Here is a 144,179-nt window from a genome sequence, read left to right as displayed (position 1 = left end):
CACACACACACACACACACACACACACACACACACACACACACACACACACACACACACACACACACACACACACAGAAACAATGTAATGTGCAGTAGGTGCAACAAAGCCGTGCCAGGAATTGATGGTGCAGTGCAGTTATCTTAGGACAACCACTGGAACTGGTTTATCTTGATTGGTGCTAAAGTGTTTGTTTACCACAGATAATTATGTTGGTTCTTATGATTATCTTTTGTTGAGTTTGTATTACACAATAGGTCTACTTACTCTGACCTTTTTGAAGACTGCACCTCACAATTGTATGAAAAAAATAAATATAAATAGAACTGACACTAAAACTAATTAACTAAACTAAAACTAAGTATTGTCATAAAAAAATCAAGAAGCAAAGCAAACTCACTCTTAAAACAAATTAAAACTAACTGAATTATAAAAACAATTGTCAAAACTAACTAAAACTAAACTAATGAAAAATCAAAAACTATTATAACCTCTGTACGTGCGTTTGTATCACTGTCACAGTGTTTTATTTGTGGTAAGCACTTTTGCTATCTCGGGAACCTGCTGTGATTTGAGATGATTGCAAATCATGGGCTTGTAGATCTGCATGCAACTGAGTGCGAAATCAGGCATAACTCCAAGCCCACCCCCTAAACCTAACCTATGAGGCTGGCTTTACACTGCCACTGACATCTAGCCTGAATCAGATCTGAGTCACTTCAAAAGTGGAATCCGATTTTTTTAAAATAGTCTAAATCCAAACATGTCACATTCAGGTCACATGAGATCCGATTTTGAAAAACCACCTCCAGAGGTAGTTTCAAATCCGATCCATATCGGATCTGAGGACATCTGACATAGTCTGAAAGCAGCAACCACATCAATCCCATAGACTTATATGCAGGTCACATTCAAGTCACATCAAACTGGCCCAAGCGTCACTTGCAGCGAGAGCAGCGCGACCCAAGCGCGGCTGTAAATTACATCATTACAGAGCGCGAGTATTTACTATTTGATTACAGCGTACTGAGCACATTAGAAAAACAAAAGAGAAGAGAGAAAACACGTGAGCTAAACAGTGAAAACGAGAGAGAAGAGCGAAACACAAGAGTAAAGAAAAGAAGAGAGAAAAACAATATTAACGTGTGTTTACTATGGACTATTATGTCGCATTTCCTGAACGTAATCAGAACGTAATCAACCAGCGTCGACGTAGTGACGTAACGTCATGACGCCTACGTCGTTACCACGGTAACCAAAGCACACATGTCCCGCAGGGCAGCTTTGAGCTGACGCTGTCTGAACGCACAGATCAGATCTGTGTCACTTGCAAATGCAGTGTGAAAACTCGGGCCAAAAGATCAGATCTGACAACAAATCGGATTTGGGCTAGATTTGACTGCAGTGTAAAGCCGGCCTAAGTGCCTATTCCTAACCGGCCTAATCCCTAAATCTAACCTACTACTGTATACATGCCTTTTCCTAACCCTAATCCGTGTGACGTCATAGAGTGGCCTCCAGGTGCTATATTAATGGGCACTGCTCAGAGCGTTTCCTCATTAACTACAGTTCAGTGAGTCAGAAGTAATACTTTGATCAATACTTTAACTTTCAATTTCAATAAGAGGGTAATGGCAGAAGCAGCACCGATGGCAGTCGCTGCCTCCCCAATCGCTGCCTCCCCAATCGCCGCCTCCCCGCTTGTCGGCGTCGCCTCCCCCCTCGCTGCTTCCCCGGAGAAAGCGGAGGCGAGGAGGGGCCGGAGGAGGAGGAGAATCAGCGCGAGTCCCAGGAGGGCGGTCAGACGCAGGAGGAGGAGGACCCCCGCCAAGAGGAGACGCGCCGCGTCCGCGAGGAGACGCTCCGCGTCCCCGAGGCCCAGGAGGAGGAGGAGGATGAAGAGACGCGCGGCGGCCAGGAGGCCCGCCACCAGGAGGCGCCGGAGGTCCGCCAAGCGCCGCGGCAGGAAGCCCGGCAGGAAGCCCGCGAGAAGGAAGGCGCCGAAGAGGCAAGTGGGACGTAGGCGGAGGAAGGATAGCGGCATGATGAGGCAGATGCCGGACGGATCCACCAATCTCGACCAGTCCAATGAATCCGGCCAGAACTTCGTGTCGAGGCTCACCGGCGATTTGTCGTCAGTAAACCCCCTCAATTACCTGACGAATAATTAACGAATAAGCAGGTCATCTTTATGCTTTCAACTCTTACTTTGAGTTGCAACTTTGACCGCAAAAGTCTAAGTTTTGACTTGATAATTGTCTCCGCCAGGCCGAAGTGAGGCCGAGACTGTTTTGGCTCCTATCCGCATGTCCGTCCGTCTGTGGACAGCTAATCTCCGGAACCGCAGGCCCGATCGACGTGAAACTGTGCACGCACTCCCTGAATGCCAGAGCCTCTGCCCTGTTTTTCACATCGGCCTGTTACTGTCACAAGGATGTCCACGCCCAGATCTGTCTCAAACAAAGGGTCAGATTCGTTCTCTTGCTATACCGCTAAAACGTGGAACGTGTGAACGTCCTACCGAAGGCCTTAAAGGAGTGTAAATCCCTAACTTCCTTTAAAACCACTCTGAAAAGCCACTTACAGGCTGCTACTCGTAACCGGTAACAGAAAACTTAGCATAGCCTTATCTCCCTGATCTTTCTATTGTAGATACCATTTATTTTTGCACCGTGTTTTACGACAGTTTTTTCTTATTTTTTCTGCATAGTACTGTTTTTTTATTTGTCTGTCATGTTATTTGAGTTAAAAAAGGACCCCGATTTGAGGTGTCGATCCTGTGTCGATCCTTTTAGTTGACCTTCTACCAGTGAACTGTACTGTCAGGAAACTGTACCTCTTCCTATGCAAACTTCTAATAAAGTAATCAATCACTCAATCAATCAATCAAACAGCACCACCAGGAGGCAAAGTTTTGCAAAACCTTTTTATTTTATTTTATTTTATTTTTATGTTATGTAACTACAGACTTTGTCGAAACATCGCGCAAAACAGTAAACATCATCTCTATAACATGTGATCAAGATGGATCTAGATTATTCATATTCCATTCTGATTGGCTAAGACTAAAGTTTGCAGGAGTGTCTCGTTTTGAACAAAATGCATCATGAAAGCAGCGTCCGATTGCCGTGAAACTTAGCACGCACATTGTCTCTAGGCCAGGGGTCTTCAACAGGGGGTCCGGGACCCCCAAGGGGTCCTCAGAGTTACTACAGGGGGTCCTCCAAATCTTTGTTTGATAGAAACTTTTTTTCTCTTTTTTTATATTAAACACTAGCATCCATTCTTAGAATATTCTTAGAATTCTTAGCCAAAAATAGCAGATCTACAAGCTCACAACGTTGTGAGCCTGTAGATCGGCTATTTTTGGCAAAGAGCTTTGGTGTAGAGGGGAAAAGAGCAAACTAAGTACAAAGTAACAGGTCAAGTTCATTAAGTATTGACGGTTCAAGTGGTTCAATATCTGAAAACACAAATTAACATGAATCCAAAATACACCGATGATTGTGCAGTCAAACCATGAAACTATATGGAATCAATGAAAATGTGGGGGTCCCTGCTTCATCTCTCTCTCAACTAAGGGGTCCTTGGCCTGAAAACGTTGAAGACCCCTGCTCTAGGCCCTAGAAGACTTGCCAGCCGTTTCACATTGGCCTATGACGGCACCAGGAGGCCGATTTAGGCAAAACTTTATTTTTTGTTATTGCCCCTACATATTTTGTCCAAACTTCACGCAAATGTATCCACCAGATAAATACAGATAATCTCTATAGTCATGTCATCAAGTCAGACTTCTAGCTGATCTGGTGGACACCTGTGCTCCATGGAGCGTTTTTCGAGTCGTTTTTGTTTCACCTTCTCTTTCCCAAGTGCTGTGATCTCGTTCTAAGGCCCTATGTCCGCCCTAAGCCCTCAAGCCCTGAACCCTCACCGACTTAGGTGACATCATCTGGTAAGTGCTTGAGGGTGAAGGCTGCAAGGGCTCCGAAATGGTAGAAAAGGAATGGAGCACTTCATGACACTTTAAAACTATTAACTGTCCTTTTTTACAGCCATTGCTTTAAAGGCTGTGATTACTGATTATTATTATAATATTATGTTAATCAATTAGTTTTAATTACTGTTTAGATTGGGGTTATAATGTTATTAATTTTAAATTGTATCTACTTTGCACATTTCTTATTATGTGTCCCCTTATTTAATTTTATTTTTTAATAGTTTTATTTTACTAAATATATATCTTCCATTCCGTCTCCCTTTGAGAACAGTGAGAAAGCTCTACTGTTTGTTAACGTTCTAACTGCAATTCATGGCTAATTTGCATACATTTTTACCAATTCCCCTGGTAACGCTATGAATTGTGGGTAATTCCTTTGCCAAAGGCTGCATTGGTGCAGACTTACAGAAAGGGTGCAAAAAGGGACGTTCCCGAACCCTCACTGACTTACCGATTTCAATTGGAACAGCCCTCAAGACCTCACAGTGAACGCGCGCCTAAGGCAGTAAGAGTCAGTAAGGGAGCGAATTGGAATTGTGCCTAAGAATCTCCCAACAAGGAAGTAGAGGGTATTATGAATATACTTGGAGGAAGATTGTTTTTTTGTTCAAAAGAAGTCTACAGGAAGTGTTTAAATTATGTTTTTATGTGGCCACACCCACCTGCTCATTATGTATGCCTGGTTGTCAGGTGGGTGGTGACTCAGCTGCAGTTGAATGGTAAAAATGGGAGGGGATGATATTATGATTTCATTTTGGGCCTTTTGACTCAGAGGCTTTCAGCTTTCAGGAAGTAACCAAAAGTACACAGGGAAGACATATTTGCATATCACACCTGGGGGTCTGTTAGAGTAACTCCATAGACACATATAAAACAGAAAAAGTACAAAACTATGGCATCACCTCTATAAGTGGTCGGTCGCGAGCATTTTTTATTTTAATGATTAATCAATCCATTATGTTCTGGCTTGGATCAATGGAACTAAAATAGTATTGTTTAATTCATTTTTTTTAACGTTTTTTCTTTATATTAATTGTGGGCTCGCTGAAAGCGAGAACACTATGTTATCTTCCTTATTTATAGAGTGAGTTCCGTCGCAGACAGTACAAAGGCGGCCCTTAGCCAATGAGGTGCAATCGAGTTGCGGAAAAACATCTGGGAGTGGTGGTAGCTGGAGTATTGGTTGAGCTTCACATGACAGTGTGGCACGTTGGAGAATATAGTCACGAGCGAGCCCACACTGTTTCGTAGGAACAGTATCTCTAGTATTAGCATTGTAATCTTTTTTGGGGGGGCCCACTTGCGATATTCTCACTGCCCACAGATTGAAAATCACTGGTCTATAGTGGTTCTCAAAGTGAGGTCCGGGGACCCCCAGGGGTCCTTGAGCAGGTTCTAAGTGGCCCCCAGCTAAATTATATATACACAGCAGCCATTGGAAAGGCCTCTTCCTTACTTCCTTCACAGGTCTTAGCAATTATACTAACTGACTGCACTCTGTCGAGATGCCGACCTGTGTCTTGTGCACTCGTGGCCATGTATGGCCTACTTGTGTGCCAGCAGAGCGTGTGTAGCAATGTGAACTGTGCCTGCATGTGTTGTTGGTATTGCAAGTGGAATCACATTATTGCGACCGTAAGGTCGCAGTTACTATCAAAACCTCCACCGGCTGTCAGCCTGTCTCGCAGTCAGTCAGTCAGTCTGTCTGTGACACGTCACACTTTTGCCCTTCACATATCTCTGCCACGGTTGACCCCATCCATGCCAACATTTGCACACACAAATCAAACCACAACCTCCAGGGACCCCCAGGGACCCCCTGGCACCGCCGCCAAAAAGTGCAAAAGCACACAAGCTGCCAATATACCACCATATCTAATCTTGATGACTTGAACCTAAGGCAAACTAAAACATTTCTAAAGGTAATAAAAGCAATGTCTTTGAATAAACTATAAGATCATTATGTTTTCCAAATAAAAATGTCTAGGCTTATGCATGCCCAGTAATTATGAAGTGTTATGACCCAATACATTATGGTAAAACACTTTACGTTATGATTGTTGTTTGTTGTTGCATTATGAAATAAATAGGAGTAAATAGGAGTCTGTATGCATATAAGTATACATTGTTGTCCAGTCTCAGACCCCCATCTGAAAATATGTGGTGCCAGGGACCTCCACACAGATTCATGTTGTTAAAATGTTTCAAAAATATTTTTTTTTTGTCCTCAATATTTTTTAAATGGCAAATATACAAGCTCACAATGTGTCGCAATGTGACACATTGTGAGCTTGCTGATCTGCTATTTTCAATTGTAAATGTAAAGCAGTATAGCCTAGTTGCTTCCGTTGGGCTTATTTCTTTGGCAAAATCTGGCAACAGACAATTCCGTGTCACTTCCTTTCTTGGGAGGAAGTGAAAAGATGTTTTTGAAGCAGCACACAGAGAAAAACTCTCTAGCGCCCTCTGTAAAAGAAAATGGCAGCCTCCATAGAGAGGGCCAGGAATATGGTGAATACTGAAATGCATATGTAGCATAGTGACTCACTGCCTCAGCCTGAGGCAAATGATCTTATAGTTACAAGAACTATAATGATCTTATAGTTTATTCAAAGACATTGCTTTTATTACCTTTAGAAATGTTTTAGTTGTTGGTATTGCAATCTAGTATCTCCCTCCATCCAGGGGATACTTTCACACGGAAGACCCGGTTTTGAATCTGGGGCGTTACACATAGGAAATGTTACTTTGTGAAATGGTATCCTTAATTGGGAAATACATTGCAATAAATTATTCAAACCTGAAAATCTAGGCAGCTTAATGCCATTGTGTATTAGATAAATTACATGACATAGGCTCTTAAAATATCTACATATATGGGTGACCAGTAGTTCAGACATCAGGGAGAGGGGAGAGAATCGAGACAATCTCCAGGGAAGGCTCTTTCCCGTTTTTGAACGCCAGCAGTCGATTACTTTAAGAGGTGATAAGTAAGGGATATAATGACTGGCACCGCGGTGTTTCTGGCTCCCTTCAGCCACCCTTCAACTTCAGTTATATCAGGCTGTCGGTCTGTTGTGTATGGAGAAACACCAAGGAGCCAGTCGTTATCCTGCGTATTACCCGGCTACTAAATAAAATTAAGAATTTGACTCAAAACTGAAAACAAAACAAAGTATTTCCTTGTTTACAGACAGCTGGAAATATTCCACAAGTGTTGCGCTGGGCGTCCCCCCCAGTGCAACACGGTCACCTTGGAAAACAAGGAAGTGCTGATCAAATAGAATCCATTTTCTGATACTGCGTTGTCTATTTCTTATTTTTTTAAACATTCTTGAGAGCAACGTTTAGTTCTAAATGTCGCTGTGTGTTTGTTTAGATGGCCGACATGTTGATTACAGCACAAGATTCACGCAGTGCAGCCTGACTGCAGCAGGTGTTCTGAGCCGTTGATTAGGCATCGGTCTGTTATAGAGTGGAGCGGTCTGTTATCAAGGAATATCAGACGTCTGATTTCAACGATTGACCAATCAGAATCAAGCATTCAAACAAGCCGGGTAATAAACACTAATAAAGCTACAAGTCAGCAGTCTAATCCAGGGATGTTATTAGGAATACAAATAACATACAACAATTCAGAACTAGAATTTGCCCGCCCAGATTGTATCGATTTGTAAAACTTTGTGTCTTGCTATAGTTTTGGTGTGTGACAGCAGTGTGCGACTGACAGGCCACCCCCTTACCATAACCTCTAAAGTTTAGTCAGCCATGGCTGCGGTGCAACTCTAGTCTGTTCTTCCGCTGGCCGAGGAGTTACAAAGATGTTCGCCAAAAGTGGATAAAAAATATATCAACCTAAAGGACTTTGTTCCCACAAAGAAGAGCACAGTAGGTTTTGGAAACTTTCAGTTAGATACTCACTTCTGATGTTAGCATGCAGCCTCGGGAAGCCATGCGTGTTTTGTATTGGTTTCCCTGATTGTACGTTGGGTTGAAACCGCAGTCATGACGGCACTCTCCACAGGGCGGCACTCCGGAAATCAGTCTACAGACCATATTCACCTGGCGGCCATTTCTGAAATTTGCATTGAAACCGGAGGTTAACTGTGGTGGCAACTGGGGTGGCATTTCATTAACTTAATGGCAAGATGGCCGCTGTGTGAATATGGTCGGTGGACCAGCTTTGCAAACTGGTAGAATCAAATTAAGGTGACGTCATAGAATGGCCTCCAAGTGTAAGTATATAAATCGACGTGGCGCCGACTCTGCTCATTCATACAGTTGTGCCTCAGAGGAAATTAGTTGCTTTAACCAGTTAGCTACAGATTACTTCAAGAGTTCAATTCGTTCATCGCTCATCCACATCATAAGTGAACAATGGCAGACGTGGCCATACTTTCCGCTGGATTCACCCCGGTGAAGGCGGAGGCGAGGAGGCGGAGGAGGAGGAGAGCCGCACTGGCGGCGGCTCCGGTCAGACGCCGGAGGAGGAGGACCAGGCGGCGCGCTGCGTCCGCGAGGCCCAGGAGGAGGAGGAGACGCGCGGCTGCAACGACCACCAGGAGGAGACGCAGAAGGTCCGTCAGGCGTCGCAGGAGACCCGCGGCAATGGCGCCAGTGAGGAGAAGGAGAAGGAGGCGCGCCGTGTCGGCAGAGTAAGCATCCAATATCGGAGGCTGAAACTATGGATTCTTTTCTTTCTTCTGCGTTTCTCAAACTTTTACATTTCAAGGTCTCCCCTTAACTCTGACAGTGTACAAATGGAACCGAATGGATTCGGTTCCAGTTGTACACTGTCAGAGTTACAGACTTGTATGGGTCCGTTCAGACCCCCTTAAGGAACCCACCGAGTCCCTGGAATCCACATTGAGAAACACTGGATTACTTTGTATTTTTAACTAATTTGAATTGTTTTGAAACATCAGCGAACCGATTAACCGTTTATCTATTTTTTATTCTGTAATGCTTTTTTGCACGACGGCAGCGTGCAACAACAAATAGTAACAATGGCAGATCTAGAAGCTCACGACTTGTGAGCTTGTTGTGAGCTTGTAGATCAGCTGTTTTAGCTAGTTTCATTTTTTTATTTAAACCTTTTTTTTTGCACACTTTTCACTTGTAATTGCGACGTGTTGTGAGGTTGTAGATTGGATATTTGCACCCTTTTTGAATGAAATGAAAACACTTTTTTTTTTTTTTTTTTACTTTTCACCTAGAATGATATGCCCAAAATAGGCACTGGTTGTTAATTGATTATTTTATCACAGTTATCAATCATCTTTTTTTACACTGATTAGTTCGATTAACTGTTTCAATCCTCATCCATACGCCTACGACACTGAGAAGAACACCGCCACTCTTCTGGGGCCTTAGGGGGAGAAAATGCTCATTTTGTGCAGTGTAAAAGCGCCCGATTTTGCACAGATGTAGCACAGGGCATGCTCTGATGATTTAGCTAGGGCGCCCGAGCCGGCGACCTTCGGGGTCGCCACAGCGGCCAAATCAAGTCGGGCTCCCATCGACACTATACTACAGGAAGAAAATACCCAGAAAAGAATTAGCTTTAAGTAGGATGTGAAGGGTCTAACTAGGGGTTTGTCATGATTCGGAATCCATTACAAGCATTTGTTTTGCACAACAAACTTCCCTTGGGCTAAAAATGGCCCCACAAAATGATGGTTTGTGATGGGTCATCACTTTTCACAGTTTTGTGGGGCCGCTTTTAGCACAAGGAATGTTTTTGTGCAGCAAAACAAATGCTTGCAATGGATACAGAATCATGACAAACCCCTAGTTAGACCCCTCACATCCTACTTGAAGCAGATTCTTTTCTGGGTATTTTCTTCCCGTAGTATAGTGTCGATGGGAGCCCGACTTGATTTGGCCGCTGTGGCGACCCCGAAGGTCGCCGGCTCGAGCGCCCTAGCAAAATCATTAGAGCATGCCCTGGGCTACATCTGTACAAAGTGTGGCGCTTTTAGACTGATTAGCACAAAATGACCATTTTCTCCCCCTAAGGCCCCGGACTACACGTTTAGATCGCTGAAACGACCCCTGAACCTGAATGACAACATCACTTTTTTTTCATGTCAATGTCCATTATTTATTCGCCATTTGAGCCACAAACCACCATTTGATGAGATTTAGCCTCTCAGACCCAAAACCTTGAATATTTGTGTTTTCGTTGGATAAAACGTCCACAATTCAATGCTGTATTGATGTCCGTACCATAGGAGAGATAACAGGCAAAATGTTCATCAAAATAACAATTCTACATTCTCCCTTTCTGTAGACTCTTGAGAGCCTAAAATGAAACCAAATGGACCCATAAGGGTTTAATTATAAGGGTTTCATTTTACGCTGTCAAGAGTTAAAGATCTACAAGGGTCCATTTGGTTACCAACTCTCCATCATTTAGCTGGGACCACCTGGGACCCCCTCAAGGGCCGACCACTGGTTGAAAACCGCTGGGTTACATTATTGACCCAGGCCAACCGAGATTCATACACTGTAGCCCACTAAAATCAACTCAAAGGCACCACTCTGTTTCTCTGGCTAGATTGTTGATTTGATTTAGTTTTGGTCATAAGTCTTTTGAATAAAATTCCCATTTAGTTTGAGTCATATCTGAAAAGTTTTAGTTTAAAGTCCAGATTTAGTCGACAAAATATCTAAATGTCCAGTTTTCACAGTAACGGCTGAATTAACACTTGGTTGCATGCTGAAAATAGCCGATCTACAAGCTCGTAGATCTGCTATTTTCAATGTGCAACCAAACATAACACGACTCGTCTTTTAGTTCTACTGGAGCTCTTCTTCACTAGTCATCCCTCCCTGACATAGTTTTTATTTGTTGACCAAAGTGACAACATATTTCTCTGTAGTTTTAGTGATCATAGCTTATTTTTGAGCGGTGCTCCTGGTAGGATCAAAGCTACACCATGTTGCTTTGTCCGTGTCTACTGTATGGGAAAACAAAAGAATTATGAATTATTATGACAAAAAAAGAATTATGAGCTTTGATCTCCACAGTGTTGTAAAGTAACTACCGTAAGTACATTTACTTAAAGGCCCGCTGACACCCCCCGAAATTATAGGCCTGATAGTATATACAGTAGTAACGTGGTCTCTCTGAAAATAGCCTGAAACTCATGTCACAGTGTAATCTCCCCCTCGCCCCCCAACAACAGCTGACCAGTACAGTACGTTTTTTATACATTAATTTGATTGGCTGATAATTGCGCATTCTCACAATGACATCATAAATATATTACCTAATATTTTAAGATTACTTAATTTTGAGGTATTTGTACTTTATTTGAGCATTTCCAATGGTTACTTTTACTTTTACTCCACTAAATCTCGGATCCAAATATTGTACTTTTACTCCACTACATTTATTTGAAAACTTTAGTTACCAGTTACTTTGCCGATATAAATGATTATATTATTAAACATAAATTAACCAACTCTGTGTGATTTTTATTTATTTCGTTTTTATTCAGTTTTCGTCAGTGAAAAAAGGTAGTCGACGAACATTCTTTGTCACAGTTTTAGTCACAGTTTTAGTCAACGAAATCACTAGCTGTCGCACTTGTTGTTAGTGAGGTCATCCTGTGTTTTTCCAAGAGTTTTCCCATGGATGACGTAAACACAGACAGACATATAGACAGATACGTACATACAAAATCACCGAAAGCAGTACTTGAGCACTCTACTGTTATAAAAACATTCCCTATATAATCCCATTCGAATTTCAATGTTTAGCATTTTCAATATCGGATATCTAACTATTAATTTACCGAATGTCAGTCTGTGCGGGGCGTCCGGCGTCTGTCTGCATGCTGACATCAATGATACTACACAGTGTCGCCACATGGTAACATCCGCACGCTGAAACAATGCCCAAATTTGGAGATGAGCATGCTGCTGACATCACTGACACTAAACAGTGTCGCCACCATGGTTACAGCCACATGCTGAAACGATGCCAACATCACAGGTATTGCACAACTGGTCGTCAATGGTGACTGTTCTGCCCAACAGGCACCGGTCTGGGTTCTCCAACATTACTTCTGAGACTCCTACATTCAATCCCTCGTAGGACTATACTGTGCCCACAACTAGTATTAATAATTTATAGTTAGGCCTATACAATAATAAACACACACGTGCACTGTGTGGATTTGCTGAAAACACAAAGTACAAAGTACATTATGTACAGTAGAAAATGTACACATCCCTCCTCAGACAGACTTTTGATTCAGCTCAAAAAGGTATCCATTGAAGGTCCATTGAACTCAATGGACTTTTGGGGTTACAGAAAAAGTACACTGAATTAACTGCTAAAATGTGCTGCAAAAATGTGACCATTAATATACAGTAGGTCTAAAAATAAACTAGACTGCACTCTGTTGAGGTGCCAACTTCAACAGTGGCTCAGGGGTAGAGTGGCCGGTAGAGCGTCCGGATGGGAAACACAGGGTTCCCAGTTCGATCCCGGGCTCCCCCAGAGTTAGTGTCGAAGTGTCCTTGAGCAAGACTCTGACCAACCTGCACAATGCTTCCGATGTGCAGGTTGGTGCATTGCATAGTTTCCTCTGCCAACGGTGTATGAATGTGTGTGTGTGAATGGGTGAATGTAATTTCAGGAGACGATCACTTGGGTTTAAGTATACTTTATTAACAAGAATGAAGGCAAGAGCAAGCATCACACAGCATGGCATATGGAGCACCCTACTATAAAGACAGCATAATATCTAAGGCCTATATAAGCGCACTATATTAGCAGCCTACCTTAAGCTCTACTATAAGACAGCATAGAATCTATGTCCTAAATGAAGCCTAGATTTGGCATGGGTTCTGCCTCGGGCCATAACTCGCTGACCCACGATCCCCATGTTGTCATGGGTATCGAGGCAATAATCTTATTACAGCGAGCCCTGGCCCGAGACTATGCAACAAGACTGAACCCACCGGCTAGCTTCCCTAAGTACCCTGGGTAAGGGGGGGGGCAGGACCCTGTGTCCCGTCCCCCTCCGCGCGCGCGCCCCCTTGTGACCGTCTACCCGAAGTAGCTTTGATCCTTCGAATCGACGCATCATGCACAATCTATGTAAAACGATTTGGATAAAAGGGCTATATAAATGCACCATTTACCATTTATATAACAATAACATTTCATCAACAAGTACAAAACACTATTATGTACAAAGGAGAAAGGGGGGGGGGGGGATTTGTTTCTATAGATGGGTGGTACCAGATCGTTGTCACTGGCTCTAGTGTTGTGGCTGTGGGTGTCACACACTTTGGAGAAAGAAGTACAGTAGTTAATCGGATATGAGGGTATTGAGGGCATTGAGGGAAATGTCCCTTTGACTATCTTAAAAAACAATTGGGTAGAAGACAGGGTTAACCAATTTGTTTTGACTATCTTAAAAAACAATTGGGTAGAAGACAGGGTTAACCAATTTGTATTTGCTTAACCCTGTCTTCTACTGGTAACTAGTAAACACGCCAACAAACCTTCTCGTCCTGATTTCTTTCGGCCAACATGACGCTAACCGCTCGGTGGGACGGTTCTGGTAGTATTTGGATGATAGCTTTTTTTAATCACTTTTGATTACATTTTTTCACCTGTCAGTTAGTTGTCAAGAATACATGCCAAACAAGTAACCTTTTCTTTGATTGAGATTATCATTGTCAGCTCTGACCTTGAAATACTTCCCATTTACATTACCAAGGGAATGTTTGGACCCAAAAATAATGGATTCTGTTAATGACAGTTTGTTATTGAAAAGCCAAGTAAGTTCAGAGAGCTTCCTCGACTTGCATTTTGTCCTCACCCCGAGACCAGGAGTGCTGAGTCATCAGCGAACACGAACAAACTGTTACAAGCAGTCCTTAATTAATTTACTAATGGCCTGAGTGTGCTTCCTTGGGAAACCCACAGTTCACTGGTAGGGACGAGGACATGGTTCCATTGATAACACTTGTTGTCTTCCCTCTGGAGGAATATGTCAGTCCGACGTTTCATTACTCTGACTACGCGGCTACGCGTGAAGTTAGGGTCAGGGTTAGTAATGGATTAGGGTTATGGTTAGGGTAGGGTTAGTAATGGGGAGAGTCGGCCGAACGCATCATTGGAGTGATGCGTATCAGAACAGCACTACACACCCTCTTCCCTCAAGGTAGGATTTCATACAGTTTGCAGTTTATCAAACAGTTATCAAAACCAATCGTGTGCAGCTTATTAAGTAGATTAGTTACACCGTCAAACGCCTTTTAGAGATCCAGCATGACCATGCCGCAGAATTTGCCCAAGCAATTGCATTTGATGTAGAGATGGTCAAATACAGTAGGCATGTGGTGTGTCAGTGGAGTGGGGTGTTCTGAAGCCGGATTGGAATTCAAACAGCAGTTTTTGTTCATTGAGGTAGCTGTTGATTATGGAAAATGAATTGCTCTGTTACAGTGGTAACCAACCGGTCAATTATGATCTATACATGTCGAACACATGTCGTGTCACAGTGGATCACAGAGAGGCGACAGGATAGAGGTGATGGGATAGAGGCAACGGACGTGGCTACTACACAGAACGAGCAGTGCACGCTCAAGCTCATACTCTGTCTGTGTTGTTAACTTGTTTGTGTGGAAAGCATGGTGACACAAGGTTATTAGTACCGGTACCTTAATGGATTCGTGAAATTTGTTCCCTCAGCCCTATGTTCCCTCAATCCCTGAAAGATTTTCACCATCTTGATTTCTTGTGGGACGTGACACTAATGGATACTTTGCTATGTGGGCTACGATGGGAGCAATAGATACGGCTGCATCTCTGAGGAATATGGTGGGGATGTTGTCATGACCCTTGGTTGGCTGAAGTAAGCCTTGTTGTACAAGTAAACCCCCTGGATATGACACTATATAGTCGGGGAATAGGGTTGAACCTGTGATGTTCTGCCGCACTTTTTATTTCTGTTTTATCTATTAGTTTGGTCATTAAGGTCCACAGAATCAGAGGCGTGCTCTGCCGGAAACATCGCGAAAAAAAGTTATGGCCATTTTTATATTCATTGCCCCATGACTCCACTACACTAGAAATATAAAAAAAGAAGAAAAAGAATCTGCTTTAAGTAGCATGCGAGGGGTCAAACTAGGGGTTCTTCATCATTCTGAATCCATTGCAAGCATTTGTTTTGCATGAAAAACATTCCTTGGGCAAAATATTGGCCCCCCAACAACTGTGAAGTGATGAGTCATCACTTTTTTTCCACTTTTCACAGTTTTGGGTGGCGAACATTTTGCCCAAGGAATGTTTTTCATGCAAAATAAATGCTTGCAATGGGTTCAGAATGATGAAGAACCCCTAGTTTGACCCCTCACATGCTACTTAAAGCAGATTTATTTTCTTTTTTTAATATTTCTAGAGGAGTCAATGTGACAGTGAATATACAAATGGCCATAACTCTTTTTCGCAGTGTTTCCGGCAGAACAGGCCTCTGATTCTGTGGACCTTAATGACCAAACTAATAGATAAAACAGAAATAAAAAGTGCGGCAGAACATCACAGGTCCTCTCCCATTTTGGTGACTGGATCCCCGGCTACTAGTATGATACAGGGACTTACCCCCAATCCAATCCTTGATGCTGAGTCCCAAGCAGGGAGGCACTTCGTCCCATTTTTCAGTCTTTGGTATGACCGGGCCGGGAATCGAACCGCGACCTCACAGGCTCATGGCGGACACTCTATCCACAAGTCCACTGAGCTGGCTGAAGGGCAATGATTATCTTTTTGTACATCTTCAGTTTTGACAGGTTTCAATGAGAATGCAAATCCCTAGATCTTCATTGTGAGCTTGGATATGATCTGAGACCTGAATCTGGGGGAATTTTGGTAACCAACAGGGTGGCAATTGTAGTGAAAAAAACGTTGTCACAATCGGTTTGTCAGTAATGGGCGAGACACATGAATGAATGCAGATGTGTGTAGTTCTAAATGTCTATTCCTATAGGGCGCGTAGCAATATTCCGAGGTCCCGTTGTTTCGAGGTCCCAGTAGTCCGAAGCTACTAACTGCCGATGCTGGTGAATGCAAACCTGCGCTGAATGCTGTTTATTCCTAATCTTAACCTCCAAACCTAACCTTCTAAATGTCCCAACCCTTAAAACTAACACATGTCTAATCGTAACCCTAACCTGCTTAATCCATGTCTAACCCCAACTTGAATCTTTTAATCGTAAGCCCCAACTCAAACATAAAATGTATGACGTCATAGAGCGGCCTCCAGGTGCTATATTAATGGGCACTGCAACAAGTCTGCCGATCATTACAGTTCTGCTTACGAAGTAACTAGTTGTTCAACTTGTTAACAGCGACAGTAATTAATTCATTTTCGATCGAGCTTTCAAGCGTCACAGAATAATGGACGTCGTCCCAGTTTACTCCGCTGCCCCGGCGAAGGCGGAGGCGAGGAGGAGGAGAAGGAGGAGAGTCGCGCTGGCGGCGGCTCCGGTCAGGCGCAGGAGGAGGAGGACTAGGCGGCGCGCTGCGTCCGCGAGGCCCAGGAGGAGGAGGAGACGTGCGGCTGCAGCCGCAACGACCACCAGGAGGAGACGCAGAAGGTCCGTCAGGCGTCGCAGGAGACCCGCGGCAATGGCACCAGTGAGGAGAAGGAGAAGGAGGCGTGCCGTGTCGGCCGAGTAAGCGTCCGTGATATCCACTGCACCGGTGTTTCTCAAACGTTCACATGTCAAGGTCTCGATCCTTAACTCTGACAGTATACAAATGGAACCAAATGGACCCGTCATGGTCCATTTGGTTCCATTTGCACACTGTCAGAGTTACAGACTTGCATGGGTCAATTTAGACCCCCATAAAGGAACCCACAAAGTCCCTGGAATCCACTTTGAGAACCACTGCACTACTCCCCTGTAGTCTTGGAGAACCGGACTTGAGTTACAAATGTACTTTGGCCCCTTTTCTCCATCTACATTGAAAACGATCTACAAGCATGAGCTTGTAGATTGAATCTTTTTGGCTTATGTTCCCCCCAGAATCATAACGCTGGGTTCAGAGTGGTTAGGACTGCAACTATGGATTATTTTCTTTCTTCGATAATCCCATCGATTACTTAATTTTTATCTATTTTTTTGTATGTGACTGGATCTAATAAACAGATAGTCCTTAAGCATTTTTATTTCTCCATTTCACATGAAAGCAGAGAATCATAGAAAACTTTTAATTAGATTGACCTGTCGAAGTTGGAATTAGAATCAACGAAGCGATTAACCAAGCATTGTTTTTATACTTTGCACAGCGGCAGCATGCAAAAAATAGTGAAAATAGGCAATCTAGAAGCTCACGTTTGAGCCTTTAGATCGTCTATTTCCTATTTTTTTTACACTTTACACTTGTAATTGTTTGTTTTGTTTTTTGTAAACACTTTTCACTTCGACATGTTGTGAGGTTGTATTTTTTTTCCATTCTTTGTACCTTTTTTTGAAACTTTTCACTTAGGATAGGTCAATTGCCCTTTTTTTTAAACAATCATTCGATTGGTTCAATCAACTGTTGCAGCCCTGATCCATACAGTATAGCCTACGACGCCGATAAGACCATGGACATACTGTAGAAAGGTAGACGCCTCCTACGGCTCTGGGGCGACTGTATCGCGTGCGGGAGGGCAAGCTAGCTCCCACGTTTGTCACAGAAAACCGAAGTTCGGTAGGCCCAGTGTCATATAGGCCAATAAGAGGCATTAACGACCGCACCCTAGATTCTGACAGTCACGGATAAAAGACAATCTGTGATTGGCCAGTAGTCACTTTTTGAGTGGCAGCGTTCCTTCCGCATTCCTGTTTTTTACAGGTCGCTCCAATGAACTGAATGGCCGGCGAATGAGGTATCTAGGACTTCATATCTATGTATAAGACCCTCGCGAGAAAGAACCCCATGCTCCAGACTCCATCAGAGCTTCTGGATCTTTCAAGCTCAAAAAGAAGGCCCCCTTAGCTGAGGGAGAGAGAGATGAAGCAGGGACCCCGCTACATATATTGCAATACATAAATTGTGTTGCAAATGTAATTCTTTGTTTTATTTAATGTTTGCATTCCATGCAACTTGAGAGGCTTTCATAGCAAGCTCCCCATATTTAGCTGATTAACACATCAATATCAGTTTACCATTAAAGGGGAGACTTGAGACTAGCTTGGCAGTGTTCCACAGGTTGTTTATTTTAAGTGACATATGGTTTGAGAGATTTGGGACAATATTAGCTGTACAGAACTCCAAATGTTGTATTTTTGCCAGACCCATGAAATGGGTAGGCCTACATAAGCAAATGTCGGTCTGTCCGGGTTTTCTATATAAAGGGTATATATGATGATGACATGATGATGACATGCCTACAAAAGGCATGATGTCATAAATGATGATGACAGACAGGGGGTTGGCAATATTTTCTCCATATTTGGTCACAATGATGTCACAAATGATGATGACATGAGGGAGGGACAGACAGCCTATAAAGGGACAGACAGCCTAAATGTACCATTAAATTTATAGGCCCAGAGGGTTGGCAGAACCGGGGTCTGGCACAACCAGGTTGACCTGGTCTAGTTATTTTAAATGTCTATTAAGAACTAGAATACTGGGACGCACCAGCCAGTGGTAGCCATGATGTTATTTGATGCGAGATGGGCTATAAGCGCCATGGCCTTCAAATACTATGACCAAGGCCCCCGGAGGGTGTGCCCGGCCCTGTCCGTGGGGGTCCTGCCCAGGGAAACAGAGACAGACGAGACAGAGAGTAGACGCTGGAAGAGCCAGCAGTGGGACGGAGGGAACATAGCTGACGACGGCCATCCAGAGAGCTGTGCCCTGTGGGGGACCAGAGAGGGAAAACGCTGACCCGAATGTCGGCGCTTAATCACCGCAGCGCTAGGGCTTTACGCTCTGGCTGCAGGGCACCAGGAGCTGAGGCTGGCGTTTGGTGTGACCGGGCTATAGCAGTGAGCCGTCGTCATCCTTCTTACCTCTGTTCCTCCATTACCCCATGGACTGGTTTTATTCTCTGTTCTGTTTTATTATTTTTAGTTAGAAGGGCCCTTTTAAAATCTTTATACTGAGGACTAGACCTCATAGCAAAGGCAAATATGGGCATTCTCAGATATGTCCTTAATAACTCACCAATGCCCTGCTTGGCTTTACTAATTGTGGGCTCGCCTGAAAGGCGAGAACACTATGTTATCTCCTCATTATTTATATATAGTGAGTTCCGCCGCAGACAGTTCAAAGGCAAAAACACTATGGTTTCGTCATTATTTCCGCTGCATATCGTGTTCCGTTAGGCCATGGCTACACGGAGCTGGATATTTCTGAAGCTAGACATTTTTTTGTGCTGTTGGGGCTTGCAGCCACATGAAGCTGGATATTTCGGCCGCGAAGCTGGATATTTTTTAAACCGGATAAATAAGTGGAGAGATTGTGTAGACAGGGAACCCGGATATCTCTGAAGACTTTACTGTGTGTGTGCTTGTTAGACCTAGATATCTTTGTCGTGTGGACCTAGATATTTTTCTATGTGGATATCTGAAAAACCGGGATATATGAAATATCCAGCTCCGTGTGGACCTAGATATTTTTCTATGTGGATATCTGAAAAACCAGGATATATGAAATATCCAGCTCCGTGTAGCCATGGCCTTAGCCAATGAGGCGCAATTGGTGGAATGAAATCTGGGAGTGGTGTTAGCTGGAGAATTGGTTGAGCTTCACATGACAGTTAGCACGCTGCAGAGTATAGTCACGAGCGAGCCCACACTGTTTCGTAGGAACAGCATTTCTAGAACCAATGGAATGGAATATGAAAGGAGCACTTTGACTTTAGTACACTCCTGCCATGTCTGAAGCCCTTATCACCGAGTCTTGTCACAGTATCTAAGTGTTAAGGAAAGTGTGACACTCGACGATATGGCCTCCATGCTGATGGATTTTGCCATGGAACAATGGAAAATCCGTCATGTAAAACACATCACACTAACTTGCATGCACACAATCACAATATGGTGCACTTCGAGTGAAATTGTTATTGTTATAATTTAGTTTTTTTTTTTTGTATATTAATGTTAAAGGGGAATATTTATAATTATTATATTTCTCAGTTGTATGTATTTTGTTACAAATAAAACAAACCATTATGGAAAAAAAAATCGCACCCGTGCGAAGTGAGCGGTGCAAAGGCGATTTTTATTATGCATGATCCTTAATAGCGTAACGAAAAAAGAAATATAGATTTTCATATATGTATGATCATTAATACTGGGATTTGCAATCCGTACCTTATTTTAACCACTTCAACCCTGGCATCACTGCTTTGGGCATTAAATACGACAAATACGACACATCTGTTTGTGAGTCTGTCTCAAACATGATTTTAGATGCGAACAAGAGGAAACTAAGGCAAATGCTAAGGAATGGACTGCCTTTAGCAGCCCTTCACTATAATCCATTGAGTGATCTCTGACGTTATGGTGATTTATGTCATAGTAATAAATATGGAGGTAAAACAGCATGCGCAAATCTTCATTGCAACTGGTCATGTTTATATGTTACGTCAGACCAGAACCCTTGGTCAGAATATAAAATGTGAACATTTAGGTTATATTATTCCACTTACAAGACAGACATACTATAGAAGAGGTGCAACTGAAGAGAACAAACTTTACCCAGGATATTGAATTGATCATACTTTGCCTTCTAACCTGATGGGCAACGCCAAGATCTTCCATTTGAAATAGTCCAGATGCAAGAGAAACTCCTAAATGCCTCATATCTTGGACCTTTCCTAAACTTTAAGCCATAACCTGCAAGTGTAATGTAGTGTGGTCACTGTCTTAAATCCTGGTTGGTGTCAAATCTCTGCCTGTTTAAGGTTCAGACAAACAGCCTGGCCATAATCTGCAAGTGTAATGTAGTGTGGTCGCTGTCTTGAATCCTGGTTGGTGTCCGATCGATGCAGAAGACACTTGAATTTTGTTTGTATGCATAGAGCCAAATAAAGCTTCTTGAGGGTTATAAAGCAATAAGGACACAGAGGGAGAACAGACAGGAGGTCAGACAAACAACCTGGAACCAAATAGAGCTTCTTGAGGGTTATAAACCCTAACCCTAACCCTACAACCTGGCCATTACGCCTGTACCTTTCCTGAACTTTTAACCGGCAGAGATTTGACACCACCCAAATCTTCTTAGGTTATCGACGCAGGAGACACCTGAATTTTGTTTGTATGCAGAGCCAAATAAAGCTTCTTGAGAGTTATAAAGCAATTAGGAGACAACAGGGGAAACAGACAAGAGGTCAGACAAACAATCTGGAGCCAAATAGAGCTACAGTATAAAGCGATAAAGAGACGGAGGGAAAACAGACAGGAGATCAGACAAACAACCTAGCGATTACGCCTGGACCTTTCATGAACTTTAAACCAGCAGAGATCTGACACCACTCAGGATTCAAGACAGCGGCCATAACCTGCAAGTGTAATGTAGTGTGGTCACTGTCTTCTATCCTGAGTCGTGTTAGATCTGTGCCTGTTTAGCGTTCAGACAAACAGCCTGGCCATTACACACAACAAACTGATGAGAATAAGCTTTACCGAGGATATGGAACCCAGATGCAGGAAAACTCCTAAATGCCTCATGCAAACTGTCTCAAATCCTGGTTGGTGTCGGATCTCTGCCTGTTTAAGGTTCAAACAAACCTTAAACAGACAGCCTGGCCATAATCTGCAAGTGTAATGTAGTGTGGCCGCTGTCTTGAATCCTGGGTGGTGTCCGATCGACGCAAGAGACACCTGAATTTTGTTTGTATGCATAGAGCCAAATAAAGCTTCTTGAGGGTTATAAAGCAATTAGGAGACAGAGGGAAAACAGACAGGAGGGCAACCCAGCACTTCTTGGCGTTGGCCGTCAGTCAAAGTTAGAGGGAAAAGTCTGACCAACCCCATATCCTGGACCTTTCCTAAACTTTAAACTGGCAGATCGAACACCACACAGGATTCGAAACAGCAACCTTAGCCTGCAAGGGTAATGTAGCGTGGTCGCTGTTTCGAATCCTGTGTGGTGTTCAATCTGTTAGTTTAAAGTTTAGGAAAGGTCCAGGATATGAAACCTTTCATGAACTTTAAACCGGCCTCAAGTTCAAGTGTAATGGCCAAGACATATCTAAATTAACATGAACAACACAGCATTTGATTGGTCTGTTCTGTTTGGCTAACACTAGCCCCATATAGAACCTCACCCGTCGCTGCATACGGTTGTGCTCCGAGACGAGGTCCTATAAGGGTTTCCCCGTGGGGGGGGGGGGGGGGGGGCGAACGCCTCCAACGGTGCGGTAGAAAACACTCTTCCCGCAATTGTATCCACAAAGTAACGGTAGTTCCGAGCTCCCAGACTGTGAAAACCTAGCCAGGGTCAATAAAACATGAACCAGGGCACGAAACAACCCCTTAAAATCGCTAGTTTTGTCAGCCGGTAATGTTTACGAACGTAGCCCCAACCGTCGCTGCATTCGAACAGACATTCGGCCAGAGGGGCCGCTAATGCTACCATTCCGGCTGCAACTTCCAGGCTTGTAAACATTACCGGCTGACAAAACTAGCGATTTTAAGGGGTTGTTTCGTGCCCTGGTTCATGTTTTATTGACCCTGGCTAGGTTTTCACAGTCTGGGAGCTCGGAACTACCGTTACTTTGTGGATACAATTGCGGGAAGAGTGTTTTCTACCGCACCGTTGGAGGCGTTCGCCCCCCCACGGGGAAACCCTTATAGGACCTCGTCTCGGAGCACAACCGTATGCAGCGACGGGTGAGGTTCTATATGGGGCTAGGCTAACACATGTCGTCATGAGTAGAACGGTTTCTGATTGGTCAGTTCTAATGTTTAGTTACTCAACTAGCCAATCGATGAAGAATGAAAGAATCGTCCCGTGCTAATATGTTTTAGCTAAATACGCTAAAAGTGAAATATAGGAGCGGTTTGCACCGCTCACAAATCAAACCTCGGTTCGAAGTGAAGCTGTGAACTTTTATTCTATGTGTTCTAGATCTATACATTCTTCCAATTCTGAATAAATGAATGATTTTATCTGGAGGGCCAAATTGTCATGTGAAGCTTGACCAATCCTCAATTCTGGACGCAAGGGACACACATATATTTCAAAGAAAATGAATTGTCATGTGAAGCTTCAAAGTATGTTCTCATTGGACATTTTTAATCATCCAATCATCAGACAGAGACAGACGATACACAAATATTCTGGATGTACGGGACAGATAAAACCTGTTCATTCTGGACTGGAATGACCATATATGGACGTACGGGACACACAGCCACTCCTTGGAAGCGGCTTTCACCATTCAAAAAGTTCTAGTAAAGAACAAAATCGTTTTTGAAAAATGACATTGACAATGAATCAATGATATTTCAAAGACAAGATGATCCTAAATGATCAAAATAATATCAAAAATGAATTGTACATGTCAGAATTAGCTGATTTAGACCTATTGCACCTGTTTTTACTCCTAACTATGGCTACGTTTTGGCCATGGTCTTCGGAATAGCAAAATGACCATAACCATGGCCTTTCAAGGTCAAGATCATCCAAAATGGCCCAAAACAATATCAGAAATGAATTCCCCACACCCCAATTAGTCAGAATGGAGGTATTACATGCATATACAAAGATTGTCATTATATCCGATGGCGGCCATATTTGATTTGGATATTGCGCCATTCGTGGCACTATGGCGGACGAGCACCTCTGTGATTTCTCATGTCTAGGGACCGAATAACTCAGTTCCATTGAGAAACTCCCCTTACACCAAATTGCGAACGGGTCTACAGGCCAGATACTGGAGCAAAGCCAAATATGTCTTAATACATTATAGTTGTCTTCTATAACGAAAATGTTAAGTTAAAAACATCTTAATAATTGTAATTATTTTAGAAATAGTTACACTCAATTGGGGAAATGCCAGTCACAAGTTGATGACATTTTGTCTATGAGCATCACATTTCTTTTTTTTTTTTTTTACATGCATTCCATAAGGGCTAAATTCCACATGGACGAATGCCATCAACTTGCGACTCCCTCTTGAGTAAGACATGAACTGTTTCTAAAATAAATAGAAATATTTAAGGTGTTTAAACAAATATATTTTGGTTATAGCTTTAATTACCTTATATAGTAACTTAAGACATATTTGGTTTATTAGCCAGGGATTATTTTAAACCCTCGATACAGATGATGGGGTTCGAGAGGTTAGTGGATTTTGTAGGAGAAGAAAAATAAATCGTCTCAATTATCATATTCATCGTAATCGTCATTGGGCGCACCAGGGGGCTCAACGTAATCGTCATGGAAAGAATCAACGGACGCAGCCGTGACGGCAAGAGGGAGGCGCCCACTCCAGAAGCGGGATGTGCGACGGTCGACAGTGACAGTGACGTACAAACATTTGTAGACGCCTTGATGGATGTGGTCTGCCTCAGGGAACAGGAAGCTGACAGAACCACTGACGCATGGCTTTTTCTCTTTTACTTTGTTATCGAATGTGAGGTAGAAGAAGCTGTGAGGGTGGTCTTGTTGGATGGAGCAGGTGATGGTGAAGCTGAGGCCCTCCAACACCTGCCCGTTTATGGACGGGAAGACGCTGATAGTCGGAACACTCGGACCTTTGGTGATCTTCTCTCTCTCTCTGACGGTGAGAGAGAGCGGCTCACTGCTTCTGGTGTAGACATAACCGTCGAGGGTGACATCATGGACACATTCGTAGACGCCTTGGTGGGTGTATTCTGCGGCTGTAAACGGGAAGTGGGCGGAGCCATTGACATTTGGCTGCTTGATGCTGTGTTTGGCGTTGGCTCCAGAACCGAAGGTGAGGTGGAATGAGCTGTGTGGGAGTTCCTCCCGGATGGAGCAGCTGATGGTGAAGATGGAACCCTCCTCCAACACCTGCTGCTGCCCCTGCTGCTGGCCCTCTGAGACCCCGTTTATGGAGGAGACACTGATAGCTGGCGCCGGATAGACGCTGAGAGAGAGCGGCTCACTCTGTCTGCTGTAGACATGACCGTCTATAGTGACGCTATAAACACATCTGTAGACGCCTTGGTGGGTGTGGTCTGCTACAGGAAACAGGAAATGGGCAGAGCCATTGACACATGGCTGTGTGTGACTGTGTTCATCGTTGGATCCAGAACCGACTGTGAGGTGGAAGGAGCTGTGTGGACGTTGTTCCTGGATGGAGCAGCTGATGGTGAAGATGGAACCCTCCTCCAACACCTGCTGCCGCTCCTCAGGAACCTTGTTTCTGGTCTCCTGCCACCACTCCTCCTCCACCTCCTCCTGCCACCACTCCTGCTGCCAGTCCTCAGGAACTCCTTTTATGGACGGGAAGACACTGATAGCTGGCACCTTATCTGTAACTATGACACTGAGAGAGAGCGGCTCACTCCGCCACTGTTTGCCGTAGACCTGACCATTTATGGCGACGCCATAAAAACATGTGTAGTTCCCTTGGTGGGTGTGGTCTGCTGCAGGGAACAGGAAGTCGTCAGAGCCAGCCTGGGCGTGTCTGTCTGTTGTGCTGGATCCAGAATCAAATGTGAGATAGAAGCCTTGTAGGAGCCTATCAGTAACTTGAATCGGTATCCGTGCCATCATCTCCATGGAGCAGCTGATGGTGAAGCTGGAACCGTGGAGCACCTGCTGCCCCTGCTGCTGACCCTCAGAAACCCTGTTTATGGAGGGAAAGACACTGATAGCTGGCGTCAGATCTGTAACCGTGACGCTGAGAGAGAGCAGCTCGCTCTGTCTGGTGTAGACATGACCGTCTATAGTGACCCCATAAACACATGTGTAGACGTCTTGGTGTGTGTGGTCTGCTACAGGAAACAGGAAGATGGCAGAGCCATTGACACATGGCTGTGTGTGACTGTGTTCAACGTTGGATCCAGAACCGACTGTTAGGTGGAAGGAGCTGTGTGGACGTTGTTCCTCGATGGAGCAGCTAATGATAAAGATGGAACCCTCAACCACCTGCCGCTGCTCCTGCAGCAACCCGTAGTAGCGAAACCCTTTTATGGACGGGAAGACACTGATAGCTGGCACCTTATCTGTAACTGTGACACTGAGAGAGAGCGGCTCGCTCGGCCTGGTGTAGACATGACCGTCTATAGTGACCCCATAAACACATCTGTAGACGCCTTGGTGGGTGTGGTCTGCTACAGGAAACCGGAAGTGGGCAGAGCCATTGACACATGGCTGTTTGTGACTGTGTTCAACGTTGGATCCAGAACCGACTGTGAGGTGGAAGGAGCTGTGTGGACGTTGTTCCTGGATGGAGCAGCTGATGGTGAAGATGGAACCCTCCTTCAACTCCTGCGCCTGTTGCCGGTCCTCAGGTACGGGAATGTACGGGAATATGTACGGGAAGACACTGATAGCTGGCACCTTATCTGTAACTATGACACTGAGAGAGAGCGGCTTGCTCTGCCGCTCTTCGCTGTAGACCTGACCATTTAGAGTGACGCTATAAACACATGTGTAGATCCCTTGGTGGGTGTGGTCTGCTGCAGGAAACAGGAAGTCGGCAGGGCCAGGCTTTCTGTCGTCAAAATAAGACTGGACGTGTCCATGTGTTGTGTTGGATCCAGAATCAAATGTGAGATAGAAGCCTTCTAGGAGCTCTGTGCTGTTTGAAGTATTAGTAACTGGAACCAATATTGGTTCCATCATGTAGTTGGAGCAGCTGATGGTGAAGTTGGAACCGTGGAGCACCTGACGCCCCTGCTGCTGGCCCTCAGAAACCCCGTTTATGGAGGGGGAGACACCGATAGTTGGCAAACCATTGTGGACTTCCTGAAAGTTGTCTTCATAATCCATCCTGACAACCTGGTTGACAACCCGTTCCGTCGTGCTCATCGCGATGTGATGAGAGGCGCTCATCTCGATGCGATGAGAGACTTGGATAGAAAAAGAATGATTGAATATGTTATTAGTCATAAATGTAAACAGAGGTCCAGTCAGAGATTAAGGCTAAAATGAGAACACAATACTTTTACTCATAAATGTAAACAATCAGGGGCGCAGGAGGCATTTTAAAAGTGAAGGGGACATATCTGGGAGGTATGTGCGCGCGCATAGCGCGCGCGAAAAAAATTGGGGTATCCCCCCCACTTTTGGTGATATCCCCCCCACTTTTGCCCCGAGGAGGGGGGGACATATCCCCTCCACTTGAGCTGAATTACACAGTTGTTTTATGCAGATGTCAAGGCATTTTTAAAATGAAATACACATGAATTCATTAAGTCTATATTAGATCTTTTTATTGAAGGAGTAACAGGCCAACAGCTGCAGCACTTTTTTTAACCCTTTTAACCTTTTTTTAACTGCTTGTCACTATCGCGTCGCATTAATTATGATGTATTATTTATTTACTTATCAAGTTATCACTAGTACTGCAATAACCAACACAACCAAAGCTTAAAACACACTTCAACACAAACACTGACATTAAACAGTCCTCTCGTCATAACCAACGTTTCTTTCATGTTTCTATGGTTAACTTTTTACCTCAAGAACACCGACTATAGCAGCAATTTGGCACAGCGACCGTTCATCACTCAAAACACTGGCCAGTGGCCACAATAAAATACAGTACTCAGAACTCAGAAGCATGACAGCCGCTCAGCCGTCAGAACACTGAACACACAATACAATGATACAGTCCACAAGCAGTTGGCACAGCACAGGTTAGAACAGGCCACCAGTCCAGAACACAATACGGTATAAATGTCATTCATTACCGGCTTGAGAATTGAACATCCTTCCTCCTCCTCCTCCTCCTCCTCCTCCAGTCCTCTCACACACAGCCCAAATAACAACAAAGTAATCCTTTAGCTTCCTTGTCCAGGGCCAGGGTGGCAACAAAAACAACAAATCCTTTCCTTGTCCAGGGTGGCGGCATTCCTTATTAACTATTTGAAATGGCAGAACCAACTTAGAGAAACTATCGTTTCTTGTTGTTGCCAGATTTTGCGAGAGAAACAAGCAGCCAGCTATATGAAAACCACCCTGGAATATTGTGGTTTTCATATAGCTGGCTGCTTGTTTCTAAGAACTTGGCAACACAGACCAAACCATTTTGCAGGAAAACAGAGGGGTGTTCTCATTATAATAGCATCTGTAAATCGCTTCGATCGTGTTTAGTGCATGATTTCAGAATTTAGACCACTATGTCCCTGACTGGGGGGGACAGGGGGGTCTTCTGGAAGTGAATGGAGGGGACAACATTTCCCATTTTCGCCCCTGACTGGGGGGGATATCCCCCCCACCCAAAAAAAGTGGAGGTGTTAATCCCCCCCATCCCCCCCTATCTCCTGCGCGCATGTAAACAATACAGAGGTACAGTCAGACATTAAGGCTAAAAGGACAATACTTCATTACTCATATAGACATCAACAGCATGGAGGTACAGTCAGACATCAAGGCTAAAGCTCTGTGATCACCTGGATACATTAATTGTGGTCGTGGACATTCCAATCCGCCGCTACTTAACAGTGAATATGATCCACCGAGAGGGGGTGCAGGCTTACACTGTCTGTCCCACACAGCATTACGCTGAAAGCAAACAAGATGTAAACGTGTTATATAAGTTTAAAGTACCACATGTTATAATAAGGGTAATAATAATAATAATAATCGGCCGAAGAGCTTTTTACAACTTTTCATTGGTTCAATATTATTTTAACCAAAACACAGACATAAAGGGTGTTCAATAGAACTGATTTATGAAAAGAAATCTAAAACCTGAAAATGGAGTTGGCTAAGTAACAAGACAGACAGACAGACAGACAGACAGACAGACAGACAGACAGACAGACAGACAGACAGACAGACAGACAGACAGACAGACAGACGGAGGAGGGAGGCAGACAGGCAGACAGACAGGTAAAAGGTGTTTACCGTCTCCTCGTCTTTTCTTCGAACACAGTCGATGGAAGGATCCTCGCTTTCTGGACACCGGCCACACACCATGCATCGAACACAGAGCTGACAGACAGACAGACAGACAGACAGACAGACAGACAGACAGACAGACAGACAGATGAACATTTAGCAAGTAGATGGGAGATAATATCTAATAACTATATATTTACTAAAATGTCTGCATGGTGACATCACTGATACTAAACAGTGTCTCCACCATGGTAACAATGCCCAACTGACATCACTGACTGACATCACTACAGTGCCCAAATTTGGAGATGACATCACAGACTGGCCTGGACACGGAACACCATATATGGGCATAAATGAGTGCCTGCCAGACAGACGGATGCACCGGTCTGGTTTTAATTTGTTTACTCCTTCCAGTGATGTCATCATTATTTCATGTAAAATGTAAAATAATAAATAGCATGATCTAAAAACCTGACAGGAGTGTGGTTGCGATCATAGGTCACAGTTAAGTATGAGAACTGTCACACCTTATTAGTATGTATCTTTGTAACGCCTCAATATGTATGGTTACTGTTACGCTCTGACATCACACTGTGACATCACTGTGATGTCAGGGGAACCACACTAATATAATCCCTTTTATGCCCATATATGGAGATCCACACTAACAGAATCCATATATGGCCAAGCCCTTAGGCATCTTACTGGTTACATGTTTAGTATGTTTAGTTCATTATTGCTAGTTCCATGCACATGACCCAAAGTCGTGCACACATCTCCGGGTAGTTCTTGTCCTGGGCTTGAAGACCTTGTAGGCTTATGCAAAGGTTAACAAGTAATTTAGATAGATATGTTATATGGTATGTAAACTGATGGCAGATTCATTTGTAGATCTTGCATCCTATAGTGTGAGAATAGTTTAAATGTCAGAATATAGCTCTTTCAGTGGAAGGATGGAAGGCTCGTCTGAGGACGACCTAGAGAGAGAGAGAGAGAGAGAGAGAGAGAGCTCAGGCCTTCACTGTTTACTAGACAGATGCTATTATTTTCTTGGTTTACTAGATTAGCCCACTATCTCTTGCTATCAACTATTGCTGTTGACTGAAAGCTTGTTTCTGGCTCAACATGACTTCACATTCTTGAAAATGTAATAATCTACAAGGAAAGCAACAAACCTGTCTCATTTGCCTGTGTCTGGGCATTAGTTGCTCTCTGACACCACCTAGTGGTTGTGGCATGTAACAAAGTGGTACCTGAAAATGAGCTGGTGCCATAGTTGTGCTAGGGTTAGCACTTTCAAGGTACAATGACTGTATATGTTCTTGGATTACTCTATTAGTCTACTATCTCTATGCATTAGATGGATTTCCTTGTGTTGACCTTGTTTCCTGTAAATCACTCTGGATTTAAGAGTGTCTGATAAATGCCTAAGTTGTAAATTGTAGTTTTATAACAACCAACAGCTTGTTGCTTCATGCTGCATTCTGCAGTATTTCACACTTACCTTTTTCAAAGTACACTCAGGCCGATGTGTTTTACCAGGATCCTTTCTGCAGGTCGTTGCTCTCAAACGCACGTCTATTCTCACCTGGCGGCGAGAGACCTGTTGGAGAACAGGACACGAAACAGAACCATGATCATGACATGGACACAGGATGGGTTTTTACTTGAGTCGTTACCGGTGAAAATGTATCCATGACCCACAATTCGGTCCCGACCCACTGTTTGGGAAACACTGACCCAGGGCCGGACTGGGACATAAAATGGGCCCTGGCATCTTGGCCCAGACCGGCCCACCACAACCGGGGGGAACCAAACATAGAAGATCTACGAGCCCACAACGCATCGAGGCAGCGGCGCGTTGTGGGCTTGTATGCTGTTAAATGTTTGGGTGGGACTCCTGGGCCACCATAGCCTGTGATTGGCTACTAGGCTGGTATTAAGATGATAGACAAGCCAGTGGGTCAATCATGTAATGTCCCTCTGCTCTGTGGCCCAGTGCTACTAAAGGATTGGCCCACTCCACTTAGTGTTCGCCCAGTCCAGCACCCAAAATACTGTAACTATTCTAAAATGTTAATTTTAAGGCCCCACAGGCCAACTTGTATAGTGGGCCCACCGGGCATATGCCCGGTAAGCCAGATGCCCAGTCCACTCCTGCACTGACCTAGATGACTTCAGCAGAAATTGAATTTCATTATTTCTTCTTTCCTGAAAACCTTAAAAACATGAATTTTCCTAATGAATTATGAACTACAAGAACATAGGCTACACACAAAATGTGGTGTGTATGCACCCACCCACCCATGCACGCACGCACGCACAGTTCGTATCTATCTTTGCTCTGCAAATATGTGTCGTCTGTGTCCACCATAGTCCATAGTAAATAAAACGTTTTGTTTCTGATCAATAAATTCAGCAGTTACATTATTTAAACAAATAAAGGCTCTGATCTGTTGTGGAATAAAGCTGCATCCATGAAAACAACCCAGCTTGCATGGTTGACACATCAATACAATAATATAGGACAGGGGTGTCCAAACCTTTTCAAAGGAGGCCACATTAGAAAATATTAGCCCACCAAAGGGCCAACTACATCTCCTGACATAAGTACATTTGGTTGGACCATAACAAAGTCACATACAGTACATATGCATCACATTTAAACCATTGTATTTAACCATCATCAGCAATATTTAATTCCTTTTGTCAGGTGTGTTCTCAGTACAAAACACAACTAACTATTATTATTTCACATTACCAAATGTAACCAGATGTGAAAGGTAAAAGAATACAATAAAATATCCTTTCTTTGAGCCATTCAGGATGACACGACAGGGAACAAGGAATACTGAAAAACTATACTCTGGGAAAATATTCTTGTTTGGAGGTGCTGGTGCGCCATTTATAATACAATGTATAAAATTGTGTGAAAGTGTCCGTGGACGTATTTGGTCCCCGGGCTGCACTTTGGACACCCCTGATATAGCATATATGCAACAACGTTACCTCTGCTATTAGACCAATTCCTTCGTAATTCAGATGGCCGTAATTCAGTTGTCCATTAGCTCTCACGATCGCCTGATCCACAAACTTCTTGACCTTAGGCTCCAGCCAGTAGTAGTTGTTGTGATGCAGTTCTGATGCCAGGCTGAGCGCAGCGGACAGGAAGAACAACATGGACACCACAAGTCTCCTCATCTTCACCTGGAGAGCACAGCTTCACATGCAGGAGAACACTGAAGATGGAGGTCAGAGCTTCACAAGAGAACACTGAAGATGGAGGTCAGAGCTTCACAGGAGAACACTGAAGATGGAGGTCAGAGCTTCACAAGAGAACACTGAAGATGGAGGTCAGATCTTCACAGGAGGAACAAGTGAGGCTGGTGGTCAGACTTTCAGAAGAGGAGGAGAACACTGAAGTGTAGCTGCTGGTCGGTGCTCAGACCTTAAAGGGCCAGTTCACCTCTGGGACAACCAGATCTTTTTGGGACACAATCAACAAAATCCTGAGTTATTTTTTGTGTTCAATCTGTGTTTTGAGATATTTTAGTATTTCAGCATGAATGATGATGCATTTGCAGAGTCGGCGGTCAAACTGCAAAGAGCAGCTGGGGTCTTGTTGTCACAGTGAAACTCTGCCTATCGATCGTTCCTTGATAGATTAATCATTGTTAGATTCATCACACCTCACAGCCTGACTAGGATCACTCTGAGAAGACACCAGGCCAGGGGTCGGAAAATCTTTTTTTTATGCCATCAAAATGTATTTGTTTTGATTGGCCATATTCATATTGATTGATTGAGTATTTTATTAGATAATATTTTTCTCTTTTTGTTATTGATGTTATCCTATACATAGTACTGTGTTCTATCCGTCTGTCTTTCAATGTTATGAGATACATAAAGTGGTTCCTGCGTAAATAAGCTGAAAAGCATACTAGCTTACTAGGATCTCCTTTTACTTGACATTGTACCAGTGATTTGTACTGTCATGAAACTGTACTTGTACTGTTCCTATGCAACCTTCTAATAATAAATTCTTCTTCTTCTTCTTCAAGCTCTCAGCTCTCAACGTGTCGCTTGGTGTCGTGTTGAGAGCTTGTAGAACAACTATTTTTGCTATTTCAGAAATGGGACATGGTAATCAAACAAGGTATTTTTTTTTTTTTTGTGAACTTTCCCTCCCTTTAAGACTGTCCATCTCTGCTTGAGAGAACTACAGGCATGCAGTCGTGTAAAGTAACTAAGTACGTTTACTCAAGTACTTGAGTATAGCAGATTTTTCTTTTTTATACTTCACTGGAGTATATTAAATGTTCAATACTTCTACTTCACTGCATAATGCAGTGAAGTAGAAGTAGTCTGCATATATGGAGATAACTGACAAACAGAATGGCCCGTATACATGGACATATGCACGTGTGTCATGTTAACAGAACACACACACGCACGCACGCACGCACACACACGCACACACACGCGCACACACACGCACACAGATACTTTCCAACTGCAACATAACACTAGAAAAATATTGTTCCTTCGAAACAATTGTGGGCTCGCTTCAAGCCAGAAAACAATGGCTATAAAAGCACAAAATGTCAAGATCGCAGGCAGTGCTCTCTTTGACGTTACTGACGTCAAAGATTGGTCCATTTTGTTCCAAAAATGTGTTGTGCAAAAGTTGACCCGCTGGTGGCGCTATAACAGGCCAATGTGAGAAGGTTGGTATCTGTTCCTTGACCTATTGGGAATGTGCTTGCAAGATTTCACGCACATCCCAGGCTGTGTTCATGATTTGAGGTGTTTTTGGCTTTGGACACTTTATCGCTGCTTGCAGCTATATTTATTATTATTATTTTATAATTTTTTTGTGTGCACTTCATAGGCATGTTAGATAAAGGTCCTTAGATTGCGTGTAGAATGTTTCATGCAAATTGCAAAAAAAATCCTAGAATAAAAACGGGTTTAAGCGTTTTACAAACTGCTCAAAATTATATAGCGCCCCCCTTTGGCCATTTGGGGTAAGATTGGTTTCAGTGATATTTGAACTAACCCTCTACACTATTTTGTCATGAAAATGTGACTTTGCTTGTATGTTTTAGAGGCAGAAGAATAATTTGCATAAAAATGCAATATTGTTTGAATTATTTAAAAAAGCATGTTTCAATGTTAAAGAAATCCGATCTGACAGATCTTTAGATATCGGTCCAAAGTTCACGTAAAAAAAGTTTTGTGCACGTGGCGCGAAAATTCCAGAATAAAAGCGGGTTTACGCGTTTTACAAACTGCTCAAAGTGGCGGAAAATCGAAGGGCGGAGCTTACTTATCAACGACACAGATGTCTTCCGCTTGAGTCAAAGCACGCGTGTAACAAGTTGCATGTCTTCAAACGAAACGAGTCATGACTTATGCCCGTTTGAAGTTTGAATTTTCAGACGCTTCGTATAGCGCCCCCCTTTGGCCGATTGGAATAAAATTGGTTTCAGTGATACTTTGACTAACCCTCCACATCTTTGCCAAATGCCATGAACGTGTAACTTTGCATGTATGATTTAGAGGCCGAAGAATAATTTGCATAAAACCGCAATATATAATGAATTATTAAAAAATTATATTTCACTTTAAAAGAAATCCAACCAGACAGTTTGACCGTATTGGTCCAAAGTTCATGTGAAAAAAGTTTTGTGCACTTGACGCGAAAATCCCAGGAGGAGATAGATTTTTACTGTTTTTCATATAATTCCGAATTGTGGGAGACCTAAAGGTCAGAGGTCAAAAGTTAGAGGGTAAAAGTTGTTCGGCATGAGGAGACACATAAGTGTATACAGGTTTCATGGCTGTATGTATAACACAGCATGAGCTATACCTGTTCAAAGATCGCACTTTCGAAGGCTTCCTACAGCGCCACCATTTGGCCGATTGCTATAAAAAATAATAGCACACTTCGCCACTGTAAACTGAACACATTGATGTTTTTATTTTCATTTTCTCACTAAGTATGTAGGAGTAGAAAGGAACCGAAGATCCCGTCTACTGATTGCCTGCCTGATAGATAAATAATGACAATATCTAAAGTGTGCTCGCCTTATAGGCGAGCCCACAATTATTGTAGGCTCTGTAGAGGTTGTGTTGTGCCTCCCCCTTGTGGTGGTTTACACCAATGCTGCCTATACTTGAGTCTCTATTCACCTTATTCCTGGCCTTCTCTATGGAGGCTGCCATTGTCTTTTACAGAGGGAGAGTTTTCTGTGTACTGCTTCAAAAACATCTTTTCACTTCCTCCCAAGGAAGGAAGTGAACAAGGAATCATGTGTTGCCAGATTTTGCTAAAGAAACAAGCGGCCAGGTCTATGAAAATAAGCCCAATATAAGCAACTAGGCTCAGTTTTACTACTTGACATTTACATTTACTTTTGAAAATAGCAGATCAGCAAGCTCACAATGTGTCACATTGCAACACATTCGGAGCTTTTACATCTGCCACTTAAAAACATATTGAAGAGAAGAAAGTCAAATGTTTCTGAAACATTTTAACAACACAAATCTTGTGTGGAGGTCCCTGGCATCACATATTTTCAGATGGGGTCTGCAACTGTGGACAAATATATTAATCTGGGGTCCTTGATATGAAAATATTTGGGAACCACTGGTTTAAAAACATCACAAAGCAGGGGGCACGGTGGCATAGTGGTTAGCGCTTCGCCTCACAGCTAGAAGGTCCTGGGTTCGATTCCCGCCGGGGGACGCTGTGGGTGCTGGGGGCGTGTTTCTCCCTCCGCGTCATCAGCGCCCACACCCTAGGTGGGGTCGGCGATAGGGCCTTTCTGTGTGGAGTTTGCATGTTCTCCCCGTGTCTCCTAGGGTTGATACCCTCACAAAAACATGCAGTAATCCTGGTCTCAATAATGCCTCCCCCTCGCCAGCCGGGGCGCTTGATGGAGGGGAAAGGAACTGGTTGGAATAACGTGTTCCTTCCACGCGCTACGTCCATCCCGGGGAAATCCCCCCTGTCAGGTGAAAAGAAACAACTTGGACTACTCATGCATTGAAGGAAGCATGAGGTCAGTCCGTTGTCTCCCCAGGCACAGCAGAGGGAGAGCAGAGCCCAGGATTACATAGGCAATTGGCACTGGGTGAAAATGAGTTGCAAAATCGTGGGATAAAAATTAAAAAACAAAAAACAAAAAAAAACATCACAAAGCAAGCCCAATAAGCAACTACATAAACACACACACACACTGCTTATCATAAGCAGGCAGACATGGCAACACAGGTTCACCCAGAGCCCTGAACGCCATCTACCGACATTGGCCCAATCCGTTGACTTGCTGACTCACTGACTTAGCCAAAGTCAACGTGCGCGTTCACGTTGGGGCTTGAGGGTTGGTAAGTCAGTGAGGGTGTGGGAATGCCCCTTTTTGTTGACTTTCCAAAAGTCCGAACATTTGCAGCCTTTGGCAAAGGAATTACCCACAGTTCATAGCGTTACTAGGGGAATTCTCTGAATCCTACAAATGTCAATCATTTCAATATTGTGGTGGTTCGTTCAGACACCGCCCGCCAGGTAGGCCCCGCACGTCGGAGAAGCGCACCCTGGATGGGAGAGCGAGGCCCAGCAGAGCAGTGCACGGTGTGGGCCAAGTCATTGAAGGGCGTCACCTCCCGGCCCACATGCTTCATCAGGCACAAGCATATGCACCTGTGGGGTACTCCAAACACAGGGTCCATAAATAGAAGCCTTGCTCTCTCCCCCAGTCTGTGCTGGGACTCCGACGAGCGAATACATGGGCAGACAGGCGGTAAGGAACCACCATATTTCTCCCTCCACCGCATATTTAAAGCGCATTATAGTAATATCCCTTCGACTCATCACTTTTAGGCTGGACCGGGAGTGGACCTTCACTGAGGAGTGTGTACCTACCACTGAGGAGTGCGTACCGAACCACTGGAGAGTGAGTACTCAGGCGACCTGTGGAGAATGGACCTGGAAAAGGAGGAAGCAGCCTTACCAACCGGACCCCCAGGGAGCCACCCCAATTCCCATTTTGTTGAGTAGTACTCACTTCCCTTTAAAACATACTTTGTATCCAACCATTCTCTGGCCCTAGGTCCATTAATCCCTGTGTTTAGTTTGTTTAGAAGATAGTGAATCGGTTGGATTTATTTGAGAGCGTGGCACCGCACCTTACCTGTCACCTGTAAAGAGAAATACTCACCTATTACCTGTGGGAAAGAAATACTTTACCTGTCACTGGTAGAGAGGAATACTCACCTATTACCTGTGGGAAAGAGATACTTTACCTGAACAATAGTCACCTATTATCTGTGGGAAGAAAACCCCTAACTGACTCTTACCTACCCCTGGCCCCCCAAGAAGAGAAGAGACGGCAGCCCCCCGCCCGGGGAAGAACCTATGTTGAACTGTTTAACCCTAGTTTGATTCATTCATATTTATGTTGCACATTTATGCTACGTTGCATTTACCTGCTGTTGTAAACTGAAAATTGTTAATAAATGCCCGGAGTTGGCAACACTGTCCTGCTCTCTTGTGTCTGGTTTGAGTTCAGTCACCACAATATGGACATGAGTCATGAATCGGGCGGCGGCCGGGGCCCGATCATTGTGGCTTGCATACAGGCCCGGTTCTGACTTGTTCCGCCAGTGATGCATATATTATAATAATAACAACAATCGCAGCCTTTAAAGCAGGGGTCTTCAACAGGGGGTCCGGGACCCCTAGGGGGTCCTCAGAGTTACTACAGGGGGGCAACCAAATCTTTGTGATAGGATCATTCTTTTAAATTAACAACTTGAACCCTTACATCCCTATTCTGAGGAGAACTTTAGCCAAAAATAGCAGATCTACAAGCACGAGGCATTGAGAGCTTGTAGATCGGCTATTTTCGGCAAATAGGTTTGGTGTAGAGGTAAAAAAGAGCAGATCGAGTACAGAGTGAAAGGTCAAGTTAAATAACTTAAAGGACAACTTTGTTTTTTTACAACAAGGGTTCATATTTTAGATTGTAATTAGAGAAAAGAAAAAGTGAATGTTAAAATGTTTTCATTTGTTTCGTTCTATTGTTTTATCTCGTTTACCGTGCTAAAATGTGGGGCATGCGTACGCATGGGGGCATGCGTACAAGTGGCTAAATATGTACATTTTAGGCACGGTGGCGCAGTGGTTAGCGCTTCGCCTCACAGCTAGAAGGTCCTGGGTTCGATTCCCGCCGGGGGACGCTGTGGGAGCTGGCGGCGTGTTTCTCCTCCGCGTCATCAGCGCCCACACCCTAGGTGGGGTTGGCGATAGGGCCTTTCTGTGTGGAGTTTGCATGTTCTCCCCGTGTCTCCTAGGGTTGATACCCTCACAAAAACATGCACGTAATCCTGGTCTCAATAATGCCTCCCTGCCTCCCTGCCAGCCGGGCGCTTGATGGAGGGGAAAGGAACTGGTTGGAATAACGTGTTCCTTCCACGCGCTACGTCCAAACCAGGGAAATCTCCACTGTCAGGTGAAAAAAGAAGCAACTTGGACTCCTCATGCATAGAAGGAAGCATGAGGTCAGTCCGTTGCCTCCCCAGGTTGGCAGAGGGAGAGCAGAGCCCAGGATTACATAGGCAATTGGCACTGGGTGAAAAAATGGGTTACAAAATTGTGGGATAAAAATTTAAAGAAAAAAAATAAATATGTACATTTTATACACAATAAGCCAGCAATTTCTTTATTGCTATTTACAGTAACACTTCTAGCCCCCATAAGTCACATCCAACCATGAAAGGTTGCGTTGTATCTTGGGAATGGGCTTATTTCTCGTAAAATGACATATTTAGCCACTTTTACGCATGCCCCCAACCACTGAAATAAAAATCTCTAAAACAATAGAAAGAAGTAAATGAATTAATTTTAACTCTCATCTTTTATATTATTTAATTACAATCTAAAATATGAACCCTTGTAAAAAAAAATAAAGTTGCCCTTTAAAACACAAATCCAACATAGATTGATAACAGTGCTGCCAAACAATTCTATGAATCACACATATATACAATATGTAGAGGGGGTCCCTGTTGCTTCTCTCTCTCAGCTAAGGGGTCCATGGCCTGAAAACATTGAAGACCCCTGCTTTAAAGCAATGACTGTAAATAAGGACAGTAAAGAGTGTTAAATGTGATGTAAAGTGTCACACATCTAAAGTGCTGCTCAATTACCTTTGGAGCTGTACCCTCTAGCTGAGTCCACAGATGTTCTTTTGCTCACCACTAGGGGGATGCACACTAAAGCTCTTACCATGTTGACATCACTTAAGTCAGTGAGTCAAGAGTCAACAGGGCGTGGGGGGGACATTGGAATTGGGCCATTTTAATGCAAGGACAACAGGAAACCAAATTGTTTTCTAGGAACTTTCAGGATATGAACAAGAAGCAGTGGGCGGGGCCAGGAATAAGGTGAATATAGATAGATATTCCTGGTCAAATATTTACTCAACCTCAAGTCAACATTTCTCAGTCAAGTCATGGTGTACGTGAGTTAAAGTAGCCTACTGGAGTATTTGCTTTTAAAAATGCTCAAGACAAGTGCTCAAAAGTACAAAGTAAGATACAAAGTAAAACATTGTAATTCATTCATCAAAATTAATTGCACGTTTAATCTCACATAAATATGTGTTTTAGCGGTCTGATCGGCTTCTCCCATTGCGTGCACTGTTACTTGTTTGTTGTAAATGTTTTTTAACTGTGTTATTTTCCTGTAATTAATCGAAATGAATCAGTTACGGTTCCCAGCTCTATTTGAAATTACAGCGCTATACACAACATGTTTATCATTTTGAACTACAGTGAACCAAACACTTTAACCCATGCAACGGCTACACATTATGGTGTATTATTATTTTATGAGCGTGGCACCGAGTGCCGCGCTGCGAGCTTGTAGATCTGCTATTTTTGAAAGATCATGACAATTTGAATTTTGACCTGATTCTATAAGTGTCTTTTGAATCCTTCCAAGGTTTATGAAAAACCTGTGTTTCTATGTCAGCAATCTGCAATAGCCATCGTCAAAGAAAAGATCCTTTTCACTTAACAGTTAACAGCTCAGTTAGTCTGTTCTTGAGCGACTACTATGTCAGTGGTTCTCAAACCTTTTCATGTCAAGGACCCCTGTAAAAAAAATATTCATATCTCAAAATATTATAGTTCCAAGGACCACCCAGAAGCAAAATTTGAAATTTGAAAAAACGTTCGCTCTCAAAATACATATATTCAAAGATTTGCACACATTTTCACAACTTCTCTACAAGCTAGCGGCGCGGCACCGAGTGCCGCGCTGTGAGCTTGTATATCTGCTATTTTTCAATAGTTAAAGCATTCAATAATCCTAGGCCTAAATGGGTTTTTAATTATGTGGATCCGCAGGGGTCCATTTAGTTATGTCAGTTACATACCAGTATTTGTTTCCTATGGAGACCTACCACTGGTCACAGACAAAGCCAGAGAGAGAAATGGGGCACTGCGTCAGGCCGCCAGAACTAGAGGCATTTTTCAGGGGCGAAATTAGATCTTATTCTGCATGGGTTTTCAGATCAAAAGGGCCCTGTGCTGTGAGGGGGGGCCATAGATTAGGAGATTAGAGACCCCTGATATACTGGAAATGACAAAATACATATCGTCGTTGTCGGGTGTAAACCTTGTATCTCCAAGTTTCAAATTTGTATGTTCTTTCGCCAAGCAAAGCCCTGCTTCATCGTACAAGGCCATCGCACAACAGTAGTGAAAACAGCAGATCTACAAGCACACAACGCCTCGCACCACACAACGCCTCGCGGTGCGAGGCGTTGTGTGCTTGTAGATCGGCTGTTTTCACTAGTTTAAATCATTTTTAAAATGAAAAATGCAAAACGAACGGTTTTGGACATACAAGGTTTTCACCCGACAACGATGATATAATAGCCTATGAATTTATAATAGTCCCCAGTAGGGGGGCCCTTGGGTTTATTAAACCCGTAAACCCTATACAAATTACGCTTGTGGCATTTTTTCATTATACCAACCTGTTGCATAATAGAACACACTGTGAAGACAAAAAGTTATAGTACAGTGGCTACTAAGGAAAAATTATGTCATGGGTGTATACAATATACAAAACTTTATGCTCATGTACAGCTGAGGATGCATTTTTACACTCTCTTTCCTAAGCCATTATTACATATTACTTATTATTTTATCTTTAGATGTGTTGTGTTTTTGTTGTTTTGCTGTTATTTTATATAGGCTATACCACTGCATTGTCTGAAAGGAAGCCGAACAAAAATAGGTTTTACTCTTATGTACCTGTACAAAAGACGTAACAATAAAGTACAACCTTGAACCTTGAACAAACTGACACTATGGGAGCCAACCCAGGGCAAAGCCAGGAGGGGCAAGAAGCGCGACACCTACAGTACGTACTGTAGATGCACTGCGGTGAGGTACAACCAGGAGGTTTTCAAACCTTTTTGACTCAGGGCACCCTTGTAAATAACTTTTTCATCCACGGCACCCCTGAATTACACTGTTAATTTCTAGAATCTTACATCATATTGGAGAAATATCCGTTTCCATCAGAACTGACTGAAAATAACGTCATACTTGACGTTTAACCACTTGAACCCCAGCATGCCTATTCTGGGGGGAAGGTTGTGGCGCGTTGTAAGCTTGTAGATCGGCTATTTTTGGTGAAGAGAGTTGTCGTAGACAGAAAAAGAACTCATCAAGTACAATGCAAATAATGTCTGTTTTACTAACATAGTGAAGTGATATTGATGTAGTGATATTGATGAATTCCAAATATTATCAAATTATCTCGCGGCACCCCTGGACTGGCATCACGGCACCCCAGGGTGCCCCGTCACCCACTTTAAAAACCCTGCTATACAGTACATAGGATTCAAACCCATGTGGAAGAACAAATTCCTCCTACTGCTCTTCCAAGATGGAAGCCCTATGGGGTTATCTTTGTGCCATAATTAATTCGTATTCGTACTTTTCCTTTTTTTTACTCGTAAACATTTTTACCAAAAAAATTACACGTAAACAAATTAATTCGAAAAAACTATACGTAAAAAAAAAAAAGTACGAATGTTTTTTTGGAAGCTGCAGTGATTATTATGCCAAAACTAAAAAGGAAAGCCAAAATACTAATATTTTCTTACTGTTTTACGAGTTGTTTTTTTGGTTACTTCATCACGAATGCTTTCATCAGATGCACGACTGCAAATCTCAGTCAGCAGTTAGGAAACTGCCAAAAATCACATGATCAGCAGAGAGCCAATGATGTGAGGCCTGTCCCACTAGCCAATCAAAAGGCTCCGGAGTTGGCATGGCAACCAGCTGTTGCCATGTCTTGTAAAAGTGAGTACTCTGGGCTTTCTTATACATCATTTTAGCTAATTCCATCACCAGTCCCTATGGAAGTCTAAATGCTCAAAAAATAATACATAAATACTACAATGAAATTAAATAAAAGAAATAACAAAATGATATAAATAAAAAATAAATAGTTCTATAGATCTAATCGTTTCTATAATTGTATTAAATAAGAGAAGTACTCTTTGTATTGTACTTCTTTTAAATAAAGGGGCATCGGCCAAGGGACCCCCCGGGGACCCCCTGGAGCTCTGGGGAGCTCCGGGGACCCCCGCGGACCCCCTGGCGCTGCCGCAAAGGGGCTCCGAAGGGGCCCAAAAATAGGAGCGGCACTTTCATGGGAAATTTGGGACTTTGACCGTGCGGACCCCCTCCATGGGTGACGGGACCGGGGCAAACGTGACAGCGCGGCCTGGTGGCGGCCCCCCGGTACTGCAGCGCACATAAAAACTCATAACTCGGGCTAGGAGCGACCGTTCGAGACGGGACTGGTACCCACGTGTCCGGCTCGGGGCCCCGGAGCCGGCCGTGGAGGAGCGGCACCTGGCGGCCGAACGCCGGTACTGCAGGCGGGTAAAAAAGGCCGTAACTCTGCCCCCGAGCCACCGGGAGAGACGGGGCCGGCTGCGGGGGGGTCCTTGACCTTAATTGGTGCGACAGGAAGTACCCTTCGCCAAACAGGAAGTGCCTCTATATCTCATGAACCGTTTATCGTACAGACGCGTGGGTGGCGTCATATCACATGATTAAGAGTCCTTGACCTTAATTGGTGCAGCAGGAAGTGCCCTTCGCCAAACAGGAAGTGCCTCTATATCTCATGCACCTTTTGTCGTACAGATGCGTGAGTGGCGTCATATCACATGATTAAGAGTCGGACCTTAACCTTAATTGGTGCTTCCTTCGCCAAACAGGAAGTGCCCTTCGCCAAACAGGAAGTGCCTCTATATCTCAAGAACCGTTTGTCGTACAGACGCGTGGGTGGCCTCATATTACTTGATTAGGAGTCCTTGACCTTAATTGGTGCAACAGGAAGTGCCCTTCGCCAAACAGGAAGTGCCTCTATATCTCATGAACCGTTTGTCGTACAGACGCGTGGGTTGCGTCATGTGACTTGATTGGGAGTCCTTGACCTTAATTGGTGCAACAGGAAGTGCCCTTCGCCAAACAGGAAGTGCCTCTATATCTCATGAACCGTTTGTCGTACAGACGCGTGGGTGGCCTCATATTACTTGATTAGGAGTCCTTGACCTTAATTGGTGCAACAGGAAGTGCCCTTCGCCAAACAGGAAGTGCCTCTATATCTCATGAACCGTTTGTCGTACAGACGCGTGGGTGGCGCCATATCACATGTTTAAGAGATATAGAGGCACTTCCTGTTTGGCAAGGGTACTTCCTGTTTGGCGAAGGAAGCACCAATTAAGGTTAAGGACTCTTAATCATGTGATATGACGCCACCCATGCATCTGTACGACAAAAGGTGCATGAGATATAGAGGCACTTCCTGTTAGGCAAAGGGCACTTCCTGTTGCACCAATTAAGGTCAAGGACTCCTAATCAAGTAATATGAGGCCACCCACGTGTCTGTACGACAAACGGTTCTTGAGATATAGAGGCACTTCCTGTGTGGTGAAGGGCACTTCCTGTTGGCGAAGGAAGCACCAATTAAGGTTAAGGACTCTTAATCATGTGATATGACGCCACTCACGCGTCTGTACGACAAACGGTTCATGAGATATAGAGGCACTTCCTGTTTGGCGAAGGGCACTTCCTGTTGCACCAATTAAGGTCAAGGACTCCTAATCAAGTAATATGAGGCCACCCACGCGTCTGTACGACAAACGGTTCATGAGATATAGAGGCACTTCCTGTTTGGCGAAGGGCACTTCCTGTTGCACCAATTAAGGTCAAGGACTCCCAATCAAGTCACATGACGCAACCCACGAGTCTGTACGACAAACGGTTCATGAGATATAGAGGCACTTCCTGTTTGGCGAAGGGCACTTCCTGTTGCACCAATTAAGGTCAAGGACTCCTAATCAAGTAATGTGAGGCCACCCACGTGTCTGTACGACAAACGGTTCATGAGATATAGAGGCACTTCCTGTTTGGCGAAGGGCACTTCCTGTTGCACCAATTAAGGTCAAGGACTCCCAATCAAGTCACATGACGCAACCCACGCGTCTGTACGACAAACGGTTCATGAGATATAGAGGCACTTCCTGTTTGGCGAAGGGCACTTCCTGTTGCACCAATTAAGGTCAAGGACTCCTAATCAAGTAATATGAGGCCACCCACGCGTCTGTACGACAAACGGTTCTTGAGATATAGAGGCACTTCCTGTTTGGCGAAGGGCACTTCCTGTTTGGCGAAGGAAGCACCATTTAAGGTTAAGGACTCTTAATCATGTGATATGACGCCACTCACGCATCTGTACGACAAAAGGTGCATGAGATATAGAGGCACTTCCTGTTTGGCGAAGGGCACTTCCTGTTGCACCAATTAAGGTCAAGGACTCTTAATCATGTGATATGACGCCACCCACACGTCTGTACGACAAACGGTTCATGAGATATAGAGGCACTTCCTGTTTGGCGAAGGGCACTTCCTGTCGCACCAATTAAGGTCAAGGACCCCCCCGCAGCCGGCCCCGTCTCTCCCGGTGGCTCGGGGGCAGAGTTACGGCCTTTTTTACCCGCCTGCAGTACCGGCATTCGGCCACCAGGTGGCGCTCCTCCACGGGGCCCCGAGCCGGACATGTGGGTACCAGTCCCGTCTCGAACGGTCGCTCCTAGCCCGAGTTATGAGTTTTTATGTGCGCTGCAGTACAGGGGAGCAGCCACCAGGCCGCGCTGTCACGTTTGCCCCGGTCCCGTCACCCATGGAGGGGTCCGCACGGTCAAAGTCCCAAATTTCCCATGAAAGTGCCGCTCCTATTTTTGGGCCCCTTCGGAGCCCCTTTGCGGCGGCGCCAGGGGGTCCGCGGGGGTCCCCGGAACTCCCCAGAGCTCCAGGGGGTCCCCGGGGGGTCCCTTGGCCGATGCCGAGGCCCCTTTATTTAAAAGAAGTACAATACAAAGAGTACTTCTCTTATTTAATACAATTATAGAAATGATTAGATCTATAGAACTATTTATTTTTTATTTATATCATTTTGTTATTTCTTTTATTTCATTTCATTGTAGTATTTATGTATTATTTTTTGAGCATTTAGACTTCCATAGGGACTGGTGATGGAATTAGCTAAAATGATGTATAAGAAAGCCCAGAGTACTCACTTTTACAAGACATGGCAACAGCTGGTTGCCATGCCAACTCCGGAGCCTTTTGATTGGCTAGTGGGACAGGCCTCACATCATTGGCTCTCTGCTGATCATGTGATTTTTGGCAGTTTCCTAACTGCTGACTGAGATTTGCAGTCGTGCATCTGATGAAAGCATTCGTGATGAAGTAACCAAAAAAACAACTCGTAAAACAGTAAGAAAATATTAGTATTTTGGCTTTCCTTTTTAGTTTTGGCATAATAATCACTGCAGCTTCCAAAAAAACATTCGTACTTTTTTTTTTTTACGTATAGTTTTTTCGAATTAATTTGTTTACGTGTAATTTTTTTGGTAAAAATGTTTACGAGTAAAAAAAAGGAAAAGTACGAATACGAATTAATTATGGCACAAAGATAACCCCATAAAGCCCCCACTTATCCAGCCTCTAGGGGTATACTGTAGGCTGCACCTATAGGGCGGCAATGGGTCAGGAGATAGAGTGGTACACTTGTGGAAACAGAGGGTTCCTGGTTTGATCCCCGACTCCCCCTGAGTTAGTGTTGAAGTTTCCTTGAGCAAGTAACTGAACCCCTAACTGCTCCTGCAATGAGAAGGTTGCTGTGTTTTTTTTAGACAGGACAATGGATATTTTAATTTTAAATCTTTATCCCACGATTTTGCAACCCATTTTCACCCAGTGCCAATTGCCTATGTAATCCTGGGCTCTGCTCTCCCTCTGCCGCGCCTGGTGAGACAACGGACTGACCTCATGCTTCCTTCAATGCATGAGTAGTCCAAGTTGTTTCTTTTCACCTGACAGGGGGAATTTCCCCGGGATGGACGTAGCGTGTGGAAGGAACACGTTATTCCAAACAGTTCCTTTCCCCTCCATCAAGCGTCCCGGCTGGCCAGGGGGAGGCATTATAGAGACCAGGATTACTGCATGTTTTTGTGAGGGTATCAACCCTAGGAGACACGGGGAGAACATGCAAACTCCACACAGAAAGGCCCTATCGCCAACCCCACCTAGGGTGTGGGCGCTGATGATGCGGAGGGAGAAACACGCCCCCAGCACCCACAGCGTCCCCCGACGGGAATCGAACCCAAGACCTTCTAGCTGTGAGGCGAAGCGCTAACTACTGCACCGCCGTGAGGACAATGGATCTTTAATAGACAGCACATAAATGCAACATAAATATACCAGATTTAGCAAAGATGCTAATTTACATCCGCAGTCCCCACACGTGTGTGAATGTGGATTACGTTGTAAAGTGATTTGGATAATGACACTATCCTCAACTTTCCAAAGTCCCATTTGCGCAGAAGGTGCAGGCAGCTTCCGGCGCCGAAGCCGAGTGTGATCTACAAGCTCACTCACAGCGGCTGCAACTGCGACGCGGCGTGAGCTTGTATGTCTGCTGTTAACCGGAAGTGTCCTGCAAATAATGCTACAGTAAATTCTGGCGGAAACAGGTGGATTTAAATGCATCATTTACCATTTCATGGGCTTCAGGCAGTACATGTCAATCGCCTGCTGTCGCCAAATGCTTGCTCGGGAGGGAACGTTGTGTCTCTGCTGTCTGCTCTAGCATGCAAGAGTGCCTTAACAATTTCCGGGACAACGCTCCAAGTCCACACATTACATGTCTATGCATTTGATGTATTACCATGTGTTTACTTTGCTTACTTTAAATAATGCCTGTCTGCTAAATGCCTAAATTGTAAATTTGGCACTATAATAAAACCAAATTCAACTGTAGCGTCAGAACACGTTATTCACAGGAACAGCAGTGTTGGCATACTGTAACAACTATTAGAGTATGGCTATCGTCTTCATTCTGTGACAACTTAATGACATGTTTTTACATGTCACATGTCACACTTTTGCCCTACTCATATCTCCGCCACTGTTGCCCCGATCCATGCCAAACTTTGCACACACACTCCTTGGCTGCCAAACAACGGGTTACTCACATGCCCCTCTTCTAGCGCCACCATGAATCTTGCAAGACACATTTTTGGACTCTGCTCCAACAGATTTTGCCCTAAAATCACACAAAGCGGTACACAGTATCTCTACAGTCATGTCATCAAAATGCATCTGTCCCATCTAGTGCCACCAGCTGGCTGATTTTTTAAAAACACATTTTTGGACTCAGCTCCAACAGATTTTGCCCTAAAATCACCCAAAGCGGTAAACAGTAGCTCTAAAGTCATGTCATCAATATGGGTCTGTCCCTTTTCCCATATTCCCTCCTGATTGGCTACCATTGCCTTCTAAAGTTTGTGTATGCAACCTGACGGTCGATTATCTCCCGATTTAGGGAGTCTTACTGGTATAGAAGGATTGATAAATTGGTAGACGGATGAACGAATGAAAGATGGATACATGCAGGAACAGGTGGGTGACTAAACTAGCCGGCCCGGGTAATTAACAAAACCCTGTGATGTGGTCGCCAGCCTTCAACGAAGAAGGCCCTCTCTTCTCAACAGCACAACACACGACAATTGCCCTGTTGTTCTGCTGTCTTACTTGGCACCACGCAGCAGCAGAAACAAAATCCCAGAGATAATTACTGTTTTCGGCAGTGCCACCCAACCAACTGGCAGGGTGGCACCGCGATTATAGTGTATCACACAGAGAGAGGGCTCGGGTTCAATGCCATGTCTCCTTCAGACTAGGCTCTCAAGAACAGACGCTATACTACGCAAAGAGTCTGTTCAAAGGAAGAGGAACTTTTCTTTGACGATGTTAAGCCAGAATGTCTTCAGACTGACACTGAACACCAAGATGACACCAGCCGACTCACTCACTTTTCAGCAGTGGTGGAAGAAGTAAAAGTAAAAGTAGCAATGCCGCAATGTAAAAGATTTTACAAGTAAAAGGCCTGTTTAAAATTGGACTTCAGTAAAAGTACAAAAATGTTGGAATCAAAATGTACATACATGCCAAAGTAAAAGATACTAAAATCGTTAAAAAGTTGTCTAACATTTTTGAAAATAGCAGATCTACAAGCTCACACTGTGCGGCACGGTTAGATACACGTGGTTAGATAGATTAATAGTTTGACATGTATCTGAATTTGATTTGTTATATGAATTTTTGGCGCTATTTTTTACATTGATGAAATCAACCCCAATGGAAACAAGACCGCAAGGTCTTTTTGGGGGGTTATCCTTTTAGACCAAGTGTTTTGACTGTACTTTTACTGTTGTTTTTACATTTCTCTCTCATAACATAATCAATCAATCAATCAATAAATCAATCTTTCAATCAATCAATCAATCAATCAATCAATCAATCAAGGAAAGCTGTATAACAGCAGTGACAAGACAAAAATGTGTGTGAGGCGGAATTGTCATAACGGCAAAATTGGGGAGAAAAGGGGGCAAAAAGCAACAAAAAAGAAAGAGAATGAAAACAGATCTGACTACTTCTTCCACCCCTGCTTGTTTCCAAAGGTTATCTTACAGTAGGTCTATATCTCTCCAAACATCCAAAACTAACAACCACCCGCCCTGATCTGACTCTACTGGTGTTGTCTTTACGGGTGGAGTGAGAAGGGCTTGAAGGAGGATTACATGCTGTGTGTGTGTGCGTGCGTGTGTGTGTGTGTGTGTGTGTGTGTGTGTGTGTGTGTGTGTGTGTGTGTGTGCGTGCGTGCGTGCGTGCGTGCGTGCGTGCGTGCGTGCGTGCGTGCGTGCGTGCGTGCGTGTGTGTGTGTGGCTGTGCGTGCGTTACTGTATTAGTCCTTGTTCCCACAGACTCACCACAAGTGTATAGCAGAATTTGACAACGTGAGGCCAATTTTCCTGGCCCTCACAAGAGTAATGGTTGTTTTATGCTGCTTACTCGCTTAAAGTTCTTTCTGAGTCTTATTTATTAAAGAATGCAGCAGCAGCAGTTAGCAGTATGATCCCGCACCCAAGAACCCTGCCTGAAGCTGGCCAGAAGAACTACTAAAAGATATGAGTAGAGCGAACCTTTCTGTGAAATGTTTTATGCTGCTTATTGCTTAACACACTCGCATGACTGAACCTGATTTTGAGGTGGTTTAGGTTTGCTCAGGAAACTCTGAGAAATTTTCCCTTTCATGATTTTTCCTTATCATACAAGCAAAGTCTTGTTTTTTTTCTACCATTTGAGACGTTTTGTAAATATGAAATAAAATGTTTTGAGTGTTTCCTGAGCATTCTAATTCCATTTCTAAATCTCAATAACAGGTCAAAATGACCTGTTAGTCATGCGAGTGTTAAAAGCCTGTTTTTAGAGTGGGGCTTACAATTAGGGCAACATTGAGGTTTGTGTCAGGGCAGGGGTCATTGGCATGTTGGCGTGGTGGACATTCTTTGTCAAAATCCCATTTTTGCCACGAACATACAAGAACAATGTGTATATCGGAAACCTTGTGTGTCCAAAACCGTTTGTTTTGTATTCATCACTTTTAAAATGATTTAAACTAGTGAAAACAGCCGATCTACAAGCACACAACGCCTCACGGTGCGAGGCGTTGTGTGCTTGTAGATCTGCTGTTTTCACTACTTTTGTGCGATGGCCTTGTATGATGAAGCAGGGCTTTACTTTGCAAAAAAAAAATATTATATACAAATTTGAAACTTGGAGATACAAGGTTTCTGCCTGACAGTGACGATATATTCCATCAGATGATATATGAACTCAATTAAAACAGGTACAGTTTAGATTCACCATAGTTGAAATATCCGATCCGTTGAAAAACGATCTAAGGATACAAGCGAGCTATATTTAAGGGAGGCCAGTAGAGAGTTCCATGTATTTGAGGCACCACACTTAAAGGCTGATTTTCCAATCTCAGTTGAGGCATAATGAGTCTCAAGCATCAGATAGTCCTGTGAGCGCGTGTGATAGCCATTCGTTTTTTTTCCACTCCAAAAGAGAATTCAAATAAGGTGGTAATCTCCCTGTTAAACCTTTATAAATGAATAAAAACCAGTGCTGGTCTCGCCTGGTCGCAAGAGAGGGCCAACCAACCTTATTATATAATCCTTATTATATAATATACAATGATGGGTGTTATAGCGGTCTCAGAGTTATGGGCCGGCCCGGGGGTCATGGGAAATGAAACGTTAGAGAACCGTTTAGACTCCAGAATGCGCCATAGTTTTTTTTCTGAAGAAAACCTGGAGAATTGACGTTCAGGCCCAGGGTATTTATTGTTTTACACAACATTATAGTGGTGTGTAAAACAGAAAGTCTTGCCACGGACATGTTTGTCCCAATAAGGATATATTGATGACCCCTGTGTTAGGGCCGATGCATACACAAAGTCTCGGCAGCACCGAACAAGTACACCCCCTGGACATGGCACTAGTATGTTGCAGGGCCCCAATCCAACCCTTGATGCGGAGTGCCACGCAGGGAGGCACTGTGACTGGGTGGGTCCCATTTTTCTTTGGTATGACCCGGCCAGGGATCGAACCCTCACAGTCTCAGGGGGGTTGGGATTTCCTTGACATGAAAACATGACAAGCCCTTTTGTTTTGCTTTTTTCTGGTCCTTTCTGGCACATCACTTTTGCTTCTTTCCACTTGTATTGCTCTATATTTTTTCCATTTTGTTTTAGCATATTGGTTTAAATGAATGTGCAACTAAACTAAACTAAACTAAACTAAACTAAACTAAACTGTCACAGTTACTATCAAAACCTCCACCAGCTGTCAGTCAGTCACACTTTTGCCCTGCTCATATCTATGCAACCATTGCCCCGATCCATGCCAAATTTTGCACACACACTCCTTGCCTGCCATACCACAACCTCCACCCATCAATTCTCGCCCTCTTATAGCGCCACCATGAGACCGATTCTTGCAAAACACATTTTTGGACACTGCTTCTACAAATTTTGCCCTAAAATCACCCAAATCGGTACACACTTGCTCTACACTCATGTCATCAACATGGATCTGTCCCATTTAGCGCCACCATCAGGCTGATTTCTTCAAACACATTTTTGGACACTGCTCCTACAGATTTTGCCCTAAAATCACGCAAATCGGTACACAGTATGTCTACACTCATCTCATCAACATGGATCTGTCCCATATAGCGCCACCATCAGGCTGATTTTTTAAAACACATTTTTGGACACTGCTCCTACACATTTTGCCCTAAAATCACGCTGCGACCTGACGGTCGCTTATCTCCCGATTAGGGAGTCTTACTGGTCATATTGGTTTAAATGTATGTGCAACTAAACTAAACTAAACTAAACTGAAGTTAATGATGATGTGAATACGATTGTGTTGAAAAAATTGATCCTTTAATGCTTTAATGCAAGGGTCTTCAACAGGAGGTCTGGGACCCCTAGGGGGTCCTCAGAGTTACTACAGGGGGTCCTCCAAATCTTTGTGTGATATAAACCTTTTTTATATTAACCACTTGAACCCTCATGTTCATATTCTGAGAACTTTAGCCAAAAATAGCAGACGCCTGCGAGGCGTTGTGAGCTTGCAGAACGTCTATTTTCGGTGTAGAGGGGAACAATAGCAGACTATACAGTGAAAGGTCAAGTTTATTAAGTATTGACGGTTCAAGTAGTTAGTTAAATATCTGAAAACACAAATTGACATGAATCCAAAATACACTGATTAGGGGGCACGGTGGCGCAGTGGTTAGCGCTTCGCCTCACAGCTAGAAGGTCCTGGGTTCGATTCCCGCCGGGGGACACTGTGGGCACTGGCGGCGTGTTCCTCCTCCGCGTCATCAGCGCCCACACCCTAGGTAGGGTTGGCGATAGGGCCTTTCTGTGTGGAGTTTGCATGTTCTCCCCGTGTCTCCTAGGGTTGATACCCTCACAAAAACATGCATGTAATCCTGGTCTCAATAATGCCTCCCCCTGGCCAGCCGGGGCGCCTGATGGAGGGGAAAGGAACTGGTTGGAATAACGTGTTCCTTCCACGCGCTACGTCCAAACCAGGGAAATCTCCACTGTCAGGTGAAAAGAAGCAACTTTGACTCCTCATGCATAGAAGGAAGCATGAGGTCAGTCCGTTGCCTCCCCAGGTTGGCAGAGGGAGAGCAGAGCCCAGGATTACATAGGCAATTGGCACTGGGTGAAAAAATGGGTTACAAAATTGTGGGATAAAAATTATAAGAAAAAAAAAAAAAAAAAAATACACTGATGATCGTGCTGTCAAACAATGAAACTATGTGGAATCTATGAAAGCTTGAAAAGGTTGTGGGGGTCTCTGCTTCATCTCTCAACTAAGGGGTCCTTGGCCTGAGAACGTTGAAGACCCCTGCTTTAATGTGTGTAGACAGCTATACCGAGTACCGACCACAGTCACATGGTTGCTAATCTCTCAAGAACCGATTATAAAATTCTTTGACGATGGCTATAGCCAGATCGCATGGTTTATAGGGGTGTAACGATACATTTTCATAGCGATTCGATACATATCACGATATAGTAACGATTTAGCAAAGAAATTAAATCTGTGTGAATGGTGTGGATAGAGCAGGTTTTTAAGGGAAACATGTATTATTATGGATATAAATAAGTAAACACAGTGATTATCTGCTAAATATACATGGACATTGTATATTGACAAACCTGTACCTTGACATGAACCCAGAGATTAAACACATTTATCGATAGACCAGTGTATAGCTATATGGAAAGGAAAAGTAATTAAACCCCTTCTTTTCATTTTTTCTTCTTAAAAATGCTAAATAGAATGCAAGTAGGTAGTATCGATACAATCGATTCTTTGCACTGCCGATTCGATACGATACAAAATAAAACGATACGATTCGATTTTATCTGTTTTCATTTCCATATACTTCGTTTTTTTAAGTTAAAAACGATATTTCGATACAGTTACTATATCGTTACACCCCTAGTTTCTAATGAAGCTCTACCACGTGGTGCCTCTCCCCTCTCATCATGATCATCATCATCAGCATCCCAGCATCTCCTTCAAGGTAGAATCTAGATCCCATAGCCAGGGGGGTCGCTGGCTTGGCTGGTTACTGAATGGTGCAGGGGGAAAGAAGAATTATAGCGTGACAGTGTGACAAAAAAAGCTAATCCAATTTATTTGAAGTGATTTAAAGTTTATTTGCAGAGCACATTTTCAACGGTCACAGTCCTTTTACCAACACATTAAGAATTAACATTATTTGTGTTGTTTATGCCAGGTTTGATGTTTACCTGTTGTCCTGCTGTGTCCTATTGTTTATTTGAAGCATTTAGAGTTTTTCTTTGCACTCTATTTACTTGGCCATTTAGGCTACCCTGTTGTTACCCCCATATGGAATCAATGGGGGTAGATTTATTGTAATCACATTTTTTGGTCTTAGTAATGCGACAAAAAACGATTTTTTTTTTTTTTATTGAACTCAAGTCTCCATGGTGTGAGTAATCAATAGAACTTTTTTTCATTTTGGGGTGAACTACTCCTTTAAGTCTGCAAGCCTGCCCTGAAGATGAGTAGGCCTAGTCTGTAAGATGCATTTTGCCCTCTGGGGAAATCTTTGAAAACTGAATTTTCTTCAAATCTCTCTCTCTCTCTCTCTCTTTCTCACACACACACACACACACACACACACACACACACACACACACACACACACACACACACACACACACACACACGTGCATTTTGCAGGGGGTGCTACAACATGCAGTTAAACCATTGTAAACCTATTTTACACTTCCATATATTAGAATCTGAATCTGAATATTCTACAATTTAGAATCATTTTAAAAGGATCCTCTTATAATGTATGGGGTTCGTTTAATTACTTCCCCAGCTGAAAATCCAACTAACATGGGGGTCCATGCATAGAGTTATAAGAAGAAATTGAATAGAGAGAGAGGACACCAGATATCACCGCCCGTCCTCTTGCATCACCCAGCGCACGAGGCGTTTTCAGTAGTAAAACCGTGACGTAGTGGGGCCTATGTGACGCGTTTTGCGTCATAGTTTGTGTTCATGGACGCGCTTGGGCTCCAAATCGTGAACGAGCACTTCCGGTATGAACGCGCGTCAATGCAAAGTAGCCTAGATCATGCGCGTTCATGTTTCTGGCCCCAACTGCAGTACCTCAAAACGGCCACCATGTCCATGGCGCTTGAGAGAGCAAGGTTCTGGGGGCTTGGCTTGGGTCCATGGCTAAATAATACACATCAGTTTTCATGAGTACGTTTGGGAACCACAGTGGTTGCCTGGCAACCACCCAGCACAGAGCCAGCCAATCATAGCACCATCATCCGTCCGGAGCCAGGGGTGAGAATGAGATGCCGTGGGCTCGGTTGGGCACGGCGAGCACCTCGCAGTACGCGCACCTCACATGCACGCACATGAATCATCAAGTGCGTCACGAATTTAGTAGGGGCACCACATCTAAAATCCGTATCACACCGACTCCGGACGATGGGATGCGAGCTCTTTTCTTCCCCTTCTTCAAGGAAGCTTTAGCCCAGGTAGCAGTTAGTTAGCCCGCATTGGCAGACAGGGAGTGAACGGATTTACGGAAGAGACGTTAACGGCGTAATAACGCTGTTCTGAGGCAACAGGGGAGGAACACGACAGCTCGTGAGTGTCCACTGGACGTTATTTATACGTTATTTCGCCTTAGTGCTCACCACTGGCTTGTGAACAGCGAACACTCCCGGCGATAGCACGCCGGGAGAGTGTTTTGTGCTGGTGTTTCAGTCCGAGACAAAGGGTGCGTTCGGAAATGCGCACCGGTTCTGGTTAGGGACCCTAACCAGAACCTGTTAGGGATTAGGGTTATGCATAGTTTTACTGAGGTTAAGGTTAGGGTTAGGCATAGTTTTACTGAGTTTAGGGCTAGGATTATGGTTGGGTTTAGGCACTCACTGCACTGAGCACACATCCGGTGCGCATTTCCGAACGCACCCTTTGATACACTCGGACTGAAACGCCAGCAGAAAACACTCTCCCATAGCGCGCTACCGTCTGCCGGGAGCGGTTGCACCCAACCTGGTGACCTGTAGAATCCCGTGACGCCAGAGGGCACTGTTTCTCTGGACAGAGGGCACTGATTCTTTGGCTATTTATGGGTTGCATTTGTAGTCTTACACCAGCCATTTTGAGGAGGACCAACACAAGGTGTTTTGATTAATGTAGAACATTGGTTCAATGCTAATTTCTACATTGCATTGTTGATACTTATAATAAGCAAACAAATAAACCAGACATCACCCTCATTTTCTGGATTTCATATCTTGAATCTGCTGCTTACTTCCGTGTAAAACCGCGAACGTGCTGAAATGGCGCCACGCCGAGTCACGGAATTCGACGGGGCACCAATGTGCTCGCTACACCGCGTGTGGCTTTTAAAGCTTCCCTCTCTTGTGCGCACGGCACGTTGCTAGCTCATAGAGCAGAGTGCACCGAGTGCACCGAAGCAGCGTGTTTAGCGCTGTTTATAAACACTAACATGTCCTGTTGCCGCTGTTCTCCTTGTTTTGGTCGTTTTTAATGTCGACTCGCTACTCAACGTTGTTGTTGATGATGATAAAATGGTAAACGCCACGGTCCAAGGTTCAAGGTTGTACTTTATTGTCACGTCTTTTGTACAGGTAAGAGTAACAGTTATATTTGTGTTCGGCATCCTTTACAGACAGACAGGCATCGTGTCGGGGGGCTCTCTCCATTACGACGTGTCGCCACATGTCCCCACTCCGGCAGGGACTTCTTATTGTCGGAGTGTTCACTGTCGGAGTGGCGACATGTCCATAGAGGTTAAGGTTAGGGTAAGATAGGGTTAGTAGTATCTGTCGGAAAGGTGACATGTTGGATTGGAGAGATGCACCCTCTGCTATTATAGGAAATAGGCCTTGTATAAAAGCCTAGTAACCTAACCCCAGACCAGCAGAGATGACTAACTGTAGCCCAATAAATCTTGTATCTCTCTCTTCTGCATCTTCATAATAATAACAGAACAGACTACATTAGCAGGGCTTTCTTTGGGCCTGTATACTATTAGTGGTCATGACTAATGTAGTCTGTTCTGTTATTATGAAGATACAGAAGAGAGAGATACAAGATTTATTGGGCTACAGTGTGTAAGTCATCTCTGCTGGTCTGGGGTTAGGTTACTAGGCTTTTATACTAGGCCTATTTCCTATAATAGCAGATGCACCATGTTTCCTAGCCCTTAATACATGACGGTCAACCGTCATGTTTCCCCCTCAACCTGAGAACCATTGGGGTATTCGTGGCTCAACGGTTTGAGCTACAAACGTCAGATTTCAAAAATAACGGGCTTACCCAAGTCCCCTTTTACTCAGAAATGACGCCGTTCAACGATAATGACATGCCGCTCCCGGATTGTTTAATTAAAAGCATTTTTATCCTTGTATTTCCTGAAGTTCTCCCTCTAGTGGAGAGTCGCGTCATCGCATCATCTCCGTTCACTACAATGAGCGACCGGAGATGACGCGACTCTCCACTAGAGGGGGAAATATAAGGGAAAACAGGATAAAATGCTTTTTATTAAACAATGCGGGAGCGGCATGTAATATCGTTGAACGGCGTCATTTCTGAGTAAAAGGAGACTTGGGTAAGCACTTTATTTTTTGTTAAATCTGACGTTTGTAGCTCAAACCGTTGAACCACTAATACCCCACTGGTTTTCAGGTTGAGGGGGAAACATGACGGCCATGTGTATATATATGACCGTCATGTATTCAGGGCTATTGATTGATTGATTGATTGAAGACTTTATTAGAAGTTTGCATAGGAAAAGGTACAGTTTAATGACGGTACAGTTCACTGGTACAGTTCACTGGTACAAGGTCTACTAAAAGGAGATCCTAGAAAAGACTACGCTTTCCACAGGAAACCATTTAAGTATCTCATATGACATTGAATGACAGACGAATAGAACACAGTACTATGCAGTAGATATAGTCAGTAAAAAAAATGAAAGAACAAAATACAGTAAGTCAATACAAACAGTAAGTATATACAAAGAAGGGGCAGGGGAGGGCTGGGCTGTGCTGGGCTAGGTTTGTTTGAAGGGGCAGGGCAGGGGAGGGTAGGGCTGGACTGGGCTAGGTTTGTTTTTACCAGTTGCGAACGGCTGCTGCCTGTAAGTGGTTTTTCAGGGCGATTTTAAAGGATGCTACATCATGCTAGTGATCCACACTCCTTTTAAGACCTTCGGTAAGGCATTCCACGTTTTTGTGGTATAGCAGAAGAACAAGTTTGACCCTTTCTTTGAGTTGACTGGGTTGAACGTGATCTGTGGCGCTGCCTCTGGTGTTGTAATTGTGGACATCCTTAACGTTTTAAAGTATTTTGCCCAGGTACATGGGTATCTTAGTGGTGTAGTGTATCTTGTACACCAGGCCCATTGCAAGTTGCTGTACTGTCATCTACTCTGAGACACCCCACTCTTAACTGGTGAGTAGCGGTGAGGTGAGTCTGATAGGGAAAGTTAAGCAGGACCCTAATTAGTTTATTTTGGGCTGTTTGGAGTTTAGTTTTTGCTTGCTTTGTTTTGTTTTGCTTGCTTTGTTTTTGCTTGGTTTCTTCATTACTAGCTGAAGCAGTTCACATAGGAAAGGCACAGGACAGTACAGTTCAGATACACAATCTATACAAGAGCAAGCACTATGGCTGGTTTACATTGCGGTAAAATATAGTATATTTGGTCAAATGTACCATGGCAACACATTTCACTAGTTCAGAAATGAGAAGGAAAGAACATTCTCTAATGAGAACATCGCAGTAAACTAACAGGTGTCCTTTTATATTACTCTTTAGCACATAGAGGTATTTAGGAATGCTTAACAACAACGATAACAATAAGAAAATGTCCCCCAGGGGTTGTCTCGGACAAGTACAGGTCATATCCTACTTGTCTGTAAGGTAAATCGTCCATTATTTGTGAAACGAAGACTTCAGCACACACAGCTCCCTTCAAGCATATTGTTTTATATGCTGCAGTGTAGCAACAGTGAAAATGGCACACCACAGGTCAACAGTGCTCTTGTTTTGCATTCCACAGACCAGAAGCCCGAGGCCACAATGTGGAGTTTAGACAGATAACTTGTGTTGTGTTCATAGATTGTTGCGTCCCCTTAAGTTCTCAAACGAGCATTTGGCAGCCGTCCGGGCGGGCAGCCTGAAAGCAAACTCCACTTGCCCGAAAGTTTTATTTACCTGCCAGGGGCAGGTGGGCCACCCTGTTATTGTCAAGGCCTGGCCCCATAACATGCCATGTTATAGGCAATTTTCTTATTTGTATTTATTTATTGATACATACATTTATTTTTTCAAAAGCAATTGTGGAAATAGCAGATCTACAAGCTCACCAATGCGAGTTTGTACATCGGCTACTTCTGTTGCACGAAGCATGACACGTCGGTCTTTAAGTGGTTAACAGCAGAACTGTAATAGACGTGGGACTTTCGCGAACGAATCGAGTCTTTTGAACGGCTCTTTGAAATGAACGATGGGATGGAATGTTAATGTACTTGAGTACAAAAGTATTGGTATCAAAATGTGGGGACTGCCCCATAGGTCGAACTCCCGTTGGGTCGAACAGCGTCGGCAGGTTAGATAATCACCCGCGAGCGTCGGCAGGTTAGATAATCACCCGCGTCACGGTTACTGAGGTTATGTTTAGGGTTAGGCGTTCTTTATTCTTTATTCATACGGATCCCCACATTAGCTGCCACCAAAGTAGCAGCTACTCTTCTGGGGTCCACAAAAAACATAACAATACATACATGTAACACAACACAATACAATAAAAACATGTAGTCTAAGAAAAAAAGATTCAAGACAACAAAGGTCCAATAAAAACCAACTACAGGTCAGTTAATTTAAACTAAACTGAGGATAATTAGTGAGTCTCTTAAAACTAGCCTTACTGGGTGCTTCAGTGATCATAGTTGGTAGGTAATGTGTTCCAATAATTGCCCTATACAATACAGATCTGCATACTGCATTTGTTCTGGGTTTTTCTTTAACCATGTCACCCCTAGTAACCTGCCCTGTAGCGTGATTGTGACGATCTCTCACATATTGTATTTGTGAGTACAGACAAACTGGTTGCTTACTATGACAAATATTCCGAAAGAAACTCACTAAATTGCATGCCAACCTCTCCTCTGAGCCATGAGAGACTGGCATGCAATCTCTCAGTACTCTGCCTCACACCCAATGGACAGTGCAGTGCAAGCCTTGCAGCTTTATTCTGAGCTATTTGAAGTTTAGACAGATGTTTCTGGTCTGCGCCGGACCATATTGTGGAGCAGTAATCGAGTACCCTAGTACTAGCTGCTAGGCTGCCACTAAGTAGACTGGCTGCTACTTGCTAATGTTTACTTTGGTCACAGGACCAGAGCATCATGCTGTGTAGTGCCATAGACACAATTGGCATAAAACTGGTATTTATGTCAGTGACCTGCCGGTCACCGATTCGGCTGGTTTGATATAATACCTGCCGATTTTTTATATTGGCCGATTCCGATGTCCATCCCTAACTTAAAGTACCAATAGTACTCATTATGCAGAATGTTTCACAGGTTTTCCAATTACTAAAATGTAGAAAAATCTTTTGAAAATTTGCAGATTTACAAGCTCACAATGCGTCGCAAAGTGACGCATTGTGAGCTTATAGATCGGCTATTTTCAAATGGCAGGTAGTATGTACCTATATATGTCCGAAATAAATGTATATAGGGTTGAAGTTAATTGTAATTATAATCAAAATCTACAAATTAACTACTAACTAGTAACTAAAGTGAGGCTTTTGAACGTCTCTTTGAAAGGAACGGATCCCAGAGATCAAGGCTCACTTCAAAGAGCCATAAATCCCATCAGAGATCCGGCTCACTTCAAAGAGCCATAAATCCCATCTCTGAACTGTAATCAACCTGGCAGGACTAGACTAAAGCTGCTTTGTGGAAAAATGATTATAATCAGCACCTGCCAAGATGCTGACAGGGTTATGTGTTACTACCAACAGCTACTACAGGTTTATCTGCTGCACTGAACTCTGTGACATGCTACCAGGTTGTGTTGTGAATCTAAAAACAACCTAGGTCAGGTGGTTGGTAAAATATTGACAGTGTCACACAAGGACAGGAGACAAAATGTGTCTGTGGCAAAGACTTGGCCTTGTCTGTGGCAAATTCTAGATTCTCTGTTTTACACACCGTTATAATGTTCTTATTTGGATCATGACGTAGGGGTGGGCGATATGGTGATAAATATCGTTGAGACGATACAATGTCTCCGCGATACGCCTTTTCAGAGATAGTGTATATATCGTGATACAATGAGGGAGCCTGTTGTATTGTTAATATAGAGATTCATTGCAGAATTCCTTTAAATCTGCATTTTGGTCTAAATCAGTAGTTCTCAAACTTCCCTTGAGGCACCTGCCTGCCTTCAGGGTTGTTAACGAGTCTTGGTCGTCTCCAAGGTTATGGGTGGGTGGGTGTTACGGGTGGGTGGGTCTTAACATGTCAAGGTCTCCCCCCCTTAACTCTGACAGTGTACACATTTTCATTTGTACACTGTCAGAGTTACATACTTGTAAATGTTAGACCTCCCAAAAGGAACCCAGAGAGTCCCTGGAGCCCACTTTGAGGACCACTGGTCTAAATGGTCTGTTACTCTTTTGCTATTTACAGAAATATGGATGTTTGCCGTGGTGATACAAGACTAGATGATGTTGTGTAAAAGGGATAGTTTTGTCAGTGTAGTATTAGGACACAAGCATTTCATAATCAGTTCCTTATCTTATATTTTGTCATCACATCATACCTAGTTCAGATATTCACTGTGACTGTACGCATCAGGAGTTCAGAATGTACTCGTCCTAAATTGTGTGTTTTGGGTTTGTTTGATGTGACGTGCTGTGAGCTTGTGATCAGCTATTTCCACTAATAATTGTATATTTAAGTTATTTGTAATTTCCGCCATGTGCAGCTTTTGTTTGTGTCCTAAAAGCCAGAAATGCCATTTGTATTCATAATTTTCCAGTGTTCAACGGCAAAAAACACAATCAAGTCGTGAACAACAATTATTTGTGTGACAATTAATCGTCAAGAAAACGTCACAATCGTGACAACGCTACCGACGCAAACTGATAACTGATATTCCCCCTTTTTTTGTTGTTGTTGTTTGTTTCTTTATCCAAAGGACGATGGAGAGGACTTGGAGATCTGTGGCCCTCTTTGCGCTTCTCTTACCATGCCTGAACAGTAGTAGTAGTGATGGTGGTGGTAGTGCATCTACTACTGCCACAAGCCTAAGGACCACAGAGTGTAGCACGTGTATTCCTTCCCCGTCGGAGCTGGCGACGGGGGCGGTGGAGGTGGGCTCTGCTGTGGTGGACGGCCAGAAAGCAGAGGGCACCCAGCGACAACACCTGGAGGCGCTGTTCGACCGGTACGTCTGGAGTGTTTTGACTACAGGGTTCCCACGGTCATGAAATTCCTGGAAATATTTTGAAATTAGACTTTTTTTTTTCCAGTACTGGAAAAGTTTTGGAATTTATCAAGGGTCCTGGAAGGTCCTGAAAAAATAGCTATGCATTGTCTTTGGTTATTGATTTAGTTAATACCTCTGAAATGACACATTAAACATTGGCCAAATTGTCAAACATTAGAGGCAGAAATTGTGAAAATAGCAGATCTACATTCTCACAACGCCTCGCAACGCGAGGCGTTGAAATATGATTAAGATTATTGAAATATGGTTAAGAACCACTGGCATACACTTCCTGTCTTTGGGCATTGCGCATAGGAGTAAGCGACTCGTTATTGAGCTGAATTATTGTTATATAGTCCTGGAAATTGGGTTAAATATTCTGGAAAAGTTTTGGAAATTAATTGGTAAAAATGTGTGGGAACCCTGTGACTACTAAAACGTTTTTTTTTCATCGACTACCTTTTTTTTTTTTTTTTCACTGATGAAAAAAGTTTCTAAAACTATCACTATATACAGTATAGACGCAAATGTTATGGAGGGGCTAATGGAGAAGATATATAGATTGTTTACTCAAATCTTTGCTTCTGGGGGGTCCCTGGAACAACACATTTTGAGATGGGAAGTCGGCGGCTAAATGCATATAATTCTGGGGGTCCTTGACACAAAAAGGTTTGAGAACCACTGATGTACAGTATAGATAAGCAACATACAGTAGGTTTTTCAGAAAACTGTTGTATTTGTAGAATCGCCTTCAAGTCTTAATGGGGTGCTATTTATTAGTTACTTTCAAGAAGGCATCCTGCAAACCTTGGCCAATGTGACCCTGGGCGTACATATGGAAAAAGCCAGACGTTCATATAAGCTCAAAAATGTAAATAAAACGTTAACCCATTTAGGCCTAGGATTATTGACTGCTTTAACTATTGAAGAATAGCAGATATACACGCAAGCTTGTAGATCTGCTATTTTTGAAAAATCGTGAAAATTAGAATTTTGACCCGATTCTATAAGTGTCTTTTGAATCCTTCTAAGGTTTTTTGAAAAAAAATATGTTTCTATGTCCGCAATCTGGCTATAGTCCGAGCGTTTCAGGCAAATATTGTGCACTTTATGAAAGAAGCGTGAAATTTGGCACACAGTTAGAACATGCCATATGGAACATATAGAGTCAAATAAATACAAAAAACAAATATGCTTTAAGTAGCATGTGAGGGGTCAAACTAGGTGTTGTTCGGGATTCTGAATCCAATGCAAGCATTTGTTTTGCACGTAAAACATTCCTTTCCGAGAAACGGACGCCAATAAACTTTGAAAAGTGATGACTAATCACTAAACCATAGATTTATGGGGTCCGTTTTTAGCCCAAGGAATGTTTTTCCTGCAAAACAAATGTTTGCATTGGATTCCGAATCCCCAAAAACACCTAGTTTGACCCCTTACATGCTTCTTAAAGCATATGTATTTTTTGCATTCTTTTACTGTATAGTAAAGTCTATGAGAGCCCAACTTTAATTGGCTCCCACAAGTTTCCCAAGACAATCTGCGATGCCCCTATAGCAAAGAAATTTCCATATGGCATGTTCTAACTGTGTGCCAAATTTCATGCTTCTTTCATAAAGTGCACGATTACATCAAAATACTGCCCGAAACGCCTGGACTACTAGCGGCTAGCCATTGTCAAAGAAAAGGTCCTTTTCACTTACCTGGAGCTCAGCTAGCCTGTTCTTCAGAGACTACTATGTCAGTGCTTCTCAAACCTTTTCACGTGAAGGACCCCCAAAATGATATTTATTTGGCCACGGACCCGCATCTCAAAATATCTAGTTCCAGGGACCACCCAGAAGCAAAATTTGAGTTACAAACGTTCGCTTTGAAAATACATAATATTCAAAGACTTGCACACATTTTCACGACTTTTTCAAAAATAGCAGATCTACAAGCTCGCAGCGCGGCACTCGGTGCCGCGCTGTGAGCTTGTATATCTGCTGTTTTTCACTGGTTAAAGCATTCAATAATTCTAGGCCTAAATGGGTTGGAAACCAACCAGTAACGTGAGCCGTTGGACCTCTCCCCAACAGGTACGGTGAGAACGGCTCCATCTCCCTGGCGGGCCTGAGGAGGCTGCTGCACAGCGTGGGTCTGGACCACATCAGGAAGGTCATGGTGCAGCACCACGAGCAGCCCGGCCAGGAGGGGGCGCAGCAGGACCACCACCACCACCCCGTGCACCACCACCACCACCACAATCACCACCACCACCACCACGCCTACCACCACCAGCATCCCCACGGCAGCAACAACCACACGCACCGCCAGAAAGACAGCCGCGACAACACCTCGGAGCCCGGGAAGTCCTCCCCCAGCAAGACCCCCAAGGTGCTTTTCCATACACCCCCCACCCCTTTTTCACACTCCCCAGGAGTTCAAAACGTTTCATTAGGGCTAAAGCGTTTTCTTGAGCGATTTATTCTGTTGATTACTTGGAGGTCGGACTCCCGTTGGGTCGAACGGCGTCGGCAGGTTAGATAATCACCCGCGTCACGGTTACTGAGGTTAGGTTTATAGGCATAGTTTTACTGAGGTTAGGATTAGGGTTTGGGGTAGAGTTTAGTGGTCGATCCAAAGGGTGTTCGACCTAATGACATGTTACCTACTTGGAGCACCGTTAATAGCCTCGCATAGCCAGACAATATCAATGTGTGGATATTAGTCTGGTTCTTTTCAGTGTTCTTTTTCCCCAAGGAGAGGTTACAAAAAAATTAATTAACAGACTCTAAAAACGTTAAACCTACAACCAGTCAGAGTAGCGTAAATGTGATAGACCCGCCCTACATTTGCTTACTGGGCCCTGGTTGGTGTCATTGTTATATTTTAGTTTTGTTGTGTTACGGACGCTCAGGTGCCCACGCAGGAGGACGCTGCTGCTGCCGCGGCTCCGGGCAAGAAGTCGAAGAACCCCGACGTGCGCTACAACCTGTACGACAAGAGCGGCAGCACCACGGAGGCCCAGGACCTCAGCACCACCCCCGCTTACACCACCCAACGACAGCCGCACCGTCGGCGCCGCAGGGACGAAGGGGACCAGGACGCGTCCCACGACCACCATGACCATGACCATGACCATGAGGCTCAGAACGCCACCGAGGTAAACATTTAACTGCATTCCATGGAACTGGACTTAATGGGTGTATATAAAGAGGTAGATGGCTGAACCTATTGCTATTTTTACCCCAAGGGCAAAATACTTCTCGAGTATTGGAAATAACCTGTGTTCCGTTTTCATCCAGTGTGATAATTATTTAGTCACACGCTCTTGTTAATGATCTTCATTGGTTAAACATTCATAAAACCCACAGACCGTAGACAAATTGGTTATTTTCGCTACTTTTGTGCAACTCTCTTGTACAACAAAGTAGGGAATTGATTTTTACGGAAAAATACATTTCAAGTTTAAATACGGTAGAGAAAGAAGTAGTCGCCAGCACTCAAGGAATATCCTTTTTACATGATTTTGTAACTGTTGCAACGCTGAGGAAGGCCGAAGGGCCGAAACGCGTCCGTACACTGTCCATTGAGGTAAATAAAATCATTTAAAAAGGATATTCCTTGAGTGCTGGCGACTACTTCTTTCTCATTATGCTTTTTTGAGCCGCGCACCTAAAAGCCTTAATCTAACTTGGAGTGTTGCGGGCGGTCTGCTTTATTGCAGATACCTTTCTCTACAAGTTTAAATACGGACATACTTGGTTTCTGCCCGACAGACACAAATGATCTAATGCAGGTTTTCCCAAAGTGGGTGCCGTGATGCCAGTCCAGGGGTGCCTCAGTCACGATACTTTGATAATATTTGAAGTTCATCAATATCACTTCACTATGCTTAGTAAAACAGACCTGATTTGCACTGTACTTGACAAGTTCTTTGTCCATCTATGCCAACTCTCTTCACCAAAAATAGCAGATCTACAAGCTCGGCTATTTTGGGTGAACCTTCCCCCGGAATAGGGATGCTGGGGTTCAAGTGGTTAAACTTAAGTATATACTGTACAAGTTATACATACGTTATTTTCAGTCAGTTCTGATGGAAACGGATATTTCCCCATGACACAGCCTACCCTATCTCAGTTGGAAAGATGTGTATATTTATGTCGTGTGGTATGACGTAAGATTCAACAAAGAAAATAACAGTGTAATTCAGGGGTGCCGTGGTAGGATGAAAAAAGGATTTACAGCGGTTCCCTGAGTAAAAAAAAGAAAAAACCTGCAAATATGACCCACTCTAATTACTTAGTCTATATTAGTAGCTTAATGACTAGTGCTATTCCTATATTAGTAGCTTAATGACTAGTGCTATTCCTTTTAATGTCCAATGTATTTGTATTTAAGTTCATGAAGTTAACATAAGAACATACCATGAGAACATATGAAATCAAATAAAAATGTTACTTTTCAGGATTTATATTCAAAAGCAGCTGATGCGACGCATTTTGAGCTTGTAGATCATCTATTTTTGCAGTGTTTGACTGTATAACATGTATTATGGCCCTCTGGAGTGAGTGTGAAAATATAGTGGCCCACCCCTGATCTACTTTGTCCCCCCCTCCCCCTCCTAGTGCTTGAACGCGTCCACCTTACTGGCGTCCCACGGCATGTCCCAGGAGGTGGTTCTGTCCCTCAGTGACTTCAGCTTCCTGTGTCCGGCGCTCCTCAACCAGATCGACACCAAGTCCTGTCTGGTGCACGGAGAGCAGCCTGAGCGCACGGGGAAAGGTCTGTCCCACTCCACTTCACTTCGGTAACATGTCATTAGGTCGAGCACCCTTTGGATCGACCACCAAACTCTAACCCAAACCCTAATCCTAACCTCAGTAAAACCATGCCTAACTCTAACCCTAACCTCAGTAACCGTGACGTGGGTGATTATCTAACCTGCCGACGCTCGCGGGTGATTATCTAACCTGCCGACGCTGTTCGACCCAACGGGAGTTCGACCTATGGGGCAGTCCCCCTTCACTTCACAGAGATGAAAGACAGGGTTCCCACGGTCATGAAATTCCTGGAAATATTTTGAGATTAGAAAAATGTCTTTCCAGTACTGGAAAGGTTTTGGAATTGATCAAGGGTCTAGGAAGGAAAGTCATGGAAAAATATTTAGCTATGCATAGTTTTTGGCAATTGATTCTGTTAAAATCATGTTCTAAAACATGTATAACATTACAAGAAATATGTAACCTAAGTAGTTTTTCGGCTAACAGGCTGCGTGATTGCAGCCTAATGTTTGCAATGGCACCCAGCTGGGTGCTTCTCAATGTATGGGACAAAAAGAACAGATCTACAAGCTCACAAAGTTCTGCAGTGTGATGCGTAGTTAGCTTGTAGATATGTTCCTTAACCGTGTGCAGTGCTGTGCAACCTAACTAATTTGAACTAGTATCCACAATGCCTGGGAAATGCACTTTTAATAATTGTGGCTTACAAATGAAAACTACTATAAAGACTGGCTAAACGCTAGAAGTGGACCCGAATCGAGCCAGCTACCGCTCTATGCTTTACTTGTGCTACACTGCCTGTCTTTGGGCATTACTCATCGGAGTTGCACTGAATGACTTATATAGGCCTGGAAATTGGTTTAAATATTCTGGAAAAGTTTTGGAAATAAATTGGTAAAAATATGTGGTAACCCCTAGGACAATAGTGTGTTGCCTTTAGCAACCACACACATTAATAAATAAAACAAGAAACCCTGATAATGATTTTATGTTGACATCGTGTGCATTTTCTGTCTTTTCTGTTCTGCTTCTCCCACACAGACAATAAACATCATCACCACGGTCACAGTTTCCACGGTGACCACGACCACTCGGATCACCACGACAACGCCAGTGACCACCTCGGCGGTGACGCAAGTAAAAACATCGGCATCGGTAAGAACTGAAGTCGGGTTTTCAAATCCAACCGTTGATTGCAAAACCCAACGCAAGTGGGGTTATAATAACGTTTCCTATTGTAAACCGAGCCGTGCGGCCTGCGGCACCCGGCACTGATGCAAAAACTCAAATTCCCAGAATGCTTTGGGAGATGAAGTCATCAGGTAATAGGATCTGCCGTTCACAACAGTGTAGTTAAAGGGGAAGACCACCCATTTTCAATATTGAAATATGTCATTAATATACCTTAGAGGAGTTGTGTGGAAAACAAAAAAAAAGTTCCCCCCCTTCTGTGTTGCCTAGAACTGGAGGATTGATTTTGGGGTTTGTATTGTAAAGTACAATGTATGATGTCATCAAGTTGTACTTTACAATACAAACCCCAAAATCAATCCTCCAGTTCTAGGCAACACAGAAGGGGGGGAACTTTTTTTCTATTTCCCACACAACTCCTCTAAGGTATATTAATGACATAGTTCAATATTGAAAATGGGTGGTCTTCCCCTTTAATGATTTTCAGGCATTCTCCAGACCCGATTTTATACACGTGTTCTAAATCCTTTGTTCTCAAACTTTTTCATGTCAAGGAACCCCAAAATGATTTGTATTTGGCCGCCGACCCCCATCTCAAAATATGTTGTCCCAGCAGGGACCCCCCTAGAAGCAAATATTTTAGTTACAAATCACAAAAGAAATATATAAATATAGCAGATATAAAAACAGGGTTCCCACGGTCATGAAATTCCTGGAAATATTTTGAAATTAGAAAAATGTTTTTCCAGTACCGGAAAAGTTTTGGAATTGATCAAGGGTCCTGGAAAAAAATATCTATGCATTGTCTTTGGTTATTGATTTTGTTAATACCTCTGAAATGACAAATTAAACATTGGCCAAATTGTCAAATATTAGAGGCAGACATTTTTGAAAATGGCAGATCTACATGCTCACAACGCCTCGCAACGCATGTAGATCGGCTATTTTCACAATAGAACCGTATTATACAAAATTCCTCTACTCTTAGTGCTCGTCAGGGTGGGGGTCCCCAGTTCAAATAGGATTATTTCGGGGGTCACGGCCTGAAAAGGTTGAGAACCACTGGCATACACTACCTGTCTTTGGGCATTGCGCATAGGAGTAAGCGACTCGTTATTGAGCTGAATTGTTATATAGTCCTGGAAATCGGGTTAAATATTCTGGAAAAGTTTTGGAAAGGTTTTGGAAATTAATTGGTAAAGATGTGTGGGAACCCTGTAACAAGCTCACATCGTGGCACTGCGAGCTGTACAGCATATATACCGGTAGTTAAAGCCACTGTCCTCACAAGTAGTCATAGAAACCTGTGTGTGTGTTTCAGCGTGGGCGGGGGGCATCGTGTCCATCACGGTGATCAGCCTGCTGTCCCTGCTGGGCGTGGTCCTCATCCCCCTGATGAACCGCGTCTTCTTCAAGTTCCTGGTCAGCTTCCTGGTGGCGCTGGCCGTGGGCACGCTGAGCGGAGACGCCTTCCTGCACCTCATCCCCCACGTGAGTTTACCCTTTTATCCCTCCTCATCCCCCACGTGAGTTGAGGTGGCTCTTCACCGAACAGACTACTTCCAACGGCTTCCAACTGTTCAAACTGTTAGTCTGTTGTAGTCTGCTGGCATTAGTTGGCAAACTTGGCATTTAGAAGTCGGACGACAGAACATTGCATTCGGTAGCCGGCAACTCTAGGCTGCCAGTGTTGCCAGATGGGTTTATTATAAGCGACTTTGGTCTCGTTTTTCCTGTAAAGTTGTGTAAACATTCATAGTTGTGGGTTGCTTTTGTTTGGGCTTGTTTGCTTATTTGGTCTTGCTTTCAAGATTCTTTTTTGAAGAAGTAATACAACCGGTTGGCTGTGTGTAGAAAATGTATCAAATACCAAAACATTGTAATTCTACATTTTGTGCTTCAGTAATTGTTTAGGAAACAGTGTTGGTAGAGATGGGAGAAAATACATAATGTTGAACATCCACCGTGTTGAACACTTGCCTTCTATAACATTTTATGCATTTTCGGCCATCTCTGAGCGTTGGTGTACTATAAGCTCCTTTCACGCTGTTTCACAAATCGCGCCCATTTGTCATTTTTCCGTCCCTGCAACTCCCAACAGTCCCAGGGCGGTCACCACCACCACCTCCACACGGAGGACTCTGGGATGGAGCTGTCGGCTCACGAGGAGCCGGAGGAGAACCTGGACGGGGTGTGGAAGGGTCTGACGGCGCTGTTGGGGGTCTACTTCATGTTCCTCATCGAACACTTCCTGACGCTGGGCAAGATGTACAAGGACAAGAAGCACAAGGTCACAACTCCAGTCTGCACTACTCGCATGTAGTGACATGTTCACAGTCATGTTAACTAGGGTTGCAGCGGACTCGGTGTTACCGGTGAGCGAGCACAACACCGAGTACTTTACTTGCACACCGATAACACCGTTAAATAAAAAGAAAACGCAGCCGCTGGCCCGAGGAGCGCAGTAGAGATGAGACGTTCGCCAACGATTCCGCTCTTTTGAACAGCTCTTTTAAAGGAACGGCCGGGAGCCGTTCCTTGTGTGTCGAGAACAGATCCAGAATCAACGGATCACCGACAAGGCGAGGCACAGCCCATCAGACTGCATGATGTCTCGTCCCCACTCGCAGGGCACGTTCGGAGACTAGTTGTGGCTTTATAATGTCACAGCGCGCAGTAGGCAGAAAAACAACGATTAGCCAAACAAGAAAACGCGGGGCTGTTGTAACACTAACAGTGTTGTTGCTTTTTTACAAAGCTGAAATTTTAATCGAGTCGGAAACACTAGCTCACATTTAACGATTGAATAACCACCGAATCACGGGAGCGCGCCTCGACTTTATTACGACTGAGAAATCTTTTCAAAGTTGTTAGATGTAAGAGGGCCTTAAGTGTTGTTGCTTTTTTACAAAGCCGAATTTTTAATATGGTCGGATGGTTGTTGTTGCTGTTGTAGCTTGAGGTAGCATTGGCTGCTACTGAGTGCTCACAAGACGACAAGACACGCAATGGTGGTTGAGACGGTGTTACCGATAACCGCGGTGTTGACACGGACACGGTTTTCGGTGTTAAAAATCTCATACCGTTGCAACCCTAATTTTAACCTCTTTAAGCACTACAGTGTATGTACTTTGCTGTGTGACGAATAGTCAGTTTACAAGCTCTCAACTCGTCACATCAGGCCGCGATGTGAGCTTGTAGATATTCCTAATATGGGTAGAGTCACTATGTCGTTGCTGTCGGGCAGAAACCTTATCTCCATAGTCTTAACTCATCCAGAGCCCAGGACATTAACGGATTAGGGGGTCCAGAGTGCCCCCTCCCGGCCCCATTAACGGCCATTGTCTTATTTTGAAGGCCAGAAGTCTAGACCGGAAGTACTTCCGGTCTGACGTCATCGGATCCTGCGACGGAACCGATCATTGTTTACGTGGTGCCATGCTGGATTGCATCGGAGCGTTTATACATGTGTTTTATAAGCGAGCATCTGCCTCCATCTTCGCTTCTAAAGTGTTGTTTTGAGATAATGGACATTAAAGATGAGATCGGCCGTCCACCTCAATGTTATGGGATGACTATTGTGTGCTCGTGGAGCCGTGATGATGACAAATCAGCGCGGATTTCGTCTCCGGAGCGTCGGCCATTGTACTAGGTATTTTTACTCGCCGTTACAGTAATATATTACTTTTCGCGCGACATCGCGCATTCGGCACTATACGTACTCTAGTACTTATTGCGTGACATCACGCGAAAGGCACTAGATGAGTTAACTTTATATTTTTCTTCCTAAATGAATGCCCTACTTGGCCTACTTGATAATGCTACAGCATCACACGAAAGAATCAATCAAATTTCAGTTAATTGCCCGGCCTTAAGTGTATATATTCTGTACATCTGTCCTCTGTCTGTACATAAGATGTTGTGAGATGTTCATGAAGTATAATTATCTTCCGTTTTCAGAAGAATGACAAAGGAGACCTGGAGAAGCTTCCAGCTCTGGAGGAGAACGACCTCAAGCATGCTGAAGGTACTGTCATGAGATGAATTAATCAGAGATACACCGCGTTATTAATTGTAGTTTCAGTGTTGTTGCGATTGCCTCTTTGCCTCGAAAGAGAGAGACTACAGACACAGCCCAAAATAGGGAAGCCAGGCCAAAGATATTTAATTAATGAAGATAGCTCATCCTCATTGGATCCACTAGAGTGCGACATGGTACACAAAGCCTACAAATAGACTCCTAAGTGGGCGCCGGATCTGACGGCAAATCTCGCGCACGTCCTGTTTACTGGTGCTATAGATCCCGTGAGAGTGTGTTGCAGGGACACTGTGGGACAGCTAAAGAGCAATAATAAAGCTGATTTTCTCAGTTGTTGTGTCGCTGAAAAAAGCCACTGTAGTATGACAATTTTGTTAATATTATGTGGCTTGTGATGATCTGGTCCAATATTTAGTTCAGTGACCATAGCTTCTGAACTATTATTTTGCTCTGTGTTCACGTTAGCTCTCTCATTGTAATGAGAGTTATTCTAATTAGGGCAGTGGCGGCCATTTTGTAGCCCCCCCCCCAAAAAAACGTATTTTAAGCCTAGAATCCAGCCAACGAGGCTCCTGGTGAATCATAACACATTTGATTCTGTGAAAGAAAAGTGCATATTTAATGATATGATGCACTATATTTAATGGATACCTTTTTTTTCCCTTCCTCTTTTTTGGTTTTTCAATTTTCTTTTTCCACAGAATCAAATGTTTTATTGCGAACGTCAGGTCGCAAGTTACTATGAAAAGCTCCACCAGCTGTCTGTCCGTCTGTCTGTCAGTCTGTTCCTCACGTCACACTTTTGCCCCCACTCTTATCTCTGCCACCGTTGGCCCTATCGATGCCAAACTTTGCACACCCACTCCTTGGATGGCAACTCACAACCTCCAGCCCTGATTTCTCACATGGCCTCGTCTAGCGCCACCATCAGGCCGATTTTTGCAAAACACATTTTCGGACACTGCTCCTATAGATTTCATCCTAAAATCACGCAAAGCAGTATACAGTATAAGTCATGTCCTCAACATGGATCTGTCCCATTTCCAATGTTCCCTCCTGATTGGCTACGATTGCCTTCTAAAGTTTGTGTATGCGACGTGACGGTCGCTTATCTCCCGATTAGGGAGTCTTACAGGTGGTCATGATTCACCAGTATTCTGGATGGCTTAAATGCTAGGGGTAAATTTTGGCATTTTGGGAATCTCTATGGGAAAAAATGAATGGTCTCTGCCCTATAGTTCTGAACCTAATGTGTTGTAATCCCCCCCCCAGACGCTGAGCTCAACGGTGACGCCTCAGTGCCGTGCCTCCATGACACCGACGGAGCGAGCGTGGCCGAGGAGGAGCAGGTGATGCTGGCTCCGCCCCCCTCGTTGGGCGGTGCGGCGGGGGGCGGGGCCAGCGGCGGTGCCGCCGTCTCCTTCACGGGGGACGACTGCGAGAACAAGTGCCACTCCCACTTCCACGACACGGTGGGGCCGGCGGCGGGCCCCGCGCACCACCATCACCACGACTACCACCACATCCTGCACCACCACCACTCACAGGTGGGTTAGCGCTTAAGCTTTTAGCGTTAGGTTTTACTCATAGTTTGCACTGGAGGAGAATGATATATATTTTACAGTTAGATTGGGTAACTCAGTTAGATCGTGGTAAGAGCACTCGTTTTGTCGTTCACCACACACCCTTAACACCACCTGGATCAATTCACTCTTCTCCTTTCCTTATTGCTTTTAAATGTATAATAATGTATAATTTATAATGTATAATTTGATCTGTGAAGCGCATTGGGCTGCACTTGCTGTATGAAATGTGCTATATAAATAAAGATTGATTGATTGACTTTGATAGTCTCTTATCAGCGCACCTGTGTAATTCTGCATAGTCACCATGACATGGCGACAACAGCCATTCACTTGTGTCACTCGTTTGCGACCCCCTCTTTCTTTCTATCTACTAGCCTAGCTCAGCTGTGTTTAGCCATTAACTTACTATGCCTAACTCTAACCCTAACCTCAGTAAAACTATGCCTAACCCTAACCTCTGTGGGGTGAGGCGCTATCATTCCTGCCGACGTTACGTTGTTGTTGTTGTCGTTGTTGTGGATCAAAGCGACCGCTTGTTCCGCCCTGCGCCGCACAACGAACGCTCCGGTTCTCAATCTAACTGATTCTCGATCTAGTGGTGACATCACAGTTATCTCACAGTTGAGATTCAGTTAGATTGAGAACAGGAGCGCTCGTTTTTGGGCACAAGGTGGAGCAGGCGGCGCCTCCTTCGGGGAACTAGGAATAATTTGACTGAGTTTACGGTTAGGTTTAGGCATAGTTTTACTGATGTTAGCTTTAGGCATAGTAACATTCACCAGGTTAGCATTCACCAGCGTGGGACTAATGCATGGGCTTCTTCCACATCCAGGTGAACAAAAACAAGCGCTCCTTTCCCAATATTTTTTGGTGGGGCTTTTGCCTTTATTCGATAGGATAGCAGACTGACGGGAAACGGGGAGAGAGAGACGGGGAGTGACACGCAGTGAAATCTGGTTCGGGCTCGGGAATCAAACCAGCGACCCGCTGCAGGCTACACAGAGCCTATGTGGTATTTGCCCGGACCAGTAGGCCAGCGGATGCCCCAAACAGATCTTTTTCTATTTAGATATTTTTTTAGATTTATTTTTCCAAAATATCCGATTCAGTGGATCTGTGTAGACATGAAAAACGGATCAAGCAAGCATTTACTTACCGTTTGTTTTCACTGCCCATGCTCAGCTTATTCTTATGGTATTACATATCACTTCAGAAGAGAGAGAGAGGAGCTCTCATCAAACACAGTTCCGTCAAATACTTGTCTTGGGTGCACGGCTCAGGGAACGAATGAACTTTTAGAAAGGAGATGCCAGCACTCACTTTAGAATGGAATCTTGGAATTTTTATTTGAAGTTGCCCCAGCAGCATAGCAGCAAACAAAGCTGCTGTGCTGATGGGGCAACTTGAAATAAAAATTCCAAGATTCCATTCTAAAGTGAGTGCTGGCATCTCCTTTCTAAAATTACATATCACTTACCGCCACGGCGACAAACTTACCGCCTCGGCGACACTTACTGGCCTGGTGTGCTTGTTGGAGCCAATCATGTGGAGCTAGATATTTTTTGTTGTGTACCTGGATTCTTTTCTAAACGGATATACGAAAATGTGCGTTTAGGAAAAGCTCCATACTCGTGTAGCTGGGGTCTAAAATTAAAACATTTTAGTCTAAAGTGTGACTAAAACTAAACCAAAATATCCAGTCAAAATCAACACTGCCCATCTAGAACCACCACCCTCCCATGGTTCTGTATTAACCTTATGGTCCTCCCTAACAGAACCACCACCCTCACAGGGTTCTGTATAGGGCTGTCACAACTCTCGATTATGACATTTTACATGACGCTTATCTGTCACTCAAATAATTGCGATTAACGATTTAATTGTGTTTTTGACGTTGACAATTACATTTCTGTTTAGCTTTTAGCCTTTTAAGTTGCACATGGTAGATATGACACATAACCTAAATATACAAAGAAATTACTGACATATTTGACAACTTTATACAAAAGAACATTGATAGTGGAAATAGCAGATCTACAAGCTCACAACGCGTCGCATCGTGACGCGTTGTGAGCTTGTAGATCTGCTATTTCCACTATGTTTCAACATGGAAACGATTATGACAATTATGAAAAATCGCGATTATGTCAAATAATCGCGATTAGACGATGATGTAATAATTGTGACAGCCCTAGTTCTGTATTAACCTTATGGTCCTCCCTAACAGAACCACCACCCTCACATGGTTGTGTATTAACCTTATGGTCCTCCCTAACAGAACCACCACCCTCACAGGGATGTGTATTAACCTTATGGTCCTCCCTAACAGAACCACCACCCTCACATGGTTGTGTATTAACCTTATGGTCCTCCCTAACAGAACCACCACCCTCACATGGTTGTGTATTAACCTTATGGTCCTCCCTAACAGAACCACCACCCTCACAGGGATGTGTATTAACCTTATGGTCCTCCCTAACAGAACCACCACCCTCACAGGGATGTGTATTAACCTTATGGTCCTCCATAACAGAACCACCACCCTCACAGGGTTGTGTATTAACCTTATGGTCCTCCATAACAGAACCACCACCCTCACAGGGTTGTGTATTAACCTTATGGTCCTCCATAACAGAACCACCACCCTCACATGGTTGTGTATTAACCTTATGGTCCTCCATAACAGAACCACCACCCTCACAGGGTTGTGTATTAACCTTATGGTCCTCCATAACAGAACCACCACCCTCACATGGTTGTGTATTAACCTTATGGTCCTCCATAACAGAACCACCACCCTCACAGCCACAGCCACAACCAGCAGTACAACCAGCAGCACTTCCAGCAGGCGGGCGTGGCCACGCTGGCCTGGATGGTCATCATGGGAGACGGTCTGCACAACTTCAGCGACGGCCTGGCCATAGGTCTGTTCATGATCCACTGTGATGCTTTTTAAAACTGATCTTAGATCAGTGTATTGCCTGGCCATAGGTCTGTTCATGATCCACTGTGATGGTGTTTAAAACTGATCTTAGATCAGTGTATGGCCTGGCCATAGGTCTGTTCATGATGCACAGTGATGCTATTTAAAACTGATCTTAGATCAGTGTATGGCCTGGCTATAGGTCTGTTCACGATCCACACTGATGCTTTTTTGAATCTGATCTTAGATCAGTGTATGGCAGGGTTCCCCAATAGGCGGCCCGTGGGGGGCTACTGTCTGACCCCCACCAACCCCAGTAATAATGGTAGTATAAGAGCAGCAACAACATTAGTATATCGTCGTTGTCGGTTGGAAACCTTGTATGTCCACAACCGTTCGTTTTGTATTTATCATCTAAAAAATGTACTAAACTAGTGAAAACAGCTGATCTACAAGCACACAACGTCTCGCGTTGCGAGGCGTTGTGTGCTTGTAGATCTGCTGTTTTCACTAGTTTTGTGCAACGATCTTGTATGATGAAGCAGGGCTTTGCTTTACCAAAAAAACGTACACATTTGAAACTTGGAGATACAAGGTTTCTGCCCGACGATATCTGAACTGTTGCTGGAGTAGCAGAAACGCCACCGTCACCCCCTGCAATGTTGTGGCCCTCTGCTTGGTACCCTAGACATAATTCAGACGTTGGGGAAAACTATTTGGGGAACCCTGGTGTATGGCCTGGCTATAGGTCTGTTTATGAACTACACCAATGCTTTTTAAATCTGATCTTAGATCAGTGTATGGCCTGGCTATAGGTCTGTTTACGCGCCATACAGCCTATCTAATCAAAAGGCTATTTGCATAACAAATACAAGTTCACAAGGTTTACCAGTGAGTGGTGTGCTGCGAGTGCAAAGTACCCCATTCATATGGATACTTAACACCTACTGTAGGTTTCCAGGGGTGACTGCATGTGTGTACGTCCTCATACATGGTTACTGTGGTATGCAGGCTACTGTTTGAGATTTGTTTAAAGCAAACTTGGTTTCTCTACTGCAGCGCTGTATTTTCTAATTGAATTAATTGAAACTAGAAAATGAAACCTTAAAGGAGTAGTTCACCCCCAGAATGACTTTTTTTTCCATTGATTAGTCACACCATGGAGACTAGAGTTCAATAATATTTTTGGGTTTTTGTCACATTCCTAAGACAAAAATTTGATTCGAGTAAATTTACCCCCATTGATTCCGGATAGTCTCCATGGTGTGACTAATCAATAGAAAAAAAGTCATTTTGGGGGTGAACTACTCCTTTAAGTAACAATGCAATGGTAATTAAGATTAGAAAACATCTTTTTTGTTTTCCCACCATTAGATCTGCTGAAATCAGTTCTTTCTAAATAGCCTCTAGAAGCGCATACGTGTGTGAATATGTGACGTCAATAAATGAAGCACCACTGACTACATTTATTAGTAGGAAGATCACCTACACTACATTTGCTTGTAGAAAGAAAAGACAATCAGGGTGACATGGTGTGATTTCTCCCCTCAGGCGCTGCATTCACTGAAGGCTTGTCCAGTGGCCTCAGCACGTCCGTGGCCGTCTTCTGTCACGAGCTGCCCCATGAACTGGGTGAGTTGAGTGCACAGTCACCGCTTCTGTGGTTTGTATGCAGAAGTGCAGTTCTGCTAGCCATGTTAGTTTTGGTTCCACATTGCTCTGTGTCTTTCTCTTGCCTTGGATAAATGGTAAATGGTGCATTTATATAGCACTTTTATCCAAGGCGCTTTACATACTGTAGATTGTGCATTACATTCACCAATTCACACACACATTCATACACCAATGGCAGAGGAAACCATACCTGGCACCAACCTGCTCACTGGGAGCAACTATAGGGGTTCAGAGTCTTGCTCAAGGACTCTTCGACATTAACTCTGGGGGAGCCCAGATTCGAACTGGGAACTCTTCGGGAACCCTTTGTGCTCTAATGACGGTTTCTCTACCCTTGAGCTATGCCGCACCACCAGCTAGAGCGGTGTTTCTCGAACGTTTAAATGTCAAGGTCTCCCCGTAACTCTGACAGTGTACAAATGGAACCAAATGAACCCTGACGGATTAATTTGGTTCCATTTGTACACTGTCAGAGTTACAGACTTGTGTGGGTCAATTTAGACCCCCATAAAGGAACCCACAGAGTCCACTTTGAGAAACACTGAGCTAGAGTATTACATGAGTGGCTACATGAATGTGGCACAAGGTTTATGAATCATTGTTGAGATTTCTTTTTTTTTTTTTTTTTTTTCTTTTTTTTCTTTTTTTTTTCTTTTTGCACTACTCATAAAACAAATGACAAAAATTGCTGGTCTACAAGTTCACAATGTGTTGACCTTGTAGATTGGCTATTTTGTTTACAGTATACTGGTTCTATCTATTGTTTTAATATTTGGAAATCTTTTCCTATAATGTCCAAAAAAAGGGACGCTTGTTGAAAGCGTTTAACCTCAACCCAAGACCCACAACTATTAACGTTTTGCCCCGAAGAAAAAAAAAAGAAAAGAAAAAAAAATATGATAACCAAAACCTGTCTGGTGTCACTTTGACTGTCCCAAGGACCCAGAGTGATTGATGTGGGCGGCAATGACTCAGGGGTAGAGAAACCGTCATTAGAACACAGATTGTTTCCCAGTTCGATCCCGGGCTCCCCCAGAGCCCGAGTTGGAGTCGAAGGGTCCTTGAGCAAGACTCTGAACCTCTAGTTGCTCCTGGTGAGCAGGTTGGTGCCTTGCATGGTTTCCTCTGCCATCGGTGTATGAATGTGTGTGTGAATTTAATGCACAATCTCTGCAAAGCGTCTTGGACAAAGGCGCTACATAAATGCACCATTTGCCATTGACCATTCATGTGTGTTGAGTTTGACTCCTGGAACTCCGTTTCCCAGGTGACTTTGCGGTGCTGCTGAAGGCGGGCATGACGGTGCGCCAGGCCATCCAGTACAACGTGCTGTCGGCCATGATGGCCTACCTGGGCCTGGTGCCGGGCATCCTGATTGGTCACTACGCCGAGAACGTGGCCATGTGGATCTTTGCCCTCACCGCCGGGCTGTTCCTGTACGTGGCCCTGGTGGACATGGTGAGAACTACACTTTAAATAGATTTATAGTACATTATTATAAAATAAAATAAAATATGTTTATCCCATTAAAACCGGGAACGCATCATTACTTTAACCATTATTAAATGCTTTAACTATTGAAAAATAGCAGATATACAAGCTCACAGCACGGCCCCAAGTGCCGTGCTGCGAGCTTGTAGATCTGCTATTTTTGAAAAATCGTGAACATTTTGTCTTAGGATATTTTTGACTCCATTCTATAAATGTCTTCAGTTGCTCTCAAAACTTTTCATGTCAAGGACCCCCAAAATTAAATGTATTTGGCTGCGGACCCTCATCTCAAAATATGTCCAGGTAGAGATATGTGGGGGACTGATTTTTTTAATCCCATTACCACCCGCTCCTGCTTGATTTCTGACCACTCCCGCCCGCAACAAGCAAATTATGCACGATTGCGCGTCCAACAGCCTCCCTCCCAAGAAGGCACATTGAGATCCAAAACAAACAGTGTGCGTGATGAGAGGAGCATTTGTGAGGGTTTGCACACAGAGGAAAAGTGTTTATATTGCGATGGGAGGGACATATATAAATAGTTATATATATATTACAGTTTACAGTTTACAGTTTAGGCATTTAGCAGACGCTTTTAATCCAAAGCGACTTACAATAAGCAGATAAAAAACATCACAATAATAAACAAGATAATAAGTCAGTACATTAACAGCAATATAACAATGTGAATGGATATCTATCTAGAGAAAAACACAATATAATCAAAGTTCTAAAAAACCTAAAAAACAAAAACAAATGCTAACTAGCTTCATGTATGGTCATTGATTTTACTGTAGTGCTAAGGGTTTAGGTGGAGTCTGAAAAGGTGAGTCTTCAGTCCACGGCGAAAGCTAGCGAGTGAGTCCGTTGTTCTAAGTGCGACAGGGAGTTTATTCCACAATTTGGGAGCCAGGAGGGCAAACTGTCTCGGACGAGTGGATTTTTGCCCTGGAGTTTTTAGCGAGGGTTCTGTCAGCATCCCTGTGTTGGCTGATCTAAGTGAACGGGTGGGGGTGTAGGGGTTCATCAGGTTTTGGAGGTATGGAGGAGCCATACCTTTGGCTGCTTTGAAGGTCAGCTTCAGCGTTTTGTATTCGGTGCGGGCCGCAACCGGGAGGCTGCGGAGAAGGGGAGAGACATGTGAGAACTTAGGTTGGTTGAAGTCCAACCTAAGTCGTGCCGCGGCATTTTGGATCAGTTGGAGAGGTTTAAGTGCACATGCCGGGAGACCAGTGAGGAGAGAGTTACAATAGTCAAGTTTTGATATGACAGATGTCTGAATGAGGAGCTGCGCTGCCTCCTGGCTGAGGAACGGTCTGATTTTACGGATGTTATAGAGTGTGAACCTACAGGACCGGGTGACTGATGCAATGTGTGCCTTGAATGATAGCTGGCTGTCCAGGACCACACCAAGGTTTCTAGCAGTAGAAATATTAAATAGTGAGTGACAATGCCGCCGCGACAAGCTGCGCACAGAGCGAGAGAGGGCGAGGGACGGAAGGAAAGAAAGTGAGAGAGAGAAAGAGAGACCACATACTATAGGTGCGTGCGTTGTCCTCAGCAGGGCGAATTACGTTCTTTACATATTCACATCTTGCTAAAGTATAGAAGGCACGTTGACGTTTGTAGCCCATCTCATCCATTGAGATCCAAAGCCATTACCGAACAGGATTAGTGTGCGCCAGAGAGGAGCATTTGTGAGGGGTTGCTAACAGAGGTAAAGTGTTTACGGTATATATATTGCGATGGGACATAGGCCTATATTATAATAAATAGTTGTTATTTAAATAGTGAATGACAATGCCACCACAACAATCTGCGCACCGGGTAGTGTGAGAACAAAAGAGAGAGAGGGGGAGATTGAGAGAGGGAGAGAGAGAGAAAGAGAAACTCCACTCCACGTACTATAGGTGCGTGCTGCGTGCGTTAATTGTCCTCAGGCTCAGCAGGGGAAATTACGTTCTCTACATATTTCCATCTTGCTAAAGTACAGTATAAGCTCATTGCAGGAGAGTACGGGATTTTGCGGGGGCCGCTGGCTTTATTTTGACCGCCTGCTCCCGCTCGCAGGGATTAAAATACCGCAATATATGGCGGCGGGACCTGTGGGTCTTGCGGGGGTGCGCTCCCGCTGCAGATCTCTAGTTCCAGGGACTCTCCAGGCATTCCTGAATACATGGGGGAGCGTTCTAGCAAGTATTAAAGTAGTCTTAATAGTTCTTTGTAACCAGTATAAAATGGTCTTCTAGTTCATTTTAACAGTATTAAAATGGCCTTATAGTAGTCTAGTTCATTTTAACAGTATTAAAATGGCCTTATAGTAGTCTTTAGTTGAACCAGAGTCTGAACCCATTTAGGCCTAGAATTATTGAATGCTTTAACCAGTGAAAAATATTGAATATATTATGTATTTTCAAAGCGAACGTTTGTAACTAAAATTTTGCTTCTGGGTGGTCCCTGGAACTAAATATTTTGAGATGCGGGTCCGTGGCCAAATACATATCATTTTGGGGGTCCTTGACATGAAAAGGTTTGAGAACCACTGACATAGTAGTGTCTCAAGAACAGACTGAATGAGCTCCAGTTAAGTGAAAAGGACCTTTTCTTTGACGATGACTTGATAGCGCCGTCCATGGCTGCTGTGGTGACTACGTGTTGCGTTCTGTTGAATGCAAAAATGTAGTATGCCAAAGCAAATTCCTATGTGTATTACACAATGGTTAATAAAGAAATCTGAATCTGAAATCTGAACTAGCCAGATTGCTGACATAGAAACATAGGTTTTTCAAAAAGTCTTAGAAGGATTCAAAAGACACTTATTGAATCGGGTCAAAATTCTAATTTTAGACAGACGATTTGACACAATCTTTCAAAAATAGCAGATCTACAAGCTCGCAGCTCGCTGTGAGCTTGTATATCTGCTATTTTTCAATAGTTAAAGCATAAAATAATGATACACAATAATCTGTACCCGTTCTGATTGAGCTCTCAGTATAAACCTGCTGTCAACAAAAATGCTTCTGATGACTCAACGTCTAACAACACTTACTGTACAAGAATGAAGAATGTACAACAAGGACTGTAGCTCAGCCTGTGGCCTTCATAAGCACCTGGACTCCTCTCTCTCACACACACACACACACACACACACACACACACACACACAAGCACTCACACAAGCACTCACACACACACACACACACACACACACACACACACACAGACACACGCACACACACATACTGCACTCACATACACATACACACTCACACACGCACATGCACGTACTGCGCACACACACATGATCTAATCTCTGTTCTTGTGGATGGATTAGTCATGGGAGAGTGTTTTCTTCAGGTGATTCAGTCCAAGCGTATGAAAGGGTGCGTTCGGAAATGCGCACCGGGTGTGGTTAGGGTTAGGTTTAGGCATACTTTTACTGAGGTTAAGTTTAGGGTTAGGTTTAGGCATAGTTTTACTGAGGTTAAATTTAGGGTTAGGTTTAGGCATAGTTTTACTGAGGTTAGGGCTAGGATTAGGGTTAGGTTTAGGCACCTACTACACTGAGCACACACCCGGTGCGCATTTCCGAACGCACCCTTTGATACTCCGACTGAGCGACCTGCAGAAAACACTCTCCCGATTAGTCATAAGCAGACAACATTTCAACAAAGTGGAGCCAGTCAGTTACCTGATGTTGACTATCCAGTCTAGCAGAAACACAAAAGTTGTCAAAGTCTGACCTCTTGTGGCGGTTGACAGTAGTGTATGGTTGTCTAGGATAAGCTCTTACCAGTCAGAGCCTGCTCATCTGAACTACTATAAAACAGGGATGGTCCATAGATTATGCAAAACAAATGTTGCTCATTAAGAAACATACTGCCATCAAGTAGAGTACAATTTCATAATTCTTGCATTTTACTGTATTTCATGTTTTGTATTTAATGGCATGTAGCAAGTGTTAAATTCCTCTGTATTGCGATAGTAATAAATAAATGGGTTATATCTGCTGTATATCTGCTGTTTTTCAATGGCTAAAGCATAATATAATGGTTTAAGTGATAATGCGTCTTACCCGGTCCAAACGGGTTCATTTATGAAAAGAACAACAAAAACTTTTGAACATGGAGATAACGGTGCTTCTAATGGGTGTGTGGTGTGTGTTGTGTCGTGGTGCAGGTTCCAGAGATGTTGCACAACGACGCAGGGGACCAGGGCGTCAGCCACTGCGGATTCTTCCTGCTCCAGAACGCTGGCATCCTCCTGGGCTTCTGCATTATGCTGCTCATCGCCGTCTTCGAACACAAGATACAGCTGGACCTGGGCTACTGAGCCTGGGCTACTGAGCCCGGGCCTGTCTGGACCTGGGCTACTGAGACTGGGCCCCGGGCCTGGGCTACTGATCCTGGGCCTGCCTGGGCTACGGAGTCTGGCTATATGCACAGCAGCCATTTTGGAGAGAAGTTGGGTTTCTTCCCACTTCCTTCACAGGTGTTATTAATGACACTAATGAAGGCTCTGTTCCATTCTGGTCAAACAGAGTCAGGGTGCTGACATTGTGCATGTTGGCTCTGGAAACACTCTGCTACACCATTGGGTCTCAAAGTGTGGTCCAGGGTAACTTGGGGGTTCCAAATTACCCCTTAAAAGTTGTGTAACTCTGAGAGCATATAAATGGAACCAAATGGACCCTTTTAGTTCCATTTGTATGCTCTCAGAGTTATGAGAGTCCTTGAAATAAAAGGTTTGAGAACCACTGTGCTATATGAAATGGAACAGAGCCTTCATTAGTATCATTGGTAACACCTTTGAAGGAAGTGAGAAGAGACCCAACTTCTCTCAAATATGGCCACTGTGCATATAGCCTGGACCTGGGCTACTGAGCACGGACCTGAGCTACTGAGCCCGGCGCTAAGACGCTATATCTCCTCACAATGGACCGCTCCGTCCCCTAAACCCCCCCCCCCCCCCCCCCCCCCTGAACCCAGTGTTTCTCAAACCTTTCACCCTTACAGATCAATCTCAGAAAAGTTAGAATGTTTTGTAAAAGGAAATATTCTTGAAACGTTCATATATTTCTTGAAACCTTCATATATTCGAGATGCATTGCACATTCCGTGAATTATTCCAAAGCTTATTTTTATGGCATACAGCTCATGAATAATAAGTCCATATTTCAAAATGTTACAATATTACACGCACAAGACCCCTCAAAACAAGGATTTATAATAGAGAAATCTGAAGTCTGAGTTTCTTGAAGTCCAGTGAAAAGTATGAAGGTCAGTTATGATTTGGGCTGCTATGGCATCTGCAATGCTTTATTTTATTTTTTTTACGAAATATTCTAATTTCTGAGATTGATGTGTACATTTCAAGGTCTCCCCTTTAACTACAAATGGAACCAAATGTCAAAGGTCATCGAATCCCCCCGGTCTCGCCGTAGCCAGGTGATCAGTGATCACCTACTGATTTTGGAATTAACTCACTTACTGCCAATTTAAAATGCCCCTCGAGTGGCACTAGTGCCAGAAGCCTCCATAGACTCCCATGTAATTTATAGTGCACAGATCATGCACGCCCATGCACAGATCATGCACCATGTTTGTGCAGGCTGTTCACAGCTTTCAAACAAAAAAAAAAGATTGGAAATCCGTTCAGGCATTCATGATTTATCAGCCATAATGTTTTCTTCAGATGTAAACAAAAATGGCTGCCATGTTTGAAAGATGGGGTTGTATGGGGGGTGGAACATGCAAAATCGCGATTGAAATCATGTTTACTAGATTTAATTGGGTCCAAAAAAAAAAAAAATTTTTTTTCTAAGTTAAAGTCGCCCAAAGTCGCTTGGCAGGGAACTCCATAGTGAGAAAGTTGCTCTAAAAGTCGCCTGGCACTGTATGAGTTAAAAGAAAATGATAACAATTGCATCGCAGAACCCTTCGTATTGGGACGACGGTATCAAGATTGGCTTCCAAGCCATTCAATAAAGCCGTCTCCACAACTGTGGAGATGTCCATAACTGTCACCTTTTCAGGATTCCAAAAATAAAATAAAATTAAGTACCAGATCAGCACATTTCGAGCTTGCAGATCTGCTACATTTCATGCATTTGTGTGACGCTGTAGAATGATCAAGTACGGAGTTAATTTATGAAAAAAGAAGAGAAAAAAAACAAACGCCAAAAGTTTGAATATGGAGAGGTTTCTGCCCAACATAAACTAAATGTACAGTAGATTTCCCCAGACGTATCTGTCAGGTTGGATCGTTGATCTTCTGGCTACGCAATTCCATCGAATCCCCCGTCTCGCTCTATTCATTCATTGCTACCGTGTGTCCCAAGTGTCAAACCGTTGTTGTCTGGCATGTACGTAAATGTCCTCTTGGTGATAACTTGTCCCCTGAAACCACAGGTCCAATAACATGTCAGAGAGACAGAGAGGGACAGTGGAAGGTCTTGTTCTTATTGGACCAAAGCCTCACGACGCATTCCAGAGAGTCTGCAGTGTTACCTACCATGTTGTCTTGTCTGTTTCTGTTTCTGACGCAGAAGGTTAAACCGTCTGTTCCACTTGTCATTCAGAACACGTTTGTTACTCACAGCGTGTGCATGCGTGTGTGTGCGCACGCAGGACCAGTGTTACAGTGGGGAAACCAAAGACTATATTTGAGCCAGGAGTTGAACCTGGCTCAGCTCGGTACAGCCACTGAACATAATAATAACCACACACCCGGTCAATGAGCATGTTCATCTCATGAAGAACTCATCTCTTTAAATGACTGATTAGTGACAATTAAAAATAAGTTTTCCCTACTGCTGACTTATAGTGATGAGCCGTAATCCTATACATCACTGGCTCAAATTACATACTGTAAAATGAACCCATTATGACCTGGAATTACGGTATGTTATACTTTACTATTGAACAAATAGCAGGTCTACAAGCTCGCAGCGCAAGCTGCAAGCTTATAGATATTACTGCTATTTTTGAAAAGTTGTGAACATTCGTGAAAATCTTTAAATTTATGTATTTGTAACAAAGATTTTGTTTCTGGGGGGTTCCCTGGAACTAAATATTTCGAGATGGGGGTCCATGGCCAAATACATTTTGGGGGTCCTTGACATGAAAAAGAGGATTCAGAAGACATTTATAGAATCGGGTCAAAAACAAAAATAGCAGATCTAACAGCTCGCAGCGTGGCACTGAGTGCCACGCTGTGAGCTTGTAGATCTGCTATTTTTTTAATAGTTAAAGCATAAAATAGTGTTTAACGTAATAATGCGTTCCAGGTCAAAATGGGTTTAAAGAAAAGTTAAATTCCCAGAATAACTTCACTATAAGGGACCTTGAGAAAGAAACCGCAGTTTCAATCTGACTGTAACAAGTCTATAAATTAATCTGGATGAAAGTAGCAACCAAAGGACCGGGATGTAATTGGAGTACAGCTACTCTATGCCTAAAAAGTGAAACTGGGAAAAGAAAAGGAAAGTTGATCAACTATCCTGCCAAATGTATCTACAGTAGATAGTTTTCTTTCAAGGGAGTCATTGTAGTTGGTAGAATCATATAATTCTTTAACACACAATTAGCCTATTAACCTGCATTTGTTGAGCAAAGAATAATTATGTTTGTGTCAAAAGTCAAACTTGTCAACATGAGCATTGTTATAGTTTACTTTTTTGTTGTTGCCATTGTGTCAAGATTTGCCTGTTACAAAATGCCTGTTACAAACATGTAGTGTAGTTGATCATGGTAGAGAACCCAGGCTCTTTATTTCATATCATGTTATTTTTCTTTAGTTTTGTTTCTACTTTTCGGGGAGAGGCTCCCTCATATTTAAGCCAAATATCTGTAGGCAGTTTTGTTTTAAATGTTAACGAAGGAAACGTAGTTGTTTGTTTATTTATTGATTTGTAATATAGTTTGAATTTCAGTTGTTGGATCTTCAATGGATCAACCACTAGGGCTCAATAAATTGAAGCCAGACTGAAAATCTCGTCCCTGTGGTTCTTGAAAGAAAACTGGGCGGTTTACTCAGGTGCACCCCATTCAAATGATATCAACGCACTGAATGGGAATTTGTCACGTCTTTCCAGACCATTGAATGGTGCAGTAGCTGAGATACCAGACGGGCTAATCACACCATTGATTGGGAGATGAATTACCTACCGACGGGGCTCAGTAGCAGCGCTGTATATAAGTATAATTATTGACCATGACGGAGGCGCGCCGTTTCAGGCGACCCTGAGCCACGTGAGACACCACAGAGCGAGCGAGTGAGTCACCGTGTTGAGCATTGCGAAGGTCGCATGAGCCGACTCAGCGCTGCTAGAAGCTGTAAACCAGGGGCAGGGGGCTAGAACAGTAAATCTTCATTTACACAACTTTTTTCAGCCCACTGAATGATGACAAACAAAAACCTACTGCCATCAAAGCATTGAATGGTGACCACGAGCCACTGGTATCTCAGTATCTCAGCTGCTGCACCATTCAATGGTCTGAAAAGACGTGACAAATTCCCATTCGATGCCGTCTCCCTTTCTAGGTCATCTTTGTGTTCTACTGAGGAACGTAACCTAAAGAAACATGCTTATGAGAAATTCTGTCCATTATTTGGACAGAAATGAAAGAATGCGACTAAATGTTTCTCCCATGGGTGAACGTTACTTAACCCATAAATCAGAAATTAGCCTACAAAAATAAATATGTTGATACATACTGTACATGTACTGTAAGCCCCTCCCATACACTAAAATGTGTACCCGGCCTGAATGGGTTAAAGTATAGTCAAGCTAAGCATGAGACAAATCCATCATCACCAATGTCTACTGCATATTATGTACATTTGACCACAACTTACACATTTTTAAACCAGGTTCATGTTGGGAGACTGTTGTAATGTTGGCTACAAGATATACCTCATAGTTATAACAGTTTGATAGTCATCTTTATGAAGCTATGGTTGCTGGTTAGCTTAGCCGAGGTGTCAGTTCTACACATGTTATCACTAAGGGACCATGGTTTGTTTGGGTTGTATTATGTTTTTCACCAAAAAAAAGGTCATCTAATGTTCCACGTCCATTCTGAATGCAGTCTCTTGAAGTGTCTTATGTTGAACCTATTGTTTGTGTTTGTATTTTTTAAGGGGTCCACTGAAAGCGTTTTGTGAGCAGAGGAGTTCTTTGGATATCATGTCCAGGAGCGCTCGCATGGCGTGTTTATGTTCAATCCTATCAACAGTTTTGTTGTGATCGAACGTCGCGTCTTCTGTGTTATTATTGGCACAAATAGCTTAGCTGAAACATCATGAACACAGATGTCTGGTAATGGTTCAACATCAGGTCTTAAAGGACAACTTTGTTTTTTTTTTTACAATAAGGGTTCATATTTTATATTGTAATATTGTTCATATTGTAATTGGAGAAAAGAAAAGATGAATGTTAAAATGTTTTCATTTACTGCTCTAAAATGTGAACCCTTGTAAAAAAATCAAATTGTCCTTTAAATCAGGGGTTTTCAAAGTGGGTGACGGGGCACCCTGGGGTACCGTGACGGCAGTCAATTCCAAATTTGATATTTGGAATTCATTTGGACAATTAAAAACAACTATTTAGGATCATTTTAAACTTGAATTTTACATCTTCAGTCAGTTCTAACCAAAATAGCCATTATCTCAATGTTTTCCTCGCTAAAAATTGCCATAAATATAAGGTGCCAGGAGTGAAACGGCACCCCTACATTCATTAAGATAATGTAGGGGTTCCTCGGATGAAAAAGGTATTTGTAGTAGAGTTCTCAACGGGCCTGAAAATTAAGGCCCGGCCCTAACTGGGCCCGAGTGGGCCGACCCGAAGCCCGGCCCGACCCTAACAATTATCATCATTTTCGGCCCGAAAACCCGAAAGCCCGAGAGAGAGAGAGAGAGAGGGAGAGAAAAAAAAAAGAAACGTCGCCAGTGGGCAGCTGGCAGCACCAGTGTATCAAATTACAACAGTGAGAGAATGGACATAATAATAGTTGGCGAAATGGCAACTTCACATGTTAAATTGTTCATGAAACATGCAAGGTTCTGCACAAAATGTCCTAACGTTAAATCCCTGTTGTTGGCAACAGTCAATCTCAATCATACAGCTCTCATCCTCTCTCTCCCTGCCGTTGTCGCTGCCTGCGTGATTTATGTTTCGTCCTTTCAACGGTCACGCATCAAACGCAGGCAGGCTGGCTCGGCAGATCTATAAACCCAAAACGTGTTCATCTGGCTTGCATTCTGGGCTTGCAGATCTGTTGTTTAGTGCGCGACACCACCTGACCACCATGTTTAAACATACAACTCAGGCACGTAATAAGCGGCGTGCTGCGGCTGTAAACCCTTTAATATAAATGCACACAGCAGCAGCAAAGGACACTTGATTAACCAGAAAGCATAATGGAATTAATAATATCTTACCAGCCGAGATGATCGTCTCTATAAGGTAAGAGGATGTCAACGTATGGTGCTTTTAGGTTGGTCATGTTGATGATGTAATACAATCCTCTTAAGTCCTTGTCAATAATATCCAGGTTGGTTCCGCTTTGAATGTACTTTTCTTGGATTTATAACTTATTACAAACTTGTGAAACTGCCTGCTGCCTTTTAATTTAACATGCAGCTCCAAACTTTAATCGTAGCCGCTCCACACAGAGCTAACGCTGACTCGCTGCCTGTGACAGACTTCCGTATATCCAAAGGTTTCGATTGTGACGTCATCACAACAACCAGACTGCTCTATGAGAATGATAGACTATACTTCCGTATGCGTCACCGATTATCCTTGGTCCATTGGTTAGGAACTTAGGCAGGTTTCAGTGCTGCGCTGAAGACAGGCAGACAGCGATATGCGCCTGTTCTCTGTTGCTTGAGTGACGGAGCCCGGCCCGGCCCGACTAATTATTATAATTTTTGGGCCCGGCTCGGCCCGATAACGTCGGGTCGGGTCGGGTAGGGTCGGGCACGGGCCGAATTTGAGAACTCTAATTTGTAGGGGTGTCCTGAGCCAAAAAAGTTTGGGAATCCCTGCTTTAAATGACACATCCAAGAGGATCGCACGTGACACTGATGACTGGCGATGCCCTCCGACTCTTTTCTGTTTGAAGCGGGCCAGCCAAGGGTGCTCCACCAAAACATTGTTTGGACGTTGAGACCCCCGATACGCTATGCTCGGTGCTGGGAACAGAAGCGCTCCAGTGCGTCTTCATCCATAGAAATGCATGACAGAAAATAATAAAGTTTAAATGCTATCTGTGTGTGGACACGGCCCCTGAAGAGGCTGCTCATGTAGAGGTGAAGTGAAGGAAGGAGGTTTGGTTTTCTGTTGGTTGTGCTCGTGTGTGAAGTGTAGCTCAGGTGGACAGAACAAACATTTGTTCATGTTCTTTAGAGTAGATGGATGTGAATGTTCACTGTGCTCAACAACATTCCTTAACTAAATAAAACGTACTGATCCCACTGGAGACACTGCTTGGTCTTTGCTTGTTGCAACATTATGCAGAACTTTACTCTCTGTGTGTGTGTGTGTGCGTGCGTGCGTGCGTGCGTGCGCACGCACACACCTGTGTGTGGGGCTGATCAGTGACATATCTTGTGCACATTGCCAGTAGACCAAAGAATTTCTAGAATTGTAATTGTAGAATTCGGGACACATTCTGATGTGGCACAAAACACAACCCAAAGGCCTGTCTAAAACAAACAAACAGCAATAATGGATGTGTTACTCCCTCATGTCTCAGAGATCACAAGATGTCAGGAGGATGAGACTAGCTGTCTGTGCCTCAGACTGTGTTGCAGACACAGTGCTGGTTCCCCCTTTAATGCAAACCCCATTATACCTGTTGTCATAGGACCCGTTTTGACCATCTGTTTGCCTGTGTCCATTTATGCCCATATATGGAGATATCTGCATCTGTCTTTTTGCGTCCATTTTATGCCCATATATGGAGATCTTTGACCATCTGTTTGCCTGTGTCCATTTATGCTCATATATGGAGATATCCGTATCTGTCTGTCTGCATCCATTTTATGCCCATAAATGGAGATCTATGCAGACACAGTGCCGGTTCCGGAAAACCCTGATGTCGATTGTCTTATGTTTGTCTCCTCCTCCATCTGTTTGTCTGTGTCCCTTTATGCCCATTATGGAGATCTCTGTATCTGTCTGTGCCGCTGACTGTGTTGCAGACACAGTGCTGGTCCCCCCTTTAATGCAAACCCCATTATACCTGTTGTCATAGGACCCGTTTTGACCATCTGTTTGCCTGTGTCCATTTATGCCCATATATGGAGTATCTGTGCCTCCGACTGTGTTGCAGACACAGTGCCGGTTCCCCCTTTAATGCAAACCCCATTATACCTGTTGTCACAGGACCCGTTTTGACCATCTGTTTGCCTGTGTCCATTTATGCCCATATATGGAGATATCTGTCTGTCTGTGTCCACTTTATGCCCATATATGGAGATCTTTGACCATCTGTTTGCCTGTGTCCATTTATGTCCATATATGGAGATATCTGTATCTGTCTGTCTGCATCCATTTTATGCCCATATATGCGTGTGCCAAATTTGAAATAGGGAATGAATGCCCCACCCTTTAATGCAAACCCCATGAATGCCCCACCCTTTAATGCAAACCCCAATATACCTGTTGTCATAGGACCCGTTTTGACCATCTGTTTGCCTTTTTCCACTTATGCCCATATATGGAGATCTCTGCACACACAGTACCTGTTCCGGAAAACTCTGATGTCAGACATCAGCTCCGCATACAGGCATTCATTTTAGGCCCATATATGGAGAACACGCGTGCCGGTGGCACGGACGGTTCTCGAGATATGCAGATTACATACATACATACACACTAACAGAGATTTTTTGTTGACTCGTGGCGTACGTGATGTCAGAGCCTTTTATGATGTGATGTCACAATGAGTCAGCGCTTGCGCCGATTTCCTCCGGAACAGCCTGATGTCAACAATCAGCCCCGCATAAGGAGATTCCGAACGTTTCGCGCCGGTTAGGGAAAACCGCGCGTCGGGTCGGGTCGAGGCCCGGCACTGCACTCCGTGCCGCGGCGGGGAACGCGCATGTCGAATCTGAAGCCGGTGGGACGAACGGTTCTCGAGATACGCGGATTACAGACACACAGACACGCACGCAGAGACTTCTCGCATTTATAGATAGACTAGAAGACTAGAAGCTGGCCGAGCGTCTAGTCGGCACCCTGGCCAACTCGGGAACAATGTAAATAGGGGATGAATGCCCCGCCCTTTAATGCAAACCCCATTATACCTGTTGTCATAGGATCTGTTTTGACCATCTGTTTGCGTGTGTCCATTTATGCCCATATATGGGGATATCTATCTGTCCACGTCCATTTTATGTCCATATATGGAGATCTCTGTAGGACCTGTATTGACCATATGTTTGCCTGTGTCCATTTATGCTCATATATGGAGATATCTGTATCTGTCTGCCTGCATCCATTTCATGCCCATATATGGAGATCTCTGTATCTGTTTGTCTGTGTCCCTTTATGCCCATTATGGAGATCTCTGTATCTGTCTGTGCCTCCGACTGTGTTGCAGACACAGTGCTGGTTCCCCCTTTAATGCAAACCCCATAATACCTGTTGTCATAGGACCCGTTTTGACCATCTGTTCAATGTAAATAGGGGATGAATGCCCCGCCCTTTAATGCAAACCCCATTATACCTGTTGTCATAGGATCTGTTTTGACCATCTGTTTGCGTGTGTCCATTTATGCCCATATATGGGGATATCTATCTGTCCACGTCCATTTTATGTCCATATATGGAGATCTCTGTAGGACCTGTATTGACCATCTGTTTGCGTGTGTCCATTTATGCCCATATATGGGGATATCTATCTGTCCACGTCCATTTTATGTCCATATATGGAGATCTCTGTAGGACCTGTATTGACCATCTGTTTGCCTGTGTCCATTTATGCTCATATATGGAGATATCTGTATCTGTCTGTCTGCATCCATTTCATGCCCATATAAACCCCATTATACCTGTTGTCATAGGGTCTGTTTTGACCATCTGTTTGCGTGTGTCCATTTATGCCCATATATGGGGATATCTATCTGTCCACGTCCATTTTATGTCCATATATGGAGATCTCTGTAGGACCTGTATTGACCATCTGTTTGCGTGTGTCCATTTATGCCCATATATGGGGATATCTATCTGTCCACGTCCATTTTATGTCCATATATGGAGATCTCTGTAGGACCTGTATTGACCATCTGTTTGCCTGTGTCCATTTATGCTCATATATGGAGATATCTGTATCTGTCTGTCTGCATCCATTTCATGCCCATATATGGAGATCTCTGTATCTGTTTGTCTGTGCCCCTTTATGCCCATTATGGAGATCTCTGTATCTGTCTGTGCCTCCGACTGTGTTGCAGACACAGTGCTGGTTCCCCCTTTAATGCAAACCCCATAATACCTGTTGTCATAGGACCCGTTTTGACCATCTGTTTGCCTGTGTCCATTTATGCCCATATATGGAGATATCTGTATCTGTCTTTTTGCGTCCATTTTATGCCCATATATGGAGATCTTTGACCATCTGTTTGCCTGTGTCCATTTATGCTCATATATGGAGATATCCGTATCTGTCTGTCTGCATCCATTTTATGCCCATAAATGGAGATCTATGCAGACATAGTGCCGGTTCCGGAAAACCCTGATGTCAGACATCAGAATCCGAACCTTTCGTGCTGGTTCCATAAAATTGCGTATCGGATCGGGTCGAGGCCGGGCACTGCACTACCTGCTGCGGCGGGGAACGCGCGTGCCGAATTTGAAATAGGGAATGAATGCCCCACCCTTTAATGCAAACCCCATTATACCTGTTGTCATAAGAGCCGTTTTGACCATATGTTTGCCTGTGTCCTTTTATGCCCATATAGGAACATCAGAATACGTAACCATGGCATTTTTTGTTGACTCATGTGGCGTACGTGATCTCAGAGCCTTTTATGATGTGATGTCACAATGACTCAGCGATTGCGCCGATTTCCTCCGGAACAGCCGGATGTCAACAATCAGGCCGCATAAGGAGATTCCGAACGTTTCGCGCCGGTTAGGGAAAACCGCGCGTCGGGTCGGGTCGAGGCCCGGCACTGCACTCCGTGCCGCGGCGGGGAACGCGCGTGCCGAATCTGAAGCCGGTGGGACGAACGGTTCTCGAGATACGCGGATTACAGACACGCAGACACGCACGCAGAGACTTCTCGCATTTATAGATAGATAATAGGCCTATAAATAGTATGAGAGCAAGGCTCATCACTATGACAGCTTGTGATGGACATTTTGATCAATATTTCATTTTTGTCACAGACATAAAACAATAATAAATAATCATAATAACGAATTCAAGAAGGTTAGAACAGAAGGGCACCATGGGATTTTCCGCTCTGAGCCCCAAACAGTCTCATTGTGGGCATGAGATCTAATTTAGCCGATGCCTTTTCATCTTATTATAGCCTGTTAATTCAAATAATGCAAAGTCAATAGTAAAATATGTATAATTATGAAATAATGTGTATTGCACATCAAACAATAATACATTATTTACAGTATGACTGCATGATTGCACAATATTTTTACATGGTAAAACTGTTTGAATTTCAGTTCCTTGTTTTTATTTTGTATTATTTTTTCAGTTCTCTGTCTGCTGGAATTGTCTAGTCAAATGATATGTGGTTTGTCCGCATGTTCTCTTTGGTGCAGATCTTGATGAGTCAGCCCTGGAAAATCACCTTCCAGGAGGCCAAAGGCGGGGGTAGTTATCACTTCTCCCTTAGACAGGCAATAAGTGTTATAGTTATAGATTATATATTATTATAGACCGCTAATTCAATTAATGCAAAGAGAATAAGTCAATAGTTATATAATTATAAAAACGCCTTGTGCACATCAAACACTAATAAAAACATTACAATCATGACTGATGATTGCACTTGACTTTTTTTCATATGGCAAAGCGGTTGGAATTTCAGTTCCTTGTTTTTTTTTGTGTGTGTTTCGTGCAGTTCTTGCTGATGAGTCAGCCATGGAAAATCACCTTCCAGGAGGCCAAAGGCCTTAGACAGGCGAGAAGTGATTTGTTTGTCTAATAAATAAATGTTTCAATGCTTGGAATAATGATGAGAGAGCTCTGTCCAGTTCCAGGTATGGTACACAAATACATAGGTAAATATAAATTATATTCTAAAGCAGGAAAAGAAGGCAAGGTACACAGATAGATATGACTGAGATTTCAATTCCTTTTTCTCAGTTCTCTGTCTGCTGGATAGTTCCAGTCAAATGATTTGTGGTTTGTCAGTCTTTCTTTTCACTTTCACTTTTTATGTTGGTCCTTGTTAACAATAAATGAAAATCATGACCAAAAAAAATGAATAGGCAGAAGCGCAATGCTTATTGTTTGCCTATCCTCCACAATAAAACTATGTATAATAGTTGTTGCAATTCTTTTTCACACAGTATTTGCCTGTATACTATGTCTTCTGTGTTATGACGTCTGTTCCCAAACTTGGCTTGTGGTTGGTAACTAATAGTAGCATAATAAGCAGGTAACACACCTGTATCAGGTTACCATTGATATGGTGCCAGGGTAAATCCTGTGTTCCCACTGCCTCACTCATTTTTTGTTTCAAGAGTTGTGATTTCCATTATGGTGAAAAAGCTCGATGTTGATGAGAAAGTCTTAGACCAGATGGTGTAATGTTAGGGTATATGCCAGTGGAAATTAAATCAATGCAATAAAGTTATATACCTTATTTGGATCATTTGATTTCTAAATGATAAAATAATTTCAACATAGTGTGCAAATATTGGCCATATTGCACATATTAAAGTGTGTGTCAATCATTTTGTGTTGCCAATGCCATATGCATTTCTCAAAATGCAACAGTTTCAAATGGAACTCATTTGTATACCAGCCATGTGTAATGTGTTCCTATGATTTGATCTCTGCCTAGCTCCAACACACACACACACACACACACACACACACACACACACACACACACACACACACACGTCGCACACACACACACACACACACACACACACACATACACACACACACACACACACACACACATCCTTTCATCAGATATCTAGAGAAGGGAGTGGTTTTCTTTTCTGATTCAGAAAGTCCAGGCTTTATAAAGAGGATGCAGAGAGCAATGTGTTGAACCAATGCTACGTAGCCGATCATCTCTGCTCTTGTTCCACAGAACCAACTGAACACGGTGAGACTCTATAGGACTTATTATGAATGATATTTAGGAAGATGCCCTTTTCTAACTAGGAGTACTACTACCAATGCTACTGTTAGGAATAAAAGCATACAGGCCTATATACAGTACCATAGTTTTACATAAATATATATATTCAATAGATCACTCAGACATCCCAAAACCTTATTAATTGCAACTTGCATTTCCACTGGTTCAATATTGCACTATACTGTACTGTACTGTACATACATAGTGGTGAATACAATAGTCCATTCAAAAATAAAAACAAACAAACAAAAGTAATCCAACACCTTGTCAGCATACTGTAGATTACAATAATAATAAAGCAACAAATTAAACCGACTGTCAAAAATCCAACCGAAAATCTAATCCACAGACTGACAAGTACAAATACTGTAAATATAATCTCACCGGTTTAAAGGGGCATTTCATTTCAGGGGTCATTTTAATGTTTACTTTGGCTTTTGTGTGCACCCCATATTTTAAGTAGCTTGCTTCTTTATTTCGATTTTATATTCATTTTATCAGACATGCCCATCCTAATATAAACCCATTTTAACTTTGTTAGAATTCACAGAAAACATTTGTCCTGATGTTATGATATATTAGTAAATCATGTAATTTGATATCAATCAGGAGGTGGCACTAAAGTCAAAGTAGTGATAATCCTTGGTCGAAACCTTAATGTTAATGTCAGTTAATTTCATGTGGTAATGCGGCATGAGAACAACTGCTCTGTTGTTATTAGTGTGGTTGCCCAACCACCCTCAAATGAATCAGTTGGTTGCAGGTTTTAGCGGAATCTTTGTAGGCCTATCTGCTATTTATTCCAGTATTCAGTTATGTTCTTCTTGCTTGTATCATCCTAAAATGTCTAACGCTGTTCTGTTCTTTTGAACACAAAACTCAAGCTAAAAACAGAGTTCAACCAAAATATGATGACCTCAACAATCCTCTTGGCTCTCCTCTCCCTCCCCTCTCTGGTCCAAGGAGAGGTTATGACTGACTTCACGGTTAGTGTCTGCTCTCAAAAAATATAAGGGTAATAATAATAATAATAACCAGTAAGGCTTCCTACAAACAGTAAAGTCATATATCCTCTCTGTGTCGTTTGAGAATGAGGGAGGGAGGGTGGGTCCAATTCATTCTCTATGGAAGTCACATGGTTCCATGTCTCTTCCAAGCCTCTTGGTCAAGAGACAAGAAGATTCAAGCCAAGAGGCTTGGAAGAGAAATGAAACCAAGTTACTTCCATAGAGAATGAATTGGACGACACCCTCCGCCCCTCATTCTCAAACGACACAGAGACGATATATCACTCTTTAGTGTGAATGCGAAAGACTCCCTAATTGGGAGATAAGTATACACAAATTGGCCTGTAAGATGACCTTGTAGATTTGGATTATTATTACATTAACCACTTAAGCCCTATATACATTTTGTCCATTTGAAAATAACCAACCTACAAGCTCAGAGCTTGTAGATCCCCCCCTCCCTTCACTCCAGATGGGACAAGGACAACTCATCAAAACTGAGCAAGTCCCGATCCGCTGCCGACGCTTTCCAACCATCTCCGACCGACAGCAAATCGTGCGTGGCCGAATCTGCGGTTAAACCTCTTTCATGAGCTGCTAAAAGCCCCCAGGGGCAGCTCAGCCAGGCAGTATCAGAAGGTGAATTCATCCACACGTTAATGTGACTTGCAAAATCTGTGTGATTATTCATAATTTCAGTGTAGTGAATGTAGACCCCCCATTTTTTATGGTTAAATACTGCCTGGGAGTCGGGACATAAGCCAATCTGCCAAAGAGTAGTTTGAAGAGAGTCCACTGTTGGCCACCAGAGGGTGCTGTTCACCAAGCCATGCAGTCAGACTTGGTCTCTGGGCTCTCCACAGCATGGGAGGTGTTACTTGTCAATGTCATGATCAGGGCTGCCAAGTTTCAGAAAAAGTTAGGAGTGAGACATTGGGGGGGGGGGGGGGCGAAAAAAATTGTTTTTTTTTCGGGTTTTTCCATGTTTTTCCCGGGTTTCTATGGGTTTGTTTCTTTTATTTTTACCCGCGGTCCTTGGGCTGGAATGGTTGATCAAGTGCAGCTAACCTACAGGCTGAACAGTGAACACTGCTGCAGGGCTCCAGACAAACCAACGTCACATTTTAAACATATTTTTAATAAAATATCCTGGGCAATCATTTCTATTTTTATATTGTGATTTTTGGCTACTGGCTGTTTGCCAGGCAGGCACTGCAGGCAAGAAGAAGATGTTTTCATGTCAGGAACCCCTTAGCTAAAGGGAGATGAAGCAGGACCCCCACTACATATTGTATCAAAATTCTGTTGCAAATTAAATCTTAATAGATGTCATAGATAGCTCCATAGACTTGTTTGACAGCACTGTGTATTTATCAAACATAAAAGTCTCATCAGTAGGCTACTTCAGTGGTTCTCAACCTTTTCAGACTGCGCCCAAAATAATCATATTTTAACTGGGGACCCCTCCACCCTATAAGAGTTCAGGCAACATTTTGTATAACACGGTTCTACTGTGAAAATAGCAGATACATGTGAGCATGTAGATCTGCTATTTTCACAATGTCTGCCTCTAATAGGGTACTTGACAATAGCAAGATATCTCGATGAGAATAATCTGATTTACGAGTTCCAATCTGGATTCAGAAAATCTCATTCCACTGACACATGCCTTCTCTATTTGACTGACCAAATCAAATGCGAAGCGGATGACGGCAAATACAGCGGCATGGTCATGATGGACCTCCAGAAGGCATTTGACACCGTAAATCATTCTATTCTGATTGAGAAACTAAAAGCCATCGGTCTTGACAGCGCAGCAGTGAGTTGGATGCAATCTTACCTGGTGGGGAGGGAACAGGTGGTGGAGATTAACGGTACCCTGTCCCCCCCCCTCCCAGTAAGCTGTGGTGTTCCTCAAGGTAGCATACTGGGACCTCTGTTGTTCCTAATATACGTGAACGACATGGCATCTGCTTGTGACTGCAACCTGTTCCTGTTCGCGGATGACTCGGCTCTCCTAGTCTCGGGCAAGGACCACTTGCAGGTTGAAAAGACACTTAACTCTGAACTAAGTAAGATCTGCACATGGCTTAAAGTTGTACTATGTAACTTTTTTTATAAAACAAATCTTAAAATTCTCCTAACTATTAAATCACAAAAGTTTTAGAAGATCCGCGCCGTGAATTTCAGCCTGTAAAGCCTTCTCTATATATGTAAACTGTGATCCTTGCCGGGGACCGGATCTCGCGCCAAAATTGCGTCATCACACTACCGGCCAATCACAGCGAGGGTTATACAACTGCCGGCCAATCACAGCGCATCTTGAAGTGGGGTCGCTATGGCTGCCATATTTGTTGTCACCCGTTTGTACCATCCCGTCTCTAGGTAATTTCGCCTACCAGGCAGGGTGAAGGAGTCCGTATCTCTGGAATTACTGAACGCACAGGAACAAGGGACCCCTCTAAAGATAGATCTCAGCGAGGTGGAGGCAGACGCGGGGGTCTGAAGGTACGAAAAACGGCCGAAAGACGCGGACGCGACCGCGGTTTGCTATAGGGCTAATGACCACTAGTTGGGCATCTTACACAGTATAGCTTTAATGACAACAAATTATCAATTCACCTGGGAAAAACTGAGTCCATCCTCTTTGGATCAAATCATAACCTCAAAAAAGTCGCTAACTTCACAATCAAAGTGGGTGACAAGGTCATAACACGAAAAAACGAAATCTCTTACTTAGGATGTATCCTTGAAGCTAATCTTTCCAGTGAAAAGATGACTTCTAAAGTAATAAATAAAATCAACCAACAAACTCGTTTCCTACAGAGGATCGCCCCAATGGTCAATTTCAACACACTGAAGACCATAGCTGGTGCAATAATCCAGCCCCTCTTTGACTACGGAGTCCACGTATGGTATCGTGACGCCCCACAAGCCCTGAAAACTAAACTCCAAACAGCCCAAAATAAACTAATTAGGGTCCTACTTCACCTTCCCTATCAGACTCACCTCACCGCTACTCACCAGTTAACACTTTGAGTGCCAGGGCGTCATATGACGTCAGACACGCACTTGGCAATGATGCCAGAAAATAATATTGGCGTCATATGACGCCAGATGCTTTTTTTTCATATTACAGTAGCACACAGTCTGATCTTGCCCTCAGCAAAGACTGGGCCCTCTGGGCTATGGGATTGTGAAGTCACACGTCATGTGACCAAATTCGAGCACTCCGGTTGGCCGGTTCCCCCCAGAAACAAGGGTCTACAGGCCAAAACAAGAAGACCCAATCACCCGCTTCACTCAGCAAGTGGCAGTGGCTCGAGTTGGACGGAGGGAAAGAGAGAGAGAGAGAGAGAGAGAGAGAGAGAGAGAGAGAGAGAGAGAGAGAGAGAGAGAACACAATAAAAAGGTAATCGTTAGTTTATTTTGGATTATTTAGAGTAGTATAGAGTAGTATAGTATAGTATAGAAGTAGTTTAGTTAGAACATCGTTAGATTTAGTTGTATTTAGATAGATAGAGATAGTATTAGGTAGATTTTTTTAGCGGGGAGGGAAGTTTTAGTGGCGAGGGTGGGGGAAGGGTCTAGGTTCTTTGTTAGCGTCCATTTTGTAGTTTATTTAGCTGGGATTTCTTTTTTGGGGGGGCAAAAAACATAAAAAAACAAAAAAAAAGGAGTGTAGGAGTTCTGTGTTGTTTGTTGGTGTGGGTAGGGCAAAAAACATAAAAAAAAAACCAAAAAAAAGGAATGTAGGAGTTGCGTGTTGTAGTGTAGTGTATTGTGTTGTACTGTACGTTGTAGTGTAGTGTATTGTATTGTCTAGTGTAGTGTAGTAGGCTATAGTAGTAGGCTGATCAGAGAGCAAGTCATGGCCGCACATGGAGACCAAGCAGGCAGCCGAACCATGCCCCGTGGCCGTGGACACTCAGCCCCCAGCCTCCGCCGATGGCGCGGCATGCATGCTGCCCGTGGCAGACCACCGATCGCGGCGGTTTCTCCCCGCGCCATGCCCCGTGGACAGTCTAACTCTGGACAACAAGCCCGCAGTCTCCGGCGGTGACATGCATGCTGCCCGAGGCAGACCACCGATCGGTGCGGTCTCTCCCCGCGCCCTGTAGGAAGCACTGCTGAGCTGTGATCAGCGAACCCGGTAAGCGTTACAAAGTTTATGTTCTCTACGATTCACTTTGTTCTTTACGTCTGTCTTTCAATGTTATATGAGATCAGTGCTGTGTTCTACCTGTAACGCACGTATACGGCGTCTGCTGTCGGAAAATAAAAGGCAGGGGCAGGTAGGATTAGCCCAGGGGGTCGCTGGAACCTCCATAGCACCAGGGACTACCCTCCACACGCGGGCACGGCGCCGTCAGGCGCCGGCCTCTATACCTCCGTGATGGAGGAACAATAAAATATGAATGGCGTCTGCCCTCGTGAACCTTTCAAAGTAGCGTATTTGATAGGGATTATGTACTATAGCGTCTGCCCTGGCCAAACGAATAGTAGCTGATCGTATGCCCTCAAAAAAAGTCTAGAACACACCACTGTATGAGATGCATAAAGTGTGTTCCTGTGGAAATGAGCCATGAATCTGTAGGTCTACTTCTTTCTAATGCAAGCTTGTAATACATTCTTCAATCAATCAATAAGCCTGACCTGCTATTGTTTTTTTTCCACGTAGGGTGCATTTGGTAATATACAATTCAATTCAAAGGAGCTTTATTGGCATGAGAAAACATATGTTTACATTGCCAAAGCAAGTATCACAAATACAATAAAAAAAACAGTTGAAAATATACAGTTGGAGGGGGTACAGCATTGTTCAAACAGAGCTATGTCGCATTGTGTCATTTTATATATATACAGGGTACAAATAGCAGCATTATTTTCCTCATAGTACATAAAGGTATCAGCTCTGTTTCATACTGTATGTGCAGTAGGTCTAGATGTCAATCCATGGTTTGTGGTGTATGAAGTTCCTCCAACTTCTTCCAGTAAGAATACATTTCTTTATAGTTTAGTTTTTTATTGTGTGTGTATACCTAGATAGATAGTTTAGTAATACAATCTGTGTGTGTGTGTGTGTGTGTGTGTGTGTGTGTGTGTGTGTGTGTGTGTGTGTGTGTGTGTGTGTGTCTACAAGCACACAACGCCTCGCGGTGCGAGGCGTTGTGTGCTTGTAGATCTGCTGTTTTCACTACTTTTGTGCGACAGCCTTTGCTAAAGAACATACAAATTATACAGAAGCACGATCATTTAGTATTTTTTATTTATTTCTATCATATACAGGGCCCGTGGAGTCTGACTGGATGGAGGAAGGATGGGAGCCCGATCTGCAACCAGACCAATGACAACGCAGAGGACAGTATGATGGCGGAGATAGCGAGAGCGGAGGAGTCAGGCATAGGTCATACACACTGTAGGTTCGCTGCCTGGACCAATGTCACTCTAGGGGAGCTGAAGAACTTTCTGGGACTTCTCTTCCTCACAGCTATCGTTCACAAGCCGGAGAGCCATGCACTGGTCAAAAAACATTGCCATGCCGTACTTTCCCAGAACAATGGCAAGGAACAGGTACCAGGCCATTTTGAGGTACCTGAGGTGCACGCACGCACGCAAGCACGCACGCACGCACGCACGCACGCACGCACGCACGCGCGCGCGCACGCACGCACGCACACACACACACACACACACACACACACACACACACACACACACACACACACACACACACACACACACACACACACACGGTGAACAGTACCATCTTTGACCTTGATTTGTGGTGCCTTTGACTCCTGAATGTTGGCTTGTTGAATGCCTTTTTGAGAATACAGTACTTTATTTTGACTTTTATATTATTTTATTTATTCTTTACTTGCTGCACATTTATTTTATTTTACTTTTATCCAGTTATATTTTATTTTTGTGAAGTCATATTTGTGATTTTTTTTTTTTTTTGAAATATTTGTAAATATTGTTGAACATAAATATGTTCATGCTGGATGTGTGAGGTACTCACCAGGGTTAGGGTTCGATGTTGCCATAAAATAAAAGGTTGACATCGCTTTTCTGACTTTTTGTCTTCCTGACCTTTTAGACCAGGTAAAAACACAGTGAATTCACAGTGCATAGTTCTATCAAAATGTAAGGCAATTTCCACCTTCTGAGTCATTTCATACTTTTTCACTTTGCCCCCTTGAAACTAGACGATGGTACAATATTTTTTTCACTTTCTTTGCAGAAAATGAAAGTAGGCATGCTATTCTTTCTGTCAAGGGTACTTGTGTTCCGTTACCATTTACCAATTTGTTGCTATGGCTTCCTAAAGTTTTTTTTCTTTGAACTCAAATATCTCAGAATCTAGATTTCTGAGGTTATTGACTGGTTTGCGCAGTGTGCACTCTCGAGCACCTATCTCCAAAACCGCTCACCGAAATCACTCCAAAATTTTTTTGGTAAAAAAAAAAACCCTCTTTTACCTAACCTTCCATTTTTGTTCCGATGTGAATATCGGATCATTTTCAATATATTCCCTGGAATCGGGGCAGAATGAATGGGACCTAATGGTGGCATTGGTCAGGGTGGGGGGCCGGGGGGGTCTGGCAGTCAAAGTGTTAAGAGTGGGGTGGCTCAGAGTAGATGACAGAGTACAGCAACTTGCAATGGGCCTGGTGTACAAGATACACTACACCACTATGATACCCAAGTACCTGTCAAAATACTTTATAAACATTAAGGATGTCCATAATTACAACACCACGATTTGACGCCGTGCAACGTTCATTACACGCCGCTGCCGGATTGTTGAATAAAAAGCATTTTTGTCCGAAATTATTTTGCTTAACATAGGACTTCCGCCTCTAGTGGACAGTCGCGTCATCTCCGGTTGATCATTGTAGTGAACGGAGATGACGATCGGATGGACACAAGCAAATGGCATCGTGGACACCACAATCCAGTATTGCACAATGACGGTATTTAAATTTAGAACTGTTTCCGCCACTCTTTCTCTAAGCCCCTTTTCGAGTGACATGGCCTAACACCACACCACTCCACAACACCCACTTGTGCCAGGTTTTCCACTGCAAGGACCTGGGTAGAGTGGTGTGAAAGTGGTACTAAATCTGGTACAAAGAAGTATGTGAGTAGGTTTGAGCTAGGCCAAAGAGGGCCTAACACTTAATAATGACTGATCACTCACTGACTTCTCATTTAGACCACCAGGATATAGTTGTAATACATGATAATAGATTATATTGTGTTATAGTCACTGTTATAATCTATTATAGTGTATTATAACCATTAAGACTCCCTAATCGGGAGATAAGCGACCGTTGGTCGCTTATCTCCACAAATAGGCCAAAAGTTTGTTTTACCAATTATCAAGACATACGGGCAGTTGACAGTTTGCCATGGTTACTCATTGAAGTTGATTCTCCATATATGGAGATAACCTACGCATCACACTAAGTCTGACCTCACCAGCCCATATTTGGGCATGAGCAACTTATGTCTCCATATATGGAGATATGATGACATCACACAGTCCTCAGCCGATGATGTGGCGTGATGTCATACAATACACAAACGAGCCCTACAGTATAAAGGGGCAATTCTTGCCAGGAAAGAAGCATTTCTTCGATCAGACCTTATCGCCAGGGTTGGCTTATAGCAGCTGTCGGTAGGACCATATATGGATTCTGTTACTGTGGATCTCCTAACAGGGCATCATCTGGGATACAATCCCTTTTATGCCCATATATGGAGATCCCTAACAGAATCCCTTTCATGCCCATATGGAGATCCCTTATGCCCATATATGGAGATCCCTAACATAATCCCTTTTATGCCCATATATGGAGATCCCTAACATAATCCCTTTTATGCCCATATATGGAGATCCCTAACAGAATCCCTTTTATGCCCATATATGGAGATCCCTAACAGAATCCCTTGTATGCCCATATATGGAGATCCAAACAGAATCCCTTTTATGCCCATATATGGAGATCCCTAACAGAATCCCTTTTATGCCCATATATTATGGAGAAATCCCTGCTCTGAGTATCTGACATCAGTGTGATGTCACCTGTTTATGCCCATATATGGAGATCCCTGCTCTGCGTATCTGGTTGCTATGGTAAACAGTTGGTTGCTAGGGTAAAAAAACATGGTTGCTATGGTAAACAGTTGGTTGCTAGGGTAAACAGTTGGTTGCTAGGGTAAAACCATGGTTGCTAAGGTGGTTGCTAACGTACACTAACAGACCAGCAACAACAGACTGTTGCCACAGCAACGTACACAAAGGTTTGTGTACACATGTGGTGTGATGTCATACTGATGCGGAGATATGAGCAGGGCAAAGGTGTGACGTGTGACGTGTGACCGACGGACGGACGGACGGACGGACGGACGGACGGACGGCCGGTGGAGGTTTTCATAGTAAACTGCTCCCTGACGGTCGCAATCATCATAGTAATACATTAATACTTAATTGCGACCGTCAGGGAGCAGTTTACTACCAGTAAGACTCCCTAATCGGGAGATAAGCGACTGTTGGTCGCTTATCTCCACAAATAGGCCAAAAAAATTGTTTTACCAATTATCAAGACATACGGGCAGTTGACAGTTTGCCATGGTTACTCATTGAAGTTGAATCTCCATATATGGAGATAACCTACGCATCACACTAAGTCTGACCTCACCAGCCCATATTTGGGCATGAGCAACTTATGTCTCCATATATGGAGATATGATGACATCACACAGTCCTCAGCCGATGATGTGGCGTGATGTCATACAATACACAAACGAGCCCTACAGTACCAGTAAGACTCCCTAATCGGGAGAACGGTCGCTTATCTCCACAAATATCACAACCTCCACCTCTCACGTCATACGGGTAGCCATAGTTACACCTGGAATGTTGAATCTCCATATATGGAGATAACCTACGCATCACACAAAGTCTGACCTCACCAGCCCATACTTGGGCATGGACGACTTATATCTCCATATACGGAGATGGCCATATATGGAGATACGATGACATCACAGAGTCCACAGCTGATGATGTGGCGTGATGTCATACAATACACAAACAAGCCCTATATAAAGGGGCAATTCTCACCAGGGAAGAGAGCATTGCCTGGAATGTTGAATCTCCATATATGGAGATAACCTACGCATCACACAAAGTCTGACCTCACCAGCCCATACTTGGGCATGGACGACTTATATCTCCATACGGAGATGGCCATATATGGAGATACGATGACATCACGCCACACAAGCCCTATATACTGATGCGATACGATGACATCACAGAGTCCACAGCTGATGATGTGGCGTGATGTCATACAATAAACAAACAAGCCCTATATACTGATGCGGAGATATGAGCAGGGCAAAGGTGTGACGTGTGACGTGTGACCGACCGACGGACGGACGGCCGGTGGAGGTTTTCATTGCGACCGTCAGGGAGCAGTTTACTATGAAAACCTCCACCGGCCGTCCGTCCGTCGGTCGGTCGGTCGGTCGGTCGGTCACACGTCACACGTCACACCTTTGCCCTGCTCATATCTCCGCATCAGTATATAGGGCTTGTTTGTTTATTGTATGACATCACGCCACATCATCAGCTGTGGACTCTGTGATGTCATCGTATCGCATCAGTATATAGGGCTTGTTTGTTTATTGTATGACATCACGCCACATCATCAGCTGTGGACTCTGTGATGTCATCGTATCGCATCAGTATATAGGGCTTGTTTGTTTATTGTATGACATCACGCCACATCATCAGCTGTGGACTCTTTCTAGGTCAGATGGCCCATGGAGTTTGTGATGTCAAACCTAGCAACCCAATATAAACAAACCTGTTGTCAGACCTGAAGTATCCTTTTATACCCATATATGGAGATACAGAGATCTCCATATATGGGCATATTAGAAAGCCCATATATGGGCATATACGGATGACATCAGGGATATCCATATATGGGCATAAAAGGGACAAGGGCTTACAGTTAAGAGATCTCCATATATGGGCATATCAGAAAGCCCATATATGTTCATATACTGATGACATCAGGAATATCCATATATGGGCATAAAAGGGACAAGGACTTACAGTTAAAGCCATACTGTGTAAGATGCCCAACTAGTGGTCATTAGCCCTATAGCAAACCGCGGTCGCGTCCGCGTCTTTCGGACGTTTTTCGTACCTTCAGACCCCCGCGTCTGCCTCCACCTCGCTGAGATCTATCTTTTAAGGGGTCCCTTGTTCCTGTGCGTTCAGTAATTCCAGAGATACGGACTCCTTCACCCTGCCTGGTAGGCGAAATTACCTAGAGAAGGGATGGTACAAACGGGCGACAACAAATATGGCTGCCATAGCGACCCCACTTCAAGATGCGCTGTGATTGGCCGGCAGTTGTATAACCCTCGCTGTGATTGGCCGGTAGTGTGATGACGCAATTTTGGCGCGAGATCCGGTCCACGGCAAGGATCTCAGTTTACATACAGAGAAGGCTTTACAGGCTGAAATTCACGGCGCGGATCTTCTAAAACTTTTGTGATTTAATAGTTAGGAGAATTTTAAGATTTGTTTTATAAAAAAAGTTACATAGTACAACTTTAAGAGATCTCCGGGCATAAAGGGACAAGGACTGTTACAGTAGATATAGAGATGTCCATATATGGGCATAAATGAACAAGGACTGACAAACACTGAGATCTCCATATAACCTATGGGAATATAAGGGACGAGGACTGTCAGCTTGTAGACCTATTTTCTAAATATTGTTGTACATTAAAAACTTGAAATGGGTCGTTCTGCATAGTACTTGGGATTTGTTGATGTAAATGTTCACATAGAGTGTAATAATTGGTAAAACAAACTTTTGGCCTATTTGTGGAGATAAGCGACCAACGGTCGCTTATCTCCCGATTAGGGAGTCTTACTGGTAGTAAACTGCTCCCTGACGGTCGCAATGAAAACCTCCACCGGCCGTCCGTCGGTCACACGTCACACGTCACACCTTTGCCCTGCTCATATCTCCGCATCAGTATGACTTCACACACCACATGTGTACACAAACCTTTGTGTACGTTGCTGTGGCAACAGTCTGTTGTTGCTGGTCTGTTAGTGTACGTTAGCAACCACCTTAGCAACCATGGTTTTACCCTAGCAACCAACTGTTTACCCTAGCAACCAACTGTTTACCATAGCAACCATTTTTTTTTACCCTAGCAACCAACTGTTTACCATAGCAACCAGATACGCAGAGCAGGGATCTCCATATATGGGCATAAACAGGTGACATCACACTGATGTCAGATACTCAGAGCAGGGATTTCTCCATAATATATGGGCATAAAAGGGATTCTGTTAGGGATCTCCATATATGGGCATAAAAGGGATTCTGTTAGGGATCTCCAGATATGGGCATACAAGGGATTCTGTTAGGGATCTCCATATATGGGCATACAAGGGATTCTGTTAGGGATCTCCATATATGGGCATAAAAGGGATTCTGTTAGGGATCTCCATATATGGGCATAAAAGGGATTCTGTTAGGGATCTCCATATATGGGCATAAAAGGGATTCTGTTAGGGATCTCCATATATGGGCATAAAAGGGATTCTGTTAGCTGTTAGTGATCTCCATATATGGGCATAAAAGGGATGCTGTTAGGGATCTCCATATATGGGCATAAAAGGGATTCTGTTAGGGATCTCCATATATGGGCATGAAAGGGATTCTGTTAGGGATCTCCATATATGGGCATAAAAGGGATTGTATCCCAGATGATGCCCTGTTAGGAGATCCACACTAACAGAATCCATATATGGTCCTACCGACAGCTGCTATAAGCCAACCCTGGCGATAAGGTCTGAGTCGAAGAAATGCTTCTTTCCTGGCAAGAATTGCCCCTTTATACTGTAGGGCTCGTTTGTGTATTGTATGACATCACGCCACATCATCGGCTGAGGACTGTGTGATGTCATCATATCTCCATATATGGAGACATAAGTTGCTCATGCCCAAATATGGGCTGGTGAGGTCAGACTTAGTGTGATGCGTAGGTTATCTCCATATATGGAGATTCAACTTCAGTGAGTAACCATGGCAAACTGTCAACTGCCCGTATGTCTTGATGATTGGTAAAACAAAATTTTGGCCTATTTGTGGAGATAAGCGACCAACGGTCGCTTATTGCGACCGTCAGGGAGCAGTTTACTATGAAAACCTCCACCGGCCGTCCGTCCGTCCGTCCGTCCGTCCGTCGGTCACACGTCACACGTCACACCTTTGCCCTGCTCATATCTCCGCATCAGTATGACATCACACCACATGTGTACACAAACCTTTGTGTACGTTGCTGTGGCAACAGTCTGTTGTTGCTGGTTTGTTAGTGTACGTTAGCAACCACCTTAGCAACCATGGTTTTACCCTAGCAACCAACTGTTTACCCTAGCAACCAACTGTTTACCATAGCAACCATGTTTTTTTTACCCTAGCAACCAACTGTTTACCATAGCAACCAGATACGCAGAGCAGGGATCTCCATATATGGGCATAAACAGGTGACATCACACTGATGTCAGATACTCAGAGCAGGGATTTCTCCATAATATATGGGCATAAAAGGGATTCTGTTAGGGATCTCCATATATGGGCATAAAAGGGATTCTGTTAGGGATCTCCATATATGGGCATACAAGGGATTCTGTTAGGGATCTCCATATATGGGCATAAAAGGGATTCTGTTAGGGATCTCCATATATGGGCATAAAAGGGATTCTGTTAGGGATCTCCATATATGGGCATAAAAGGGATTCTGTTAGGGATCTCCATATATGGGCATAAAAGGGATTCTGTTAGGGATCACCATATATGGGCATAAAAGGGATTCTGTTAGCTGTTAGTGATCTCCATATATGGGCATAAAAGGGATGCTGTTAGGGATCTCCATATATGGGCATAAAAGGGATTCTGTTAGGGATCTCCATATATGGGCATGAAAGAGATTCTGTTAGGGATCTCCATATATGGGCATAAAAGGGATTGTATCCCAGATGATGCCCTGTTAGGAGATCCACACTAACAGAATCCATATATGGTCCTACCGACAGCTGCTATAAGCCAACCCTGGCGATAAGGTCTGAGTCGAAGAAATGCTTCTTTCCTGGCAAGAATTGCCCCTTTATACTGTAGGGCTCGTTTGTGTATTGTATGACATCACGCCACATCATCGGCTGAGGACTGTGTGATGTCATCATATCTCCATATATGGAGACATAAGTTGCTCATGCCCAAATATGGGCTGGTGAGGTCAGACTTAGTGTGATGCGTAGGTTATCTCCATATATGGAGATTCAACTTCAATGAGTAACCATGGCAAACTGTCAACTGCCCGTATGTCTTGATAATTGGTAAAACAAACTTTTGGCCTATTTGTGGAGATAAGCGACCAACGGTCGCTTATCTCCCGATTAGGGAGTCTTACTGGTAGTGTATTATAATCACAGTTATAATCCATTATAGTGTATTATAATTAGGATAGTTGTAAAACAAATTTATATTGTATTATAATCACAGTTAAAAGTGTTTGTTTCTTACCGATAGCGGTACCTTTGTGTAATGGGCCCTGTTGGAGTTGGAGCCAAACCATTTTCTGCTGAGATAAATTGTATTTGACCATCTATGGAAGCATCATTAGTAATGTGATGTGATGAGGAGACGAGACGTGGGGTAACAAATGTTTCTGAAAACCTCACCTGCAAGGGAAGGTGGACAAACAGAATCACAGCAGCAGTCAATCCTAATGTCTCCTCTGCCCAAGATCTGTGATATCTTCAGATATCAACTTAATATTCTCATGTCCATTCTCAGTTGGGTTATTTTTTTAAACTGCACATGAAAGCAGAGACACACAACTCAAAAGTATTTGCCCTGTCACCCCGAAGCTTTTTCTCATTCACCTTTGTATTACTTATTTTCTTGCTACTTATTTGGAATTTCAGGTCTGAGATAAATAATGTTACATATTATGGTGTAATCTAATCTAATATAATATAATTGAAATGACCCAAAATCACTCAAATCTTCCTTCCCCATATCTACTGTATATTATCTTTCCTTCTGTCCAGCAAACAATGGTAGCTGTACAGCCACCTACACCTTGACCAACGTAGTAGCCCAGGACAGGGCACTGAATACAGGACAGTGGAGGGTCTACGAGAAGTTCCTTAAGGAACTGTTAACTAATGGTGATTGCCACGAGGTCTATGTTCTGGTCGGGGCAATTCCATCCCAGGGCAACAAGATAATCAACAGAGTCAACATCCCCAGCCACCTGTGGAATGCCTACTGTTGTCGGCACAAAGACAACACTATATTGGGTGGTGGTGCCATTGCCAAGAACATGGAGAACGAAGTGAAGGAGGTCACTCTGGATGACCTGATCTCTGAGCTCAAATTAGTAGGCCTAAAACAGGTGGTGTTGTTTGACGACAACAACTGCAACCCCCGTGCAGCCCTTGCTGCGAAAAAGACAGGACGGAACAGCCTGTTTTCACCCAACACGGAAGAAACATATATGCACATGTATGTTCATATATGGCAGATATATGCCACATATATGCAACAGGTTCATATGTGTGCACACGTTTGTAGATAAGTATGCAACATATTTAGCTCTTATATGTTGGCATATATGCCACATTCAGGTCCATATATGTGCATATATGTATATACATATGACATATACATATCATATAGCTCATATATTTGCATATATACAGGTTCATAATGCTGCATATCTAATATCTCTACATAATGCACCATATTTAGACTCTATATCCACATCCAGATTCCTACATTAATTAATGAAGACATAATGCACCATTATAAAGCCCCTATCTTCAAATAATATGTCACATCCAGGTTAATACATATGTTAAAAATAAACTGCTCACGGTGATGATATACTGCATTTAATAAATACCCTTTGTTTAGCAACTTTATTATTTTCTTTTCTTCACAGAATCAAAGGTTTCATGGTCATGATTCACCAGGATCCTAGGTGGATTTTAATAATTATTATAAAATAAATATTATACATCTATGGGGAAAATGAATGGGAGATTAGTGGCACCAGTATACCATTTTTACATTTTAAATAAAATAAATCTGTGTTGTAAATTTTAGGCAATATATATTTTTTTATCACAGAGCCTTCTAGTTTTTATTTAGTGCTTGTACTATTTTAGTACCTAACATTTCTAAGTGACAATAGAAGGCTGAGGAGCTGAAGGAGCAGCTCTCACCTGGAGAGGGTGAAGAAGAACTTGGAGGTAACAGTGAACGACCTGCACCACTGTCTGGACGTGGCTGAGAACCTGGCCATGAAGGGAAGCAAGAAGCTGCTCCAGAAACTGGAGTCTAGGGTAAGATGGAGTTCACTTCAATAATAACGTATGATTCCATTGTGAAGGCGCGTGAGCTGGAGGGAGAGGTTGAGGCAGCACAGAGAAGCGGAGCAGATGCTATTAACTCAGCGAGTGCCCACGCGTCAAACTCTTTGATGTCGCTGGAGGCCCATGACGCGTTCGCCACGTTTACTGTATTTACAGTAACAACATTAAATCTCACCGTAAGGTCGGAGCTACGCCTGGATGTTGCTCAATCACCGCAGGTTATTTCCATTGGGCGCTGAGAGCATCGCGTGGCCGTTTTTCTCCATATACTCCAATGCATTTCCCCATCTTTAAAGCCCTTTATCTCTGATGTTTGTTTTTATGGCTAAAACTCCGGGCATGGCTGGAAACATGACCAAATTAGATCGGCAATCAATAGCTAAATACAACACTGGCCCATACTAGGTGGAAGAGCAAAACTTCCTGACTATGGTCATGTGACCAAGTGACGTCATTACGCATGCACTGACGCAGCAGGGCCGTGTGCAATAGAATGGTGGTGGGCCTGGGCATCCAGAGGGGATAACTCTGGCTCCATCTAGGGGCAGCCAATGTGTTAAAGGTGTCCGCTGACTTACCAGGTACACTTCACTTCAATGACCATCATGTCGTTCTCAAGATCAAGTTGCCGTAAAAGTCATACAATATGACCCATTGTATTCAAAAAGTCATAACATTATGATCCATTGTATTCAATAAAGGTGGCAGCAAAATAAATGTGTTGATTCTTGTATTCATTGCCCCGTCAATCACTTGTTATTGTGAGGTTTGTCAGGGTATTTTGGTTCCATGTCCACTACATACTATTTTGCAAAACCAGTGCGAAGATAAATACATGTGTGCTTAAAAGTGCCACTACATGTATGTAACTTTCCTCTCTGGATTTTAACCCTCGTTTCCTGTGCAAGTGCTTACATTTTTACCTTTGATTTAAAAGATCAAGCCTGCATGCTTAGTAGTTACCATCAAGTCATTACCGTCATTGACCATCAGGTCAACATTCAAGTCAGATCCTGTGTCTAGGTGAGACATGACACAATCTAAATGTTTCAAATGAATAGAAGAGAAGGGAGACAAAATACAACAACCCCAATTATATAAGTTATTATGTTGTATTAACATACTCTTCTATACTCTACAAACAATAAATTATACATTGCTTTTATAGCCTGGCTCCAGCCAATAGACCCGCCCACACTCTGAGTGAACTGCTTCTCTTGGTCTGGTTTTGTCATATGACGCGTCTCTTTCTACCGAAACCGACCAATGAAATCAATGCAATACGGAGGAGGGGTGCGTCTAACTTTTGAAAATCAACAGAAACAGTGGAGGGAGGGGTGGCTCACCAGAGTTCTTAATTGCCTCCTTTGAACTTCAAAAGAACTACAACTACAAGTGTCGATAGCTCGTTAGTGATTCTCTCTAATCAATGAAACATCAAAGACAATGACCTGTTTGGTGCATGTCATAGAGGGGAGGGGGAGGAGGGAATGTTTTGTGTGCAAAAGTCAAACACAACCCCTCCCACCAGATCTCTTGTGATTGGGAATTTCAAATTTTAAATCCCCTCCCCTTTTCAATCAAATAGAATGGGGACAACTTCAGACTCAAGCTCCAGCGTAGAGTCTGAAATCAGGCTATTGCTTTTATACCAGCTTGCACCTTGTGGACTAGCCTTGTGGAGCAATTTAGTGGCCTTGTGGAATCCGTGGGATGTTATTATAATATCTAATAAGTCAATAATAAATGCTAATAAATCATAGTATATAGTGCATGGCCTTGTGGAATCCACTGGGAACTGAATTACGTCTTACAATATAAATGGTATGGAAACAACAATTCTGAATTCAATTATTGACTATTAAGAATCAAGCATTCAACCAATAACTCAGACTTAAGGTGGCCACTCTGTATGAAGTCAATTATCTATGATATATTTAATATATTATGCATTTGACCACCATTGACCTTCCATTATAAAATTAACACATAAAAGAGTATGATTAAAAATGAAATATTTCAACAAGAAGCATACAGTATTTGGGAAACCTGTAATGCTGATGTGTTTGCTGTATAATGTTTAAGTGTAGTCTAGTATAGTATTTAAGTAAAATAAATCGATAAAAAAACATCAACATCAGACTCAATCAGACCCAACCAACCCTGAATGTGGACCAAAATCCAAGGTCATTTCTATATTTGTAATGGCCAAATTCTTCCAGTAGATGTCAGTCATGTGCAGCACTAACAGAAGGCAGAGAGGCCGAGTGCTCTTAGTTTGATTGATTGAATACTTATAATTAACAGTTTCCAAAAAAAAAAAAATATGCTAAAAGGATTTAATCCCCCCAAAAAATAAGTATGGCTCGTTTCCATTGGCTTCTCCATGAACCCCAGCCTCTAATATTTTTGTTATATGAGTTAAAAAGGTCTCCAATTGAAATTGAGGCTTTTAGTTGACCTTGTACCAGTGAAATGTACTGTCATGAAACTGTTCCTTTTCCGATGCAAATCTTCAATCAACCAAATCAAAGCCTGGTCTACACTCTGCTGCTCAGAGTCAGAGTATATCACATTTGAAAACTACATAATGAACAGTACTTTTGTCTCCTTATTTTGTGTAATAAATCCTGAAATCACATAATAACTGAATGTTGCTCTGAAGTGTTTTAACAAACTCAATAAACAAATTTAACCACTGGCAATTGAACAGCCCCATGTTATTTTCCTTTTGAAACTATAGTAATTTTAGTGTGCTTAGAAACTCCTTCAATGATAGGCCAGCTATTAGTGTCGGCAGCTGTCACATCATTACAATATTGCTGTATTGTTTTCATTTTCTTGATCACTGCAAAGTGTTTTGTTTAACATGTCAGTACTTCCAAAACCCCACACTCCTACTCCACATCGAAGAGACTGTTTACACCATTAGGCGATTTAAATAGTAAGGTTTGAGTGAAAGTGTTGTGTTTTGGAAGCAGTTCTTTTTTACACATTAAAATCTGGAAAGCATGTTGTCATTTTCTTTATTTTAGCTATATACTGTATAGCAAGCAAGAATAAAATAATAAATAAATACAAAATAAAATAAAAAAAGATTTATTTAGGATTTAGAAGAAGGCACATCTCATTAATGGGCTGAGATCAGGGGGATGAGGTAAAGCAGTACTTTCACAGCTGTTGGAACTAGCTATTTATAATTTTATTTTTGGTTCATTTGTCGTATAATTCTCAGGCTAAGGGAGGGTAGTATTAGTACACAGGTGGTGTCCAGCGTGTGAGGGGTATCTGAAGATGTTAGAGGACAATTCTTTGCGAAATCTTTCCCCTAAAGGCCTGAATATGACTGAAGACATGATGATGTTTACTGTGTTTATAGTTAACCTACTTTTCATATCTCAAACACTATAGAGTAAGAACTCCTGTAACTTATACCAGCCAAAAAATTAAATACATTTTAGGTTGTGAATGGATCCAGCAAAAAAATTAAATACATTTTAGGTTGTGAATGGATCCAGCAAAAAAATTAAATACATTTTAGGTTGTGAATGGATACTGAAATCCAATTTTTTGCAAACTCTGGACACACCCAGGGCACGCACGCGATGTGGGCACACACGCACGCACGCACGCACGCACGCACGCACGCACGCACGCACGCACTCAGACTCACCACCACAACCTTCTTTTTCTTTTTTTTTAGAGTGAGGCAGTGTCTTCTTTGGCAACAAGCAGGAGAGAGATGAGTTGTGTCCCCCCTTTCCTGTACTGACCCACAGGTTGAGAACCACTGCCCTAGTGGACACGGGGAAAACATGCTAACTCAACTTATGCCAACCCCATTTAGGGTATGGGCACTAATGGCACAGATGAGAGCTCCCAGTACTAGGCTACTGCACGACTTGCTTTTCTCCTTGCTATTATTGTAAAAAATGTGTTCAGTGTTATGGCATTGAACACATTGTACGTTAACAACATTTCATCTGAACTAAAACACATCTCTCATTGGGTCACCTGACTGTGTGTGCCAAGTCACAGTTTACTATACTGGAAATTGTCTGTGAGCAACCACCAACCTTTGAGCATATCGTAGTTTCATTTTGAATAGGTGTTGCTCCTATGACATGTACACTTCAATAAAGGACTGATAAAACGTCTTATAAGATCTTATCTTTAAATGTTTCCAGAATAGATTGCATATCTTGACTTTCAATTTTGAGGGTGATTCTTTCTGGTAAATGGTCTGATCTGCTGTAAAGCAGGCTTATCACATGCACGTGCACGCACATGCACACACGTATGCGCGCACACAGTCTTTTTTATTTATTTCACACCATTCAATGTTGTAACGGCGTAGGCCTATAGGCATATTTGTGCATTTGATTAAAAAAAAGGAAAAAAAACTTAAACCTTCTCCACATTGACCTGCAGGAGACCACCTATTAGAGTTATCTACCTTGCTTTGCACTTCCAGATCAAAATGACTCAGTGGCAAGGGCCCTTTGAGGTCACATGGCGAGTGGGTGATGTCGATTATGAGGTTGTGCGGGGTCGGGCTTAGAGTTCTCAAATTCTGCCCGAACCCTACCATACCCAAACCTGACCTGACATTTAGGGTACGGTATTACTATTACTCTGTGATAGACCCGGCCATACCCAACCCAACCCGACGTTTTCGGGCCGGTTAGGGCCTAAAATGTATGTTAACTAGTCAGGCCGGGTAGGGCCTCGGGCCTGCCCAGTTAGGGCTTAGTTAGGGCCGGGCCTTAATTTTCAAGTCCGTTGAGAACTCTAGTCGGGCTACTCAGACTCACCACTACAACATTAGAGAAGAACATTAGTGTACAAGTATTCCAATCCTATAACGCTCATGTGTGATGACCATCTCTCATTGTCCCAGAAAGCAGATTACCCCAGGGGTGACGAGCTGACGACTCGTTCTTGGCCGTATCGGCTGCCTGAAGCCCTGAACACAAAAAGAATGTTGTTCAGCAGGAATTGGAAACCATGCTGGAATTTGGGGTAATAAGAGCTTTGAGCTCTTTACACTTTCACCTCCTGGTACTCCAACATCAAAATGCCATTAAGACTAAGCTCCAAAACTCCCAAAACAAACTGATTCGGCTACTTCTCGACCTGGGGCCCATGACCCATGTTTCTCCTACACATTTTGCTAGCCTAAGATGGCTCAGGGTTGAAGACAGGGTTAAACCATTAAAAATGGGATTGACTTTCAAAATAGTCAATGCAAATCTGCCCTCAATACCCTCAGTACCTGCATATCTGACCAAACACCTCCAAAAAGTTAGCGACACCCACAGCCACAACACCAGAGGGCGCGCACACAACAATCTGATAACACAAACCCATAAGACAAAATGGGTAAAATAAACCTAACGCAGCCTGGTGAATAAATCCGGATGTGCGAAAGAATGCCTTCAAACAGAGCTCTGCTGAGCTCAGGGGAACAACCAAAATGCAACACCAAGTGAAACAAAAACTATTCTTTCCCCAAGAGGCTGAGCTGTCAGAAAGTACATTATTCCAAGTTGAGAAAGGATCACTCCGCGTACGGGAGGGCGGAGCTCGTGTGCGCGTGCACATGGCCAGTGGTGGACAAAGTACTCAAATGTTTTACTTAAGTAAAAGTATCAATGCTGCAATGTAGAAATACTCCCGTTGCAAGTAAACTCCTCCAAATTAAAATGTACTTGTAGTAAAGGTACAAAAGTATTGGTATCAAAATGTACTTAAAATACCAAAAGTAAAAGTACAATGTACATGTCACATGTTTGAAAATAGCAGATCTACAAGCTCACATTTGAGCTTGTAGATCTGCTTTTCTTTTTGTATGTATAAAATAAGGCTAAAGTGATATGTTTTATTGCGACCGTCAGGTCGCAGTTTAGTATCAAAACCTCCACCGGCCGTCCGTCCGTCCGTCCGTCCGTCGGTCACACGTCACACGTCACATCTTTGCCCTGCTCATATCTCCGCATCAGTATGACATCACACTGCTTGGTGTGTGCCATCAGGGTCATTTGTGTACGGTGTGATGTCATACTGATGTCAGCAGTGTGATGTCATACTGATGTCAGCAGCTATGTCTCTATATATGGAGTTATATGTTGTTCGTGTCCAAATATGGGGCTTGTGAGGTCAGACTTAGTGAGATTCGTCTGTTATCTCATATGGAGGGAGAACCAGCTTATGAGCCGATGAGTTGTGTCAGAGTCGAGATCCTGCTTGCATCTAATCTGTCGGTAGATAATGCCGGTCTTATATAAGGGTCATTTGTGTACGGTGTGATGTCATACTGATGTCAGCAGTGTGATGTCATACTGATGTCAGCAGCTATGTCTCTATATATGGAGTTATATGTTGTTCGTGTCCAAATATGGGGCTTGTGAGGTCAGACTTAGTGAGATTCGTCGGTTATCTCCATATATGGAGGGAGAACCAGCTTATGAGCCGATGAGTTGTGTCAGAGTCGAGATCCTGCTTGCATCTAATCTGTCGGTAGATAATGCCGATCTTATATAAGGGTCATTTGTGTACGGTGTGATGTCATACTGATGTCAGCAGTGTGATGTCATACTGATGTCAGCAGCTATGTCTCTATATATGGAGTTATATGTTGTTCGTGTCCAAATATGGGGCTTGTGAGGTCAGACTTAGTGAGATTCGTCGGTTATCTCCATATATGGAGTGATGTGTTGGTTATCTCCATATCTGGAGATTCAACCTTCAACGATTTTGACATCTTGTTACTAATCTGTCGGTAGATAATGCCGGTCTTATATAAGGGTCATTTGTGTACGGTGTGATGTCATACTGATGTCAGCAGTGTGACAGGAGATAAGCGACCAACGGTCGCTTATCTCCCGATTAGGGAGTCTTACTGGTAATAGTACAATATTTGGATCCGAGATGTAGTGGAGTATAAGTAAAAATACTGGAAATTGGAAATACTCAAGTAAAGTACAAATATCTCAAAATTACAATAAACGATTAAGTACAATACTTAAGTAAATGTACTTAGTTACATTACACCACTGGACATGGCAAAAACATAAATAAACAGCTTCTTAATATTTATTTCATTGAAAGGTATATTATATTTATAAAAAATGTAATCTTCCTTAAAGCTATACTGTGTAAGTTGCTAAACTAGTGGTCAGTAGCGGTATTGCTTTTTTCGGCCGTTTTTCGCCCGGTGTCGCCGCGGACCACCGGAGCGGGGCCGCAAACCACCGCTGCAAACCACCGCGACCGATACGAATCCGTAGAGGGGTAGAACGTACTAGGATTTGGGGAGTAAGAGGTTAAGAATCCTTCACCATCGTAAACACTGTTTCTGAGGGAGGCTACTTCCTGAAGAGACGGCAAGCACGCTGTGATTGGCCGGTAGTGTATCATGTGTGTATGATCCGCGATGTGATTGGCCAACGTATACACAACGTATATACCTGTAGATGATGCAGATGACGTAATTTTGCTGTGAAATCCGGACCCCGGCCAGGATCATAGAAAACATATTTACAGAAGGCTTTAGGGGCTGAAATTAACGGAGTGGGTGTTCTAAAACTTTAGCGATTTAATAGTTAAGACAACTTTAAGATTTGTTTTATAAAAAAAGTTACATAGTATAACTTTAACGTTTAAGCTAAATTAATTATGACCGTGGCGTGGACTTAAAATCATTGTTTTAATTGATGGCCTTCCTGCCCTGGCACTTGACCTTTGTGCCCTCAAAAAATGTACAACATTCTTGACCCTAAAATCAATCAAACACACTACAATAAAGGATTAATACTGTAAAGGTCTTATCTTCTTAAAAAGGTTGCCAGAAAAGATTGCATATCTTGACTTTCACTTTTGAGGGTGATTTTTTCTGCTGTAAAGCAGGCTTATCACACACACACATGCGCGCGCACACACACGCACGCACGCACGCACGCACGCACGCACGCACGCACGCACGCACGCACGCACGCACACACACACACACACACACACACACACACACACACACACACAGCCTTTTTTTATTTATGTCACAATCACACCATTCAATGTTGCAACAGCATATCTTTGTGCATTTGATAAACCCTTTGATCAAAAGTTTGAACCTTAAACCTTCTCCACATTGACCTGCATGATATAATCCATTATCCTATTAATGTTATCTGCAGCCTCTTGCCAACAGTGTGCAAAGAGACTATTGGTATTTCTTGCAGGGTTGCATTTCTGGGAAATGGGCTAAGTGACTAAAGGATGGTTTTAGTTATTAAAGTGTTCCAGGCACGTTTTAAGTTGAAGTTAATTTAACTCAAAGGTGGAAAGTAATATGTGTATAGCATCATTTAGCCATAACTCATGTATTCTTTGATCTTTCATGTATGCCACTGTCCTTTCCTAGTCTGGGATCACTTCACTTTTCGGGCTTGTAACCGGTCTGGAGCGGAAACCACAAAACGTCATGTTGTAGTACTCAAAGGACTACAATTTGCCGGAAAGATCAAACCGGATTCAGTTTTAACACAAAATATTCCCCTGCACTCAAGGACATACTTTTCGGGCCTACCTAATAAACTCCTTGATGCGGAGTAGTTTTGCTTTTGAAAAAATCGTTTGGTATGCATCTTTTAGTCCAACTGTTAGCGACTGGCAAGACTACACTATTTTAATAAGGATTGGGGGAAACAAACGGGGGAGAACCAAATCAAAGCGACGCCGCTTCTTCTAGTGGTTTCCGCGCTTTAGGCGGAAACCAAACGGCGTGTTGTGAACGAACACCAGGCTTTCTCTCAGAAAGCCTGGTGGGCGAGGTTAGTCCTTTCCTGGGTTCAGGTGAAATTTACTGCTTACTAAGTCCCCACACCACTCATCCTTCATTAAAAAAATAAAAAAATAAAATAAACAACAAACTCACAATCAATCAATTTGACACAACCCACATACTGAGCTGCAATGTTGACAACAAATGCATGTTCCTTACAAATTGGGCACTGGAAAAAGGGAGCGCTCGTTCTCTCTGTTGCCGCCACACTCGCTCTTCACCCCTGCTCTGTCGCCACCCCTCTCCTGATTCTGATTGCAATATGTAGTAGTCCTTCTGTCAGTCCTTGTGTGTGTGTGTGTGTGTGTGTGTGTGTGTGTGTGTGTGTGTGTGTGTGTGTGTGTGTGATTGTGCATCTCTCTGTTCTACGTGTGCCACTCTTTTCTTTGTTGCCTTGCTCCTAATCGGTCCAGTACTCTTGCTTGTGTTATAGAATTCTTTAGATATACTATACTAAATATAATAATATAAATAAATTGAATTTCCAGAGGGTGGAGTGCAATGAGTACAGTATTTATTACAATATAATCAAGAGCTCTGAGCGACACGCATGCGATCGTGCCGCTCCGGTTTCCCAGGCATGGTCCCATTATATACACCGACAGTGTGACAAGAATAGTTGAGAGGGTGTCCACTAAACTAAACAGTCGTCTAAAGATACAATTCAGTTTTGAAGAGTCTTCCATGTATGGGCTGCAGTCAGGAACAATTGAATGACAGGACACGACATTCTGGTGACAGGTGAGGGAGTGCTTAGAATATTTAACCCTGACACGGCACTATGCCAATGACATGACTTCTGGTTACTTTAGAAACAAATTAGTAGTTACATTTATTTAGATATCTATCACATTCCTCCCTTTTGATCATATATGATCATATATGGTCATAAACAGTAAATGTAATGAGATTTGTTTTCCATCTACAGGAGGATCAAAAATCAGTTTTGAAACACATTTTAATTCTGGTAGGGGCAAAAAACCACTTATGCATTTTCTTGGTAAAATTCCATCCTACGACCCTCAGTTTTGAGCGATCACTTCGTAAAGCCAGCATTTTGTTTGTGTATGTGTTTCTCCTGCACTCTTCTCCACATGAACTCAACGAGTCCCTTCTTCTGTTGGTTCGTACTGTCCCTTCTTCTCTTCTTTCCTTATTTGGGCAATGTCACAAAACAGGGCAACGTCCTTCCTAGCAGCCGGATTGACCACCGTGTCCTTCAGCGTCCTTCATGGTTATGTCCCTTGCACAGTTCCATCATGGCAATCGGCAATCGGGTTGGGATGCAGGGTGGCAATTCCATGGTGGTTTTTCCAGACATCTTTTGGTTCCATACATCTCATTTTTTATGTATTTGGATTTAAAAAACTGAAAATAGAAAACTCAGCACCAAGGGTTATCACATCCTAACCTAGAATGATTTTTATAATCTATACAGCCATCAATATTCTGTATTTTCCAACATGGCAATGGGGAGCATTTATCACGTCATGAATGGTTCAATAATGAATGATATCTTGTATTTTTACATACCTTAATTTGTGGAAGTATTTTCTTACCATAGTGTTTTAGACACATTTGACATATTCCTTCCATTTGTTTCCATATTGACTTAATGTTTTTTAGAAACGTCTGACATCTCCTGTAAATACATTTCATCTACACAACCACATTTCATAGCATAGACAATGTTGTTACTGGTTTAGTTTAGTTAGTTTATGTTAACAACACATACAGTATGTTGGGAAGGAAAGAGAAATCCGTTAGAACACATTCCATCACTAAAATGTGTCTCTTAAGCCACCCAGATTATTTCTTCGGCACCTAAATATTGGGAAATCCTTTCATGGGAGAAACCAATTTTATTTAAAAACACTTGACACATTACTCCGTACCTAGATGATTCGTGGGAGAAAACAATCTTTCATTAGACAAATCCAATAACATATAGGAGAAGACACGTTTCTCCTTACCTAAAACTGAAAATCATATCATGATTTGTGGGAAAAGATCTGTCATTAGACAAATCATTTCCGTCCAAAATGGTAGGGAACTCAGGATCCCTATAGAGACAAATCAAAAGTATAGTTAGCATGACTTCCATATAATGCATTCAACATTATACATTATTTTCCAACAGACCAGTGATTCTCAAAAACCACTGTCCCATTCATTCCCATACCGATTAGTCTTTATACCCGGGTATCATCCAATCTTATTAGACTTGCACTCTTTTGGTTCAGGCTTGTAGTCCTCCATAATATATTTCCAATGCATATCAACTGGTCATGTAAACCCAGCAGGGATTCCTCTGGCCAGTAGGAGACTGAACAGGTGACCAAACAAAAACAAACCTAAAAATGTCAACCAAACCTACATTATGTAGCTACTAGAGACAGCAATTCTGAATAATAATCGCCTAATAATCTAACCTGAAAATGTACTAGAGCCATTCCAAAATTGTAACTACTAGAGACTAGAGACAACAACTCTGGAAATTGTAACTATTTCTAGTCCTCTTATAATTAATAGCCTAATGCTCATAATTCATACAATAATTCATAAAAAGCTAATTCATATCTATAATTCTCTTATAATTCCTATCACCTCCCCCCTCTTTTTGAGAAGCACTGGTTAAGCTCACTCAGTCTCTCCAAACCGAAGCATCCCGGTCTTCCAATTGAGCATGACCTACAGTACAAGCTCACTGTGACGCGCTGCTCACCCAAGAACACCAATAATTATTAGGAGCAGGCAGACACAAATACACATAAACCCCCCCCCCCCCCCCCCCCACAGGGCAACAGGCGGTGCGGGGGAGGCGGCGGGGCAAGCAAGCCATAAAAAAAAATAAAATAAAGAAAGAGACCAGACTGCCATGTCACCTGTGACGCAAGCCTGGCTTAGTAGCATCGTATTAGAAACTGAATACAACCGCATTGACCCATTCGAGTTTATGCTGACTGACCCCATGTCGCGGGCCTCATCCATTAAACTCCTAGGAACTTCATGGGTAGTGCTTATTAGTTAAATAAGAGGGCCCAATTTGCTAATAACATGCTATCCCCTCAACACCGACTATTACCGTCCTTAGGAACCACCGTAAGTGTCCTCACTATTAACTAAAATAGAAGTAAACAACAACCAGCCCACTGGTTTAAGCCTGCATATATTAACTTAACAACTTAAATGTTAAACTTCACACTGAACATATATTTTTTCCTGGAATCATATACCCCCCTTATGCATAAAAACATACCTTTATTTCTCTAGAATCATTACTTCATCAGGCACAGGACTCTTTTCCTTGTATTATGGAGGAAATTGGTATGATTCCATATCGCCCATTAGTAGTGGCAATGTACTGTACTACTCTAACAAGTTTCAACATTACTCCTATAGATATACTATGAGAAATGATAGAACTACAAGGCCAAACCTTATAGTGGAGGGACATTATCGCAGAGCTCAACTCCATGTGCACTTTCCATTCAATCACTGAATGCTAAACAGACTCTCCATTCAATTACTGAATGCTAAACAGCAGATATCATCTCAACCGTGTCAATTAATGTCATCTGACGACCACACTGTTCCTGTCACTCAGCTATTTCCGTCTACCCTTGTGTGCTTACTATAAGTTTGAACAACTGAACTGACTTCCCCAAGCTGTTTCCCAACCAAGCCATGACAGTTGATCTGTAAGTGGCCACAACAGCTGAGATTTAGCCCAAAAATATATTTGCTCTTTGTGCTGCCTGCCTGTATGTTTGGCTATTACAGAGTTAGACAGTACCACACACTAGTAGGCTTCTTTAAAACAGTTTTACACTTTACTGGAGTACCTGGGTTATCTGTTATGTCAATCCACCTAAAAACACTATTATTTTATTCTATCTTAGACATAAGACCCCACCACCCACACAGAATCGCATTATTCCTATTTTAATCTTTAATAGACTTAAGAGATTATATTTGTGTTCACTCTAGCAAGTCGGAAGAGAACAAAATGTGTTATTGGCCTACAGTAGGGATCTATTCAAATACGATTTTAAATCAGTTATAATCATCCTTAATTATTTTGGCAACAGTCAGTCTGATACCACTGTTGTGTTCTTAAATTCCATGCCACTGCACTATTTTACAGGATCTGGGTCCAATATTAATGACAATGTGACACTTATCCTATGTAAGTGTAAAAATTAGGCTTCTATTGTTAGACAAATCTAACTTATTTCATTTGTGACCCCCCCTTTAAGCCCAAAGGACTATCATGGCTACAGTAGGGTTAAAGAACACTTCATCTTATGGGGGAAATAATTTCCAGTGAGACAATTCTCTTCACAGACTGTCCTATGCCTGGCAAGGTTAAGAACCATCCCAGTATATATAGTTATGGGCATATTAACTAAGCATATTACTACTATAAAGTATTTTAAATAGGGTTCAAATTTCACAGAATACTTTATTCCCATTCACCCTTTTTTTTTTAGTCAGTCCTCCTATATTTCAAATCCAAAATATCATGGTTTCAAAAACTCTACATGTTCTTTAAACAATTTTGATTGAGTTACAAGTAAATGTCCTATCTACATACCGGTTTGTATGACCCTGGTATAGGACTATATGTATCTAGATAGTAAAGTTGCATTTTTTATCATATGGAAGCCACTTATTCCTAGAGAAACAGCCTTTCTACTCACAGTCGGCTCACTACGGATCCATCAATGCCCCACCGCCACACCACGCTCCACCCGGAGAGGAATGCACCCATTCAAGAAAAAAAATAGTCAACGGAAAGACAAAATCATTAGTTCATCAAGAGAGTCCATTCTTCCCATGTGACTCCAGGAATGTTCGTCATCAGAGTCTCTGTCCTTGTTGCCAGTTGCCACCTGGCGACCTCCGTGTGCCCTGGTGACCTCTGTGTGCCCCTCACAGTAGGTCATGCCAATCTCAAAATGTCTCTGGAATTAGATTCCTTCTTAGTCATTGTGTTGCTCCATGTCAACACATGTCGTTCTGGAAGTGCGAATGTACGTGCAGTTTTCCTCCCAGTAATCGCACCATGCGACAAGTGAGACACTAAATGGAGACGCAGTGAGCAACTGGAAGGATTCCCCATTTTGTTCACCACTACCATGTAATGAATCTTAGTTTGTCTATGCTTTTGAGGGTTGGCCTACCCAATATGATCAAACAATACAACCATACACTATCACTATCTTTACACCAATGTTACAATTATCTTCATTCTTCTGGTATTTAATTATAACTTCAATGATAGTAATTAAGTGGGAAATGTCATGCAATTTTAAAAATATCTTATATTACACCGAATCCTTCTTAAAGCATTTCTATCAATACTATGCCAACAGCTGCTGTGAGAGAATTGTCACACCTACTTGCAGGACTGCATACTCTACAGTAATTGCTTTGTCCGGACACCGTTTTCTAGATCTGACCACCTGTCTTCCATTAATAACAAGTACAAATAATATTATAATATTATGTCTATTTTGCACATGGGAAAACCCAAGTATATTGGATAATTTCATTACGCATCTAACAATATTAACTACATACATTTGCCACTATTTTTTAGTGCCCGTTTGTCAGCTCCCTTTCCTTAGATACATTAAACATGCTACATCTGAGAATTTAAAATGGGTTACACTCAAAGCTAGTCATCCAACCAATCGGTTGCTTATCTTTTTTTCTCAAAGAAATTGTCATGTCACTGCTTAGACACAAAAGTAAACTATAAGCAGTATGCGAAAATATACTGGCAGGCCGGCAATTCTTTTTACTATTCTATATTAGGAAAAAGTAGATTTCACTGAACCATTTAACTTCTTGTATGTGCATTTTTGCATAACATAGTTACACCACCACTTTGCTTGAGTCATTTGACTATACATATTTTGCACTACTGTTTATTTTATTTTTTTAGCCTGACCACAAGCTGACAATAGCCTATTTTAAATCTATTTTCATTAGTTTATATGGTCACTTTTTACACAACAGCTAAACTGCAAAGCTAAAGCATCCATTCTTGGACAATCTTTTCTTCAGTTCACTAGCTGGAGTAAGTTACATTCTCCTTTTAAATGAGCGTACAAAGGCCAAATAGGCCCAAATATCGAAACAGCCATTCCACCCAGACTGACACGCATTTGAGATGGACCACAGAAATGTTACCCTCCCAGCAGGGGTTGTCTCCCACAGCCCCTAGCTGTCACCTGTTCTTTTATGTCCATTTATTCTACACTGTCCAACAGGGACAAAGATCCAAGGCAATCACAGCCCAAGCTCTATTAAACCATTGAGACTGGCGTCCACTAACTCCTGCCACAAAGCAATGCCAACCGATTATACCATAGTGTTAATAATTAAGAATAGACTGCTACCTAATTTAACCCTGGTAAAGCCTTAACTCTAACCCTGGTAAAGTCATATCCACCAACCCATTACTCCTCCGCAGTGGGTTACATTTTTTTAGAGGTCAACCCAGACTCATCTGGTCCACACATAAATATAAATACATCCATTAACATTTAAACATCACTGTTTACCAATGTGATTACTTTGTCACAACTATATAGCCTAGTTTCCAATCACTGCAGCTACAGTAGGCCTATATGTTCACAAAAAATGTTATGAAACTCAAATTAGCCTCAATAGTCAAACTGCTTTCTAGGTCCTACTTAAATACTAAGACAAAAGTAAGCCTTCATTAACCATTACAAATTACAATCAATATATTCTCCAACATGCCTCGGACACAGCTGATCTACATTATTAACAAGAGTAGTGGTCTGTTACGTTACCGTCTTATAATATCCTACTCTCACCAGGTCTGTCCCAACGAGCCCAGTGTGTCTTTGGGTTTTTAGGGTTAACTAAATAATGTCTAATTGTGCAGAGGTGTCTTTTCCACACAAAAAATAAATGATTAGCTACATTGACGCTGGTGCCCATATGGCTGTGAGTGCATTTAAAAATAGCAGACATACAAGCTCACAGCGCGGCGCATTTCAACGTGCTGTCAGCTTGTAGTTTGACCAGGTCCGTGAAGTGAACAGAAAGAACATTTCCGGTCTGGGAGCCGGCAGAAATAAGCCAGGCTCCAAGAGCTTCACACCAAGAGTGTAGTACATACCGTATATTATAGCCGGCTTTAGGGGTACTCTTATTCTGAAGAGACCAGCGCCGGAAGCCTCATTCTGCTAATGCTATTTCTGCTCATTTCACATAGGCGCTCTGTCAACCCCCCAACGTGCGTAACCCTTGTACGACGAATATAGAACGAAACAGGAGCAGACAGCTGCCGTGTCAAACAGACTCACAAGAGTTTGACAGGGCATAGACTAATTGTAATAGGGGTTCTGTTGTAGCTTTACCACTTTAGACAATAATAATGTGTAATTTGAAGTCTATAGGCTTAAATTATAGCCTAAACTCGCCGGAAAGCCGTTTTTTCCCAGCTGACCATGGTGGTCGGGGATTCTTTATTACCAGTCAAACGACAGTTTCTTCATTTCAGATATATTGATCGCTCGACCACGACTGACTATGTATAGTCTACAAGGTAACAGACTCTCCCGTCCGCCTGGTATTCTTTTACAGCCTCAGTTATTTGATATAGGTAAAAACTGTATTTCCTTACATTCACGCACTCACATTCACACCCCCAGCAGCTGCTCGAGTCTTACGCCTTTTACAAAATATTTAAGGTTGTGGCAAAACCTATATAGCCTACACCCAATGTCCCAAGGACATACGACCTTCTTATTTTCCCAGGTCATTTTACCCCAGACAGAGGAAAGAAAGTGGAAAGGAAAGATAATACCGATTCCTATTTCGGTTCTGTTTTTTTTTTTTTTTTCCCAACTACCCACTTCTAGTTGACTATCATATACATACACATACATACATACACCTCTAATCACTCAAAAACATACAAGAAGATGGCGGATCCTAAGGTCGCAAAAAAGCAGGCGTCCCTACGTTCTAATACAAATAAGAAAAATGACGATGAACTGGCTGAAATTAACAAGATGAAAGATGGTGATGACCCAAAGGACATCTTGACAGCAATTACGAACATGGAAACAAGGATATCTAACAATATCAAAAGTTTGGAGGACACCATCGCAGACAAAGTGGCGGCGGCTATCAAGGAGCAGATGGAGGCTATCCATCAAGAATTCAAGAAGGATATTACTGAACTTTACAGCCGTGTTTCTAAACTGGAGGAGAAGATAAACGAGCTCCCTGCCTCGGACCCCCAAGCTATCTCCGACCTCGATGGCCGAGTGAAAACACTGGAGAACGGGCCGGGGCCGAGCTCACTGGGGGGGCGGAGAGACATCTCGCTCAATGTGGTGATTAGAAACCTTCCGCACAGACAGAATGAAGTGCCGATAAACACCGTGAACTGTCTGATTAAAGACGGTCTTAACATCAAAGACGTTGAATGTGTGTCGGCGGAAAGGAAACAGTCATACAATGACAGACCAGGAGTCGTGATAGCTAAACTCAGCTGTCTGGAGCAGAAGAAGGCTGTTATGAGCAAGAAAGCGACTCTGAAGAAACATGCAGTGTACAAGAAGGTGTATATAAATCACGACGTACCCCACGAACAACGTGCTATGGAATCCAGCTTCCACGCTATCCTGCGAGAGATGGGGACGGACAAACTGACTGTACGAGGCGGGCGAATTGTGAAATCTACTCGCCCAAATCCAATTCACAACAACGGCAACGCGGGTGCAGACGTGTCGGGGAATCCTGGGGAGTCAGGGGAACCTGCCACCGAGCACCGTCTGCGGTAGGTCGTTTGCGGGTTTTGGAATGTACAGAGCTGGAACACTGACATATCATCAGATAACTATAAAACTCGTTCACAGTGTATTCGTCACTTGGGCTTGGACTTAATAGGAGTGGCAGAAACGCATCTGACTGGAACTCATGTTGCATTTATGGATGGATATAGTTGGGTCGGGCAAAACAGAACCAGACTTCATCACCGGGCTCGTTCAGGGTCAGGGGGGGTGGGGATATTTATCAGCGACAGACTGTCTAAGGATTACCACTATGACATTTTAGATAATTCTGTGGAAGGCATTCTGTGGGTAAAATTGACTACTAAACAAACCCCATCTGAATATAAGTCATACTTTCTCGGTGGCGGTGTGTTATTTACCACCTGCCAACTCCACCAGGCAGGTGGATGCTGCAGACTTTTATGAGAATCTCCTCGCAAATGTCTATAGTTTTCAGAAACTGGGGCCCTTCCTCATAATGGGGGATCTGAACAGCCGCTGTGCTAATTCTCAGGATTATATTGAGGGAGTGGATATAATGGCAGAGCGGAATGTAGTGCATTTTTCATCCAATTCATATGGTGAGCTGCTTATTCAATTCCTTATTAGTGCAAACTGCTGTATGCTTAATGGGAGAAACTACTGTAATAATGATTTTACCTGTGTGTCTACTAAGGGGCTGTCAGTTGTTGACTATTTAATTGTTCCTCATGAAAACCTGCACTGGTTTAGTGATTTTACTGTAACTAGGAGTAAGGATTTATTCACACAGGCAGGTTGTGTCTCTATTTTAGACACATCCAGAGTAATTCCAGACCACTCATGTCTCACCTGCTCTATGGCTCTCCCTGCAGGATCTTTTCCCGCTCAGTCAACAAATCAGAGAAATGAGGATGGGGTCCCCATTACTGCTTTTGATCTGTCCACTATCCCAGAACTTTTCCTGTCTAGTGACTCCTGTCAAAATGAACTGAGGGGTTGTATAGCTCAGCTAGAGGCATCAGCAGCCAATCAGCTGACGGTGGACTCTGTGTATGTTCAATTCTGTGACATTGTAAAACATGAGATGCATATACAGCTACCTCACAGGAACATTATTATTAAAGCGGGTCGTTCAAACAAAAAGAGGAGAACTAAAAAGGTCTGGTGGACAGAGGAGCACTCTTTACTATGGAACTCTCTATGTGAAGGGGAGAAAGAATGGACATCTTGCCCCCCTGGCCCAGCCAGGGTGAAGGCTAGGGCTGCAATGAAGGACAGACAGAGGAAGTTTGACCGTTCAGTCCAAGATGCAAAAAGACGCTACTGGAGGCAGCAGCAGGAGAATATACAGGAACTGGAAAGCAACGACCCTAAGGCCTTTTGGCGCCAGGTTAACCAACTTGGTGTGGGTAACGAACGACAGCCTAATATCCCTTGGGAGATCCTGGGGCCAGATGGGTCCCCCAGTACTGACAAGCAGGCTGTTCTAGAGACCTGGAGGAGTGAGTTTTCCAGCTTGTTTCAATCTGACCAACTTGCCCCCACTCCCACCAGAATCATAGAGCACCCGCACACCAGCACGGACAACCCCCTGAACCAGCCCATTAGCGAGGCTGAGATTGTGAAAGCCTTGCAAGCAGCTAAGACTCGTAAAGCCTATGGATATGATGGGATACCTGCTGATGTTCTGAAAAATGGTAACGCACTCAGTCTACTGCACACACTCTTTAATCAATGCTTCCTTTATGGTGTAATCCCAGAGTTATGGAAATATGGTATCATCAACCCTATTTACAAAGGGGGCGGAAAGGACAAAAGAATACCCCTAAACTATCGGGGAATTACTCTGACCTCTGCTGTATATAAATTGTTATGTTGTGTGTTACAGAATAGGGTCTCAGAGTGGGCGGAGTCAAATTGTATTATAGCAGATGAGCAAAACGGTTTTAGAAAGAAAAGGAGTTGCTTAGACCATATTGCCACTCTAACTAACATCATAGACACAAGGAAAAAGTTAAAGAAATCCACTTTCTGTTCATTTATAGATTTTTCCAAAGCGTTTGACCATATAAATAGGAGCATGTTATGGGAGAAGCTGGCCGCTCTGGGCCTACAGGGAAATATACTAAATTGTCTCATTGCTCTGTATGAAAATGTGAAATGCTGTGTCCGTGTAAACGGTAGCCTTACAGACTGGTTCCCTGTTGACATCGGCCTAAAACAAGGCTGCATTTTATCTCCAATTTTGTTCGCTATGTATATAAATGACCTTACTCTGGCTATTAAGGCCCTTGGCAAAGGTGTCTCAATTGCAAATGAGAAAATATCCATACTTCTATATGCTGACGACATAGTTCTCATATCAGATACAGAAGAAGAGTTACAGGAGATGCTAAACCTGGTCCATAGTTGGTGTCAGCAGTGGAAACTAAACATAAATGTAGATAAAACTAAAGTAGTGCACTTCAGAAACCCAGCTGTGCCCATCACTAGCTTTACATTTTTCTGTGGCCCTCTTCCACTAGAGGTCACCAAAGAGTATAAATACCTGGGCTTAGTCTTGACCGAGTGCTTGGACTTTAATGTAACAGTTAAGCTTTTAGCCCTGCACGCAAATAGAGCACTAGGTGCAATTATAGCCAAATGTAAAGTGCTGGGTGGGTTCCCTTATAAATGCTTTACTAAACTTTTTGAATCCATGGTTATGCCCATCCTGATGTATGCAGCTGCAGTATGGGGTTATAAGAGCTACTCATGTATCAATGCTGTCTTTAATAGGGCATGTCGTTTCTATCTAGGTGTGGGTAAATATACTCCTAACGCCGCTATACAGGGCGACATGGGGTGGAAAACCCCTTGGCAAAATCAGTGGTCTTGTATTTTTAAAAACTGGCAGAGAATGGGTAGTATGCCGGACACCAGATTATGTAAACGTGTTTTTGTGTGGGTGGACCTGAGCAGAAGTGTTAAGAACTATGCTCATACTGTTAGAACGTTCATTGGCTCGCTGCACTTACCTCATCTTGCCAACACAGACACTGTACTCACAAGAAGTGACATAAGGTGCCTTGATCAGGCTGTTGCAGTGGCAGATGAGGAGAAGTGGCTTCAGCTAATTAACAAGCCAGAAGGAAATAAACTGCGTACCTACTGTCTCTTTAAGAACAGGTTTGAAACTGAATCGTATGTACAAAGTATTATGTCCAGGCAGCACAGGAGCGCGTTTGCAAAGTTCAGGTGTGGAGTGGCTCCTTTAGCTCTAGAAACAGGTAGATACACAAACACCCCAGCAGATAGTCGCTTCTGTACACTATGTAACACCGGTTCTGTTGAATCTGAGGCCCATGTCCTATTACACTGTGATCTATACAAGGATATCCGGTCAGAACTATTCCTTTCAGTATCTCAACAGGTAGAACTTTTTAATGGTCTTGATGATTATAATAAATTGAATGTAATTTTAGCTGGTAAATACTGCACAAATGAATGTGCCAAAGCCTGCCATCTCATTTTAAAAAGAAGATTAGCTTTTCTAAGTATAGGTTCATAAGCTGCCCCAACCATGTATTTTGTTTACTTTATGCATTTGTATTTTTCTATTTTATTTTTGTTTTGTACTGCCTGATTCGCTTTATTTCTCGTTTTAAATGTGTAACTCTTTATATGTATGTACTTTAATGTACGTTTTAATTTTTGTCTATTTTATGGTGTCTCACAACTCCAAGTGAGTGGTCCTCAAACTATGAAATGAAATGTTGTCTGCTTTTAAAAATGTACAGTCTGAGGAGTGACACCTAAATAAAGTTTTCCTATCTATCTATCTATCTACATAATATCATTGCCATGTAATATATTTTAAATTCATTAAACTATATTATCCCCCCTTTGTGAGCAGCTATCACGGAAAGCCTATGGATGCTCACAGGCACCCTAAAATACAGTAGGCTACATCCAGAAAGATGCTCACAACACATTGAACTAAAAACATTAGATACAGTATCCCCTGCACTTATATGAAATAGTTATTTAACAACCAAGTCTGGCTTTCATAGTTAAATATATCACGTCTGGTTTACAACTATTTCATACTTACATATTTCACGTCTGGTTACGTTTTATTTACGTCTTTAACGTACGTCTTTCACGTTCATTTATGATCGCCTGATTACGTTCATAATTACTCGCCCACATGCGGCGTCTTAGAGAATATTGCGTCTTATTACGGTCATGCAATATTCTATACCGAGATGATTATTGCCGAATAGCGATTCCCCATTCGATAATCATTCGTCCCCTGGTTTCAGGTCTGTACTTTTAAACAGAAACAACCCACGATCACGTGGAGCTATATATTAAATAGCTTTCCCCTGGATTCCACAGGTAGGTCTACTGTGCGTTCAAACAGTATACGTCCGAGATACGGCAGAAACCTTCTATACATGCAAGGCATCTCTCTATTAAACTTTGTTCATGCAAGTACGACAGCCGCATCTTAAATGTCGTGGCCTGTCCTGGGTACATGCGATACAATGACCACGTCTGGCCTTCCAATAATATTGTATATCACGACACTCCTCACCCTGTTTTATTCGAATGGTAGCCTCTGTCAGTCAGCAGCTCTGTCTCCAAGCCCATGCACGTAATCACGTAGTAGCCAGTGTGTCCTGCACAAAAAAAGAGAAAAGCTGACAGACAGATTAACCATCCTGCCGACAACGCCAACTGTTATAGAATTCTTTAGATATACTATACTAAATATAATAATATAAATAAATTGAATTTCCAGAGGGTGGAGTGCAATGAGTACAGTATTTATTACAATATAATCAAGAGCTCTGAGCGACACGCATGCGATCGTGCTGCTCCGGTTTCCCAGGCATGGTCCCATTATATACACCGACAGTGTGACAAGAATAGTTGAGAGAGTGTCCACTAAACAGTCGTCTAAAGATACAATTCAGTTGTGAAGAGTCTTCCATGTATGGGCTGCAGTCAGGAACAATTGAATGACAGGACACGACATTCTGGTGACAGGTGAGGGAGTGCTTAGAATATTTAACCCTGACACGGCACTATGCCAATGACATGACTTCTGGTTACTTTAGAAACAAATTAGTAGTTACATTTATTTAGATATCTATCACACTTGTCATGCCAGTCCAGTCTTTTGCCTCAGTCTAGCCCTTGTCCCAGTCTTAATGTTCTGACTTGCTGTTACTCTTCATTTACGCCTTTGTCATTTGTTGAATAAATAGTACTCGACTTGACCTGCCTGCTTCTGGGGCCACACCTGTTGCAGAATAGTGAGGCTAGGGTGTGTGTGTGTGTGTGTGTGTGTGTGTGTGTGTGTGTGTGTGTGTGTGTGTGTGTGTGTGTGTGTGTGTGTGTGTGTGCGCGCGCGTGCGTGTGTGCGTGCGTGCGCGTGCACAACACTTTGTGAGCTTGTAGTTTCTCTGGAGCTCATAAGAGCCAATGCACGTTGACTGTGACTCTGAGTGTGTGTGGGGGGGGGGGGGGGGGGGGGGGGAGGAGACAGAAGAGGGACTGTGGACACATTCACTTGTGTATGTGTTTACTAGTAACAAATTAAAGATTTTAGCGTCCCCGCTCAAACGCGCATTGCCCGTCAGTATTTACCTGCCACGGGCAGCCAGCGTCAACCCCTGTATGTCACACTGCTGCATCGATTCAGAATCGTGCATGGCCGATAATCGCTGAATCGATTTTTGTTGAATTGTTGAACATTGGGTCCAAACTGGACCAGATGTAGCTGATATGGATCCAGTTACATCAAGTTACCTGCTGATGAGGCGGCCTGACACACCATTACCTGAGGTGGCTTATCCACAGCCCGGGATCAAAGGTGGGAGCAGCAGTGTGTGTGTGTGTGTGTGTGTGTGTGTGTGTGTGGGGACAGGTTTTTATTACTTTGTGGGGACCAAATGTCCCCACAACTTAAGTATAGTAGAATTGGAGAAATAGACATTGTGGGGACCAAATAGTAGGTCCCCACAATGGTTAGGTTTAGGGTTAGGGTTAGGGTTAGGGTTAGGGTTAGGGGTTAGGTTTAGGGTTAGAGGTCAGGTTAAGGCCAAAGGAAATGAATGGAAGTCTATGTTATGTCCCCACAACCTATGAAAACTAAGAGTGTGTGTGTGTGTGTGTGTGTGTGTGTGTGTGTGTGTGTGTGTGTGTGTGTGTGTGTGTGTGTGTGTGTGTGTGTGTGAGTTTGTCTAGCTATACTTATGGGGACTAAATGCATGTTCACACAGTCACCTGCAGGGGACCTCTGATAGTGTGGGGACAAAATAGTAGGTCCCCACAACGGTCAGGGCTAGGTTTCGGGTTAAGGTGAGGGTTAAGGTTAGGGTTAGGGTTAGGGGTTAGGTTTAGGGATAGAGGTTAGGGTAAGGCCACAGGACTTGCATAAAAATGAATGGAAGTCTATGTAATGTCCCCACAAGTGATGTAAATATATATATTGTGTGTGTGTGTGTGTGTGTGTGTGTGTGTGTGTGTGTGTGTGTGTGTGTGTGTGTGCGTGCGTGCGTGCGTGCGTGCGTGCGTGCGTGTGTGTGTGCGTGCGCGCATGCGTGTGTGTGTGTGTGTATCGAGGCTTTTCTATGCCACGAATGCATTGCATCGCATGCGTGCACGCATGCGATTTTATCTGTGTTGTACTGAACGCATGGACGTCTCCTGTAGTTATTCAATGGCATTTAATAGCTTACACGTAGGCGTCGCTGGCACGCGTATCTGTGTGTCTTCATTTAAGTGGCCAGGCGGGGTACACGGGGACGCGTTTAATTAGGCGTTTGTGGCGAACGCATGTGTTAACGCACGCATACATCTAATGGCCATGTGGCCATCATGCGTGAGACGACACGGTCAAATGCAGCGCCGCCATGAACTGTACGCGTGATTGACTTGTTGCTCTGCTCTGGAACGCACGTGTGAGATGTGTGCCACCCATTTGATTCTCAGCGCTAAACCTGCGTGTGTGTGTGTAGACGTGTATATCAAATAAAACATCCAGACGTTCATGCGAGCATGCGTTGGTCTGTCTCCACTGTGGGCTGCATGCTCTCTGTGCTCCTTGGCTGACGTAGCAAATTTGCTTTATATAGGCCTATTTGAATTGGGATAAAATACAGACCCTCAAGGACCACCGGTGGTCCTTTGGTGAGTTGGTGGTCCTGGTGGTCCCCCCCCCCAAGGACCACCGTTGGCCAAGGACCACCGTTGGTCCTTGGGGGAAGTTCCAAGTGGTCCACAGCTAAATTATGGAGAGTTGTTAACCAAATGGATATTTTAAATCTTGAGAGTATAAAGTGAAACCAAATAGATTTCGCTTCATTTTCTGGAAACACCCCGCCATTCCGAATATATTATTTATTATTATTTGGGCGATGATGTGATGTTGAAATGTAACTTTCAGATCAGCGCATGCATGAGTCACGGCCTTGCGCCCTGCTGGTTGGGACTAATATATTAAGTAGAAGTGTGTTGTGTTTATGGACTAAAATAACAGATGCTGGTTATTTTATTTGTTTTGCCCATTTTTATATTTGCATTTTAACCAAATGTTTTAATCCTTGACTGATTGAGACTATACATATTTCGTTAATTTATTTATATTTATTTATTTATTTATTTATTTAACTGTTTTTGTTTTGTTTGGTGTTCCTAAGTTGAGCCCTTCGGAATGGCTGCCTTCTGGTTAAGTTGTCAGTTAAATTGCTTTATTTATTATTTGTTTAGTTCTGTTCAGTTATGTTGTGTTTAGACCTTTATTTCGTTATTTGTTTGTTTTGTTTAGTTGTTAACTTCAGCTCTGAGCAGCGGCCTGGCCTGCCGGGCTCAATTTGTCACGCACATGTCGGGCTTTGGGCTGGGTCGGGCTTGAGAAAAATAAATAAAGAAAAAAATTTGGAGCTAGCTATGTGTGTATGCATTGTGTCACATTCACAATATACACAACAAGTATTAGTCAGATCGGTTGCAGCCAGGCAAGCGTCTCTCTCTCTGTCATCTGCTCTGCGGTCTGAGCGCCCGAGCACAGCTGCTATTGACTGACTGAATGTGTGTCATGAAGAATGAAAAAGATCTCCTTGACCGGTGGGGTGTCAGGCATAATCGCCTATAACATTTTCGCCAGGTCTTTTCGCGGGGCACTTTTGCCGTGGAGGAGAGTGTTTTCACCTAACCTATCTGGCCGTTTCACCGCCGTTGAAGAGCCATTTCACCTATGCTCAATTCTGCTGTCAGACTGTCCATGTTTGCCTCACCTGTCTGCTGTCGGTGACCATTACACTATCCTATGCACTCCATAGAAATCAAAGTAATACAGATTAGAGCTATTGGAATCAGGTGCCCCCCCCCCCCCCCCCTCTCTCTCTCTCTCTCTCTCTCTCTCTCTCTCTCTCTCTCTCTCTCTCTCTCTCTCTCTCTCTCTCTGCCTAAAGCACGATGTTATTTCTCTCTGATGCGTCCTCTCTTTGAGGCGCATGCAGCGCACAGACAGGGCAGCTCAGAGCGCCAGTGGCGTCAGTTCAGAAAAAGCTAAGGTATGGCAACATGACTGGTACCAGTCATGTTGCCATACCTTAGCAACAGGCACGATGAAAAGTACATTTTATTATGTCCCCCTGTAGCCAAGCAATGGCAGCTTGCCATACCCAATTGACGCCTCTGCAGAGCGCACGACCACTAAAGACAGAACAAATGCTGGGCTCGCAGTTTGATAAAAGCTAATGAATGCCGTTTTACCCACCTGTAGTCCTACTGTCCCTGTCAGTCACAGTTTATTTAGTGTCGGCGCTCCTTCGCTTAAGCCTATATCAATCCAAAATCCATTTTGCCTGGTTTTAACGAGGCAATGATGACACACTCTGTCTGTGTGTCAGACAGACAGACAGACAGACAGACAGACAGACAGACAGACAGACAGACAGACAGGTAGACAGACAGACAGACAGACAGACAGACAGACAGACAGACAGACATAATTTGGCACAGAGCAGAGGAGAGCGCTGAGCGCGCACCACCAGAACCAGACACAGAACGTCTATGCTTGCGGGGTTGATCTGCGCGCATCCCTCCAGAACAATTTTGCTGCATATCCTATCTATATTTTACAAACCTTCTTCACCACAATGCATAGCAGCAGTAGGCCTATGATAATATTCAAAATCAAATGCTATGATGTAGGCCTATATCGGGACATCATGACTCATGACCTACATGCGCAGTGCACGTATCAATTAATTAATTATTATTTGGACGCACCTGATTCCAAAGCTCTAATCTGTATGTCTACGCTCAATTCTGCTGTCAGACTGTCCATGTTTGCATATTATCCCTTTGTCATTTAAATATTATATTGATTGTGACAGGTGTTACCTGTCAAACGGTGACCATTGCACACGGCTATGCATGCACTCCATAGTAATCACATCAATACAGATAGTTATTGGAATCAGGTGCGTCCAAATAATTAATTAATTGATACATAACCTAATAAGCGGATTGAAAGACCGGCAAAAAAGGGAGTCACAGAGTTTTTGGATTGATTGTAGGCTTAAGCGAAGGAGCGCCGACACAAAATAAACAGTGACTGACGGGGGCTGTAGGTGGGTAAAACGGCATTCATTAGCTTTTATCAAACTACAATACAAGCCCAGCATTTGTTCTGTCTCTGCTGCGTGAGTGGTGCGCTCTTCAGAGGCGTCAATTGGGTATGGCAAGCTATGGCAGCTGCCATAGGCCTACCTTGGCTACAGGGGACATAATGAAATGTACTTTTCAGCGCTGCGGGCAGAACCATCTCCGAGCGAAGGACATCGTTGAACGATTTTCTTCATCACAATTTATAAGATCGGTGAGTACAGCCTAGCCTTTAACTGTTGGCAATATATACCCAATGGCCAACGTAGAATGTAGTCATCTTGGTCTCTTGTGATCTTATCATTTATTTATAAATGTATTTTATTTAATTTCAGCTGCTTGCTGTCTGATTGGATTATTCGCCGGAGCGAGCGCCCTGCGGCCTCCCGGCGCGGCCTTGCGCCCAGCGCTGGATTTTTGGGACTATTAAACTGAACGAATAAGTGTTGATTCATACAAAGAAAAGTGCTGTGTTACGGACTAAAATAACAAATGCTGTTTATTTTATTTGTTTAGCCTATTTATATACTTTAATTTAACCAGGGAATGGGAATGTTTCGTTGCTTGACTGATTAAGGCTATTCATTCTAATATTTTATACACATACTTAACTTGAGATTGTTTATTTTAATTGCACAAATGTCGCACAACGCAAACTCAAAGGATTGTTCATTGTTAAATTGTCCTCGGGAGTCGGGACCTGTTTCACAATTGAATCGCGATTGAAGGGATTAGGCCTACGTTTTTATTTGTTTGTTTGTTTGTTTGAGGCTGTAGGCCCTGGCCCGCCTCCTCCGTTACTACTGTATTGAAGACTTTATTATTTAGAAGTTTACATAGGAAAAGAAAATGTACAGTTTCATACAATATGCCTGCCTGACTGGCGAGAGCGCAGGCTCCACTTGAATGTTTAATTGTTCTTACAGTAAAAAAAATGATTTGGGAATTGTCACAATTATAGCAAATTGTATACATTTATATCCCCATTTGCTCCAAGCTGTTTTTTTTTTAAATAAAGACAGTTGGAAAGGGGTATCATGTCTCTGTTCTTCACCAATATTTAAAATGTAATGAAAACAAAAGGCCGCCGCTACACGCACTCTGCAATTAAGCTTGTTTAGAAAAATGTCGGTCTTCGGGCCGGGCCGGTCTCCAATTGTCAATTATGTATCGGGCTTTGGGCCGGGCCCGGGCTGACGTTCTGCCGGCTGGGTTGGGCCGGGCTCACTATCTATCTATCTATCTATCTATCTATCTATCTATATCTATCTGGTGTCACGCTGTTCATGACTATCGCAGGACGGGCGTTAGACCGTTAGTTCCAACGGCAATCAAAACGACACTTCGAGGTTAAATCCCCCTCCAGACCGTCCGCTCTCATTAGATTTCTGACCATTCTGGCCGCCTCCTCCCCTCATTGATTTAATTTCTGATCACCCCTCCCTCCATCGCACATAGTGTATTATTTGTGAGGAGTTGCTCACATTTAGATGAAAGGAAAGTGCTTCTGGAGTCACTTGTATATCATATATAGGCTATAGGCTAATATAATATAGGCCGATGTGTGGGTCTCTCGCCCTAGCTCGCGCGCGCTGCTCTCTGTGCCAAATCATGTCCAAATGGAGACGCTTTTGCGCAGCGAGTGAGCCAGCGGAGGGCAAGACGAGGGGCAGAGAGAGAGAGAGAGAGAGAGAGAGAGAGAGAGAGAGACGTTGTCCTCTTCGTAGATATTCATATCTTGCTAAAGTATTTTCTGTCTGGTTTATTGCTGGTAGATTTTGCGAGACTCTCCCGCCGCCGCTGGTTTTATTTTTTGATTGCCCGTTTACGAACGTTGACCGCTGATAAATAGGCTAATGCGGCGCTTGCGGGGGTCCTGCGGTTACACACAGGGTAGCCTCGTGAACCAGGCTTTTATTTTGGCGATCGGAAAAAAAATAAAGCGCCTGGTAAGAAACGTCTATTTTTCTGGCCAAAGGAAGTTGGCCCCGCTCTGTATCTGAGCCTCCAATCATGTCTCGGCCAGCTCGGAGCAAACCCGCCCATACCGGATTTGCCAAAATAAAATCCTGTGTTCCCGAGGCGAGGGTCCGTGTAAACAGTTTGTAGATAAACTTTCGCTCACTCTGTAGCATATAGACGTGAAGGATGCACGTTTTGTTTTAACACAGAACGCTGCCAATGTATTTATTGACTCCCAGCCGTGTACTCATGACTTGTTTTTTGCATTGAAGCGGTCGCTACCTAATTGGAATGGACGAGAAAATTTACTTTGTTTTTGTTTCACCGGATTGAGGATTCACTAGCATCCAGCAGCTACATCGAAGCTAAAGGATACCATACAACGTATTGGTAAGCAAATCAATGTTATTATCTGTCTGGCAGTGGTGTAAAAAAAGGGCCCAAAATGTATCAATACTGCAATGTAGAAATCCTCCGGAAAGTATTGCCATCAAAATCTACTTAAAAGCATCAAAAGTAAGTCCAGAATGTTTGAAAATAGACTACAAGCTCACGATAGTGTTGCATCGCGCCGTGTAAATCCAGACTATGTATAAAGTAGGGCTACAGTGCTCAATGTAATATTTATTAGGCTATAATGTCTGCAAAGTACAGTACTGGAGTAAATGTAGCTACTTTACACCATTGTCCGACCATATCATGCAAACAAGAACTGCTTTAATCACATTCAACCGATCACAAACAGTAAAGCATCATTCCCACATGGGCCACTATAATAACTATATAGGTCCTATCTTTCAACCACTTATGGCAGTTGAATGTGATGATAAACAGTTCTTGTTGGCGTGGTATGGCCGGACATCAATGGTGTAAAGTAAGTACATTTACTCACTGTACTGTAGGTTTTGTAGCCATATTTTTATTTCTACTCCATCCCGGATCCAAATATTGTAATTTTATTCCACTATATTATTTGAAAACTTTAGATGCATCCATTAATACATAATATTATAAAACATACATAGAACACGTTAGCCCTATTTTATACCTATAGGCTGTTTGAAAATGGTTGATCTACAGCTCGTTTTATATTAAAAGGGACCATCAGTCAGAGGACATTAATTTGCAACACAATATAGTAGACCTGACACCATGATTCCTGATACTCAATAGCTACACAGAGTAAGCCTTAGAATTAGATGATGTGGTGCTAAGTGGTCTA

At 43.2% G+C, this 144,179-nt stretch overlaps 2 protein-coding genes across 5 annotated transcripts; one reads left to right on the top strand and one right to left on the bottom strand.

Moving 5' to 3' along the window:
* Window positions 1–23,246: 23,246 nt before the first annotated feature.
* LOC308285520 (uncharacterized protein) lies at window positions 23,247–32,599 on the bottom strand. Of its 3 annotated transcripts, none has more exons than XM_080726299.1 (5): window positions 32,028–32,599; window positions 30,523–30,621; window positions 29,022–29,108; window positions 28,565–28,676; window positions 23,247–27,019 (listed from the first exon to the last, which is right to left on the bottom strand). In XM_080726299.1, exons 1-5 carry the CDS (start codon window positions 32,217–32,219, stop codon window positions 24,354–24,356), a joined length of 3,156 nt encoding a protein of 1,051 aa, XP_080582425.1. In that variant the 5' UTR covers window positions 32,220–32,599; the 3' UTR covers window positions 23,247–24,353. The 3 variants fall into 3 exon arrangements, with proteins under 3 accessions (XP_080582425.1, XP_080582427.1, XP_080582426.1); XM_080726301.1 differs by having other exon boundaries at window positions 28,652–28,676; XM_080726300.1 differs by having other exon boundaries at window positions 30,607–30,621.
* Window positions 32,600–56,128: 23,529 nt separating this feature from the next.
* On the top strand, window positions 56,129–84,472 carry slc39a6 (solute carrier family 39 member 6). 2 transcript variants are annotated; one of them, XM_080726302.1, is made up of 14 exons: window positions 56,129–56,274; window positions 61,859–62,107; window positions 64,228–64,525; window positions 65,049–65,294; window positions 66,760–66,916; window positions 67,957–68,070; window positions 69,428–69,597; window positions 70,208–70,396; window positions 72,067–72,133; window positions 73,418–73,692; window positions 76,520–76,655; window positions 78,206–78,286; window positions 79,596–79,786; window positions 83,999–84,471. In XM_080726302.1, the coding sequence occupies exons 2-14, from the start codon at window positions 61,863–61,865 to the stop codon at window positions 84,149–84,151; spliced, it is 2,322 nt and encodes a 773-aa protein (XP_080582428.1). In that variant the 5' UTR covers window positions 56,129–56,274; window positions 61,859–61,862; the 3' UTR covers window positions 84,152–84,471. The 2 variants fall into 2 exon arrangements, with proteins under 2 accessions (XP_080582428.1, XP_080582429.1); XM_080726303.1 differs by lacking the exon at window positions 56,129–56,274 and adding an exon at window positions 57,975–58,102 and having other exon boundaries at window positions 83,999–84,472.
* The last annotated feature ends 59,707 nt before the right edge of the window (window positions 84,473–144,179 follow it).

Source organism: Nannobrachium achirus (genome assembly GCF_963921795.1).
Source record: "Nannobrachium achirus genome assembly, chromosome: 5".
NCBI classification, from domain to species: domain Eukaryota; kingdom Metazoa; phylum Chordata; class Actinopteri; order Myctophiformes; family Myctophidae; genus Nannobrachium; species Nannobrachium achirus.
Note: the sequence above shows the minus strand (reverse complement) of the source record. Positions and strands in the feature narration are given on the sequence as shown.

Excerpts from the sequence above, each read along its gene's own strand:
- LOC308285520 (XM_080726299.1), bottom strand. The coding sequence starts at position 32,219 with ATGAGGAGACTTGTGGTGTCCATGTTGTTCTTCCTGTCCGCTGCGCTC. Across the intron at positions 30,622-32,027 it reads GAATTGGTCTAATAGCAGAG|GTCTCTCGCCGCCAGGTGAG; the intron begins GTAACGTTGTTG and ends GTTCTCCAACAG. Across the intron at positions 29,109-30,522 it reads CTGAGTGTACTTTGAAAAAG|CTCTGTGTTCGATGCATGGT; the intron begins GTAAGTGTGAAA and ends TCTGTCTGTCAG.
- slc39a6 (XM_080726303.1), top strand. The coding sequence starts at position 61,863 with ATGGAGAGGACTTGGAGATCTGTGGCCCTCTTTGCGCTTCTCTTACCA. Across the intron at positions 65,295-66,759 it reads AGGCTCAGAACGCCACCGAG|TGCTTGAACGCGTCCACCTT; the intron begins GTAAACATTTAA and ends TCCCCCTCCTAG. Across the intron at positions 70,397-72,066 it reads ACAAGGACAAGAAGCACAAG|AAGAATGACAAAGGAGACCT; the intron begins GTCACAACTCCA and ends TTCCGTTTTCAG.